Below are 106420 nucleotides of genomic sequence, written 5' to 3'. Positions count from 1 at the left end.
AAACGTATTTCTGAGTAGACATGCATAGAATTGTGCTGTTAGAGTGGAACAGCCCTGGATGATCAATTCTAATCCAATCTTGTCCCATTACAGGGCAGTTTATAATGTAGTAACTCAGAGATATCTGTTCAACCTTTTCTTGAACACATCCAGTGAAATACAGGCCATGTGCTCCTTGGACTTATCCCACCATTGTTGTTTGATAATTAGGAAATGTTTTCTATTAAGTATTTAGTTCAGGTATTCTTCAGTCTTCCACTGCCTCAAAAGCCTGAGCTCCTGATTTGCTAATGGCCAAATTTCTGTCTCCAAAGATATGTAATTCTTGATGTTCTGTTGATGACCTGTTTTACTCAATGCGTTAATTCAAATTTAGGTGTCTCCTGCTTAGCTATGAAGCTAAGTGGGAATGAACTAGGAATTCTGCTAAACCAAGGACTTTTTGTGTGCATAATATGGGCTGTACCACTAGGTTGTGGCCCCTGCTTTGTGACTTTCCACTGTCTCAGGCAGGGGCCTTTCCCATTCTTGTTCCTGAAATTCTGTAACTGGGGATACCAGGGATTGAACTTTGGACCTTCTGCATGAGAAAGAAAAAAAAACACACTATCATTGTGTAACGCCCCCCAACTACTGGTAGTAAAAGTTCCAGTAGTAAAATAATAGAGAAGTGCTGTGACAAATGCACCCATGGGTTGGAATGTGCACTTCTTTGCTCCCATCTCTTCACTGCAGTAACTGGAAAGAGCCTGGTAAACTATTTGCACATCTCACTACTGCAAGGCAACCAGGCTCATGGGATTGTTCAGGACAGGGGTCAGAAACAGCTTTAGCACACTGGTTTTGCGTGTGAGGGGAGGCTGTTGCACCCAGCTATGGGGAGGTGAAAGAGACACAGAACAGATTGACGGGAGACAGGGAGGGGGAGACGGAAAGGAGACACTGTCAGACTTAAGAAGCAGAAAGCCAGGAATTTAATCAATGTCTGAGGACAGGCAGGAGGTAATGACGCAAAGGATAGCCTCGCCAGTATGGATTCAACCAGCTGGCATAATCCAGGACAATGGCTGATGCTAGGCTCTCTCACTGAAAGCAGTCTGGTGAAAGGAAAGACAGATTGTGTGCGTGCATGTATGTACACAACTAGCTGAGAAATATATTTTGTGCGTGTATTTCTTTATATCAGACTGAAGTTACAAGAGATCACACAATCCATTCAAGCCACACTCAAGAAACCAAAGCCCTTGCCACTTAGTTAATTAATCAGTGGTTAAAATTAAGGAACTGTTGCACTCCACATTCTTCCTCCTAAACATCCAGTTCAGCTTTTCAACAGCACCCACCCCTCTTGAGGCTCCTCTAGACCTCAGCTTTCTCTACCACCAAGTTAGAAGGGTGAATCACCAACCACACACTGCCATCTGGTGTTTGTGCCGAGCACTGAATGCATCCACCACAGATGAGAGAGCAACTGGAGATCACATCACATTAAATATATATACCACACAATATTAAAAAACACAACAGATTGTGATAAAACACAGCAAGCAGTAGTAAAACCAGTCATGCTAAAAACCACAAGGTCCAGAAAAAGAAATCTATTTCTGCATCACACCTAAAACCCATTCTATTTGGTACCAGGCTAGAAAAGGGAAGACAATGTGCTGCTATTAAGGAGGTCCTATCTCTGGTAGCCACCCACTTTACCTCTCAAAGTGGGGGTCCCCAAAGATAGGTCTCCATTTTACAATGTAAGACTTGTGGCAAAAGGGCTTTCACATTGCCCAAACTTCTGGGGTCTGTTGGAGCCTCAGATGAAATTCCCAGTGTGTAGGTTAGCTGGAGACAGGCACTCTAGCTTCATGGAGTTGGGTTGGGGCTGCTTGGAGTCTTGCGCTGCCTCTGAAGTTATAACTTTCCCTGGTGATGTTTCAAGGACAGGGAGAGGTTGTTTGAGAGCTGGAATCGAGAGGGTCTGGATTGGCTGAGGATGGCTTTGGGAGGGTGTTGGGTAGACATAACCATCAGTTTCATAAAAGAACCAGTCATAATCCTTTGGACTGTCCAGGAAGAGGGCTGGGAAGAAAAGGAGAAAATAATAATAATAAACCAGTCTGTGGATCATTTCCACCCTGAACATGGTGCCACTCGGCCCTCTAGCACAGGAAGCTATCTTATATGGCAACGTCAAGCCCTTGGTCCACCAAGCCGTGCTATCAACTCTGAGTGGCTGTGGCTCTCTAGGGTTCCAGGGAGCCTCCCTGAGTACCTGAGTTTTTGTTTTTTTTTAATAACTGGAGAGGGCAAGGATTGAACCCAAGACATACTGCATACAAAATAAATCCTCTACCATTGAGCTATCTCCCAATGTATACAATCCTGTATGTTCCATGGTTAGTCCACCTGTTTCCATAGCCTTCCATGATGCAGAAGCACAATCACTTAATCCAGATTGGCTACTCCAACTCTCCATGATTATCCCACATTGTGGCAGATTAATCTTGACACAGTAGAACATTCTGTTCTCCCACAAGCATGTACTGAGAGTACATGGGGGGGGGAGGAACCACCTTTTTATCACTCCCCAGACATCCTGACCGAGTACAACACGGTGGATAAAAAGTGATAAAGGGTGACTATGTAGCTTTGACCCTAAATAACATGCAGGTTATACAACCAACCAACCCCCCCCCCATCAAAATCCTCCCCTCCCCCATGCCTCTAGCAAAATTAACTGAAGTGCCTGCAAATTTTAAATGGCTCTATTTTGAAGAAGCATAAAAATTTTCTGGAGGAATCAGACCAAGAGGTCATCTACTACAACAGTGGCCAGTCAGATACTTTCAGGAAGCCCACAAGCAGGATAGGAAGAGGACAGCCCTCCTCCAATATTGTCCCCTAGAAAATGGTATTCTGTGGCATACTGTGCCTAGAAATAGCTAGCTAGAACAAATAACAGCCCTTGATAAATTAAGAATTTGTCTACTCCCCAAAAGAGCCTGCTGAATCAGACTATGGGTCCATCTCTTATTCAGCAACTTGTTTCTCACAGTGATTAATCAGATGCTTCCAGGAAGATGACAAACTGAGCGTGAAGACAATAATCTAAGCAAGTGGCAACCACTACAGTGTGTTGAAATGTATTCTAGGACTAGATATTGAATGAAGAAATGCTTTACTTTGTCTGCCCTGACTACTTCCAATCCATTTCATAAGGTGACACCTAACATTGAGGCTGAGCTAAACTCTCACTGACCAGGTAGAAAAGAAACAAAAAGCAAACAGCTTTAACCAGCAGGCATTTCCCTGCCTATTAATCTCTACTTCCCTTTAAGATTACTAATGGCTTGCTACCTAGATGGACATTTGCTGCAAGGACTGCAACTTGATTTCCAGGCTGGAAGCTGAAGAAATTCAATATTGCTTATTCTACAGTGCTTGAAATGATGATGCAGCTCTGGCTACGGCCTGAAAGCAGTGTATATATTACTTTAAGTGCTGCAAAACCGCTCAGTAGTACTGGCAAGTATTCCACCATAAAGAATTTTAATTGCTAAAAAATTAAGTAAGGCATGATCTTCCCCTTTTTAGTGGTTTGTGCAGGTAGTTGGTGTCAAAGGACATTCTTCAAATCTAGCTCATTAGGGCATATGATAGTTCTTTTCCCAAAAGCCAAGGAGACCAGACTTACCAGGGTCATCGAATCCATCTTCATACAGGCGATGGTGGGAAAATGGTTCCTTCTTGGATCCCCGGCTATAAGCACAGTAGACCCCAATGAAAAGGCACAGTAACAAAACACAGCCCCCTAGGAACAGCCCCATGGCATGACTGGCTGCCCCATGAGGTTCTCCCAATGCCAGTTGGCCTGTGTACAAAGAAAAGAAAGGTGTCAAATAACTTCATGAGTCCAAGCTCCCATTCCCATCTGCTACACCCTATTCAACCCAAATCTGCTCTCTTTTCTGGAATCCAACAGAAACCAAGCATATTAAAACACCATTCCTCTTCTTCCAAAATTACCCCAGGAACTCTAGCTCAATTCCCTGCCTAACCAAGTTGACTGATTTCACTCCCTCCAAGACTGCACTCCTCTTTCAAAGAAACCAGAAGTCCCAATCCTCCACTCACATTCCCAAGAATCCATGAATATCAAATCAAAGCCATTAGATATTTGATTTTCTCTGTAAACCGCTTTGTGAACTTTTTGTTGAAAAGCGGTATATAAATACTGTTGTTGTTGTTGTTGATCTGCCCCTATCCTAACCCAATGGCACCTTAAAAATGAACATTTATTGCAATCAGCTAGAGAAGCCAAGAAACCTGGTTTTTGGTTCTTCATGGCAAGAAAACCAAGGGCACTGTCTACTTCATTATCAGTCTTTTTTACAGAAAGCATTGACTTGGGGTTGCCAACCTTTTATCAGATTGCATAGGAAACATAGGAAGCTGCCTTGTGAGTAGACATTATTGAAGGATCTTGCCTGAAGACAGGATATTGCTGGTTAGTATTGTACAGTGTAAAATGCTATGTGGAACCTCCATTTTAATTCCTCTTGCAGTTGTTTCTGTAAAAGCAACACCTTAGCAGTGTTAAAGAACTCTAGTATGGAAGTATCCCATATTATCAAATGCCACTGACCAGAAGACTTTACCATACATTCCTCCATATATCCCTGTTATAATGGTAACTTTGCACACATTTTCATTGTAAGTAGATATAAAATAAATTACACAACCTACAGGCCATTCAGCCCCACTGCTCTTCAGAGCTCAACAATGGTGCATCCAGGCATGTGTTCAGCTCATGGAAACCCCAGCAGCCCTCCCTCCACAGACAACCTGGCTTCCAAATGCTTTTACCTTTGGGTTTCATCAGCACAAATGCCACTCCCCCAGCTGAAGCTTCCCATTGCTGGTTTCCTGGAGAACCACCTGTATCAACACTAGGAACCTTGAAGGAAGCACCATCTATCTTTTTCTGTGACAGTCTAGGCCTTTGTGTTTGCTGGATGGAGACCAAGAGTTCGGTCTGATTCTTCTGGAGCTGGGAAAAGTTAGGCAGAGATGTGGTGTCTAACTCAGGAGCAATCTCGGGAGCTTGTGTGGATTCAGAAGACATTTGCGGGGTGGCAGACCAGGTGGTGGGGAAAGAAGATGGGATAGAGGGAAGGGATGTGTTAGACGCTGTATCAGCAATAGCATAGCTTATGCCCAGGGCCATCAGTGGGGAAACCATAAGGAGGCGTAGATTCATTTTCAATCAGCCACAGCAAGGAATTTCTGTAGAAAAAGATACAACACATAGAAATATAATAAATATCAAAGAACTGCATTTTAGCATCTTCTATTAAACACATCAACCCACCAAGAGCCTTTCACCCACTACACAGGAGCAAACCCAGGTACACTCAATAGCCAGTCTCAGCTGGTCATTAGCTAGTTTTCACTTGCATGTTCAATACTTGATGACTTTTTTCATTTATAGTTCACTCTCCAAGAAGTTCAGGGTGACATACTTGATTCTCTGCTGCCCTCTGTTTATTCCTCACAACAATCCTGTAAAGTAGGCCATGCTGAGAGGAGGAGAAAATAGAGTCACCCAGTGAGTTTCATTATTATTTCATCATCAAGGTCACCCAGTGAGCTTTATCACTATTTGAACCTAGATCTTTCTAGTCCTAGGGTCCAATCCTATCCAACTTTCCAGTACCGGTGCAGCCTTGAGGTAAGGGAACAAATTCCATACTTTGAGGAGGTCTCTGTGACTGCCCCACCACCACAGGATGTAGTGCACACCCCGTTGGCACGGCTGCACTGGCACTAGAAGATTGGATAGGATCCGGCACCTAATCTGATACCGAACCACTGACTGACACTGTCGCTGGATTATGCAGCATTTAATAAAGAATGAAATAATAGGAACTGCCCTGAGGGGCTTGCCATTAAGATACCAACATAAGAGTTAAACAGGGATAGGGACAAGAAGTTGAAACAGATATTATGAAATTATTGCAGTTAGTTACATATGTTAATAAAGTGTTTTTTCTCTCATAAACTAATGTAACATGAAAACTGTTAACACCTGGCTTTGGAAAGGCAGGTACTTAATGTCAGATTGAAAATGGCCACTATGTATTTGAATACCTCTATGAAATCTTAATGTATTACAGTGCAGCTAATGTTAAAAGGTTTATGAAGGTGTGTATGCTTTCCCGCCAAAAGTTACAAAGTGACAGTTATAACTGTTGAAGCTGAGTGAACACCTGTGTCAACTGACAGTGCTGCCTTATACTGTCAGGCAGCTAGAACATTCTGCAGACACAGGGTGAACATATACAATGGAGGACAGAGTGCCTATACCTTTAACCATTGTATAGAAAAGGGAATTTTGGCAGGTGCAGCTTTTTAAACCTTCCATGTTGAGCTGCACCTGCCAAAATTTCCTCTTCTATACAATGGTTAAAGGTATAGGCACTCTGTCCTCCATTGTATCTGGTCACCCTGTCAGCAGACACAGTATATTAGAGGACTACTCTGGTTGCTTGGGCAGATGTTCAGGGCATTTAATCCTCTTATTGTGCAAATAGTTTCCTTTTCTTTGTTTCCTTTTAAATAAATTCTTGTTGAGTTGATTTTACTCCTGTCATCTCATTTTGCCTGCCACCACCAGTCCAATCCCACTTTGAGCTATCCGAGAGCACCCACCCCGCAAAATCTGGCTAACACTTAGCTTTACTTTCCCAGTCCTTCAACTTACTTTCAATAGGGTATGGACAGGGTGACCAGACACAATAGAGGACAAGAATGCCTATTCCTAACTACTGTATAGAAGAGGGCCTTTTGCAGGTGCAACTCAACTGCACCTGCCAAAATTTAAAAAACTGCACCTGCCAAAATTCCCTCTTCTATACAATGGTTAAAGGTATACGTATCTTGTCTGTGGGGAATTACAGCACAATCCTATACAGTGCAGTGCTTTACTCCAGAGTAAATGCCATTGTGTGCAATGGGACTTACTCCAGGGAAAGTATGTGTAGGATTGCAAGCTAAAGGTTGTGCAAAAGGTGGATTTTAAAGAAGAGTAAAGTCACTTCTGCTAAATAAGGAACTCCTCCCTTTGCACTACAGGCATCTTTTGAATCTTGAATCCAAGGCCCAGCTGGAATAGTATTCCTGTTTTTGGAATAGTTTCTGGTAGCATTCTAGGAATCAGCCTGGAAGCCAAGATAGGCAGCTAGTTCTGTGGTGTATCTCCTGGAGGGTACTGTCTCTGTCACCCAGTTGCTAAACAAGACAAAAATGAGTGCTTTTCAAATTTCGAGGAGGAGGAACGAGGAAATGCAGTGGTGTCCAACAGGTTCCACCTTCTAAGGACAACAGTAAGAAAAGTTGTTCCGAGGGAAGCCATTGACAAGGGAAGATTTCTGTAGCACTTGATGGACCCAGAACTATATCATGTAAAAGCAATGCATATATAACTATAGCCTCAGACTGTTGGCCAAGTGTCTCTTCAAACTGGGAAAGGCCATGCTGCACAGCCTGTCTCCAAGTGGGCCGCTCAGAGGCCAGGGTTTCCCATTTGTTGAGGTCCACTCCTAAGGCCTTCAGATCCCTCTTGCAGATGTCCTTGTATTGCAGCTGTGGTCTACCTGTAGGGTGCTTTCCTTGCACGAGTTCTCCATAAAGGAGATCCTTTGGGATCCGGCCATCATCCATTCTCACAACATGACCGAGCCAACGCAGGCGTCTGTTTCAGCAGTGCATACATGCTAGGGATTCCAGCTCATTCCAGGACTGTGTTGTTTGGAACTTTGTCCTGCCAGGTGATGCCGAGGATGCATCGGAGGCAGCGCATGTGGAAAGCGTTCAGTTTCCTCTCCTGTTGTGAGTGAAGAGTCCATGACCCGCTGCAGTACAGAAGTGTACTCAGGACGCAAGCTCTGTAGACCTGGATCTTGGTATGTTCCGTCAGCTTCTTGTTGGACCAGACTCTCTTTGTGAGCCGCTTGGAGGCAGGCTGTGTAGCATGGCCTTTCCCAGTTTGAAGAGACACTTGGCCAACAGTCTGAGGCTAAGAGGCAAAGAAGGAAGGCCCATAGCCAGGGAGACAGACCAGGGACAGACTGCACTTGCTCCCAGTGTAGAAGGGATTGTCACTCCCGAATTGACCTTTTCAGCCACACTAGATGCTGTTCCAGAACCACCTTTCAGAGTGCAATACCATAGTCTTTCAAGACTGAAGGTTGCCAACTGGATATAACTATAGGGAGCGATCAGACCTGTTCCTTCAATCTTCTGACTACAGAGTCTAGGAGCATACAGACTATATACACATGTAGGCTCACCCCATGCAATTTCTGGCTTGCAATAATATAGGAGATGGATACCATGTGTAAAAAGAGGGGGTCTGCGCAGAAGGTGGGATGACTGTCCGGGGGGGTTGACCAGCAATAGGCCAGATCTCCTACTGTATTTAGTCACACAATGAATACATATTGACTTTCAAAAGGGAAAAAACAGGGTCTTAACTTGGCCTCCATTCCAGTGTTTACAACATGAAAAGCCAGTCTTTCCATGGACTCTGGACTATAAAAGATGAGTTTATTACCCTGTTGTCCAATATGCACACTGTAATGTTTACTTAATATTTATTTACATGTACTTAAGAATGCCAGCCCGTTGAGTACAGTATTTCATGGGAAAGAATGCATTGCCTTTGATGCAAGTCCTAATCTAGGCATTAATTAGACATATGTAACTTATACAAGGTTATGTATTGGTGGAAAGATTAAAAATTGCAAGTACATAGTGAGAGGTACATGGAACTGTGTGGGACACGGTCAGCCCAATCCTATCCCCAGTGCCACTGCCAGGTGCAGCAGCACCAAAATGGTAACTGCTGTATCCAGCGGCCTTGCTGGGGCTGCCAGAGGTCACCTTGGGAGAAGGGGACTTTCCAAGGAAAGCCCAACGCCCCAAAACGGGGCTTCTCAAGTCTGTACAAGCTATTTTGCTGTCGCAGACAAGAGAATCTCTGTATTGGGCTTTGTAGGATAGGATCCAGGGGCGTAGGGCTCTGCCAGTCCCACCCCGTACACAGGCCGGTCTCGCCCCCCACCCGAGAATGCCACCTCCCCCCCTGCCCCAAAGGCCCTTACCACTACCCAGAACTCCAAGTGGCATCCATCCAGCATTGGGGTGTTCCCTCCTAACAGTGTGCCATAAACACGCTTTATGGCATGTTTACAATCCCCAACGCCAGCGCTGGAGGGCCACAGGATTGGGCCCTGAGGCTCCCACTTATTCCACTGCAAATACTGATCTTCGGGATCCCAGCAAATGCAATCTATATAGTTGCTTAACCACTTTTCAGCCCCATGAGGACTCAAAACTTGCTTGAGAACAAAACAAGCTGAGATTCTTAGCATACCACATGCTGTATTTCAGAATCCCACTGTAGTCCTTGTACAGGGATGTCAGTGGTAAGCAAAAAATGCCCCCCAAAAAAGTGTGAAAAAGGCTGAACCTCAGTCAAGCCAAACACTCAGGGGTCCCACAAGCAATATGCAGTTCCTTTAAAAAAGAAAAAAAAAGTACTGGATTTTTAGGCAGTTTAGCTATTCATGTCCTCCAATCCCCAAAATTGTGGCTGCTCACTGGTTAAGGCACTTTACCCATTCTCAGAGACGCTGTTTACCATTTAACATGCCGAGCACCTGAATTCAGAACAGGTTCCAGGGCTGAGGACTTGCTCAAGTTAAGCTCTACCTTCCAGCATCCAAAATGACACCGATGGTCAACTATTTCCTTTCGGAGGCAGCTAACATGAAGCTGTGGCACAATCCTAGATACAAAACAGGAGGCAAACTCTCCTGGGTATCAACAGAGGCCACAGAGGGCTCTTGTTTACAGTGTTGCTGTACCTGTGCTTCTCTGCTGCTAGCAAGAGAGATCAGTTCTGCTTCTAAAAGCAATTTCACAAGTTAAGCAGGTTTGGAGACCTGGACTTTTGGTGGGTGCTATTCTGAGAATACAGAGCAATCACAAAAGGGAAACTGAAGACACTCAAAGAACTTCTGTGAACTATTTCTCTAGTTCTAGCCCCTTTCCTTTTTGTAGCTGCTGGTCCCTGTTTAGCAGAGTACAGGTCCTAGTTTCTATCTTGCATGCAACAAGCCATCATCCAACAACAGAACAGGGCTCTGTCATGTCCAAGTTGGCCAAGACTATGTGCTATCTTCCAAAGAGGCACAAATTATCTTGTACTTAACCTTCAGTGAATTTTGGACAGCTATTGGAACAGGTTAAAAAGGAGCACAAAATTATTGTTCTTATTATTAACAGTATTTATATACATACTGCTTTTCAACTAAAAGTTCACAAAGCGGTTTACAGAGAAAAATCAAATTACTAAATGGCTCCCTGTCCCAAAAGGGCTCACAATCTAAAAATATGCAAATGAATACCCGCAGACAGCCACTAGAACAGACAGTGCTGGGGTGAGGTGGGCCAGTTACTCTCCCCCTGCTAAAAAAAGGAGCACCCACTTGAAAAAGTGCCTCTTACCTTATTCAATTAGCAGGGGTTAAAATTAATGACATTTAAACAGAGCAAAACAGAATATCCCAGAAGTTCAGTAAGACGAAAGAACCACATTCATTGATGAAACCTTGTTCTTTAATTCCCTGTGTATATCTCCATACTCATACCTACCCTACTATTTGTCACTTGGCACTGGCTGGTGGACCTCATGGTTGTCTCTTCTGGAAAACCTGAAGTCTGCTCTAACTGGAAACAGGTTGCTCTACAGTCACTTTGTGAGATAACTGTCTATGATACTTCATGAGCCTAAAATCATACACTTTCATGCTCTGCTTTGTGAACCAAGGCACTAGAGAATTTCCAGAGGTAGCAAATGTATAAATAAATATTTGTGTGGATGGGTAAGTGTGGGGGAGGAGAGTGGGGCTAATGTCACTAGCCAATTTCAGATCTTCTGAGAAGTTTAACCAGGTTACATGCAACATTTTTTAATCAAATGGTTGGCTAGAGGTTTAATTTACATTACAAAAAGAAGGTAAGAGACAATCAGTTCACTAGAAAAATTAGAGTCCACAAACGCCAATATAGGATTTTTAGATCCATCTGCCAAGGTGATTGAAAAGGGTACAACCAAAAGGAGCCTCTAATCTTTGTGATAAGAGTATATACTGTGCAATACAAACTGGCATATCTAATTTGGAGAAAATTGGACACTTACCCAAAGAATAGGGACAAAGCCAGGGAACGCTGAAAGGAACAGCTTGAAGCCAAATGTGGAAGTGCAGGAAAGGCCCCACCCTGAACATCCTTACACCCTCTCCCCAAGGGAAAGCAGCAGCAAACAAAACAGAAGCCCTGAGAGAGACTGAATACCTGCTTAGCAACATTAGTGTTCATTTTGCTGTGGGCTGTAAGTAGATTTCCAGTTTAGAGTTTCAAACCTTCTTTTAGAAGCAGAAGAATAATGCACATTTTGGAGTTTAAAGTGTGATGAGAGCAACCATATCCAGTTTGCTGGAAAACCAAGTTTTCTTGCAGATCATAGTTGGTGACTAACTACACTATTTAGGCACAGGTGTGTCTAATCCTACTGAGTGCATACTCCCTAAGTACATGTACGCTGAATCAGACCACTGATCCATCTAGCCCCCATGCTCATCTACAGGGCATCTGAGAGAATTTTATCAGGGGGTACAAAGTTTCTTTTGGGCCCCTTTGCAAAGAGGGAGCGGTGAAACAGAGCTGGGGAGGGTGGTGAAGCGCAAGCAGAACATGGGTAGGGAGGGGCGAAACAGGGTAGGGGGAGGGTAAAGACAGCTGGAAAAGTCTTTGGAGCCCAGGTCTACCAACCCATGTGGCATCAGTAGTGACCCCAGCATCCCTTGCAGGCAACAAGTCTGAGTAGATAGGAAAACATAAGACCAGGAAATTTCTGGGCCCCCTCCCTTGGCTTCTGGGCCCCCCTTTTGACCTTGGACCTGGGTACAAATTACCCTCTTTGCCCTCCTCTCCTAGGCCCTGCTCATCTACCTAACAGCTCTCCAATGTCTCCAGCAATAGTCTCCTCCATCACCAAATTCTCTTAGCTGGAAATGCTGGGGATTAGATCTGGAACTTTGTGCATGTAAGTTATGTGTTCTGCCACTAATCTACAGACATGTACTGATGTGCAGGAGAGCACAACAGATAGCTGAAAACTGGAATTTAACTGAATGAAAGCAGGTGGAAAGGAGTTGTATTGCTAACCCTTGACTGCATCACAATCCCCCAAAGTGGCTGCTTGCTGCAATACACACCCCTGTCAGTAACTGGCTGTTAAACTTACTTAATTCTGGGATAAATAAGCCCTCCACAAATGCACCAGCCCCAGATAACTGCTATCACAAACAAATGGTAACAATGAGCTATAAATATATCAGATGTGGTTTTTTTAGTTCCATGATGAAATGGGCCCCTTCACTCTGATTAGAAGCCCCTGGTTGTATGCAACATGAATCTGACTTTGTTTCTTTAGGTTGGGCAACCCTGCAGTCATGATCTCTGTAACCTTGTACATCCACTGGAGGGGCCTAGCCTGGGACACATATGAAAACACCAGTGCAGCAGACACTTTGGCTAGGCAGAAGAGAACACCGTCATTCCACTGTGTTTTGCTCACACTTATCCACTGGCCAAGTCAATTCACCTTACCGTGACCAAGGAGAGGTCCAGGAGGGTCAACTTGCATTTGCTGCCATTCTTGTTGCGACTAGGAAAAGAAGAATCTCACTCCCTAAAACCCCATAAAAAGGGATCGCTTAATTGAGATGGTGGGCATTTTGTTCCAGCACTTGCCGAGTTAATTGCAGATCAAGTCTGGAGGGTTGTGCAGCAAAGACAAATAGAGGATCCTTATAAGAGATGGTAGGCAATGGCAGGTTTAGGCAGCTTGCCTTAGGATTTTATTTCCTTTTGCCTCCAATTTCATGTGCCTGCTTTTTGCTTTTTACTGTGTTGCAATAAACTATTTCTGCTTTTGATAACACTGTTGTGTTTCATTCAGTCCAAAACAGAAAGTTAATGCCCTTCGCTCTTATTGATTGGTAGGTATGTACAGAAGAGTTGGCTTCCAAGGAGTTGGCTCACTAGGCTCCCCAGACACATCCTCAATGACCAGGTTCCATACCAAAGGAACCCTAGGCAATTGGGCTTTCCTCAGACACAAAAGAGAATGCAGAAGTGCACCCCCCTGGAGTTTTTCTCTTCATTGTACTACCAACATACCCCTTGTGGGTCTGTGTGCCAGGGTGCCATTCAGTCACCCCATAAGACCATCTAGGAAGGGACAGATACACAGACTGTGTTCCTCATTTCTTCCCCACTTCCATTCCATGAGCTGCAGCAGCCTTGCCGATTACCATAACTTCTCAAACAGCACAGTGTGGAAAGGTCAAAGACAGACCACCAATTTTGGGCAGTAGTCCAAAGGTCCAGAATTAATGTCCTGTTTCCTTCCCCTCTCCCAAATAAGCCAGGATCCCCCAAGAACTTAAGCTGCTTAGCTGGCAGCCAGCATTAATTCCTGAAAATATGGCAAACTTTGCAGGCAGGCAGATAAAATTCATCTCACCATGCAAGGTTATGGATTGCCAAAACAAAACAAAACACACACCTCACTCCAGAAGCTGGAAAGGCAAGTTTATTAGGCTACAACAAAAATATTAACAAATTGGGGGTGGGGGGAAGAGGGAAATCTAGCTATACAGGAGACATCTATTCCAAGTCAGGGTTCCATTGCAGGTGTTAGGCTGGGTTTCCAGCAGTTTGAAAAGGCTCATTGTTGCCGACTGGATCGGGCTGCCCAAGCAGCTGTCAAAAGAAGGAACACTGTAATGCTCAATAGCACTATAACCACCACTAGTCCACCCGAAGGACTTCTTGAGTCAGTATTTATGGAGCGAAAGCTGAGAGGCATTCCTAACATGGAGGAAATGACAGAGATACACATGAAAAGTCATTTGTTCTGCAAAAGATTCTTTGCAACAGTTATTCAGAACAAAAAACCCCTTTGTTTCAATCTCCAGTCAAGAGGAATCTAAAAAGTGTTGAGAGCCCCAGAATGATCAGGGGCTCTTGATCCAACTAGAGATGAAATAAGTTAAGTCACCTTATGAATACAGCATAGTCACCATCAACAGGAATAAAAGTTTAAGCACATCCAAAGCTACATAAATAAGGATTGAAAGAAGGACAACCCAATCACATAAACAAGCCTGCAGATTAGGTGTGGGGGGGGGATTACCAGAAGAGGCACTCTAATTTTAAAAAGCCCCCATTCTCCACTGCCTTCCTGAACCATCCAGTTCCAAACCAGAGCCTGCAGACCCCCTGGAAGGCAAAGTAATCCTCCTACCCCTCATCTTACCTCGTGTGTAGAAAGGTCTGGACCAGTTTGTTACAGCAAGTAGGCTCTGGGCTTGATTGTAGAGACAATATCGGACACTTCAATTGGGGGGATAAGAAGAACAGATGTGGGAATGACACATTTGAGACAAAAAGGTGCAGTGGTTAGTATGTCAAAGTAGTACAAAACCCGTGTTCAAATCTCCACTCAACCATAAAACAAACTGGGCAACTTCAGGTCAGTTGTTATACTTCAGTATTTCTGTTATAGTTCTTGCCTTCCACAGGCCAACCTCCAGGGTAGTGTCAGGCTCCACACATGCATCAATGGTGTGACAGATTTATAAAAGAGAATTATAGACAGCCTTGATAGGGAGCTTGAAGCCTCCATAAGGGTTTTTTCCCCTAGTCCAAGGGAAGCAAGCAAAAGGAGACTGAACACTCATCTTGGCGAGTTTAAAGGAACAATTCCTGATTCATTCAACATGCTTTCATATACCCAAGACATTTCCTCATTCCTGGATATCCATTCTAGGAAGGACCCCTTCTGCTTTAGGTTGCATTTTCCACAAAACCCAATGAATCACTCTCAAATAACCTAAATACAAGTTTCCATGATGGATGTGATTGCAACGTGAATCTGTTTGCATCCTGAAGTAGTCCCATCCATGAGGCCAAAGCATCTCTAGCCACCTCCTTGCCTCCACTGCCCTTCTTTTTCCTTCCTGGATTGGAAGAGGACAGAGAGAAAGAAGAAATATGGAAGGGAGAAGAGTACTTTGCTGGAACAGTGGAGAGTGGGAGGAGAAGAGGCTAGCACATCTGATGAAGAGGCCTGCATTTGGCATGTTGCCTCAAGAGGTTTCGAGTGAGCACAGCAGCCCATGTATTTCAAGAGACATGCTTCCAAGCAAGCATGTATCAAACTGGAGCCTCACTTGTGCAGATTTGCACATCATCCACATAGTTATTTCTGTACATGGGTTGTATACTATTTGCCAGAGCATTTCAGAAGAACAAGGTGGCTTGAGGCAGATACAACCATCATTAGGAATAGAAGCCAGGCTTTTGCGCAAACTTGGTATGTACCATGTACCAAGACATGGCCCTGACTACACCAACATACCAAGCCATTTTCTGTCTCTGCCTAGGTCAGGTACTATACAGATGGTTCTCAAACAATCTGATGCAGCAGACTGGATATTTTTTTCCCCATTGTGGCAGAGACCACTACTATATCTGTATGGTATTACTACTTCTATTACTGGCCATATTACTACTATTTGTTTTTCTTTCCTGGAAATCCACCATGGACCAGCACTTTGAGTATCACTGCTGTACATCACCACAATTAAATCAATCTCAATAAAGAACTCACCAAACCCAACATTAAATGGCATTCAGTGTACCAAGACTCAAATGTATTTCCCATGAATAAAAAATGGGCTTAAACACAGTGTAACAAAATCCTCTCACCTGTATCCCTCGTCAGGTAGGACAGTTTTTGTGCAAGTGTCATTGAGGCAGGCTAGGGTGGGACCCATCTCATAAACAAGATCTTTTCCATGCAAGTACTCATCCACTAATGGTCCACAAGCAGGGACGGGGAACTGGTGGGGAATCTTGTATGTATCATTGTCCCCTAGAAGGGAAAGTGCACTTTAGTAGTCTACTATTGGCTTATAGAGAATCCAGGAGCTGTGGAAGACTCCTTTAAACCAATATTAAGCTATACATTTTTATAGCACAGAACAACAGTTAGTACCTTGGCAGGCTGCAGACCAAATGCAGCCTTCCAGAACTACTGGGCAACTCTATCTGTTCCTTTTTCTCCCTCAGGGGCACCTCCTTAAGGATTCCCTCTTCAAATTAATAGGGCAGTCTTGCACATTTATGAACTCAGAAGTAAATCTCATTGAATTCAGTGAGATTTATTCCCATGTAAGTGTTCATAAGACTGTGGTCTAAATATGTAAAGCACCATGTTTGTGGATGATGCTAAATATAGATTAGTTTTGCCTTTTCACATTGCGAGTCACAGAAACCCTCCTCCTCCCCCAAACAACCTTAGTTCCTCCTCCCCATGATCCAATCCCTGGAGACAGGAAGGCTCAATCCTTACCTTGCCTGTGGCCTCTGCCAAGAGAAAGGGGAATGGGAGAGCACACATGGGTGCATTTCATGTATGAATTATCATGAACAAGTTAAGGTTGCTTTAATACAGAGATTAACAGCTGCCTTTAACAGCTGACCAGAAAAGAGAGTTTCCGGGATACAGCTTCTCCCATTGTAGCAGAGCACTGCAGAAAAGCAACTCAGCTCTACTTATTAATAACAACAACAACAACAACAACCAGGTATTTATATACCGCCTTTCTGGTCATCGGATTACTCCTCTGACTTTATTCAAGGCGGTTTACATAGGCAGGCGTTTCTAAATCCCTCAAGGGGATTTTTACCATCATAGAGGTTCTCTCTTTCAAGAACCAACCACATTTCAGAATGGATCTTCCTGGTTTGGTCTCACTTCTGGCCTCCAGTTCTCCCATGCAGGCTGACAAGCAGCTCCATCTCTCACGTGGAAGGCAGCCAAGGTGCTTCTTGCTCACACCAAGAGCAGGTGGAATCACTCAGCTCAGCTTGTCAGCTTCAAAGTCTCGCCATTCTCAGCTGTTTAAGGAGCTGCTGGTGTCCTCAAACTGGTGACCTTCTGATGTTATCTTCAGGCTAACAGAGGCTCTACCCTCTAGACCAGACCTCCTGCCCTACTTAATACAATTGTATACAGCTGCTGAAAAGTAGAAGGGGGACATGATTCCAGAATACATCCATAGCTTTAACAGGAGTAGTTGTGCAAGAAAGCCTACATTGGTCAATGGTCCTGCTCAGATGATCCATACAAACCACAGTGTGTTGGATTATGAACACAAATTTGAGTAGAAAGCCTCTAATCTCCTTCCTTTCTTCCTTCCCGCATCATGTGATAAAAGCATCCTAGTTAGTTAAACCACAGCTGTGTGCATCACCTGAACACAGGAGCTGCAATTTAACTTCAAGTTACAAGTCAGGCTAAGATCTTGTTTTCATATTCGGGTTTGTAAGCCTCAGCTCCCAAGTTTGGTCAACATATAGAGCTGTAGCTAAACCAGAATTTGTCCCTCACAGCCAGACACATGAAGCATGTAGGTTTGGCACTCCTTAGACTTGTGTTCATGGTTTGTTGGATCATCTGAACAAGATCAATATGTAGACAAAAACCTTGGGCAGGTTTTCACATGCTCTCCCTGATCCCTCACCAACTTTCAGTACCTGCCATTTTAACCTCCACCTCTATGGTAGCAGTCTTCTGAGAGGCCTGGCTAGGATCCAAGGCCTCCGTCCTCCATTGCTCGTACAGGCAATAAGCAGGACGGAACCAAATGAGGGTTGAGAGTCGGGAATCCGCATACAACAATGAGACAGGATAATCTAGTGGATAGGAGAGAAATACCAGATGGCAAAAAATCAAGCAATGAGGAGCAGCGATGCTTAGAATTATGGTTCCCATGCTAGCTTTCTATCAGCTACTAGCATAGCCCCTCCACATACACATACTTTGGCCTCACCCCACTGCCTTCACAGAATGCAGCAGTCTCTGCGGGTGTTATACAGAAACACTTGTCGAGGAGGAACAGCAATTGGCTGCAACCCCTTCTCATATGCCTCTGCACTGGCAAACCTTGGTTAGATAAACTTAAATTTAGGCACAAGTGGTTAATTTTACTCTGGCGTTTAATAGAACCACTTTAAATGCTCATTTGTAGTCCTTTGTGGACACACAAAATACGCTGGGTGGGGAAGAAAGATATCATGATCACACCTGCCAGCTTTGCTCCTCTGTACCTCTGATGATGTACACACACTGGACATCACAAATTATGCAATCTTCATGCTATAATATTGAAGCATAGAAATCTCTTAATTCACACACACACTGTGAATATTCATGCACAGGTGCCTATTCAAACATTGTGTCCAAACAGGGAAAGGAGCTCAGAGACTTCTCCTACAACAGCAGTGGGGATGCTGCCTTTCAAACTTGTTTCAGAGAGCCTTAGCCAAAAAGTAGAATCAGGCTTAACCAAATGATAATGCCTAAACCATCTTCTTTCTCACAGGCTGCTCACCAGTCCGTAGTTCATTTTACACTGGCTGTAACCTGATGCACATTTTCCAGGCGTTAAGTCCTACTGAGCACAGCAAAACCTATTTCTGAGTAAAATATGCAGCATCTAGCACGCCAATATGCCTTTCATATTTGGGATATTCCATTTCATTGTTACACTCTTTAAAAATATTAAAACCCATTCCATCAATCTGAGAAGTATGTTTTTAATGACTAATAAATATATTTAAATGAATAATAAGTTTCAAAGCAGGTCTAAATGGCAAGAGAACACTCCAAGGAATTTGGGGAAGGTTTTATATGGTCTCAGTAGGGCATGGCTATGGAGGTGTCATGATGAGATCTTGCACTTAGGACCCATGGTCTAGAGCAGGGGTCTCCAAACTTTTTGGCCAGAGGGCCACATGAAGTATCTGGTGCAGTGCTGAGGGCCAGAAACAAATTTAAATATAAAATTTAAATAAATAAGAGATGGAACTTAGATGAATGAATAAATGAATGAGTGGGCTCATTCACTCAGCCTCTCTGGTCCTCAGAACACCCTCCAGATGCAATCAGAGCACAGCTCCGGTCCTGTTCAGTCGAGTGGGCCAGAGGCTTTCAGGGGACAAGAGGCTGGCCGCGGGCCCAATAGAGGCTCGCTGTGGGCTGCACCTGGCCCCCAGGCCAGGGTTTGGAGACCCCTGGTCTAGAGAACTTTCAAACACTTGGGTTGCAGGGATGCTGAAATGACACCATTAAGCAGAAAGCAGAATCATTAAGCAGATAGTTAGAAATGGGCACCTTTTTCTCACATAGAAACTCATTAGCTGCAAAAAACAGAAGAAAAAATATGCAAATCTTGATCATATTTTCAAGCTATAGGAGAGCCAAATTATCAGACAGGCTACTCTTTCAGCAGTTTCCCTTCTGCTGAGGCATCACTTCACAATTCAGTAGTTGAGAGGTGGTCTGCAAAGTGACACCTTGACAGAAGTAACATTGCTAAAAGGGTGGCTCATATGCTCTCCCAGCACTTCAGACAACTCTTGGTCTGCCCCTTTCCCCATAGCTTTCCTTGCCTTCTTAGGCCTCATCCCTCCCTCCCAGAGCCTTGGCAGAAGCAGCACTGCTGAAAGGGCAGCAATGGGAGAAACCAGTTATCACATGAACCAATATAGAGCTTCCAGGGGCTATATCTGGCCTCCAGGCCTTATGTTCACCACCCTAGAGTCTCCAGAAATCAGCATCTACCCTTCAGTGGCTTTTGATGCAGTTCTGGAAATTTGAATAGGGCCTCCCTCATTTAATGACATGGGGGGGGCCTCCAAAAATAATTTCACTCATTTGGCAACCCTACATACCACTGAAGCACCAAAAATTCAGCAGATATAAATTTCCAAGCATGAAGATAACAGGAATGGGAAAGTCATTGCCAATAGAATTTCAGCCCCCACAGCTATTAAAGCAGATATTTACCAGCAGCAAAACAGCAAACCTGACTATACATTGAAAATGGCTACCAATTAGGGCTGTCCTTCAATTTAAGAAGAGATACTAATTAATAAATCCAGCTTTAATGAAGTCTGCATGAGTTTACAAAGCAATAACTTTGAAAGGAGAAAAAAACTCTACTATTTTTAGATGGTACCTGCTGGAACATTTTCAAGTACTTTAGAGCAAAGGGGGAATGCTTCTCCTAAACAGGCACTTTAACATGTGCTCCAATTGAAAAATAATTCATTTTAAAATTGGGCTGCTTGATTAGACAGGGATAACTTTAGTCAATTAAACAACAAAGATCAGAGCTCTACAAAAGGCACTACACAATCAGGAAAATGAAGGGCAGCTATTCCCATCCTTAATCCTAAAGATGCACCTTACTCACCCAGTATCAAAAGAGAAGCCAACCCAAATGATAACTCCAGGACTACCCCAAACAACACACCCCTCCTCATCTTTAAAAGAGGTCAGTCAACCCCAAGCAGAAGTTGTGCATCTCCTTGTTATATAGGCTCCTCTCTCAACAATACAATTGATGGGGTGGGGGAAGATGGAATGGTTATTTAAAGGAGAAGGGCTTCACATCTTTGTAATGATGACAGGTGGTATCTGAAGGTACAGCTATTTTCCAGAAAGTACAATCTGATTGATGCTGAATCTAATGGTCCAATCCAGTGTATTACTACTCAGAGGTAAGTCCCACTGTGTTCAGTGGGGTTTTCTCCCAGGTAAGTATGTAGGATTGTAACCTCTATACAATCATGGTCTGTGTGTGGTCACATGCTCAGTGCACAGCTGACCTTGGAAGCTTCCACAGCTTTGGCATGTATTCTGTCCTTGATCTTGAGTGGGGAAAGACTGTGTATGGTTGTATACCCCCAGTGGAGAAAGAAAGGCCAGTCTCTCAATTCCTTTTTGCCCACTGCTGAGTCAGCCCCAGTGATTATATGCTGTGGCCAATCTTCTTCATATTTAACACCTTTATGATGTACAGTACACAGTATTTATTGATAGATAATATAGTTTACCTCTTACAACAAAAAAATTAAAATAATGTTTGTTTAATATGTTAATTGATCCTGTTTCATTGGGTAGGTCACATTTTAAAAGGGTCACTGCTGGGTGGGGGAGGAAGACTTGGACTCCTGAACCCACTCTAAGAAGGTCTCCAGGCAGGCAAGGAAGAACCAAGAATTCTGCCTCAGATCTGCCCTCATTTCAGTGCAAGCCATGGCAGCACTGCCTGCCTCTGTACCTCTGGCTCCACCACAACACAATGTCATTGAGGCAGATGGGACAGATAGTGCATAAATTATCTTCAGCCATCTGCCAAGAGCAAAGACCTTCAATAGGAATGGCAAAAGTCATGAATTCCATTCTGGGCATGCAGCCAAAACCAGATGTCCCCCTAAGAAAAAAGCAAGGCAGTCAAGACCACAAAGTTGGTGCAAGCTCCTTCAGTAGCAAAGTTGTAAACACTGACATTCCCTTTGGCCTCAAAGGCTGTAGGCATGAATGGCCAGGCTAAGGAGGCATCTTCTATGCCCACATCAGTCCCCAAAACACTTCAGTTTGCCCTTGGGCTCAGACATTGTAAGGGTGGCTGTCATCTCAGGGACAGATCATAGAGACATCTAGATGATCATCTTCCCTGTCTTGAACGCAGACCTTGACATCTGATGCTGGGATGAAAGATGAAGACATCTTGAGAACAAGATGTGTCTCCAAGAAGTCATGTGTATTGCCATATAGGACCCCAAGAATGTCATGCCTCTCCAATTGGGAGACAAGTTCAAAGTTGCCCAACTACACCCGTCGTTGCACCCATACCATCATAGGTATTCACCACAGGACAGTCTGGTTCATTACAGAGAAAAGGACCATTGCTGTTTCTCAGCCTCCAGTCACTATTCTTGCCCAGCAACCTGAGGGCTTACAGCCCAAGCTTAGGCATGTCTGCTCAGAAGCAACTCCCATTAAATTCAGTGGGATTTACTTCCAGGTAAGTGTGTGTAGGTGTCATGAATGTCATGTAGGTGTCATGTACATGTTAGGCCTAGGTGGACAGTAGAAGCCTGAACCAAACTAAGTCAGTAACAGAGAAGTTGCTAGCAGTTCCTAGCTGCAAGAATGTGAGTAAATAAAAAGATTATTGTCTCTCCTTTGCTAGCCAGAAAGGACAGATAACAAGAATTACAACCCATTGGAATGCTTAACACCTTAGTAGACAGAGATGCACCTGATTAAGCGTGATGGAATGCAGCTATGGATCTCCAGTTGGGAGGGGTAAAGAACTATGAGGGGCTAGCAACCAGGCCAACTTTAAGAAGGTTCTGTCCTCAAAAGTTTCTGATTGGACAGTCTAAATAAGTATGAAGTCACCTCAGCACTATTAGCATAAGTACAATAATGAGTGCCCCAAGGGGTGTGCGTGTTCCTTCTTGGACAGTGTTTTTGGGTGCAACATCCCACACGCTTGGGAGCTCCAATTGTCCACCATGGGCACCTGGCCTCACAGGTAGCCTAGAGCTAAGAGATCTACAAGAGTAACTGACCCAGGTGAGAGATAGGGATTAATAGAGATAGCCAGCTAGCTTTATTATTTTATTGCTGATATGTTTCCTAGATGTTTATGCCTCTAGCATTGGCTGCCTTACTGTAACCTTATGTACTTAATAAACTAAAATTTCTTTTACTAAGTTGTTTCATTGCCTGTTGGGGACAAAGTTTCAGAATCCTGCCTAGCCCTTCAGCAAGCTACCAAGTACTCATTGAGGTCAAGTAACTTGAAGACTGAAGCTTTAATTGGAGAAAGAGCTCAGTGCCTGCAAGGGACAGAGTTAAGCCTAAAGGGTCTCAGTGTCCCTGGACTGAGGCACTGACACTGGCCTTGAGGGCTTTAGGGTTCAAGAACCAAGAACTCTGAGCACCCCAAACCCCCCTAGGTTTGTGACAGTAGGATTGCAGCCTTAGGGAACAAGTGTTCCCATACCTTGAGGAGGCCTCTGTGACTGTCCCTCCATTGGCACAGCTGCACCAGCACTGGAAAATTGGATAGTACTGGGCCCTCCATCAGCTGCAGTGTCAGTGCTACTTGTGGAGAGTGCAACAACCACTTCTGCATTAGCTTTGCTGTAAGTTTGTATTGATAATCTTGACATCAAGACAGTCACCAATGTTGATGGTGACAACAGCTCTGACTTTGACATTGATGCTGATGCTAAGAGCCATTCTGGCAACTATGTCAAATATAATCCCAAAAACATTTCATCAATTTCCAGCAGGATGTTTATAATACTGTGGCATAAGGTAGCCTAGAATAGCAGACAACAAACTACTATCACTGTGCTGCAGTGTGGACTTATCTATACATGGAATGGAGGTGTTTGAAAACAGTGTTTTATTTTTTTACTCAGAATTAAACACATTGAGTTCAGTAAGCCTTAGCCTGTAATCCTGTCTTACTCACCAGAAACAAACACCTCTAATTTACAGGTCAGTCCTCTTTATCCACGAATTTGGAACCCATGGATTTGACTTAGAAGGCCTGTCTAAGGTGCACTTCTGGTTTTTCCTTTAGTCACGTCCAGAGATCCTCTAACAGACCCACCGCAGATACTGTTATCCATGCTTTTCAGCATTCACTGGTTCCAGGAATGGAACTCCAGCTGATTCCCAGTTTGGACTGTATTTAAATGACTGAATAATCATCCTCTTTGCACCAGGGCATATGGTCAGTGGGGAGGGTACAGTTATTTCTAATAGAGAATTTTTAGCACCTCAATTATGCCACGAGAATCCCTTTGAATGTATGAAGCTGCCTTTTCCTGAGACAGTTCATTGGTCCATCTAGCCCAACATTACTGATCAGCAACTAGTTCTGATAAATGGTTATTTTCACAGGGGTCTAGAGGGGAGAAGGCCAGTGTCCAACCTCAAATGGCTTGTTCCTACATCTGATAGCTCCAAATGCAGCTTACTCACACCCTCCTTTTGCCTCTGTGTTGCCTTGGGAACATGTAAGCCAAAAAGCATATTAATGGTGCCAATTAAGGCACAGGGGCTGCCAGTTGGTGACTCTTGGTCTACTATGAATGACAGCAGCTCTCCAGGGTCTCAGGCATGGGTGTTAGTCTGAGATCCACTCTATTTTCTGAGATCCTCTAACTGGAGTTGTTGAGGATTGAACTGAGGGCCTTCCTCATGCAAAGCAGGGGCTACACTGCAAAGCAAACATTTCCATGTGTGTTTATGTTATGAAACCTCTCACTGGTACCACACCTCTGTGAATCTGTAATGCTGTTTTCAGAGCCCTTGTGGAAAAAGTACCACACATCGATATCCAAACAGTTCTTGATGGCCAGACTGTATAAGCTGCTCTTGTGCCTTAGAACATGTGCAGAGTGCTCTTCACAGAAAAAGAATACCTTATCTGGCCCTGGGCTGTTTGCTGTTACTGGCTGCTGCAGGGAGATTCTTTTCCATCCCTGACACCCGGCATCCTTTCAGCTGGAAACGCCAAGGAAGGATCTAACCTGCATGACAAGTATATAGCCTAACACTGAGCTATGGCCCCCTCCTACCACTGACATATGCTAAACCAAGTAATATGAAAACTGGCGGATAGGATCTGGTAGTTTGTCAAATGGGAACAAGGGCAGGGCGAGGGAGCTGAGACAGGTAGCGCCATGCCTGTGTGTTTTTTTTTTTCTGAAATGTCAGTATGTTTCAGCTAATCTCTTAATTAGACATCCCAATAGCGACTTTGCTAGAGGCAGTAAAGCATCGTCAGCTCTGAAGTTATCAATAGCAACTTGACTTCTAGCGCTGACCCCAATGTGGCTAATTGGCTTTCGGGATCAGAGATGGAGAGCCAGATGCTAAATCACTTTTATAAATTAAAGGAACTGGTTGAGCACCACCTCCGGATGTGCAGTGCCCTCAGACATAGCCGGCACTCAGAGCGTGGCTGCTTGCTCATTAGTCCAGCTCATATACACATATGCAAATGCTCCATCTGTCTCAACTTTTAGAGGTGAGGAAGTCTAAACATCCGAAAAAGACACAAATGAAACACAGACACAGCTGTAGCACACCCTGCAACAACGGTTGCATCTCTTCACGTTGGGTAAAGTACCTTCAGCGACTAGCTGAATCAGGGAGTTGACAGGGAGATGAAAAGTTAGGTGCCAAAGTGCCACAGCTCTGACCCAAATCAGCCCCCCCCCCACCATGGCTGCTATTGGCAAAGGAAAAAGTGGAACATGTGGAGGAGAGTGATGGGCTCAAATTCTTCCCTCTCCTCAACACTTTTGCTGTGCCTCCTTCTTCTTTTTTTCAAGGACATAGGAAGGAAAGGAGGAGCAGTGGAAGTGAGTGGGTGGGTTCCATTCTGCTGCCTGAGGCAGTCACCTCAGTCGGCCTCATGGTTGGGCCGGCCCCACCTGCACAATCTACTTCTGCATAATCTGGAAGCCATACTTTCGAGGCAAAGGTAGCACATACTTCCAGTATTTTTGTCCTGCTTTTTTCTTCCTACACTTATTAGGCCAGCTCTGGGCATTCGGTTCCTATGAAGTGGTAGAAGCTGAGGCAGGGTATTTGGTAGCAAGTTTCCTCCTCATGTGAAATGGCTATAAATGGAGGTAGTTCTGGGTAGGAAGGAGCCAAGTGGCTGCTCCCACCCAAGCCAAGGCTGTGGGACCTCCTTGTCTCCATCAGCTGTAATTGTGTTCCAGAGTTCACACATGAAGACAAACAGACAAATGCAGTGGATCTGGTGGTGGATATCAAAGGCCATTTGTGTCTTGGGGTTGCTCTTCAACTCAAGATTTAGCTACAGGCGTTCTTGGGCAGGGCTAGCTGGCCCCCCTATGAAGCTGACTGAGGTTGTTGCCTCAGGCACTGGATTAGCAGGGGGTGTCCACCTCCATCTATTTACTTTCCTCCACTGCTGTTCCTCCTATCCCTACCTGGATTGGAAAAGGAAGAGGACAGAGTAGAGGAGGAAATGTCACTCTCCTTTCATTCACACTTCCTCTCTTGCTCTGGTTCCTTCCTTCTTTTCCAACTTAGGGAGCGGCAGGAATAGAGGCTGGCACATCACCAGGTGAGGGGGCAGCATTTGGCCCACAGACTTGGGCACAGGAGGTCTTCGGCTGCCCTTGCTCTTGGGCAATGGGTACAACTCAGGAGGAACTGTTCTCATTGTCTGAGATGGAGGCCCAGCTGCCGCCGCCCCCACCCCCCAACAAATTCCCAGCTGTATCCACTGTGGCTAGTTAGTGTGCCTGCTAATGAACCCACGTTAAATAATGAGACCCAGAGAGAAGCGAGACCACCCAGCCGCCCACCCTCCATCGATAACCAAGCCGTGAGTCATGCCATAGTGTGGGAGAGGGTTTCATTAGCTGCCGTGTTAAGCAAGACCTTTCAAGAAGGGTCGATGGAATCCAATAGAGATGGCTTAATAATGAAAAACAAGGGGGAAAGGGGGCAGTCTGATTTCTCTGTCTTGTTAACATTCAGGTCCTCTCCCCCTTTAGATTTCACATCTGACTTCCACACTCATCTGCCTGCCTATCCCTCTGTTGGTTTTTTAAGAGCAGCTTGTTTCTCTTCCACTTCCCCATGGGTGTTCAGTTTCTTGGCGTTTCTTCTTTCTTATTCTTTCTGCTCTTAATCACCTGGCTTAAACAGAGACGCCTGCGTTGGCTCGGTCATGTCGTGAGAATGGATGATGGCCGGATCCCAAAGGCTCTCCTCTATGGAGAACTCGTGCAAGGAAAGCGCCCTACAGGTAGACCACAGCTGCGATACAAGGACATCTGCAAGAGGGATCTGAAGGCCTTAGGAGTGGACCTCAACAAGTGAGAAACCCTGGCCTCTGAGCAGCCCGCTTGGAGGCAGGCTGTGCAGCATGGCCTTTCCCAGTTTGAAGAGACACTTGGCCAACATTCTGAGGCTAAGAGGCAAAGAAGGAAGGCCCATAGCCAGGGAGACAGACCAGGGACAGACTGCGCTTGCTCCCAGTGTGGAAGGTATTGTCACTCCCGAATCGGCCTTTTCAGCCACACTAGACGCTGTGCCAGAACCACCTTTCAGAGCGCGATACCATAGTTTTCCGAGACTGAAGGTTGCCAACTCAAATTCTTTCTGCCCTTCATTTACCTCTCGCCTCTTTTCCTCATGGGTCCTTTCCAAGAGGTGCCCCCCCACCCCGATGCTAGGTGAGACGGCACATCCAGTGGCAAAATGGTGGTGCCGTTAAAGGCGACAGGGTGAGAGGCACATGCCTGCCGTATTCTTGCACAGCTCCTGTTCATCACAGTGGAGCTTATGTAGGAGAATTTTTTCCTTCTGAATTTCTGTGTATTTTCAGCAAGGGTAGGGTGCTTACTGGATTCATTTGTGCATCATGGGCCAGCTTGAGCCCATACAGGCAATCATTCTGCCATACAGTTGTGTTTGTCGTGAGGTAAAATCTTCCTTACCATGTCCCACTCTTCCTTACCCGACACAGAGCTCACTCTGGAATTATTTTATCTTCTGTACACAGGCCTCATAGTGAATCCTATCCCATCTATTGTGACAGAAACAACAAAGTTTTGTGGCTACTTAACGATTCACAAATGTATCATGGAGTAAACGGTAGTGGACCAGCGCCCATGTCATCATTTCTCACAACACTGGCTCAGGAAAGCTGATGCCACTGTAAGTTTTGTTAGTCTTTAAGGAACCACTTGATTTTGTTACATGGGCTCCTCTTTACATGTATCTGTGGCCTTCCGCAAATAATTAGTGTGCCTGCCTGCCTGCCTTCCTCTTACGCTATCTTATACATGTAACATATCTATCAACTTACCTACTAATGTCCACCTGTCTGTAAATGCAGCCATGTTTGTCCATTTGTTCATTTCCCTGCTTCTTTGGTCAACTGGCCTTTCTTCCCCTCGTATTTGCACTTTCAAGAGTTATGTTCTTCTGCACTTTCACAGTCCCATCTTACGTTCCCTCCCACGCTCCAGGTTGCAACTCCGCCTTTGCTCTGCCTCATTATTTTCTTTATCCGAGTGACATGGGACAGTTCATTCCAATCTAATCCATTCCTCCTTTCCCGCTTCAAGACAATGTCTTGTCTTCAAGATCAATGTCTTGATCTGGACCCCCACGCCTCCATCTGCCCCCACGACTGATCTGGCCATTTGCGTCACAAACAGAGACAGAGGGATATAAAGGAGGTGGCTGGAGAGGGACATGGGATCTGGCTTGGAGAAATCCTTGCTGCACAAACAACCAAACATAGGTAAGGATCCAGTGCCATTGCAGGATGAGGCCATGCTGTAAGTAGAGCTGCCCAAAGGCAGCACACTGGGTCCTTTTCAGCACTGACTCCTTCTCTGCTTCTTCTTCCTAGTTCTTTGTCAATGGAGCCGGTGGCTGGAGCTCGCAAAGGCCTCTTGCCCATCATTGTCTTTCTCAGTTCATGTTTGCTGGTGTCCTCAGGGCTCTCGCTGCAGAATTCAGGCAGGTAGGTGGAAGGATTTTCCTATTCAGCTTACCCATTCTGCTTAGCAGTGGTGTAGAAGTACATTTAAAGTGCAGGAGCTTGTCATGACACCCCCCATAGTCTCTTAAAGACTATAATACACCCAAAAAGATCAATTTTTAACTTCTTTATTAGACTGTTTTCTTCTTCCTGCCACTTATTCCTATTTGGAAACATATTGTGCTTCATTTAAAGATCTAGACCAGCTTTTCTCAAAGTGTGCTTCTAGGAGCTCTGGGGCTCACTGAGACTCCTTCAGGGGCTCCACAAGGAAACCATAAGTGTGTGGCACACCACAGTCTGCCCCCTACCTAGTTTGCTAGTCTTTCTGTCCACCTTCCCTGTTGGTGGATCTCCTTCCTCATTCACTCCTCCAGTTCCAGCTTTTAATTGGTATTTGCCATTAAGCTTGGCACTCTGCATGTGTGCTGGCGCTCTGGGACGCCCCAAGACTCCTTTTAGAAGTTTAAAGGGCTTCAGAGACCAAAAAAAAAAAGTTTGAGAACCACTGATCTAGATCTTTTCATCCAGAACTCTTGGAGCAAATTGCTATAATTTAGAAACAAATGTATACATATTGAAAAAATGGGATTAAAAACTATCCCGAATAATTATATAAAAGATAGAGTACTAGCTTGTGCATGTTTACTCAGAAGTAAATCCCACTTTGTTCAACAAGGTTTACTTCCAAGACAATTTGCATAGGATTTTAGCCTTTGTGTAACATGAGCTACTTACTGTCTCTCCCTTAGTCCTTGGGACAAATGATGGTTTGATTATCAGCATATGCCCCTAAGCAAATTTCTCGGCTTACTCCTTCTGAGCCTGCTTCTTCCTGTATGCTCAGGTCCTTTTGAAAAAAATAACGTTGCAAAGATAGCACCTGAGTACTCCTGCTGATGATATCACCACTTCTGCTGTAGAAGTCCCAGAGTTCCACTCCCCCTCTTCCCCTCAATTACATCCTTGATTCCTAGGGAACAGAGAAAGAGAGAGAGAGTGTGAGTGTAATGCAAGTTCAGAAATATGACCAAGGTCCTTTGAAAGCGTTTGTGGCAAAGAAAGCAATGAGAAAAAGTCTCTCCACTTGAGCAGCCTTTAAAATAATGTGTTGGGATTTTAAGTATGGGAATACCATCCACCTCCTTTTTTCCAACTTCTTTCACACACACATTCTTTCAACGTCTCTTCCTGAATCAGTTGTAGCTACTTCTTCATCTGAAAGTAGCTACACTTGGGGAAGAAGACTCTTCTCTATTTTCTTTATCACTATCTGAGAGAAGTTGGGCATTTGTGATGGGAAGCTGGCTGGAAAGGCTTGTGCAGAATGTGGGAGGGGCAGGGATGACATGTACAAAGGGAGACACTGGAGTTGCATAATTCCACAGTTAAAACTTAACTTAAACTTACTGACTCCTTAACTTAAGGCGCTCCTCTATCACTATTCCATAATTTAGTCCTGGAGCTCATTGCAACCAGATGTGGTGATGGCTAATTGCTGAGGTGGCTTTAAACTGATAGACAAATGCACATGAACAGTAGAGCGTCAGTGGCTGGTTGAACTGTCAGCTGGGAGTGAAATCTATATATTCAGAAGCAGTCTCCCTCTGCTGGAGAATAGCAGGGAATGGCTGTTGTCCTGCTTATGACTTTCCCCTCTATTAAGGCAAAAGCTGGGGACTAATGCAAACTAATGTTTCAGTTGACCAGAGACCAGGGATGTGCTGAGCTGAGACTTGAGTTGAATCCCGAGTCTCTGTCCTGCTTGACTTATGTCACCCCTGAGTCATAGTTGTGGCCATCAAGACTTGTCTCCTCTGTGGCCAGAGCCGTTTTTCAAGTCATTTGGACTCAAGTCTGAGTCTTTTCGAAAAGTGAGTCAAGCCCCAGGAGCAGTGAAAAAAAGATAACAAGCCAGCACACACACAAAACAGTCACAGGCACACACAAAGGGAGTCTTGACTCGAGTCTATTCAAGTCTTTTCATTTTTAGGGTAAAACCCCTGAGTCAGTGCCCATGTTCTTGACACATGTGACTCAAGTTGTATGAGTCATGAAAAATGTGTGTTTTCACAACTCGAGTCCAAGTCATCCAAGTTTCGACCCATCCGTGCCAGAGGCTGGTTTGGAGTTTTGTGGTTCTTTTCAGCATCTGCCTCCCACAAGTATGGCTCCCAGGTGCAGTTTGTGGGTTTGTGTCACCCTCATGGTGGACCTCCTCCCATTCGCTGGGCAGGGTGGGGCAATACCTTGCCCTGCCCCCACTGGTTTTTTTGGTTTTAACATTTTATAGAATAGAGATATTTCAGTGTGCGTTGTTTCATTGAATTCTGCATGAAATTACACATCAATTGATATATAACATGATGGTGTTATTCAAAAATAACCAGATTTTAGAAATTTTGGCCAGTAGTGGTGTCACCCCTCCCCCCGCCATGCGTATCACCTGGTGAGGCCCTCACCCCCCCCACACACACACACCCTCCTAGTGATGCCATTGTCTAGGTGCATTCTGATGGGTTTGAAATAGCAATAATCAGTCCATGTCAAACCTGTGCATGTGTGAGAGAGTGCTATCCCATCACTTTGTATGACCAAAAAGCATGATTTCAACAAATATTGCGTAAATGTATCAGATATTGTCTGGCCAAGCCCTTAAGGATGCTTATTTGGACCAAGTATGGAAAACCTTTTGCTTTGGTTCTCTCAGAAAGGAGCACAGGAGTCTCGCTTCTGCTCAGGACATCTTGCCCCTTTGGAAATTCAAAGTCCTCTTTATAGGAGCGGCATCAGGGTTCAAGTGGTTCTGGCACTGGGTGAGAACTCAGTCCGCCTGGCCAGACAGACCCCTGAACCTTCCGTATCAGTGGCATTAGTATCATCCATTGCACATTGGGGTTGGATGGGGAGCACCATGGGGCACCCGATGCAGAGCATTGCTCCAGAGTTCCCAGCAACCTGGAGTCTGCACTATTTCTTTTCTCTCCCAGCAGACTTCGGAAGCCTGAAGCATCCCAGTTTACTCCACAAGAGCACAGTGTTGACCTCAAAGCTGCCCTTGTTCCCTGGGACATCCGCATTCCTTTCATCACCCTGCGTGACTGGAGCCTGAAGTGGATGTCATCAGATGTCATAACTCCGCAGGATGAAGGCAGTGAAGGCCAAAACAGAAAATCCCACCTCTGGAGCCCAGTGAGACAGGAAGCTCTACCTTCTGAGAGTCAAAAGATGCTGCTATACCCAGCTAGCTGGTTGCCAAGGTGGGGTGGAAAGCGAAGTATTGTGGTGGCAGATGATGCAGCCTTCCGGGAGAAAAGCAAGCTGCTGACAGCCATGGAGAGGCAGAAATGGCTCAACTCCTACATGCAAAAATTGTTGGTAGTGAACTCTGACTAAGATGAAGCAGAGCATGGACCAGGATGAGGGGGAAGGTGCAATAAGGGTCAAGGGAGCTGTATTATGACAGTCACAGGAACCCACCAAGAATTGTCTTGCAGTATCAACTGACACCTAGAATAAGGACTGGCAATTGGAGGCCTGGAAGATGAATCCTCTCCCCACTGGGCCTCCACCTGATTGCAGGGCACACCTGTATGTCTCCTCTCCCTCTCCCTCATGCACCTCAGTGACTTTTATTCCAGTTCTGATGAAGGCAAAGGACTCTTGAACCCCCATTCCTGCAGTGCCCAAAGAAGAGGTTTAGGCACGCCCTTATTCTGCCTCTTCCCCCTTATGCACAAACAATACCAAGGAAAATGGTAGTGATAACCTGAGGTTCCTAAAAGAGAGGCCAAAGTCTCTCTTGCTGTCTGCTCTGGGAGACGGGGTGAAAAGGCTGGTGTGAGCCAAATGGTATAATCAGGGCTAAAGCACACATGATGGAGATCTGTGATCTGATCCTCAATTCCCCCCCCCCCCAACAGATAAAGGAAGCCCTGGTTTATGTTGCAAAAGAAGTGCTGGGGGAAGAACTGCTTAATTCTCCCCCCCCATCACTGTCCCAATCTAAATTGCCCCACCCCATCCCAAAGACAGAGAGATACCTGTACTATGCATCTCTCTTGTTTTTTTGCTTGCAGGGCACATATACCAGCTTTGGGTGTAGTTTACATTGGAAAAGCCATTGCAGGCAGAATCCCCAGCATTGCTGTTCCACTCAAAATTGCATCATTTATTTATAGAATTCATTGCCATGGGGATCAATGACAGCCAGTAGCTTAGATTGCTCCAATTTCTTGGAGGACAGAAGTCTACTACTGGCTAACTACTAGTCAGGATAGCTAAGTAGAATCTCCATGTTTAAACACAAGGTGTCTGAAAGTCACAAATACCTGTTGCTGGGTCTTCTGCTTGAAACCTTGCTTGTAGCTGACTACAGCTTGAAACAGAAGCTTTGGTCTGAGCTATGAGCAAGGCTTTTCTTAGTTTCTTCAATTAAGAGCTCCCTGTGGCGTATTTAAAATTGGGAGAAAGGAAGACAAGTCTCAAACTAAAAGAGATCCAGTCATGAATTCCTCATGTCATGTCTGTTTTGGTCCTTCAGAGATGAAATGTACAAAAAAAACTCTGTTATTGTCTCTTTCTTGATAACAAAAGTCATCCCATGACAAGTATCAAGATTGTAGAGCAGAAATGTCATTCATTAAATTCATCTGAGACAGCAGCTGAGCTTGGCTTTTCTTTAAGTGGGTTCCTACCTCACATGTCAAGGGGCCACTGGCCAGAGTCGTAGGACTGAAGAAAGAAGGAAATTCTCAGGTTACTGTGCATGATTTTTTTTTTTTTTTTGGGGGGGGGGGGGTTTCTCAATCAGAACAAATACAGCAAAAATACTTTAGTATGAATGTGTTTTATTAGCAAAGTTGGAGGTGCAAAACTAAAAGAGAAAGCATCATAGGAAGGGGTGAGTGTAAAAACTCAAGAAGGAACAGACTCAGAAACGTACATGGAAGCTAGAAAGGATGGTGTGACTGAGCAGCTTTCTCAGTATGGAGCCAGAGACTGTATCGTATGCTGCAGATGCAGGTCTCCCTTATAGATTTTTGATTAACATATCATTAACATAATTTGCATTTCATTTTCAGCAATGTGACAGATGCCAGATTAGAGCCAGTTGAATACAAGGCATGTATTGTGGTGGTATATTATAGGAGCAGCAGGATATAGGGCTTCCAGGAGATGGGGCTAATGTTTACAGACTCCCAAATCATGAGCATGGAAACTAGGGTGGCTTTATTATGAAGCAGTTGTATCAAATGAAGCATTCCAGAGGCAGCACCATTTTCTTGACTCCCATCTTCATATCTTTATGGTGTTATTAACAGAGGAAAAATGTCCAAAACTAATAGGAGGTCAAGGAAGTGCCTTTGGACTTTTATTTAAAGGTCCTTCCCATTTTGCCATCACACATAGCTTTGTAAAGATCTCACCACCAACTTTTGAACGATCAGGTCTGTTGTTGGCTGTAGACAATGATAGAGCTATGTTCAGAGGCTGTTTGGTACTAGCTAACAGTTGCTGGGGAGCAACAGTGGTAGAAGACCATCACCCTTATGCATTTCTTGTTCCTTTCCTTGAGGAATCTGATTGGTCAGTGCAGGAAGCTAAACCTTTAAGCAGGGCTGTTCAGAATGGGTACCTGTAGCTGGACCTTTAACAGCAGTTTGTTCTGCAGCAATCAGGTGAATTTCAAGCCATTAAAAAGCTTCACCCACTACTTTCTAAAGAGCAACCTTGGGGATAAGGAGTGGGAATCAACTTTGTTCCTGCTCAGTTGGGAAACCATCCTACAACCCATTTCTGTCTCAGAGAATCCAAGCAACCACATTACTGCTCCTGCCAGTCCTGATTCTCTTCTCCCCGAAAATTGCAACGGCCAAACACATTGATGCTGGAGACAAGCCACTTAGAAGAGAGAAGTTTATTTAGCCAATCCATTTTGTACGGCCTCTTTTACTCTCCAGTCCCTGCTGCACAACCCCAGACCACAGTTCTGGACTTTCTATTCCAGTAAGCAGGATGAAACTGGTTTGTTCAAGGTGAAAATGCCACAGAGGACACAGCCACAGTCAGCCGGTTGACATTGATTCTATGCCCATCTATGGGTGCAAGCTTTGAGGGATGCAAGCATGATTAGTCAAGTGTGATATATTTGTGTGTGTGTGTGTGTGTGTGTGTGTGTGTGTGTGTGTGTGTGTGCTGGTCCCAATATGCACTCCTTATCAGTGTATGCGTATCAGTGTATTTTACAAACTCCAGTGCTCCTTTCCAAGAAGTGAAATGCGTACATGTGTGTGCCTTTATAAGTGTCCACCAGTAGATTGCAAAGGAGAATATGCTGACATCAGAATATAACCAGATTCTGCAAATGTGGGTGTGGGGGGGGAAGAGAAGGGAGAAGGGGGCTGCAACACCATTAAGCAGTTTTGTAAGGCATCGAGTGGGCAGCTACTTCTGTTGCATGGTCTCTTCTGAGAGTGGGAAGGGCAGACGGGAAACACCTCCTTGATCTGCTTTAAAACAAAACAAAAAAGCACAACAGCGTTGGAAATAGGAAGTTGCTTCACTTAAACCAAACTCTTAGTCCACCGAGCTCAGTACTGGCATTGGCTCCTCAGAATTTCTTTCCTAGCTCTGTCCTGCAGAGATTGAACCTGGGACTTCTGCATGCAACGGACAGGCTCCACACCGAGTTCCGTCCTCTCCCAGCCTCACTTCTGCTCTCAACCTGCCCCATTTGCTTCTCATATAAATTCAGGCAAAAATTCCCACATAGAGTCAGAACTCAGGCTTCCGGTTGGCAACCTTCAGTCTCGAAAGACTATGGTATAAGCCTACAGCACCCGGTATTCCCAGGCAGTCTCCCATCCAAGTACCAACCAGGCCTGACCCTGTTTAGCTTCTAAGATCAGACAATATCAAAAGCAGTGATGGTGTGCCATGGGACATTGGTGTGCCGCAGAAGGTCCTCAGGTGAATCATGGGAGTTTGGTGCGTAGCAGCTGAAAAAAAATCACTGAAAACTCTTCTGGGTTCTGTGGTGCAGTTTCTAGGGCAAGTGACTGTAGTAACAAATTGTTTGACAATTTGTTACTATAGATAGTTGCCCTAGAAACAGACCTGCAGAACTGGGAAGAATCTCCTGGAAGTGACATCACAAGAAGCAAAGACCACAGAGGTCAGTATGCCACGAGAAGAAAAACGTTGAAAATACGTGTATGCAAACTGAGCCATACCTGAAACACAACTTCACATTTCCTTTCCCAGGGCAATGGAAATGTTCTTCCTAGGGGAAAGAGTGGCTGTGGGGGGAGATCTCGATTGGGCCCCTTGTGGCTTATATTTAACACCCACCAAGCATGCAAAGACCCAATGGCATGTTTAATATAGTATCAACTAGCCCTCAGTTCCTCTGCCTCTGAGAAGCACTTTGAGCATGGGTTGCTGTGCATGCTTTCTCTTCTCACAAGGAGTGGATCATTCTGCCTTTGGGGGAAGGTGGGAGGGGCAGGCACTTTATTTTTCCCCAAAATGTCTTTTATATTTGCAACAATTTATAACAAAGAATTGGCAGTTTTCTTTTATGTGGTTGGTCTGTGGAACTCTTTGCCACAGGATGTGGTGATGGCGACTGGCCTGGATGCCTTTAAAAGGGGATTGGACAAGTTTCTGGAGGAAAAATCCATTACGGGGTACAAGCCATGATGTGTACGCGCAACCTCCTGATTTTAGAAATGGGTTATGTCAGAATGCCAGATGCAAGGGAGGGCACCAGGATGCAAGTCTCTTGTTATCTGGTGTGCTCCCGGGGCATTTGGTGGGCCGCTGTGAGATACAGGAAGCTGGACTAGATGGGCCTATGGCCTGATCCAGTGGGGCTGTTCTTATGTTAATACTAACATGGACACATAAACAACTGTGGAAACAGTTCCCAGTCCTCCAAATGAGTTAGCGCCAGAGTTGTTTGTGATAAAATTATCACTGTTTAACACCTAGAAAGAAAAGCTCCGTTTGGGATAAGGCACAGGATTACACAAGGACACTACAAATGTGCTATATTCAGGCACAGAGAGGTAACTGTCTTGTCCCCTTCTGCACACCTGCCCCATGTTGCTTTGGCCCTGGGACGGGGTTCCCAAAGCCCAGCCCGCGGGCCATTTGCAGCTCTCAGGGATCCCCAGTGCAGCCCACTGGGAGCCCCCAGTCTCCAACAAGCCTCTGGCCTGCCAGAGACTTGCTGAAGCTCACACTGGCCCGCGACTGCCCAATGTGAGCTGGGCATTATTCAACACCCCCCACCCATTTCTGGTTTGGTCTGTATGTCTGCTGAAAGCACATCCCCGATTGTCCGAAGTTCCATCTCTAATGTATTCATTTATACAAATTTATTTAAATTTTAACTGTAAGTTTTTTCCCCAGCCCTCAACACTGGGTCAGAAAGATTATGTGGCCCTCCTGCCAAAAGGTTTGGACACCTCTGGCCTAGGAGAATGATCTTCAATCTTTTTCATGCCATGACCCCAATATATAAAGTATGAGACTGGGGACCCCAGAGTCAATTCCAGGTCCTTCCTGGAACCTATCCACCCCATCCCCCTTGCCACCCACTCTCCACCCCTGTAATGCCCTCTCTGCACTGTTCACTGTAATCAAAAATTCTTATTAGAGAGAGCGGAAAAACTCACCATGAAGGCTGGCACTAGTGAAAACTATTTTAGCCCAATTGTTAAGACCCTGAGCAGGATTGGGACTCAATCTCCTGGTTCCTGAAGGGATACACCAGATGCCTCCCCTTTCACCTGGTGGTGCCGTAGCCTCGTGGTCTTCCACCTTTCACATTCCCATAAGTTGCTATGACCCCACAACGTGGTTTTGCAACCCTATTGGGGTCCCAACCCCAAGTTGGGCAGGAGGTCTGGTCTAGAGGGTTGAACCTCCGTTTGCCTGAAGACAACAGCCGAAGGTCACCAGTTCGAGGCCACCGGCACCGTGCGACCTTGAAGCAGCTGACAAGCTGAGCCGAGCTATTCCATCTGCTCTGAGCGTGGGAGGATGGAGGCCAGACTGTGCGACCAGATCAAGAAAGAAACATCTGAATGTTGTTGTTTCTTGAAAGATAGAACCTTCTTTCAAATTGTAAAAATCCCTACAGGGATTTAAATTGCCTGCCTATGTAAACCGCCTTGAATAAAGTCCGAGGAGAAATCTAAGAAAGGCGGTATAGAAATACCTGTATTAATAATAATAATAATAATAATAATAATAATAATAATAATAATAAGTTTGAAGAACACTGGCCTAGGAGAAGCCATGCTGCAAGCCTGTATTTATGCAGTGCAAGGCACTGCATAGTCCCTGTTTAATAAGTCTGTTACATCTGCATGGAGCCCGAGTACAGTTCGACAGACAACACACAAATTAGATCATATTAAAATTTCCTGGCTCACATACACCTTAATCATGAGGATCTATTCCTCTCCCAGGAAAGTCAGTAACCAAGGGTTCTTTGCTCTCTCACTCCAAACTCCTCATTCTCCTCCCAGGTAATCTAGCATTTGTTCTCACCTTGGAGGTGCAGGTAGGAAAGAAAATCCATTAGGGTTTGGAGGATGCTGTCATCAGAGGGGAGCACAACACGTGCTGCAAGACAGAGGAAAGGGAGTTGAGGGGCAGTGATGACACAACAGAAGAATAGGGAGAGAATGGAAGAGTCAATCATGTGTACTCACCCAGCGAATCCTGCCCTAGTGAATATAGGTCCTCCACAGCCTCCCGCTTTCCAGCTAGGCCTCCTTTATCTGACAGCGTCTGGTGAGCATCTGCTTTGGGAAGAGGAGAGTGAAAGGGGAGAAGCGATGTGGTTTACATAGAAAAGAGAAATTCACTACTACCATGTTTGTAAATAGCCACTTGCCCAATAGTTTTGGAGCGATCACCCCTAGGCGATCAAGCAGGGCAACATTTGTATATTAGTGGAATATTAGTTCTTTCAGACCATGACTGTGCCACAAATATGGCTATAGATAGGCATATGGATACACAAGCTGCGTAGATTCATTTGCAAAGCTGTAAAGTTCCAATGGGGAAAACACAGATGGGCTTGGCAAACTGCAAGGCATCTTTGAACTTGAATAGATAGAATATCTTAGACAGAATAAGGGAGGCTTTGCCACTGGCATAATTGGTCCCTCTGGCACCAGGGGCTGTGACGCTAGACATCACCCCCCCCCCAGTGCCTGACGTAGAACTTATTGTGGTGATGCAATGACGTTCACCACCAATTACTTCTGAGTCACAGGTGCTCGGAGCAGTTGCACGCCGACCACCTTTTGGGGGGGGCTTTTTCCCCACAAAAAAAAAGCAGTTGGCCACTCAGAGTGGAGTGCAACCATTCCAAGTGCCCATGGGGGGGGTACCCTGACACCCTTCATGATGTGCCACCCTGTACACCTTGGCCCCCCCCTTAGCTATGCCACTGGGCTTTGTCTCCCCTGTCCACATGTCCTGTAGCAGGGGGGTCAGGTGGCCAAACATGCTTAATCTAAGAGCCACATACAATAAACTTCAGATGTTCGAGAGCCTCAATATTTAAGAAGCATTTACATTCTTAAATATGTTTACTCACCATGAACACCAAACATGTTTTAATCCTGTGGACTTTAAGTTTATATGCGGAAAATTAGAAAGTTTGAAAAAAATTCTTTTCTATTAATTGTGATGCAAAAAGCAGCTCAGCCAACGTATTTCTGAGAGCTGCACATTATATGTCAAAGAGCTGCATGTCCATAGATTGGCAACTCCTGACATATAGGATGGCAACCTTTCTTTCTCATGCCAACCAACAGTAAATTGACTTACGGGGTCCCAAAAGGTATCCGGCACTGTTCAGAGTCCAGCCACGTTTGTCCTTGGGCTATAGGAGTAAGGGATCAGAAGAGTCCCATTAAACTAGTTCCTACTGTGATATCACCGTAGAAATGTATTCATGAAAGAACTACAGGTGTGGGTAGGCAGGGGGGGTAGCAATGGCTGCCAACCCTGTGTCATGCAGGCCTCTATATGTATACCGGTTTGCCCACTCACACACCCCTCCTCACCTCTACAAGGTCAAGTAAATAAAAGCTGCTGGCTATTCTTTGGGGCTTCCAAGCAATCAGACATAGGATGGTGCCATGGGGATGGTCACCCAAACAGCACCGTTCACATCACACTCAGACAAGCAGACAAAGTTATTTCAGTGCATCTTCGCCTGCCTCACTCTCATTCACACGTGACACAACATGGGCTGCAATCCTATACATCCGTTCCCAGGCGTAAGTCCCATTGAACACAATGGTACTTATTTCTGAGAAGGAATACACAGGGTAATATAAATAGATGGCACCTCCTTACCCCCCAGTGGGGAGAGAAGCAAGGCATGGTTGGCTCTTTCTCCCTCCGCCCCCCCCAAGCAGAGCAAAAGATCAAGCAAAAGCTGTGTTCGCTGCTGTCCTTCCTACTGCAAAAAGCAAGGGGGAGAAATGGCTGTCCTTTAAAGTTGAAAACACATGGAGAGGAGAAGCTGTAGCAAGGAAGGGCTCTGCAGGTGACCAGTCTAACACACCCTCTCACCTACCAAAATCACAGATATCAAGAACCACATGGATTTTGCAACCACACATTCCAGAGCCCACGTGGAAGAACCCAAACTCACGGATTAGGAGGTCAACATGTCACCAAGAGATACCTGGACATTCCATGGCACAAAACCCATGTGAGTTCTGCATCCTAACATGCACTCATTTCATGGAAAATGCCCCCCGGATTTCTGCACATGTGGCTTGGGCCTAAGGCAGACCCTCACTGATCATAGTAGCCGCTGGAAAAGATAGGATTAGGATCTGTGGGTGATCTGCAAAGGCTTCAGATTCCCAATTTTTTAACAATAACTAAAGGGATCTCCCTGCCTCCCCCTCCCAATTTGGCTGTTGAAATGAAGGAAATTGTGGGGGGTGGACAGGAATGGATTAAGGAACTATCAGCCTAGATCTGGTTCTTAAAACAGATTCCAGGGCTAAGCATGTGTTCAGAGACACCCTGGTTGTTAAAATTACAGTGCAATCCTTTGCATGTCTACTCACAAGTAAGTCCCATTGTGTTCAATGGGGCTTACTCCCAGGAAAACATTATAAGATTGCAGCTTTAGGCACATATCTGCCCTCCAAGCTACTGTTTTGCACCTTGCTCTGGTTGGTGAACCTTTTGGGGTTCCAGTGGAAAGCAAAGCATCATAGATCCTGCAAGCCTGAAATGTGTCTACTTCTGGGTTACCCTGAAGTAGAGAGAGTGCAAGTTAGTAGCAAAGTAAATGCACTCCACACAGGTTATTTCAGTAACCCTTCCAACAACCCTGTAAGGTAGGCCAGTATTAGGACATCCTGATCCCCCCATGGTAGTAACGGAGGATAGGAACAAAGACTATGAACAGTGGCCTGTTGGGAGCCAAAGGAGTTCATGACTGAGTTGGAAGTTCACGGAAGGAAAATCCAGCTCATAGCTCATGCATTCAACCACCACACTGTCCCAGTTTCCATATCTTGAAGCGAAGGGAAAGATATCCTAGATGAGAAAACCGATGGGAAGGGGCGGAGGGGAACCTTTCTCAACAGGTAACAACAGTAAAACAGAATCTGCACAATCTTGCATCAAGAAAGGGATGATTCTCTAAGAAAAGAAATTACCCAGCACATATCCACAGACAGAGCCATTCAGCACAACATAGTGGAGTGTCAGGTGGAAAACTATAGTATAAATGCCTGAACTGAACCCAGGGCCTTGATGGGCTCCAGTATGGCTGATGGGGAGGTGGAATGAAGATTTGGGGCCCTAGAGAGACACTGCAGCATAGTGGCCAGAATGTTAGACTGGAAGACCCCTGGTTTGAACCCCCCATTCAGCCAAACAGCTCCCTGGCTGACCTTGACCTAGTCACTCTCTCTTCAGCAAACCTACCTCACAGGGTTGTCGGGAGGATAAAAACAGGAGGCACCCATTGGAGGGAAAAGCTGGATAAAAATGTAATAAATGAACTCACCACAAGAGCAATTCCAACACATTCACCAAGGAGCCCACAGAGGAGCAGAGAAAGGCAGAACTTTGACGGAGAACACATCTGTGGGCAAGAGGGAAGAGAACTCAAAGCAGAGGCCCTGTTTCCAGCTTGCTCTAGTCCCATATTCTTCACCCAGAAAGCTATACAATGGAAACTGACTTTTCTTTTTTTTGATGGGGTTGAAAGTGGTATAAAAGAGAGGTTCTTGCCTTTGGTGTACATGCATGTTTCTTTAGTCCCTTTGTCAGAATATAAGAACAGCCCTGCTGGATCAGGCCATAGGCCCATCTTGTCCAGTTTCCTGTATCTCACAGTGGCCCACCAAATGTACCCCCCAGTGGTCCTCTCTGCTCAAACAGATTTTGCAGCTTTTTCAAGCATCAATTCTCTAAACCTTTCTGACCACAGACCATAGTAAGGTGAATGTGTACATCAAAACTGTGTCCTAGCATACCCCTTTGATAGCCCAAATCAACAAACTTACCCATATTTTCTGTCTCCCCACAAATAGCCTGGTTTTCAATCTCATGGTCCTCAACACCAGCCCCCAGACTATGCTCCTCTCTCAATGAATCCACACCATCTTCACTCCCAACCTTCATCAGTTCCAACCTCCAAAATATTCCCATTTCCCCAAAAGGCAACTTCAACCAGGATATTTTTATACTGCCTCTGCAGCCGCCCCCCCTATAATTTTAACAGCTGTGCAACTGGAACAGACTCAATAGGTGAAGCTTCTTCTATCACTCCACTTCTAGGCTATAAATACTGCACCTGTTGAATTTCTGTCTGCAATACACAGCAGTTCTACCTGGAAAAAAGTTAGTAGCCCCATTTTAATGTTTAATATCCCCTAAGTAAATTCTTCATCTCTTAGCTGATACCCACAAATCTCAAACCTCTGTTATAGATCTGAAGAACCCTTACCTTCAGCTCTGTCTTGAGTTACTGGGTGTCTGATCCCCATTGAACAGGGTCCTGGGATTTATAGAGGGAGATGTGTGAGATTGGGAGTCATTATTCCACAGACAAAAGGGGGGGGAGGCAGATTTGTTTAATTGACTATAATAGCCCCCTGAGACACAATTAGAGGGGAAGAGGGATGTTGCAATCACTTTCAATGCACAATTGATTCATATCCATTGTCAGAAAATGAGTGGAAAATTGGGGGTAATTAGTGAATGGGAAGAGGGCTGTTGCAAGTAGTCTACACATTCCAGACTGTCTTCATATTTCTGATGCAGGAAGCTTCAAGAGTCTGGGTTGGAAGCCCCCCCCCATCACTTCCTGCTAAGCTCAGCACCCTCCTGGAGAAGCCAGATTTTGTGGCTGCTTCACACCAGCACTTACAAAGTTCATGCGCATGTGTGTTCCGCTGTAAGTACATTAACCTGGGAGCCACAATATGGCAGGGCATAGCTACCTGTCATAACATATACTCTACTTCCATGTATGTACCAAGAAATGAGGGCCTATTCACAGAATCTCTTTCTGTGTTTTCAATTTTCATTTTTGCTTCCTTCCACAGCTGTTCTGTTTTTTCATCTTGCATTATTAGCATCTTTTAAAATGTCTGCTTTTGTTAAACATTTTGAAAGACACCATCTTACTTTAATGGCGACATCCACATTTGCTCTTTTCTCTAGAACTGACATCTTTTGTTCATTCACTTTTTTACAAGATATTCAGAGGATGTCGTTTCCAAACAACTGATTTTCAGTGTTTTCTGCATTTCCCTCCAATGTTTTTTTCAGATCTGATTTGAGGTCATTTTTTGGACTCAACACATTGCAGTTCTAGCCTGTCCAGTGTAGACAAGGTCCTTTTAAGGCTTTTTGAGGCTCTGTGCCTTTAATTAAGCACTTCCTGTTTGCATATGCAGTCCATTTTATTGATTCCATTGATCCCAGATTAGTAATTGCCGATTGAATAGCTGCTCTGTAAATTGTCCCATGTCAATTCCTGTTGGGGAGGTCATAAGAACATAAGAACAGCCCCACTAGATCAGGTCAAAGTCCCATCTAGTCCAGCTTCCTATATCTTACAGTGGTCCACCAAATACCCCAGGGAGCACACAAGACAGCAGGAGACCTGAATCCTGGTGCCCTCCCTTGCATCTGGCAGTCTGACATAGCCCATTTCTAAAATCAGGGTCTGCAATTACTGATTTCCTCTCAAAGTTTTTGCTTTTATTTTTTTATGGCAATTATGCAACTGATGCTATAGCCCACCACTCCCCTTGCCTACGTACTTACTCTTCTGCTCTATCCCTGTCTTCCTCTTTCAATCCAAGGAGTAGGAGCAATGAAAGTGAGTGGACAAGCAGAAGTGGGCACCCCCTGATAATCTCCTGTCTGAGGCAAGCAACTCAGTTTTATGGGTGGACCAGCCTTGATTTTTTAAAATACATCAGGTTGTATGCTAAGGAGCACACATGGAAAGAAGGTGGTATTCTCTGCTGTTCCAGGTGCATTTGCAGAACGATTGGTAACTGATAAGTTTATGTGCAACATCTCATACAACATGTTGCAACTTGTGCAATGTGTTGTGCAAGTCCAAAGCCAAGTCAGGATCCCATCTTGATCTCTACTTTTAATTGTGTTTTTAATCATTGTTGTAAGCTGCCTTGGGTCCCTTTGGGGAGAAAGGCCGGGTATAAATAAAGTAAATAAATAAATAAGAACCACACACAATCACTTCTGCATGCACAAGGCCGTTAGGTGAGCAACAATTTAGGAGACCACCCATAATTTGTAATGGCTTTTATAAACAGGAATTAAAAGAACAGAATTGTATAAATGAAATCCGGGCCCCTAAATATGAAACCACTTGAACCAGTTACCACATTTTGAGAGGGGTTTGATTCAAGGCCACCAAGAAGTTTTTGGTTCCAGTTCGCTGAAAACTCCTGTCTGAGTTGTTTTTTTTTTGGATGTAGGCTGGATTGAGTTCAGCTCTCTGTTATTTATACATGGCATATAACATGCATACATACATGCTTAGTGCCCATCAGCTTTACATAAATAAAAAAAGACATGTCTCTGCTCAGGAGTGTTTACAATCTCAACTTTTGACAACATGGAGACAACAGAAAGGAAGGAGGATGAGGGCCTAATTCAACATGGGATGAATGTATGCACATGCAGTTCTACAAACTGAAGGATGAATCCAATCAAGACCATTTCTGCTACTGCCTGGGCCTATTTTCACACAGTTCTGTTAGTTCTCCCCCCAGAATTCACCCTTGGAAGCTAATTGGTGTCCCTCCGGTTTGAGCACAAGTACTTTCGTCTTCTCCTGGATGCTTAAGTGCAGGTGGACTCTTTACTCGGACTGCATAATTAGCACCCCTTTGTGAATCTACAAGCCCCGTTGATGTCTTTGAGAGCTTTCGGGAAAGAATCAGGATTCCCGGATGCTTTTAGTGAGGAGTGGTACCCAACAGATTAGGCAAATAGGCAATAGATCAGAAGCTAATAGGCCCTCTAGGACATAAGAGGCACTTGAAGCCTCTTCTTATGACACACAAAAAAGTGGACTTGCGTGTATCTGCTTTTCAAGCAGAGCTATGCTGATTTTCAAAGGAGCTGTATGATTCAGGGTCCAGTCCTATCCAACCTTCCAGTGCTGATGCAGCTGTGCCCAATGGGGTATGTGCTGCATGGGTGGGGGGGGGGGTGTCATGGAGGCCTCCTCAAGATGTTTGCTTCATTACTTCAGGGCTGTACTGTGGCTGCATCAGTACTGGAAAGTTGGACAGGATTGGGCCCTCAGAATTTCAGGGTTCTCTGGGTGTCCAGTGGGCAAAAGTCATGGCAGGGAGAGGTCAGCAGCCAGAACTGTTCTCAGGGAAATACATTCATTGTGGCAATTGGTTTTCAAAGGGAGGAGAAGGAAGATCAAGGTGTTACCCTCTTGGCCTGATGAAGTTGCTAGAGCTGAAAGATGAGAAGGTAGGGCAAAAAAAAAAATGCAGCTGACTTCTTTTCATTTTTTATTAAGTTGGGCAAGTCACTATCTCCCAATTTAACCTACCTCACACGGTTGTTGTACACTGCCCTACCTTGTGGGAGGAAAGGTAGGCTAGAAAGGAACTAATAATAACATTTATTGCTTTCATATCCTGCCCTTCATCAAAGGACCTTTGGATGTTATAAGTGCTTCCCAACTTTCATTTTATCCTCACAACTCTATGAGGCAGGTTAGATTGAATGAGGGTGCAATCCTAACCCCTTATGTCAGTGCTTTCCAGCACTGGCATAGCGGTGCCAATGGGATGTGTGCTGCATCCTGCAGTTGGGTGTCGCTCATGGAGGCCTCCTCAAAGTAAGGGAATGTTTGTTCCCTTACCTTGGAGCTGCATTGCCCTTATGTTACTGCTGGAAAGCACTGACATAAGGGGTTAGGATTGCACCCTCATTCAATCTAACCTGCCTCATAGAGTTGTGAGGATAAAATGAAAGTTGGAAAGCACTGGAAAGCACTGACATGAGGGGTTAGGATTGTGCCCTGAGTTTGATTGGCTCAAGGTCAGCCAGTAAACAGCATGGTCGAATGGGGATGCAAACCTGAATCTCCCCAGCTGTAGTCAAATATTTAAACTGCAACCAATCCTAACAGTTTGTGATGCACTATCACAGCACACAGATGCTCATTTAGAAGCTACACTGTTTTGTGGGGTATGAGTAGTTGCACAAGTGAGCTGTGATGGCAAAGAAATGTACAGTATATTGTACCACAATACAAGAACAATACAATATAAGAAGTACCAGATGGCTGGTGCCAGTTTGCAAGCTACAGCCAGCAGTTCAGCAAGCGCATGGTTTGCATCTCCCAGTTGACACACACACGAGTCATACATCTCCAGCCTCATTCCAGGCCACTTCTAAGGCCATGTGGGATCTCTGTCATCCTGGATAGACACAATGACTGTGAAACACAACACACTGAGTAACCATAGTGCAGAAGAAGTCTCTGCGCAAGTTGCCCCTCAATATTGGTGGTAATACCCAATACACTATTGGGAAGGTGGGCCAGGGGTGCTATGGGGGCCCCAGTGCAGATCTTTGCCCCAGGGCCCCCAGCAAGCTGTTCTACACAGCATAGCACCTTTGGATAGTCTTTAGGCATGAGAGGAAGCATTCCACTTGCAAAAGGACAACACTCTCATCTTTTCCTTTGGTTCTGTTTAAAAAAAAAAAATTCCCCTTGGGGGGAAAAGATCTCTATCCATGATCAAAGACTTAGTCAGAAGTGCCCAAATTGTTGTAAATGAAAGGTTGCAATCACAGTTAAGAATGGGCCAGGTGCAGAGACTTCTCTAAAGTCCGTTGAAATCAATATGATTGACATCTGGAAAATGTGGTTTAAAAGTAGAATTATCTTTCGAGCAGATCCTAAGATCCATCTTGCTCAGCATCCTGTTTCCAGCAGCTGTGACCAAGAAAAGCATGAAGCTGATGCCCTTCCTCTAGCATCTGGTACAAAAGATATACTGCCTTTGTATGTGGAGGCTCTCTTTAGCTATCTGGCTAATAGTGACTGATTAGACCTTATCCCCAATGAAATCCACGTGGATTTGCTTTCTAATCAACATGGTGACTGAGAGTGAGGCTACCTGTGACAACCGAGAATCCTGAAAGAGGAAGACAGGCAAGTCTTGGTCCATTAGAACAAAATCCAAAGTAGTGGAACACCTTTATTAGGGCCGTTTAAAAAAATAAGATCACAAAATGGTGAGCAAACTTTTGAGTTCTCCAGAACGCTCCATCAGACTGGAAGTTTTCCCCTCTGAGGTAGGAACTAAGGGCCCAATCCTATCCAGTTTTCCTGTGCCAGTAGGCCTGTGGTGGGGAAGCAGTCACAGAGGCCCCCCCAAGGTAGGGGGACATTTGTTCCCTTACCTGGGGCTGCATTGCAGCTGCACCGGTGCTGGAAAGTTGGATAGGATTGGGCCCTAAGGCTACAATCCTATGCATACTTTCCTGGAAGTAGGTCCCATTGGATACAGCGGGATTTACTTCTGAGTAATCCCCTGGGGGCTGGGGATAAGACTAGGCCCTCAGTTTGGCTGTACTTGTTGTAAGAGGCGACTAAACAGCCACCGGGTAGATGGGACTCGTCAGCCTGGGAAGGCAGCTCATCTGAGAGAAGGAAAACTCTGATCCCAAACCTCCACTGCCTTGAGGCTACATCCAGTTATGGAAAAGGCTTCAGGAGACAACCTCGAGGCAAAATCCGGAGCCGGAGTCCCTGTGGCAGTTCATGGCTGAACACAGTCACGTTCTGGCAACTCCTGCAACGCCGCTGGAACCAACCGTATTGGCCTCTGCCTTTCCATTGGGCCATTTCAGCGACGTGGAGAGGGGGATTTGCTGCATGGGTAACAGCCTATCCTCCATACCTACTTTACCCAGGCTTCACGCACTGGAGAGGACACTGTTCCAGAACCACCATTCAGAGCGTGACACCATAGTCTTCCGAGACTGAAGGATGCCACCAACTTCTGAGTAGACCTGCATAGAATTGGGCTCCAAGGCTTTTGCAGTCAGAAGTAACATGGAAAGAAAACTTCCTCCTACAGGCTTTGAGGCCACATTCACCAAGTTCAGCTCTTCCTCCTAAGGTTTCACCCTTAGGTTTGCAGGGCATTGCCAGAGGACTAAAATACCACCCAAAGGCACAATCCTAACCAGGTCTACTCAGAAGCAAGTCCCACCATAGTCAATGGGGCTTACTCCCAGGTAAGTGTGGCTAGGATTGCAGCCTGAAACACAAATTTTCCCAGCCAAAAGTTCCACAAAACCCTAAGCCTGGGTAATCAGGCAGCAATCCTAGGCTCACTTTCCCGTGAGTAAGCCCCACTGACTACAATGGGACCTACTTCTGAGTAAACACGCACAGGATTGGGCTGCAGTTCAGAGAGCCTGGCTTCTGCAAAGCCCACATCCCCATCTGAGCGTTCCCGCTTTGCTTCGCTGGCCCTTTAATCTCTCCCCCCCCTTTCTGCCCAGGCCAGCTCCAGCTGACACTCTTCCCTCCCGTCTCCGCTCCCCGCCCTAGTCCTCCTGCAAGCCACCGCTCCTCTCTAGCCTCGCCTGTTCCCCTCGTCTCTATGGCCGCGGCGATTCCTATTGGCTAATCCGGGGCGGTGCCATGTTCTCATTGGCTGGGCGGAAGCACCGGGCGGAGTGCGGAGAGGAGCTGTCAGGGCTGTCGGGGGAGGGAGGGATTTTCCGTAGCCGGCCCTGGGCCCTGGCCTTGAAAGAGGAGCGCGTGCGCTGCCACTGCCAGGGCCCCCCATGGGGGGTGCATAAGAGCCTGTGGTGTCCTCGCCTCTCCCCCGTAGGGCAGGTGAGTGCAAAAGGGAGGGGGGACTCCATTGGGTTCGTTGATGGGCAGCAGCCCGACGGGGTGAGACGCCTGGAAGGGCAGTGCACTGGACAGGGGTGCTGTGCTGTTGGTGGAGGGCGGGCGGTCTGCATGCTATCTCCGGCCTGAGAGTGCGGGTGGAGGGGTTACACTAGGGTGGGGCACCTGTTTGGGAGAGCGGTACATAAACACAGCAAGGTGAGTGTTGGGGTGCGCGCGCAGCTCTGGGGTAGGGCTTGTGGAAGAGCAGTGCGTGAGTGATGGAGCTGTAAAGAAGGCTGGAACTGGTAGACGTTGCAGTCCATCCTGGGTCACCTGGAGTCCCCTTCCTACCACTGCACACTCCTTCCTCTTCTTTTCCTTAAGGTCCCAGTTCTTCTGCTGCTCTTAAGTATTTCCTCGATTCTCCCCCAAATGCTCCTTTCTTACAGTTCTGCCCCTCCCCACCACGCTCCCCAGGCCCACAGAGGAAGAGCTGTTGAGTGGCATGTGATGACTGGGTCTACTTTGTGGTGGGTCCAACAAATGTATCCTGATGATGGTGTTGGGGAAGGGCCCTTGTGGTTTTACTGCAGATGAATTTGGGGGGTAGAAAGTAGTAGCCAGTGAGGATTCTTACTATCTAGGGCTCTGAGCAGCCCAAGATAGTAAGAATCCTCACTGGCTACTACTTTCTACCCCCAAAATTCATCTGCAGTAAAACCACAAGGGCCCTTCCCCAACATCATAATAAATGTAACTTCATCTATAGTAATGGTGAAGCACTGTAGTACAGGGTTTGCACTGTAGCAGACTGGTCTGTGCCACTTCCACAGGCAAGCTTGTGGACTGCCATTTGAAGTAATACAATCATCACAGGGACTAGCATGCACATTATGCTTGTCAGATGAATTAGATTTAGCAGTGCCAATCAAGTCAGCATTTATTGAGTTGACCAGGAAAACTGGGTGCTCTCACTGCCTGAGAAAAGCCAGTTAAACCCCTGATTCTGTCAGGCTCTCTCTGTAAATTGTTAGGTTAGGTCTTTTCCAGGTTCTGGCTCTGACCTGCCAGATTTCCCCAAGTTGTAGCTCTAAATCTACTAGAGGGCTCTGATACAGAAATGGGCAGACCTGAATTAGAAATTCGGCTATTTTGAGAGTGTTCGAGGTACTGTGTGAGAAGGAACCAAGAAATACAAGCAAAAGTCTGACATGCATTTTACTTTATGGAAAAATTAAGAATTCTAATTTGAACTGAAATGGGTAAACCATCTAAGTACTGGTTCTGGGCACGAGTCTTGGACAATTTCTTGCATGGATGGCAGGCAACTCATGTCCTGGCTTCATAAGGTTGTTTGGAAAGATACATGGGTAGCTGAGCAGTTGGCTGCAATGTCTTCTGCTAGCTTCATCCAACTTTCTCTATTTTGGTTCAGCTTGCCCCAGTGCTCAGTGGAGATGACCGAATACAAACTGGTGGTGGTGGGTGCTGGTGGTGTTGGGAAGAGTGCCCTGACCATCCAGTTGATCCAGAATCACTTTGTGGATGAGTATGACCCTACTATAGAGGTATGTAGTGTCCCCAGTGTTGCCAGTAACTTGCTTCTCACCCAGTCTGAATGCTTCTTCTGAGTCTTTCTCCTCTTTGACCTGCTGATGATTTTAATGCTTTCAGTCACTCCATCTCGAGCTTCTTAAAAGCTGATCTTTCTTGATTCTTCTCATATGAATATATAAAGTCAACCCATACAGAGTCAAGCCATTGGTTTGTTTAATTCAGTATTTACACTGATGGTGGCTCTCTTGGGTTGAACACAGAAGTCTTTCTCAGCCTTGCCTCGAAATACCAGGAATGAACCTAAGACAGTCTGCATATACACTGCTACTAAGCTATGGCTCCTCTACCATCATTCTGTCTCCCTCCATGTCCTCTTTGTGCAAATTCTACAGTAGATCATTTTCATAGTTTGCAACAAGACATGCCCTTTTTCCCCCTTTACCCATGGTTAAAGTCCTTATGTCTACCTTTGATTACTTTCTCTGTATTTTTCTTCCTCCATGTTTGCTAAGGTCAGCAGTTACATTTGCTTTTTCACTGTTCTCCTCTGGGTGTTTCTGAACTCAGGATTCATACCGGAAGCAGGTGGTAATTGATGGAGAGACCTGTCTTTTGGATATTCTGGACACAGCTGGCCAAGAGGAGTACAGTGCCATGCGTGACCAGTACATGAGGACAGGAGAAGGTTTCCTTTGTGTCTTTGCAATCAACAACACAAAGTCTTTTGAAGATGTTCACCACTACAGGTAAGAGGAGAATTAGGACCACTGCCCAATTTTCCATTTTCTATCCTATACTATCAGCAAGGATTATGCTGATGTTAAACCAGAAGCTATGGTACCAAAGACTGCTGTGGCGTTGGAGATGCAATGTAGGTGGTTCATTTTTTGGGGGGAGGGAGATACAGAAATTGGACTGAAGGGGCATTATTGAATAATGGCTCTTGTTTTCTTTAGAGCCAAATTAGACTGGGGCAGAGTGGTGTGGTCTTGTATAGTGGAGTGGTCTTCTAACATTTGTGTTTTGTGTGTGTTTTGTTGGGGGGAAAAACAGAACCAGCCTTGGGAGTTTCCCTTCTACCTGCTTTTGTGCTCTGTGTATAAAAGCAGCTGTGAGGCATGCAGTTTTAAGCTCAAAGTCAGCTTGAGGAGAGAGTGTTATGCAGCCTCCTCCAGCCATTCTTCCACCCAGACTTAAGCCTCATAAAGCTTTTTTGTTTAAACAGAAAGGGGGGGAGGGGAGAGATTATGTGTAATCTTATATCTAGTTTAGACCTCAGTCACACCACAAACTGAACTTCTGGTAATGCTTCATTAACACCACTGAAGCTCAGAAATCTTACTTAAATGGACAAACTAGCCTAGGAACTCCTGATCTAGGCAGTTCTAACCTTATTGGTGTTCATCCCTGGCTACAGCAGCGTTTTCTGTGATTCTAGGGAACAGATCAACCGTGTGAAGGACTCTGATGATGTTCCTATGGTGCTTGTTGGCAATAAGTGTGATCTGCCATCTCGGACAGTGGATACTAAACAAGCTCAGGAGCTTGCCAGAAGCTATGGAATCCCCTTCGTAGAGACCTCTGCCAAAACTAGACAGGTGCATTATGGGGCAAGGGGGAGAAGTTGGGTGGTCCTTAGCTTGCTGGCTTGGCAGTTGAGACAATGTCCCTAACAGGACTTGGATGAAACTAAAGGTAAGTCTTGTCTATCCAGAACTGTTGTGTGTTCCTTTGTCTTCTTCTATCTAGTTTCCACCCTGCATCCTCTGTTTATCTGCACATAGGCCAAAATTAGTGGGTCTGCAGCAATGAGATTCTTGCTACAATGCAGTGTGCCCACAACTGTATGGGGTTAAGAATGGTGGTGGAGTAGGGTCAGTTTCCATTTGGGAGTTACGATGTAGTGCATAACTGTCCTCTGCATTACAGTGGCATCATCCTGGTAACAGAGGGTATTAATATGATGTAATTCTCGTACTGCCGCTCATTTAGTTAACCTGCCACTTCATTAGCTGTGAGTTGGTGTTATGAAGCAAAGGCAAGGGTTCTCATATGTGTGAATATCATGTTTGTTTTAGCCAAGCAGTCATGTTTCTGTTCACTGCTGAGGGCTAGAAAAAACCCTGAACTAAATAGAAATCTAACCTAAATATTTAAACAGGAGAATGAATTGTGTTCTTTGTTTCCTCTTTCTTGTATCTCAAAGGGAGTGGAGGATGCGTTCTACACCCTGGTGCGAGAAATCCGGAAACACAAGGAAAAGATCAGCAATGGGCGCAAGAAGAAATCTTCCAAAAGGAAGTGTATTATCCTCTGAAAGTAGAGAGACTCTGTTGCACTGTTGGGAGTGTGAAAAGCCCTTTTGAGTTTGGTTTTTTTCCCCGAGCTGCAAGATGAAATTCTGATGGCCATGTTCCCTCACCCTCTTTGGCTGGAAAGAGGTGATGGAGCTCCTAAAATGTCAATTATCCTGCTATTTTTTAAAACTGGGACATTGCATCTGAGGATTTATAACTACATTATGTTCCTGTTGCTTCTTGTCCTTTCACTTATTAAAAACAAGTGTTTCCAGCCCTTAGAATTATAGAGGTCACTTCTCAACCAGTGATCAGGTGTAGCCTGATCCTGCACACTAGGTTGAAGTGATAGTGCAAAGGCACTGTCTCAGTCAGAACCGTAGGGGCCTTTCTCATTTTTTGTAGCATTTTCCCTACTTTGGTTCTCTGGGGGATTGAACAGTAAGCCAAATAGACTTGGTGCCACCTTTTTGGGTAGCAAGAGAATAATGGTAACTTTGGACAGAGAAGTAGGTGGCAGTTGGAAATGCCAAGAGAAAATGTGGAAAGCCAAACCCCTCTCTAGCTGAATATTTCATCCCACTGTATTAAAATTGATGGTGCTCAGTTCTTTTTCTTCCAGGTGGTCAAGTTCTATATTTAGTTGGTTTCTCTTTCTGTTTTGTTTGTATGGAATGATTTTGTTGAACTTCTGAGCAAAAGCTCCTTGCCTTCAGAAGGATATGGGCAAAGGCACTCTTGCTCACTAGGTCTTATCATAAGTGTGTGATGAGGAGGTCTACAAGGGAAGAGAAAGAAAGGGAGATCTTTGGGTTGGTGATATAAACAGCTGTCTCCATCCAGAGGCTGTGGCATTTGATAACTGTGCAAAAATACACATTCTTAATAGATGGTTGACCATGCCTCCAAAAGAAATATCCAGATACACTTGGCCACTATTGTCCTCCATATAAATGAGCATTTGTGGCTTGAAAGAAAGTGAGTTTGCTGATCTTAATGAGAAATTTGATCCAAAAGGGCCTCTCTCCTCATCTCTTAATAGTTTGCCTAGTTCTTAGGAGAGGGGGAAGGTGTTAGACAACTTTTTAAAAATGGATTGGTAGGGAGAGAGCAGGGGAAGCATGAATTAACTTTGAAGATGACCCTGTTGGTGATTCTAAGACATTTGGTTTCTGTCCTATTGTGTGCTCAGTCCTCCCCCCTGCAACCCAACATAATCCTGTGTTAATTGATTTGTTTTCCACAGTTCTGAAAACTGTACAGTAAAGGCCACCAACTTGGAATAAACCTGTGAATAAGCTAACTGATCTGTGAACTCTTAAGTCTGTTTCCTGAAGAGGGTGTTTTAGAACAGTAAACAATGGAACCACCCTTTTAAATTTGCATCCTGTCACAGCAGTTGTCATTGTCTTCCTAAGAACAGGTTGCCTTTTGAAAGAGTAAAACATGTGAAGGTTTTTAAGAAAAAGCATAAAGATCAATACTGAACAGCACTAGGATCAGCAGATCTTGCCTGAATGCCTGGTCCCCGCAGTCTGGGTTCTCTTACCATCAGACTTAATTTTGTTCAATTTCACATCTATCTGTTGTGGATGTTTTCCTAGATCTGTCCACTCGATTAAAGATTCCTGAGGTATAATGCTTTCTAATGCTATAAATGTTGAAATGTCACTTTGGGAGTTCAGGTTGTGTGTTCATGGTACCATCCCACCCCTTAAATTTTTAACAGATTACCTGCTACTTATCATTTCTCTATTTTGAATGGTTTGATCCTTTTGGTGTTAAGATTAGTTTCACTAGAGATTGTGGACAAGAAGAAATTAGGCTGTTCTGTATGTACCTGGCCTCCTCTTAGGTCCCCAGGTTTCTGTTTTAGATTGAGGAAAGTGGAGTTCAGCTTTTGGAATGTACTTTAGTATGCATCAAGTGGCTCCTTTCTTCCCTAATAGTTGGAAGAGATGAGATCTACTATCTTCAAAAACTCAGCTGGTACTGAGGGAAGATCCTTGCTCTAGCTTTTGATTCTTCTGAAAACCTATCTGAGAAAACAAGGGAAATCCAGGAGTTTACAATTCAAAAGTATTGCTGTTGGCTTAAGGTAGCAGGTATGGTGTGTGGGTCATCTACTGTCTTATTTAGTGACAACTTAGAATTTTGGTAAATTAGAGTCCAAAAATGTTAGAACTGGCAGTGGAGTATTAGGAGTAGGAGCATGTGAGTGCCTACAAATAGTCCAGCATTGCAAACAAGTAGTATGACTGGAGGAGGGTTCATTTCCTGTGGTACTAAGCAAAGTAAGACTAATGCCTGATCCTTTCTAATTGTATAAATCTAAATGTTAGCACCACAAACCTTCTGCAAAAGAGGGAAAAACTGTAGTGGAATAGATATGGCTAAAGAGAGGGCAAATTGGGTATATTCGGGTATTTAAATTTCTTTATTTCTGTCAGATCTTTGAGGCTTACAGAAAGAGGCAGTAGAACACTAGACCAACAAATACTGTGCCAGCAATTCCTTTCAAAAGCATGTCTGAAGAAGAATGTCGTGAGGTTGGGCCTGCTTACCACCTTGACAAAAGTGTTGGGTAATGCTAATGTAGGGATCGGGGAACTTGCAAAGGAAAAAGAGTACTTTTTCCTTCTGCTGGATTAATTTCTGATCTTGTAGCTTGGTTAGAGAAAAAGGGAAAAGCACATACACTGGGCTTCCATTTCCAGGGCACTGTAGGTTTGGTAATCTTGCATTGGCAGTATAATGAATACTGGCAGGGTTAGACTAAAACAGATCTCTGTCAGCTAACTTCAGAGAACAGGAATTGCTTCAGAAAAAGATGGGTGAGGGCTGTAAAGGGAGGGGACCGGTGTCCAGATATACCCACAGGACTTTTTGTATGGCATGTCTATAAGAATCCTATTTTTGTAAACAGAAGAGAGAATCCTCTTTTGTTCAAGTTCTCAGGAAGTCAAATGCTCCACAAGGTACCTTCTGTTAAATTCAATGCTAACATAGTAAAAAAAAAACCTGATGTCTCTTGCATCCTTTTTAAAATGGTTTGTGGTTGCATTGTTGCTTTTCAGTACTGTTCCATTTCACATAAGTTGCCTGAAGGTCATGTTAAAAAATGTGATTATCTGTATTAAGCCTTGAGGTTCAAGTGATTAATGATTTGTTTTATATTCATGGATATTTATTGTGCAGCGGACTTCCCATTGGCTTTCTTTCACCTACAATCTGGAAGGTGGGGGAGGGGTTAGATAGGTGGTGGCCTTAAATACTGCAATTGGAAAAGAGAACAGGAGGTTCCCTTGGGTTTAAACCAGACAGGTTGCTGGCTGAAGGGTAGAACAAAGTAGAATATTGCCAGCAGTGAAATGAATACTACCAGAAGCCCTGAAAGCACCAGTTTCAAAAGGATGTGCAGGAACAGGGAGTGTGAGTAAACTTCACGGAACCTGTATGGAGAAAGGACACCATAGTCTTGGTACTGATGGAAGATTCTGTGTCAACTAAATTCAACAGATTTTTATTTTTGGAATGAAGACAACTTTTAAAACGGGAAGATGTTGGGGAAATGACAGCCAAATCAGGCATAGGCTGATGTGGGCAGTGATTAGGGCAGTGAAAGCAGCTATGAATTTTAAGTAAGGCAACAATATAACTCCTACATTGTAGGTTATAGCACAGAAAATTGACTACAAAACATTTCAATAAGGGTTTCTTAGGATGTAGAATTTACTACATCCTAGAATTTTTCACTTTTTCACTTTTCTCTTTAATTTTTCACTTTAAATTAAATTTAAGAATTTAATTTTTTCACTTGTAGAATTTTTCACTTTTCTCTTTAAAATACATGTGAGCAGGAAGGGTTGCAATGGCTGGATTCCAGCCCCTACTTGTTACTCTTTGACAGGGAGAAACAGTGCCTCATCTACATAGGCATCCTTCAAAATGCAAGCATGCCATATCAGCCTTATACTCTGTCTGCGTAAATAAGTTGCAGTCCTATTGCATAAACTGCAGAGAAAGTCTTTCTTCTTCTGGAAAACTCAAAATAGATGATAGAAGTGCTTTTTGAACCTCTGGAGTTCTTGGTATATCTCGGTTTGCTTACCCCAGGTAGAACGCTGCCAGTCCCAATGTGTCTACTCAGATCTACACCCAATGTTAGAGGGCATAGAAATGAGGAGGCCCACATCGGGTGGAGGCATAGGATTCTGCAGGTTCATAGGATTCTGCTACTGTCCCTGCCTCCCCTCCAGGACCCAATCCATCCTTAGGGTCATCGTCCGCTATGCCCAGTGGGTGAGCTAACTGCCCACCACTGGCCTCTCTGCTGGCGCTGTGTGGTGCCTGCCAGCATGGGAGTGCCCTACAGCACTATTACACTGCCCAGCACAGGTGCTGGGACTGGAGCGGTCAGGATTGGGCTTCAAGGAAGGTGGACATAAGCTCTGCATAGGAACACATTATGCCTCTCAGGCAAAACACTGTTTAAGCTTTCAATGAGGCAATCTATAGGTGCCCTATTGTATAACCCTTTATGCTTAATGCCAAATGGGTGGAGCTAGTTGCAGTTATTCAGTAGTACAGGAAAGGCAATCTGCTTGCACTTAAATGATCTCCCATGTTCTAGATTTTAGTTTTGGCACTGACAATTTCTGAGATTAAGGTATATTCCAATAGCTGGGAGTATATGGGCACAAAACCAAAGATTCATATGGTAAAAGACTTCTTCAACTGCCTCTAAGTTACCATCCAAGGAGTTCTGCTGGGTAACAGTGAGCTGCAATTAACATTCTTCACCAGTTCAGTTTTTGGCAGGGATAAGACAGAAAATTGCAGCGGTTGCTCACCTTTCAATTAGGATTCCAAACCAGTTGTCATACGGCCTTTTTCCACCAACTGGGATTAGCTCTCTATGTACTGGAACTAAAGCATGTTCCTGAAAGGCTGCTTCAGGGCTCCTGCAACAGCCAACCACATCCAAGCATTTTCACATGTTGTGATAGTAATAATCAAATCTTTGCATTGCTACCTGGCATTTATTGTACAGAAGTTGGGAACTGAAGGCCTAAAATGAAATATCCCATTACTGTAGGGCTGCTTTCACTCTGTTACAACATATCCAGTATAGGACCAAACTAGATGTTAAATAAAAATGTTTAACTTCAGGATTTGGGGGTATTTTTTGGAAATAGTGGGGAGATAGGTAGACTTAAGTACTATGCCCCTGCCATGGTTGTAGTCCCAACTGCAGCACCCCTACACTGGTGTTCAGGGTGGGGGGAGGAAGCTTCCATTGGCTTTTAATAACAAAAATAGAACTCTAGGACTAGTATCATTTAGGTCCCAAGACACATTTTTCATAAAAATTTGATAGAACTAAACTAGGAAAAGGGTACAAGCCTATGCATGTCTACTCAGAAGTAAGTCCTGTTATGTTCAGTGGGGCTTACTCTCAGGAAAGTGTGGATAGGATTGCAGCCAAAGTGGTATGAATATACCATAGCTGCAGGCAGCCCTGAAAGCCATGCAAAAAACTTCTGTTCCAAGTGTGTACCATATAGTTCATCTTCAATTAATTGCCTTACTGGTCTATTGAAATTAATACTTAAACTCTCTGTGTGAGGGATTATGCTAGTATGCCATCAGATAGGAGTCCTGCTAAAGGAGTTGAACCAATAGGGAGCAGCACCCAATAGTTCAGTATATATGTAACTGGAAAGTTTCTCAGGAAGTCCAACAGGCTTTGGACTTTAAAAAAAGAGGTTTCTCAAAAATGAGGGGACTAATAAACAGGAAGCTGAAAGGGAAGGTCAGGAGGATCAAATAGATATTTAAAAGCTACATTATCAGAGAAAACTCAACAAGAATGCTTATCACTAAGTAGCAAAGGCACCACTGGGTTGAGGAGGTGGCCTATTTGTCTATAAAGGCAAAAAGGTTTCCTTCAGGAAATGAAAGTCTTGCCCGATGAGAATGAAAAAGAACAAACTCTGGCAAAATATGTGTAAGCTGACAATAAGGGATGTGAAAAAAAATGAGTGTATGACTAAAAACATCAGGGAAAGCAATAAAAACTTCTCTAAATACATCAAAAGCAGGAAACCTGCCAGGGAGACAACTGGACTGTTAGATAACAAGATATTAAAAGGGAAGATTAAAGAGGATATGGATACTGCAGAGGAGTGAATTCTTTGTATCTGTCTTTGCTACAGAAGATGTAGAGCAGCTACCCAAGCCTGAACTGACTTTGGCGAGAAGGAGTCTGAATAACTGTCACATAGAAATGACAAGGGATGAGGCTGTAATGTTTTGACAAATTAAAAATTAACACATCACTGAATCCAGATGGCATCCATCCGAGAGTTCTTAAGGAACTCAAATGTGAAATTGTTGATCTAACAAAAATGTTAGATATCCTCTAAATCAGGCTCTGTGCCACAAGACTAGAAGGTAGCCAATGTAGCACAGATATTTAAAAAGAGTCAAGAGGAATCTGGGAAATGACAGGTCAGCCAGTTAATGTCCACAGTGGACATCATAATTAAACACAATATTAAGTATACATAAGAACTGGTCTTGTGGAAGGAGAATCAGCATGGTTTCTGCAAAGGTATGTTCTGCCTCGCTAACCTTGGAGCAGTAGTTCCTAAAGTCCTCCTTAGGAGAACTACTTAAGTCTCTGCAGGATTGGCAAGATTGTAGCAACGCGACCCCAGGATCATGTTGCTGCCAGGGAAAGAGGGAGGGTTTCTGGCTTACCTGAAGCTAGCGCCGGCCTCTGGGGGGGGGGGGGGAGTCCTGCATACACCTCTGCCTCAAAAATAGCAATCAGAAGACGCTTCTGGCTTTGCAATAGGAAAACAGACGTGGCTTCCGATCATTATTTTTATTTATTTTCTAGGCTTGAGGAGCCCTGTGGAGATGTCTGTGGGGCTCCCCACACCTCCAGGAGGCTGGTGCTGGCTTCAGGTAAGCTAGAACTCCCTCTTTCCCTGGCAGAAGTGAGATCCTGGAGATTGCACCACTGCAGTCCCCCTGCCTACCATCCTTAAGGGACAAGAGCTCTGTTTAGTGGGTCTCTGTTCTAAAGCAGCATTTCTCAGACTGATTTGGGACCCACTAAGTAGGTCATGAGCAAATTTCAGGTGGGTCATGGAGCACCTAGCTCTGTATTTTCAATGGTGGCTGAGCTGAAAATACAAGATACAGAGCTGCTGGGCAGGACAGGCTCCTGGTGGGAGAAAGGCACGGTGTTTTGCCCTGAATAGGTGGGAAGATGGGACACTGGAAGTGGCAGGTCTCCACTGTGGTTGGAGAAGAATCCAAGTCTGCTTTGACTTCCGAGCTGGAATGTCTTAATTCTGAGCTATGCAAAATAACAGCATGAGCATGCTGTGTAATGGGACCTTTGGCTGATTGTGGCTTAGGTTTGAAGCCTAAATTGATGGTGTTGCTTCCAGCCATGACATCACTTTCAGGTTAATGACATCACTTCTGGTGGGTCCTAACAGATTGTCAAAGAACTCTAGAACAGTGCTTCTCAAACTTTTTAACACCAGGACCCAATTTTTAGAATGATAGTGTCAACAAGCATGTACATAGACATCAAGAACATAAGAAGAGCCCAACTGGATCAGGCCAAGGACCTACCTAATCCAGCTCCCTGCATTTCAGTGGCCCACCAGATGCCTCAGGGCCAACTTTTTGAAAGTCCAAAAATGCAGTGTCAACTGGATGCAATTGACACTGCATTTTTGGACTTTCAAAAAGCATCCAAAAAATGAAATGAAGCACGTTTGCGCCAAGAGGTGCAGGCCTGTGAAAGCTGACGCACCTCTCCACGTCAGCTTCCTCTCTGAGGCTTGCATCGGCCAGGCTCGGCTGACGCAAGCCACAAAGGTAGGTAGCAGGGAGGAAAGGGGAGGGAGGCATTTCTGGGTGGGGGGAGGGCAGATGGTGGGTGGCCCCAGGTGCGGGCAGGTGAGGAGTGGAAGGCAGGACTGGGATCTGGCAGTTATGCCAGATCCCAACCCCCATTCCCGGGGAGAACGGACCAGCTTCAAGCAGCTCCACTCTCTTTGGACTTTCCCCACTTCCAGAGGTGGCACAAGTCCAAGGAGACCCATGGGGGCCAGCAGCCCTTACCCAGGGGCAAGGGGAAAAGTTTCCCTTTGCCTCTGGCTAAGCCACTTCTGGCTACTGTCTTGCACTGGATACAGCGCAAGTCTCTTGGCTTGCCTGTTCCAGCACAGGAGAGGCTTGCACCCAAAGTCTTCTCAAAAGACTATTAAGTAAACTTGGCAGTAATAGGATTAGAGAACTTATCCTTTAATGGATTGGTGACTGGTTAAAGAAGAGGAAGCAGAGATTTGGAATAAATGAGTAATTTTCACAGTAGAGGGAAGCAGAAGTAGGGTCTCCCAAGGGGTCTGTATTGGGTCTGATACTTTATAACTTGTTCTTGAATGATCTGGTTTTAGCAGTACACATGAGGGAGCCAAGTGTACTGATGATTCCAAACTCACTGCTGACTGGGCAAAACGCACTTTTTCAAGTAGTGTTCCTTTTATATTTAGCAGGGGGCAGTAACTATCCCTTTTCCCCCCAGCAGAGTGTCTTCTAGTGGCTGCTAGGGTATTCCTGCATCTGTGTGAGCCTTTTGGAGACAGGGAGCCATTTAATTGGTATTTGATTTTGTCTGTAAACTGCTTTGTGAACTTTTTTGTAGAAAAGCAGTATATAAATACTGTTAATATCTGCCCTGTCAGTTTTGCAAACCACCAAAAATTGGGTTACAACCCACTAGTAAGTCCCAGACCCAAAGTTTGAGAACCACTGCTAGTGTAGGCAATATTCCTGTTATAAATCAAACAGAAAAATAATTCCAGAGGGGAAGCCATTTTAAGTCTATTATGCATATGCAGAAAAGAGTCTTGTGATATCTAAAGATTTACTGTAGCAAAAGTTTTCATGGATCTAGTCTAGGCCATGAAGCTTATTCCATATTAAATCTGTTGATATCTAAGGTGTCACAAGACTCTTTTTATTACATAGAGAGGCAGTGCAAATGGAAGACGGAGGTCCCAGGTATCCTGCAAGCTATCAGTGTGAGCTCATTTGTTCATACCTTCCCATCATCTCTGAAGCAGGATATTGTTGCTGTTGGTTGCATTCCTGATTCTTCAGTGTTAGTTTAGCATCCATCACAAAGCATGGGTGAGACAAACTACATGTTCTTTGTGGTAATGCTCTGGTACTATCTGCCCCTGATCGCCCCAGTTCCTGGATTGAGAGAAGGAGGGAGGGGTTACAATGAGCCCATACTGAGTCCTTGGTATTCAAATATGTCTTGACAAGACTATGAAAACTGGAGTTCAGAGGAGGATAATACTCAGATTATCAGAAACATCCTTTAGATCATAAATAGGAAGTTGAGTAAATTACAGCCCAGTCCTAACCTGCACCAGAACAGCCAGGCTGCATAGCCTGCAGTGTATCCTACGCAGGTTAGAAGCAGGCTGGAGGTCACCTCCGGTTTTTTTTCCCCTTGCCTGTGTAACACCCCAACCTGCTCTATGGGGCTGTCCATTTGCACTATTTAGCTGGCACAAATCCAAACAGCCCATATAGGGCTGCCCTGGGCAGGAGTTAAGATACATTTCTGCCACCAATCCCACACCCCTCTCCTAGGCCTGATCCACCGCCTGTTTTGTCCTCACCTGCTCAGAAACACCCCCTGCCCACCCCCAGAATGTCCTCCTACCACCTTCTTCCACCACCTGAGCTGCCTGGCACAAATCTACCTGCCTCTGCTAGTATAGGGATGGGATATGTTGCTGAAAGGCTGGCGCACGTCCTTGAGCCAGTGCAGCCTGTACCAAGTTGGTACAAATGTGCTTTCCAGGCATGTTTGTACTGAGCTGGCGCAGGTCTCCTGCACCAGCTCCCGAGTATTGCAATCTGAAAATTGCACTCTTAGAGAAGGTCTAGCAAAGGTATGTGCTGGGCAGAATGGAAAGGGAATAGGTTGGTCACATCAGCTGTTGGGACTGTTTCATTGTTACAAAGAAAGCAGGAGCCAATGTTTAAAATAGAGTCTGGTATGTAGCCTAGTTTTACACAATATTGGCAGCTCAAATGCAGCAGTCATTTTCTCAGGAATGAAAAGAAAACCTTGTCTTTATGTTTTCTACACTTACCAGTTCTTTTTCCAAAGTTCTGAGCTCCCCTGGGTCCACTGGATATGCCATTAAATAAGGCAACATTCCACACAAAGGGCTAGGGAGACCAAATTCCTCACCTAATTCCTATTGAAGATAGGAAGGATTTATTAGTTCAAAGCTCAATAAATGTTGTTTGGAGCAGTGGCGTAGCTATTGAACGTGTAGCCCAGTGCAGAGCTCAAAATGATGCCCTGGAAGTGATGTCCCCAACCAGAAGTGACATCACACCCAGGCTTTCTAAAAAGTGCAAATTGGGGGAAAACCTCTTCCTCCTGCCTCCTCCCCCCATCAGTTCACCACCCACTTGAACTGTGACCTCTCCCCCAGCCAGTGGCATAGCTAAGGCATCTATATGCTACCTGGGATCAAAGATTTTGTAGCCCCCCGCTCCACAACAAAATCAAATTTAATTAAGTAAATAAGTAAAAAGTGTGCCCCTTATTGGTTAGAGACACTGTGCTGGGGTGAAGAGGGATGGTTATTCTCCCCCTGCTAAATATAAGAGGAGCACCACTTGAAAAAGTGCCTGTTTACCAGTTAGCAGGAGTAGCTGTGTAATAATACATGGAAATGAGAGCTGACTCATATTAACACCTTATTGGTTCCATGCTGTATCATAACAACATCTCATTGGTTCTCAGAACAATCAATCTCATGGGTCAGTTTTGAGTTAAGAAAATGCACTCTTTGTTCCATAAGGCAGTTGCGTTTTCATTTTCTGGTTAATTGGCCATAACTTTTGATAGCATACAGATATTCCAGTGGGGTTTCTTTCATTGCATTCTGCATTAAATTACCTTTCCAATGATATATAACATGATGGTATTATTCATACATACCAATTTTTTTCACAATTTTGGCCAATAGTGTCAAGCTCAGTTTGTTGCTCCTCTAAAGCTTGTTGCCCAGTGCAACTGCTACCCCCTGCACCTCCTTAGCTACACCACTGGTTTGGAGTCTAGATGACTTCTCTCTGTTGCAGATATTGGTTTAGCCCCAGCCCTCAAACTGCAATATTGTTGCTGGGAAAAAGCTATTTTCTTTCAGCTAGCACATGTGCGGTTAATCGTGACGGCTGTATGAGAGTATCAGGGGCCAGTACTTAATATCGCCTGCACAATATCACTCATGATGAGCAAAAATTCACATTCCCAATGCATACATCACTCTATAGATTCCTATTTTACAATTAAAAATAAGTGTGCGCTAACAGTACCGGGGTGACCACCCAACTTTAGCTTAAAAAAAAAATGCAGTACAATTATTCCTCTTCCCCTGCACTGCTCTGCTGTTTCAGAAATTTCTATTTGCTTTTTAAGCATTTATTTGTTAGCCTGGTGTCACTGAATTGTATTGTCAGGGAAAAGGATGCAAACAACACTTCTTTCTTTCAGCAAAGTTATTCCTATGGGGGGGGCCTGGGGGATTTGGCACTGGTGCTTGATTGGAACTAATGTGAAAATTGCATTAAAAATTAATTTTATGTTCAGACAAAACAAATGTGTTGCCCTGCACAGTTAGCACCAACCCAAGAATGTAGGGCAGGGGTGCTCACACTTTTTTGGCTCGAGAGCTACTTTGAAACCCAGCAAGGCCCGGAGATCTACCAGAGTTTTTTTTACAATGTTTGCGCCATCATAACATATAACATTTATGTGTACAATGTATGTTGGTGTACCTTGAGCCCCACTGAGTATAACAGGACTTACTCCTGAGTAGACATGCCTAGGATTAGGCTGTGAGGCTGCAATCCTAGCCACACTTACCTGGGAGTAAGCCCCATTGAGTACAATGGGCCTTACTCCCGGCGTTTCCTCCCAGAGGCACCTGAAGGGGGGGGTCGTCGGCACTCCGCGATCTACTCATTTTGCCTCGCGATCTACCGGTAGATCGTGATCCACCTATTGAGCACCCCTGATGTAGGGTATCTGTAGTGAGTCCTGACCTGCTTCCCCTTTAAGGTTTGAACAATGTCATAACACCCCAAAAAGCAATACTTATGGCTGCTTCTTACTTTCTGTGTTTCTTCAATCTCCGTGCAAAGTGACTGTGCAGGGACTTGTAAACATGTGTCTGTGTTTTCTGGAGGATCTGTTGGCAACCTGCATCAAAGAGACAGTTCTCACAACTTTCACAATAAGTGAGTGTATTGAGTTGAGGGGAAAAACAGAAGTGCATTTATTTTTTTGATGGGTCATCTTCATACAGAAATATTGAAGTGTTTAGAAAATCAATAGGATGTTAGAAACTACTGCAAAAGGCACAAAGAAGTCCTGTGACTCTGCCCATCAGAACTAGATACCCTCCCCAAATACTACATTTTGGCCAGATACATATTGTCATTTCTTTCATTCAAAGCTGATGGGAATCTACCAGTTAACAGTTGGTCTTTGACTCAGTAACCCAATGTCTGCTTTGTACTTTTCACCCCATGTCAAAGATAGCATGTTCCAGACAAGGGAATGGTGTTCTGTGTGTGGTGAAAGGAGGGTCTAGCACATTTTAACACTTTCCTCTTGCACCTGGGGTCAAAAGAATCCTTGAACAATGAAAGTCTTAAAGAATTTTAATATGCAGTGCCCTCTGCACAAAGTTCAACTAAAAAGGATCAGCCCTTTTAGTTTTTTGAATTTTTAGTTTTGAGAATTAAGGACTTGCTGCTCTTAGGAAACACCATCATGGAAACTGATTCCAGGCACTTGTCAGTATTCCATTGTAGGACAAATATTTTGATCCATGAGGCATTAGGTATGTGCAGAAAATTCCCCCAAGTTTCTACCAATGCAAAAGGCTTAGATTTAAGCACAGCAAGTTTGGTTAGACAACAGAAAAACTGAAGCACTTCTGTAACCATGGTGAATGGTGAACATGGTCAGATCTACTCCCTTTCTGCATCTCTACAGCCAGCTATTTTCATGGTCCTTTTAGGATGCCTTTCTTTCTTATTTAAAAAAGGTATTTAAATATTATACATACTATTTCTCCAGAGCTGAATTGCATGTTTCCTCTATCGTTTATAATTAGTGCTGTACACGCTTTCTTCAAAATAGAAAGGCCAATCTCTAATATAAGGCTACCCACAGGGCCGGTCCATCCTTAAGACCAACTGAATCATTGCTTCAGGAAGCAGGTTGGCAGGGAACAGCCATCTTTATATTCCCACCCACCTCCACTGCTCCTCCTCCTCTTCCTACTCCCTGAACTGGAAAAGGAAGAAGGGGACAGAGCAGAAGAGAACATTCTTCACCACTACCTCTTCCAGTCCAGGGAATGGGGGGAAGGGAAGCAGAGACTGGTGCATTCCTAGGTGGGGTCAGTATTTGGCCTCACCTAGGAGGTCTTAGAACATCCCTGGTTCTCAGTTATGTGGAGATGGGAGAATAGGCTACTGGTACTGAATCAGGACTACCACTAGAAAAACATGAAGGGGAAAATGAAAACAGAAATATTTTCATTGTTCTCTAAACTTTATGAACACATATATTGTATGTAGAATTCTACCCAGTTATGGATAGAAAATATCAATACAGATATTGCCCAAGATACGTACCAGATGTTTTCTGGAAGTCAGACCAAATGTAAATCGAAACAGCCAGCTCAGCACTTTCGCGTATGCACTAAACCACCACAACGGATGGATTACACCTGTGAGAAAGTGCTGATGTGGCCATCCATAACTGGGACATCCATAACTTGGATGCTCATAACTCAGGTAGGCTGATGGGTTCTGAGCTGTCTGTGACAGATCAGGAGAGAGATCTTGGGGTGGTGGTGGACAGGTGATGAAAGTGTCGACCCAATGTGCGGCGGCAGTAAAGAAGGCCAGTTCTATGCTTGGGATCATTAGAAAAGGTATTGAGAACAAAACAGCTAATATTATAATGCCGTTGTACAAATCGATGGTAAGGCCACACCTGGAGTATTGTGTCCAGTTCTGGTCGCCGCATCTCAAAAAGGACATAGTGGAAATGGAAAAGGCGCAAAAGAGAGTGACTAAGATGATTATGGGGCTGGGGCACTTTCCTTATGAGGAAAGGCTATGGCATTTGGGCCTCTTCAGCCTAGAAAAGAGACGCCTGAGGGGGGACATGATTGAGACATACAAAATTATGCAGGAGATGGACAGAGTGGATAGGGAGATGCTCTTTACACTCTCACATAATACCAGAACCAGGGGAGATCCACTAAAATTGAGTGTTGGGCGGGTTAGGACAGACAAAAGAAAATATTTCGTTACTCAGCATGTGGTCGGTCTGTGGAACTCCTTGCCACAGGATGTGGTGCTGGCGTCTAGCCTAGACGCCTTTAAAAGGGGATTGGACAAGTTTCTGGAGGAAAAATCCATTATGGGGTACAAACCATGATGTGTATGCGCAACCTCCTGATTTTAGAAATGGGTTATGTCAGAATGCCAGATGCAAGGGAGGGCACCAGGATGAGGTCTCTTGTTATCTGGTGTGCTCCCTGGGGCATTTGGTGGGCCGCTGTGAGATACAGGAAGCTGGACTAGATGGGCCTATGGCCTGATCCAGTGGGGCTGTTCTTATGTTCTTATGTTAGTTATGTAATGTAATTACCAATATTAGGAATACAGAGTGTAGATATTTAAATAATGTAAACAATGGGTACTGTAGTTGCATGTGGGGTATACAGGTTGAGACTCATTATACAGGAGGATTCCAAGAACTGGATGGCAAAAAAAACAAACTATAGCAAATCAATTTAAAAAACAAAGTCTCTTTCCTCAGGTGATTTAAAAACAGCCTTGCTGACTTTTGTAATCACACAATCAGTCTGTCTCCAGGAGCTTCACTAGGAGATGGTGATCAATGAGGGGGAAAGAATGGAGGTGATAATCGCTGCCATTTAGACTACTTTCACATGCTCAGGGGGAAGGGAGGAGTAAAGCCTGCAGAGAGAATGATTGATGGATTGTCAGCCATCAATGCCCTCTCTGGCATTAAACAACAGTTTTCCTTTAATTTAAAGAGCCTTCTCATCAGCTTTGAGATAGAAAAATCTGTGGATACTTAGGTTATACAGGTGGAGTCTGAGTTCCGTTTTGTGACCCAGCTCAATTAAGAAAAAACCAGTTGTGCTAAACTCCATAGAGTTATGCAAATAAGCTGCAAACCAAGGTCCATCTCTATAACAATCCTGGGAAAGACAGAGGTACAGCATCTCTCTGAAGACTTTTGGATCATTAAGGAACCCTGTGTGCAACGCAGCAGAAGCACAGAAGTCTCCTAGAAGTTGGGAGACACTAAAGTTGGGAAGCATATTTGAACCTTCCCCAACCTCATGATAAATCAGAAACCACCTAGTTGAGGAACCTGACTGCTTGGAATGATGAGGAAGCTGATGGAAAACAAAATGAGTGAGATTGTCAAACTCTCTTGCTGGTTTAACTAAGAAAGTGCTTGGAAAAGGAGGGAAAAAATCTTGATCAAAGTAACTGAAGAATAGTTTAATGGGGAGATGATCTGAAAAGATGTTCTGTTTTGGTAATCAGCCAGGATTGAAAAGGGTGGGGGGCTTCTTCCCTCTGAAAGCAAAAAAAACTTCTCAAACTTATTTAAGCCCTGCCTCAAGAACAAGTGGGAGAAGACAACAGATTTAATCCTGGATGAGGGCACTGACCTGGCATGCATCATGGAAACCTGGCTGGATGAGTAGGCCGTACTGCCCAACAGTCTCCCTGCCTGAGTAGACTGGAGTGATCTCAAGCGTGGTGTTGGAGTGCCCTCGCCTATTAGTGCTGGGGGGCTTCAACATCCATGCTAAGGCCCCCAGGACGGCTGAGGCTCAGGACTTCATGGCCGCCCATGGCAACCATGGGTCATTCTCTGAGACAGATATTCTCTATCTGTCCCAACACATGATGTGGGACACATGCTGGACCTGGTGTTTACTGCTGGGCAGGTTGATGGTGATCTGGGTGTGGAGGAGATTAAGATAACTCCTTTGTCATGGACAGATCATTTCCTGGTGGAATTTAAGCTTATTGCAGCCACTTGCTTCAGCAGCAGGAGGCCACATTGTATGGTCTGCCCCAGAAGGTTGAGGATCCGGATGGATTCCTGAGGGCTCTGGGGGACTTTCCTGTTGCCAGAGCTGTCGACTCACCTGGCATCCTGGTTGATCTCTGGAATGAGGAGATGACCAGGGCCCTGGATGAGATCACTTCTGAGCAGCCTCTGCCCAACCGCAGAGTAAGAGCAGCTCCTTGGTTTTCTGAGAACTTGTGTACAATGAAACGATGGTGGCGAAAGACTTGTGCTGAGGCTAACCACACACGAGGCCAGAGTCCATCTCGGAGCCTATTCTAGGGCAGCAGCAGCAGTTAAAAGATCATATTTTTCCTGCTGCCATCGCATACGAGGAGAACCATCTGGCTGAGCTCTTCCATGTGGTTCGTGGCCTACTCCATCTCACCCCTCCTACTGATGGGGAGGAGCACACGGAGGCTCGCTGTGATGAGTTCGCTAAGTACTTCGCAGACAGACAAAGTCAATCAGATCCTGTACGACTTGGACGCCACGTTAGCAGTACCTAGTGATGTCCCTGGGACATCTGTCTACCCTATCTTGTGGGATTCTCTCCAGTTTGTAGAACCTGAGGATGTGGACAGGATTCTCTGGAGATCATCTTTTTGCCTGCTCAACCCTTGTCCAGCATGGCTAATTAGATCTGCGGGGGGGGGGGGGGGGAACTTGCCAAGTGGACAAGGAGGGTGGTGAATTCTTCTCTGAGGGAGATAGTACTGCCACCGACCTTGAAGTAGGTGGTGGTTTGCCCCCTCCTAAAGAAACTCTCCCTGGATCCTACTAACTTGAACAACTTCCGGCCAGTCTCTAATATTCCATTTCTGGGCAAGGTGATCAAGCAGGTGGTGGGATCCCAGCTCCAGAAGGTCTTGGATGAAGCTGGATTATCTGGATCCTTTTCAGTCTGGCTTCAGGCCAGGTTTTGGGACAGAGACTGCCTTGGTGGATGTATGGGAACCATGGAAGATCTGGTGAGGAGTGTGGTGTCTGCAGTGTGGTGTGGTGAGGAGAGTGTGGTGTCTGCAGTGGCCCCTTTAAGTGTTAAGGCCAGGCCTTTCTGCAAGAGATGTGCTGCACAGCTGCAGCCACTAGAGGCAAGGAGATCCCTCAGGCTATAAGGAGCACCTGAGATAGAAAGGATTGTGGGTTGTAGGAGGAGTGAATGTTTGAAGGAGACATAACTAACTGGCATCTGACCTTGGACTGTGACCTGGCATATCGTTTCTGGACTCTGATTTGGCACCTTGCATTGACTAACTAGCTTACCTGGACTTTGACCTTGGACTGTGACCCGGCATATTGACTTTGGACTGTGATTTGGCAATCTGCATTTACTGGACTGGGACCTGACTCTGATGTGTGCTTACTGCCCTGGTGAGTTAACAAAGGGAAACTAACTAGCCTTAAGCGGGCACGATACCCAGTGGGGAGGAGCTGTGACACAACAGTGGATGACCTGCACTGGGGAATGGACAGGGAGAATGTGTTCCTGTTAGTCCTGCTGGACCTCTCAGTGGCCTTCGACATCATCGACCATAGTGTCCTGCTGGGTCGGTTGGCTGAGTTGGGGCTTTAGAGGCACTGTCCTGCAGTGGTTCCGCTCTTTCCTGGCTGACAGATCCCAGAAGGTGGTGTTGGGGGATGCTTGTTCGGCATCTTGGCCTCTTAGGTTTGGGGTGCTGCAAGGCTCCATTCTGTCCCCCATGCTGTTTAACATCTACAAGAAGCCACTGGGAGAGGTCATCCGGAGGTTAGGGATAGGGTGCCATCAATATGCTGATGACACCCAGCTCTTTCTCTCCTTTCCTCCTGATTCCAAGGAGGCAGTCAAAGTTCTGGACTGCTGTCTAGAGACTGTTGGGAGCTGGATGTGGGCGAACAAGCTGAAATTGAATCCTGATAAGATAGAGCTTCTCCTGGTCCAGAAGTTCAAGACTCGGATACTGGACTACCGTCCTGCTCTGAATGTGGTTGCACTTCCTCTGAAGGAGCAAGTCTGCAGCTTGGGGATGATCCTGGATCTGCAGCTGCTCCTGAATTCCCAGGTGTCGGCTGTGGCCAGGGGAGCCTTTGCTCAGCTTCGGCTGATTTGACAGCTGCGACCATACCTGAGTCGTTCAGACCTGGTCACAGTGACCCATGCCCTAGTGACATCCAGATTAGACTACTGCAACACGCTGTACGTGGTGCTGCCTCTGAAGAAGGTCTGGAAAATACAATTAGTGCAGAATGTAGCCACCCGTGTGGTTGCTGGGGCTCACTGGTTCGACTCAGTCAGGCTGCTGTTTCGGTGGCTATGCTGGCTGCCAGTTCGTTTCTGGGCTAAATTCAAAGTGCTAGTTTTAACTTTTAAAGCCCTATATGGCTCAGGTTCAGGGTATTTGAACATACAAATACAATACATACAACCCTTTCGTACAACCCGACCCATCCTCTCAGGTCATCAGAGGGGGCCCTTCTGACTGTGCTGCCACCAGTGGAGGTGAGGGGGATGGCGGCAAGAAAAAGGACCTTCTTGGTGGTGGCTCCCCGTCTGTGGAACTCCCTCCCCCTAGAACTGAGAACAGCTCCCTCTTTAGAATCCTTTTGGTGGAAGCTTAAGACCTTTTTATTTAAAGAAGTCTTAATGCTGACACAAGGGGGCATGCTTTTTTATTATTTTTATTTATTTATTTTAATTTTGGGTTCCAAGTTTTATTGTTTTTAAATGTTTTATTTTAAAAATGAAACTATGTTTCATTTTATGCTTTTATATGATTTCTTTTGTAAGCCACCTTGAGTGCCCTTTACTGGGACAGAAAGGGGGGATATAAATTCTATAAATAAATAAATAACTCACTCTGGATAGTCTCCTCCCCAATAGAGAAAAAGCACAACTAATTGGGCTAACACTTACATTTCTCGGTCTTTGTAGGATTGGCACAGCTGATCTTGAAGTCTGCTAACTTCCAGTTTCAATTCCTAGATGAAGATAACAAAGAGAACCTGGTGCATGACAGCCCACCACCCTTGTCAGAAGTGTACACACATCCTCCCTGAGACAGGCCTTTAAGGTACCTCCCATAAACTGAAGAAAGCACATTTGGGGTGCTGTACATCCTAAGAGCCCACCCCCTGATCTGGTGGGAAGTTGTTACATATTGTGCTGCCAATTCTGACATGTGATTTTGTGAACACAGAAAGAACTACATTTGTACACCCCAAGCAAAATCAAATGATGTTGTATACAAAGTGAGTCATTACTAAGCACAACTGAATTCAATGAAACTTATGAAAGCCACATTCATTTCATTAGAAATTACTAATGACTAGTAATGACTATGGATACAACCTATGCAAACTTTATAATGCATCTGGCACTCTGGGGAGGCTTCTGCTGGTCCCAAATATATTCCCCTTACCTGTACCACCATTTGATACTCATCCAGAGCCACTGTCAACTCTTTAGTTTGTTTCACTTTCTGTAAACAAAAAATTACCAAAACTAAGGAAATAAAGGAGTAACTGACACTGAAATCCTATACCTGTCCACTCAGAATTCTTAATACGTACTGTACTGTACTTCTTACTTCCAGGTAAGTATGCATAAGATTGCAGCTTCAGTCCCATATCAAAGTAAAGAGTGAATTATAGAAACCTCTGTCACTGACCCATGTTTTTTAAATGTATGATTTGTTTGATAACCAAGCTTTGCCTAGCCATGAGATTGCAGTGACACCTAGTGATCCCAGAAGCAAAGCTTCTTAAAAAAAAAAATCATTATCTTCTGTTCTCCATGTTCTCTGTTGTTGGAGGAAGAATGTATTACACATAAAAACCTTCAGAAATTTGCACAAATAGGGCTGCGACATTTAATCAAGTAATTTATTACATTTATCAATTAAAAAAATTTTATTCAACCACAATGGGTGCAGCAGGTAGCAGATTTTAAAAATATGAATGATTTTTAATTCAAGTACATATGAAAACTTCAGGTGGCAAAAACACTATCTGAGAAGAGGTATTTCTCATTTTCTCTCACATAAGAGGGAATGCCTTTTATTTATATTTTCATCCCATTTTTTCACTCTCTATATTGTGCTCTGCTAAGATGATGCACATGACTGGGACATGTATAATCTAAAAACAAAGGAAATCCACTTTTTAATTCAGAACTATTGTTTTAACCCATATGCAAATGTAATCAATTGGCTCATCAACTAAAATTCATACAATTAACCAACTTCTTTAATTGGATGACAACCTTACACATAATTTACTATGTAGTAGTTTATCATGGTACATATGCAACAAATGCAAATAGCCTTTTTCAGATTGAAATGAGATTACCTGCTGTAATTTCATTCTTGTATTGCTGCTCTTTTATATTCTTGTTTCAGTTTTCATGTTTTTATTTATGTTGGCTATTTGGGGGACTATAGGTTGAAAAATGGAATGTAAAAATGGTCATCCTTACAGAGAATAGATGTTGCAAATGACTGACTGCTATAGCATCAACTATTCCTCAGTAAATTGTCAATTGAACTCACCAGTATGGAAGTTTATAAGATAACCTTTTGTTAAACTCAGGGTGCTCGTTGTGTAACAAGAAATCTACCTCTGATTGATGTTATGTACAACTTGAGACCTTGTCATCCTACAGTCATAGCTGCTTCTACTACCTTTCACAATGCCACCAAATCTACCAAAACAGGAATTCCCAGGATTCTCAGCTTCATCACAAAGCTTTAATTTCACATTTTCAATTGGGCATTTTTTTCTGTATAGCTTATACCTCATTGAGTTCTGTATCTTTGCAAGAGATAAGACTTTCATATTCACAAAGTTGGAACTGCAACAAAGAAACAGAAATACAAATAACTCCTAATTACAAAAATTTAGCAACAAGTCCAAACAACAATAAACATTTATATTACAAACATAACATACAATAAACATTTGCTAAATTAGTTTAACACCAACATTTTAAGTAAATGGTATGTGATCTTCAATTCACTAGTACCTGCATTTTGGCCTTCTCTGTAAATAGCTCTTTGATTTTACGCTTAGAACTTTCTTTTTCCAGGAGCAGCTTCTTGTTCTACAAGAAAAATTCAACTGTTAGTATTATTGTTTCCCTTTATGCTGAACCAATTAGCTATATCAACTAGGCTTTTAGCAAGTTTATTTTCCAGCTGAATGAGGAAATGGAGACAGATACTGATGGGGGAGGGCTCCTGCACTATCTATGTGCAGTGAAATAAACAATGTATATTCCTCACATGTGATGGTATAGTGGTCAGACACATGCAACTTCTTGTATGAAACATCATCATGTGTAAAGTGACTGTTTATGTAATAGAAGATTATTCCTTTCTATTACACTCTGCATTTGGCAGCAAGATCTCTCTTGTAGCCTCATGCCACAAATGCAGAAAAAGCAGACACTTCCTCAGCTGAACCACACACGTCATTTTCTTGCATTTCCTCAAGTTGTCCCATTTACATGTTGACATGGCTGATTTCATCTTTTAAAAAACAAACAAAAAAACCCTGTTACCGCTGCTGCTCACCTCCTCATGCAGGTTATCCACTTGAACACAGAGGATCTGCTGCTGTTTTTCCTAAAGTTATTTGGGAAAAACAATTTGATTGACCATTATGAATCCAGCATTCAACAAAGCAGTTTGTAGCCAAACAATGATTCCTGGAGTGTTTATTGTGTCTGCATACATACAAAAAATTGTTGTGCAAATGTTTCATCCACAATGACTGCTTATAAACAATCCTATGAACAGCAATTACTGGGAATCCAGCTATAGTTCACAGGATTGTCCACAAGGAAACTGCAGGGAAAGATGATCCACACACACAACACATTGCCATGTGTATGTAGTAACATGAAAAACTTCAGGAGCTTTTCTAGTTTCAGAGCAACTGACTGTGAGGAAAATCCAAGTGGTTGTATTCAAAGAAAGTGAGTTTGTGACTAAGAATCATTGAAATCAATGGGACATTTTAGATATAATTCATTGAAGTTTCATTCATTTCCATGGTGCTTCGTCAAGATTCACCTTCCTTGGATACAAGCCATCTTCAATCATAAAATCCAACTGTTACTGTATAAATAATGCAGACTGTGCACAACTATTACGAGAGACAGGTGTATGGATCAACTGTACTAGCTAAACGGAACTTTCAGAAGTACCTACCAGCTGTCGGGCTTCTGTGTGAAGTTTACTATTCTCCTCTTCCAAACTTTTTGAAAAAACCTTCAGCTCCTCCAATTCATTTGCCATAACCCGTGCTTGTTCCAGGGCTTGCTGGCCGCTGTAATAAAGCATGGAAGATGTTCAGTTACAATGATCTGGAATGCACCCGCCTGCCATCACTACTATCAAGCTATGCAAGAAAAAGTCAAAGGAGATGATAAGAAAAGGACATAAAAGACTGGGAGATCAAATGGGGGAAGGGGGCTTAAAATTAAAATGAGAGAATCACAGTCCAAACTCAAACATAAGTAGGTGTTAATCAATGGTCCCTCTCTCAACACTTACCCTCTCAGCCTCCCCTTCAGTTCAAATATCTCCTCAGAGAGTTTTGAGTTAAGCTCTTCCGCAGCCTCAATAGTCCTTTGCAGTTTGATGTTCTGCACTTCCAGCTGCTTATTGCCATGCTGTAGGTCTTGGATGCTATTCATCAGGTCTGCTGCATCTTCTCTTTTGTTACAAAAAAAGGCAAAAAAAATCTGGTAAGCCTGAGATGCATCGCTACCACTCTGTTCCATGATAATATTATTATTATGCCCTAGCCATCACTAATCATTGCAAATCTCCTCCCCCCCCCCCCCCCACACACATTATGGCAACAATGATATGGGCTACCTTGAATGCCATTCTGCAAAAATTATGAACATTATGCTGGAGTGGCCAGCAGTAGGTGTTCCTGCCAGCCATTGGTGAGGCTTTTGGGGGGGGAGGGTGGAGAGAGAATGGAACTGGGTGGAAGAAGGCCAGAAAGAGGGGAAGATCAAGCCTGGGCTGCTGCTGAATCCTATGCCCCTTCCCAAGCCATTCCACCCACCATGTGCCTCCTCAGTTCTGTGCCTGCTATTTAGCGGGCACACATCCCATTGCCCCCAGCAGAACTCAACACAGGTTAAGGGAACATTTGTTCCCTTACCCCAAGGAGGCACAGGCGGCTGGTCCAGGCTCTGCAGCATACAGTGGTGGCTATTTGGACGCCGCTATTACTCGCGATGGCCCTGGACCTTAGAATTGGGCTGTAAGTATCACTGAAATCAATATCAAGTTAGTCATGACCAACATGTCTTGTTGATCTCAACTGCGCTTAGTAATCAGGATCCACATTCTCTGGATATAACTGCCCATTGATCTTCTAGAACAGAGGAGTGAACAAAAATATATATATTTGGAAAAGTGAGAATTTGAGACATATCTTAATTCCATTTTGTCCTTCCCCGGCAGCTTTCACCAAGGCTGTTCATGGAAGAGGTAGGGAGAAAAATAACTCACCAGTAAGACTTTTTTCCCCTCTGGCTATTCAGATTTCTGGGGCCCAGAGGAAAAACTGCAAAATTATCTCTTACATGTGCCAGCCTTTCTGTTCCTAAGCAGTTCCTGAAACTGTTCCTATAACTGCATGTGGGGACATAACCCTTATTCGATTTGGTGATCAGAGTTAAGAGAAGTCAAGACACTGCGAATTTCTGCATTCTGCATATCTTCAGACTTTCTTCATTGCTAGAAAGACCATTTCTGCCCAATGTTGCATATACGCAACTGGGATCAAATGTGTACACCTGTGGGCTGGGCAGAAATGGGTTAATTTGTTAAACAGTCTTTTGCACACTATTACAGTCAGTTCTCGTTATATGTGAATTCGCTATCTGCAAATTTGCTTATCTGTGCAGTGTAGAATTGCTACTTTCTCTCATTATAATTATTTGCACCTCTATTCTTATTATCCACTATGCAGAGACCTTCCGGAGGCTGCAGGCTTTGACATGGAACCCGCAACCAGCATGGACCCCTTTAAAATGGCCAGTGGAAGCTTCCGCTGGTCATATTAAAGGAGTCTGTGCTGGTTGCGGGTGCCATTCTAAAGGTCCCTGCAGCCTCTGAGAAGTCCTTGCAGCATTCAGAGATATTTTGGCACTTTCTGCTGCGCTCTACTGGTGTCCTGAAGATCTTTGCTGAATTCTTCTGATGGTACCCCCCAGGTACCCACTGATCTGTAGGATTAATAGTTCATTATCTGCGAATCTGCTATCCACTGGGTTTTCCTGGAACCTAACCCAAGCAGATAACAAGAACTGACCATATATCTGAATAGCAAACATATATTTCCTACAGACATGTGTCTTTCTATCCCCTTCTTGAGGTTTTCTATTTCTAAATTGTTATTATTGTTAATTGTTATTATTTTCATTATATAATTGTTAACAATTAACAATTGTTATTGTTAGTATTCTTAGTAATAAGAATACTAGTACTGTACTTATGAACTTTAATTTGCCACATCCCTTTCTAACCTAGCAGTATTCCACGACCTCCAAAAAAGAAAGACTTTCTAGATACTTTGCACAGATGGCAGAACACCTTATTTGGATATACAGAATCCAAACCAAAATACAATTTTCCCTTTTCATGAACTATTCAGCACAACACATTCCACCAACATATTGGGGTAAAAGATTGCTCTCAACTTATCCATTTTGTGCATGCAGAGAAGCATTTTTCTGAAAAACAGACTGCATTTTAAAATAGATATGCTTGCCCAAGTTTCCTCATTGCTGCGAAGAAATCAAAAGAGCCATGACTCCAGCAAAGTCAGTAAGTACACAGTACCAAAAGCTGCTGGGTCATTAAGTACTCTGTATTTAGAAAGTTAAGGACAATGTCTTCTCTTTCTCTATTTGTTCCTTTTCACAGACACCTACCAGATGGCAACAAGCAATTGTGGCCTATAAACTTGCCTAGTTCTTGGGTTCCATCTAATCTCCAAGATAAAACATCAGATTAACCGTCACCGCTCCTGCCTTATAGGCCTGATAAAGTAAATCAACACTGGATGACTTTTCTTTATTTGTCCCACTCTCTTACAGTTGCTTTCCCTACTCTGTAATGACAGAAATATTTATCCACCACCACAGAGATGCCTGACTAATCAGTAGAGTAAGAGAAGAAACAAAAGATTTTTTTTCTTATTAAAGAGGAAGAAAATATAATGCATATCTTCTCCAGAGATATAAATGCACATAACTCTTTTACTCTAAACCCAAATCCTAACCAACTTTCCAACACTGGCATAGCTGTGTCAATGGGACGGGTGGTGCATCCTGCAGTTCGTTAGAACTCACAGAGGCCCCCTCAAAGTAAGGGAATGTTTGTTCTCTTACATCAGAGCTGCATTGCCCTTATGTCAGTGTTGGAAAGTGGGTTAGGATTGCACCCTTAATTATATAGTGAAATGGAGGACCCTATGAATATAGATTTGGAAATTGTTTTTTTTCTGTCTTGTTCTTCCTGTTTTAGATGCCACTCAGCAACAATTTCTGCCATTTCCACTAACAATTGAGAAAATTAAGGCTGCTATTTTAAAAAATGAAACATGGGCACAGAAAGAGCACAGCAGCACAGGAAGCCAGGATGGGGGCTGGGGATATTTTAAGAAGTACAGGACTATAACACTCAACTACACGCATGCAATGACTAGAGAGAGAAATGGGGCAAGAGACAGATGCACTTGATACAAAGTTTGTGTATTTCCATTTCCTGGCTAGGAGGCAGCTATGTAAGTTGTATCCCTGCAGAGGAGCTTGACAAAAAGATCTAACCTTATTAGAAATATATGCACAAGCATAAGATTGTCACATTCAAGCAGTTCCAAAGACATTAATCTTCTTCAGTGCAATGTACTCTACCATCTCCAGCAGTAACCCTGCATAACAAATACTCCATTCCAAAGCCAAGACAAGTTTGTAAAGTAACATCCAGTTACTATAATTACAAACCCATCCTGTCGACAGTCTGTGATCCAGTCCTTCATAACTGCATTGAAGGTAGGAAAATCAACAGTGATCCCTCTTTCTTCTGGGTCCAATCTTTTATAGAGAGACTGAAATCTCCAGTCTTCACAGCTTTGCCCTGTCATCTCCTGTAAGTATTCCATGATTCTGAAAACAGACACTTCACCTATAACAGAACACAAGTGGAGTAAATAACACAGGTAGGCAGAAAACTTGAACATAAAGTTTACATGGAGTTGAAACCTGGGTTTAGCACTCTCATCATCTAACCATACAATCTATCATAATACAATTTGTATTTGCCTTTATTCCTTTCATCTATAAAAAAGAGATAATTACTCTTTCTTGGGTTTTGATTGTTAAACCCCTTCAATATACAAACTGTCTGTTCCACACACCTATATTATCTAAGTTGGAACATCCCAAAGCAGTCTTGCCATGGGCAAAGGTTCTTTCTGAATTCTTGTGAAGTAAGAATACACACTGAAATGAAGTACGTATTAGTTTAATTTTATGGTTTATTTTATGTTACAATAAAGATAGTAAGAAAAGCAAAGATGGTTAAAGAAGCAAAGAAATATTTTACAACCCTTTAGGGCCAAATCCTATCCAATTTTCCAGTGCCGGTGCAGCTGTACCAATAGGGTGTGCACTGCATCCTGTGGTGGGGAGGCAGTCACAGGGGCCTTCTCAAGGTATGGGAACATTTGTTCCCTTATCTCAGGACTGCATTGCTGCTGCACTGGTGCTGGAAAGTTGGATAGGATTGGGCCCTTAGTTGCTAGGCGTCTCTCAAGCAGCTATGGACAAATCCTTTGGGAGCAGGGTGACCAGATGCAAAGGATGACAGAGTGCCTATACCTTTAATTTTTGTAGAGAAGAGGGAATGTTGGCAAGTACAGCTCAACATGGAAGGGTTTAAATAGCTGTACCTCTGCTCTAGGCTGAGGAGCTTAGCTAGAGCATGAATGACAGGTGGCATACATCTCATATGTAAAGTACACAAGTAAGGACAGGCTGTATAACTTGCTAATAGAGCATACTATTCTAGGTCCACTGACCACACACCACTGCTCCCTTCAAATGTCTTCCATAGTGACATGACAAGCAGTAGATAGAATTTTAGTATGAAAACTGTTGATTAAAAACAAAGAGAGTGGAAAACAAGTTCTGAAATTTCTAGAAAAATGAGGCAGATGTCTTATTCTTAAGTCTTAATGCTAGATTTGTACCATTACTGCCCCTTCCCGCCCCATATCCCTTCTTATTTCTGTTATCACTTATTTTTTTCTACCTTTTCTGCTCTTTACCCATATGCACAATCTATTTACATAACTTTGGAGTGTTTATAGATAATTGGATAATTTGTGCACATCCTAGTCAATAAAAATTAATTAAAAAAAAATAAAAATGTCCATGTTTTTCTTAGGCCTTGTTACCATTAATGATACCATAGATTGCTACTACTTTCCCTAGTGTGCTAGTGTGTATTGACATGAGCATGGAGTTGGACTGTTACCCAAGATTTCTGGTGTAAAGTTATTCTGAAAGGCACTTGCACATCGTAAGAAAACAAAACAAAAATCTGATCTCTCATTACTCTTGAAGACTGAATATTTCCAACAGACTTTAAAAAGCTTTCTACCTGTTTGTTCTGGATCACAGGCATTGAATGTGTATTTCAAAACATGTTCCTCAGAGCACTGGGCTGTACTCATGATGATGGTCTTGCTGCTGACGCCAATGCTGTCCCATGGTATTGCTAAGAAACATGAGGAAGCAACATTTAACATAAATGGGATTTTTTCTTCTAAGCCGGATTATCTGCATACCAAGGCATCCTTCTGGGGCTGTTATGAAATGTATTTACAATCCCATTATTGAGGTGAGGATGTCCAAAATAAATCTGTTTGAAAAAAACCTTGATGGGGAACTATTTGAACTTGGCCTATCCCTATCTGGGAAAGGGAAAATCTAGCTGAGAGGGAAGACTGTAAGGACTTTTCCTTACTAAATTTATCTGCAGGAAAATCAATGCTAACCTAATGATAAAGATTATACCCTTTTATTTAAAAAAGAAGAATGACTATTTTCTATGCATGTTTGTATCAAAGAAAAACTGGAATAGACTTAACTTGCCTAAAACAAAGTTAACATAAAATGATCTGTCCACTCACTAGAATGGAAATATACTCTATACAGAACTTACAAATATACCATTCTATTCATTTATTTCAATTCATAATTCTTCACCTATTCATTATTTTTCCTCATACCATATCCTTCATATGTATCCATTTAGCTCATGCATCTTATCTTATTTTATTCCCAAACAACTTTTCTTCATACAAACAGTTTAGCAATTTTAAGAACAGTCTCTTTGAAGTTTCTTGTGTTCCTTTTTTCACTAGACTAGTGTTTCCCATCAGTGAGTCACAACTCAATTTTTGGTTTCCTTTGCTAGCTGGCAAGGAAAATATATTGAGGTCTATGTAAACTGAAACATGAGCAGCACATGCATGTTTACTTGTGAATGAGTGAATGTGCCTCAGGGCGCAATCCTAACCCCTTATGTCAGTGCTTTCCAGCACTGACATAAGGGCAGTGCAGCTCTGAGGTAAGGGAACAAACATTCCCTTACTTTGAGGAGGCCTCTGTGAGTGACACCCAACTGCAGGATGCAGCACATGTCCCACTGGCACCACTATGCCAGTGCTGGAGAGCACTGACATAAGGGGTTAGGATTGCGCCCTCTGTCCATTTTGAAGGGCAGGCCGAGGGAAATGCAACAGCACCAGAATGGTCCTGATCCAATGAATGTGGCGCTCAACAAATGTTCCAAATGGTGGGCCCCCCACCATATTAAAAAGGATAAAAACAGAGGCTTGAGTGCCTGGTAAAGTGAAACTATTTTTGTCTCATAAAGCTAGGTGAGTCCCAATAGACTAGAGTGTCATTTTAAAAAGTGGGTCCCAGTGCTAAAAAGTTTGGGAAGCACTGAACTAAACTAAGGACTTCTACCCCACTTCCAGAAGATTCCATGCCGGAGTGTCAGCTACAGAGCAAGGTGCTGGCTGTGGCTGCAGGTGCTCCACTCGATGCCCCAGTGTGGGACCCCTCCAGGCAGGAGTCTAATTGGCCAAATTGCCCTAAGGCCGGTCCTGATAAGAATTAGTATTGAATAGACCAAGCTGCTGAGAATGCTGAAATTTAACTTCTTCATTCCATACTAATCATGTTCTGTCATTATATAATATTCTGATATCAAGATAGGTAACCTCTGTGCAAGGCCAGCCCAAGAACTCCTGATGTAGCATGTCAAATGCTGCCCCCCTTTATTCCATGATGTGCCAACCTCTGTCCTCTCATGCTCCAATATCCTAGCTCAGCACCCTCCTCCCCTCCCCACTTCCTCTTCCTTCCTGTCCCCATCTTCCTTCTTCAATCCAGGGAGTGGTAGAAGGAAGAGCAGTGGAGGCAAGTAGGAAGAGCACCTCCCACCAATCCGCTGCCTGAGGTGACTGCTTCAGTTGCCTCCTGGATGAACTGTCTGTAGTTTGAACAGGAGAACTTCACACCCTTCCACATTAAGCAAATGTATAGATCAATCCAGTGAACCACTGCTTCAGCAATAAAAGTTTAACATGGGACTAGACAAGCGTTGCACAAACACAACATTATAACCTCTGGTAATGGAGCTACAAGGCAAATCAGGCAGTCAAGGCATTACTGCTGCCACACCAGCAACGGACACCAACACAAGAGACAGAACAGGGTACAGAACTACTGTATGCTGTTTTGCAGTAGTAGTCTGAGAAGGGGATTGGGTCCAGGAGGGGGGCAGGATCGGCCACAGCAGAGCAGGTCAAATTCTAATCCCTACTTCCAGGCCCTGCAACCAGCAGTGGACCTCTCCAGCCCCATGCCCAGGGCAAAGGTCCGTGATGGCGCCCCCGTGGGCTGTCACCGCACCCCCTTGTTTGAAAAGCCGCCCACCCACCTAAGGCTCACAGAGCCTTGTGCAATCTCCAATTGTGTCAGGAAAACCTCTGTGAGGTTCCCCGACGCTTTAAACCAGGGGTGTCAAACGTAAGGCCCGGGGGCTGGATGCAGCCCCCAGAAACTTTTTATCTGGTCCTCAGGCTCTCAGCTGCTGAGTAGTGCTGAGGTGTTACTGCTGAAAAGCAGCCTACATGAAAATTGGGGACTCCCATATCTTGAAATATGTTTAAGATTTGATATTTTCTCTTCTGTCATTTGCAGTTAATGAGTTTTTTTGTGAGAACAAAGTGCTGATTTCTGGCCATCAGCTGCTTAACGATGTCACTTTCTGCTTAATGACATCACTTCCGGCACTCAGCAGGTGCCCTGAATGCTAACCTCGGCCCTCTGTATAAAACGAGTTTGACACCGCTGCTTTAAACTGTGCTTCCGGGAAACCAGAAGCACGGTTTCCGCCCCGTCGGGAGCCTCAGCGAGGCTTCTGCGAGGTCCTAGCGGCCAGTGCCTGGGGCTTTTGCCCCATCTTGGTCTATGTCAGGTCCACTGCTGCCTGCAACCTTATGTAGGCTGCTCAGATTTGCACCAGTGAATTCGCTGGCACAGATCTGAGTAGCCCCATGGGGTGGCTAGGGCACAACTCTGGAAATATATCCGCTTATTCTGAGTTGTTCTCCAACCAGCACCACTTGGCCTGCCTGTTCCAGGGCAAGTTAGGATTGGGCTGTCCATCTTTCATAAAACTGAAAGGTGTAAAGAAGTCCTGGTTTGATAAACATCCCTAGCTTGACAATGGCTTGGGTTTTTACCCATTTTTTACTGGTGTTTTCTTCTAACTCTGGTGGCCAGGGCAAATCTTATGGTGGCAAATCTTATGGTGGCAAATCTGGTAGCCAGGGCAAATCTTAGGTTGACTAAGGAGTTTCCTTTGCAAGTCACAAGTTAGAACCTGTTGGTTTCAATGTGAGATGCAGCACAATCCTAACCCCTGGGTTAGGCCAGCACAAGTCACTTGTGCTGACCTGGGGGTGTCGCAGCGCCAACTTTAGAGTCAGGGAGGCCAGCGCAAGGAGTTTCTGGACCTAGACACGGGTCTCACACCGGACCCAGGCATGGCAGGGGGTCTGGGGGGCGTGGGGAGGAGGAGTTTCAGGGTGGGGGAGGGCAGGTGGCGGGTGTTCCTAGGGCGGGCAAGTGGGAGGTGGAGCCAGGATCCAGTGGTTATGCTGGATCCTGATCCCATTCCAGGCTGGCACACTTGTTTGTGCCACCTCCTGATGTGGCTCAGATCCAAGTAGATCCATTGGGGCCAGTGCAATGTGACACAAGGTAAGGGGAAAGTTTTCCCCTTGCCTTAGGTTGTACCTTGCACTAATTCTGGCCCAAACTTTCTCTGGATGTAGCGCAGGCCTGCTGGTCTGCCTGCTCTAGCGCAGGTCAGGATTGCTCCCTTATTTCCAAGTGAGTATGCTTAGAACGGCAACCCAAACTGTAGTCCAAGCTCATAGGAAGCCCTCTTTCACCAGGTAGATGTCCTCTTTCACTACTTTGAAGAGGAAAAATATGGCTCTAGGAACAGATGTTTCTCACAAAATATATATTAGGACAAGACCAGCAATTTCAGGAATAGTCAATACTGTACTCACTTTCTGGAGACAAAACTGCAGTTAATTCTGCAACTGCTACATTTTCAAGAGACTTGCGATAAATATCATCCATCATCGCACACAGATAAGTTTCTCCACAAAAGCATGCTTTTCCTGACAACTCAGTCACTTCTCTATCTACAGCAAACAAAATAACACAACAAATCCAGTATGCACAAAGCAAGGGTTCTTTTTATAATCACTTCTCTGGTTGTGTGAAAGTAATAAAACACCTAGTTGAATTATAACAACTTAAACTCATTTATAAACTGGACACACACCCAAAGGCATGACCATCTCATATGTCCAACATGCATCAGTCATCTGATAAGCCTAAAAGTTAAACTGTAATTCAAGAATTTCAAACTCATTTCATACAAAGGGCCAAAGGTTTCATTGCAGGGTGACCAGATGTCATAACTGCAGAAGAGGACAAAGCACCTCAAAATGTAGGACATGATGAAATAAAAGCTAAAAACACTTGTATATTGATTTTGTGTGGTTAATGTAAACACTATATTACTTATTATTAAATTTAAAACTGTATCACATATAATTTATTGCATATAATTTACTAATTACAAGAAGGCTATGAGCTGCCTGCAGTGGCCTGCTCACAGGGAACAGGAGGACATTTTAAGTTCTTTTCCAGGACACAAGACTAAAAAAGAGGACATGTCCTGGAAAAATATGACATCTGTTCACCTTGCATTCATGGTGCCTGGTGAGGGCCAGAAATGCCACTATTAAAAAGAGACATCATAAGGCAGATGATGGTCAGAAATAAGCACTTTGTTCTCACATAGAAATTCATTAGCTGCAAATGACAAAAGAGAAAATGAACAAATCTGGAATGTTTTTCAAGATATGAAAGAGCCCAATTATCAAGTTGGGAAAACCTAATGGGGGGCAGATAAATTGCTTCTGGGGCCACATTTGGCCCATGGGTCTTAGTTTGACACCGCTGCAATAACGGATATAAACCTAATATTTTAAAAACTCCAAACAGATCTGGAGTGGCATGAATATTAATTGGAGCACCACTTTTTCATATTTTCCCCCAGTTGTTTATTGTTTGTCAGTGTTGATGCGGCACCATTCTTCCACAAGCTAAGCCCAGTGTATAATGACCTAGGGTCACTATAGCACTTTTGGCAATCAATTCTGGATAAATAGTTGTATTAATCATAATAGTAAAATTAAATTAGTAATGTTGATTCAAATCTGAATAATTGGTACCAATTATTCAACTGGAAGTTGGAGTTAAAAAATTTAATGAGAAGACACCAAAGCTGTTATACACGATTGCTTTCCTCAGATTTGGCATGTGAGGCAGTTTGCTTGGGTTTAACCATTAATTAATGGGTTAATTAATTGCTTAATTAATTGATGGTTAATTGATTATTGATGTCCGTTACAAGATTGCCTTCCTCAGAGTTGATGCATGAGGCAGTTTGCTTGGGCTTAATCGTTAATTAATGGATTAATTGATTGATAGTTACAGCATTGCCTCCCTCAGATTTGGAGCCTGAGGCAGTTTACTTGGGCTTAATCATTAATTAATGGATTAATTAATTGATGTCAGTTACAGGATTGTCTCCCTTAGATTTGGAGCCTGAGGCAGTTTGCTTGGGCTTAACCATTAAATAATGGGTTAATTAATTGAAGGTTAATTGTCTGATTGATTATTGATGTCAGTTACTCAATTGCCTTCCTCAGATTTGAGGTGTGATGTGGTTTGCTCAGCTCAACTATTAATTAATGGTTAATTAATTAATGGGTGAGGGGTGTTTTTGTGCACCAGCCTGAGTGGGAAGCCGTTTTCTTTCGTGCCAGAGCTCTGTTTATGCTTCAAACTGCTATGAGGAGGAGGCTGAGGAGGGACACCCTCAGTCCCAGGTGAAGAACTGACTTAACTGACAGCGAGAGAAGACGTTAGGAGAGCCGGAACTTCTTTTACTAGTCAAGCAGGAGGGGCGGAGAGAGATCCCTCCGCGACGGGCGGGGAGGGGAACAAAGCGCGGTCGCTTTAGGGCACAAATGAGTAGGCGGAGGGATCCTGCTGCGGCCGTTGTGCGTTGATTTGGCGGGAAAATCCGAAAGCGCAGCTCAGGCTCAGGGGCGCGCGCCTGTTCTGTGTGCCCAGGTGGAGACATTTTGCTAGGTGGGGGAGAAGTGTGACTCTCCCATTGTCCCTCCTTGGCTCCTCTCTCCACCCCACGGTGCTCTTTGCCTGCGCTCCCACCTCCTCCTTTTCTCCTGGCACCCATTGCACTCCCTTGGCACAGGGTGACCTGCTACAAAGGGGGAGGACAGAGTGCTTGCACTGTAAGAACCATGAAGCCAGGTCTCTGCCCCCGAGGAGATGGCAATCTAAAACTTGACACAGAAGGGGAGAGGACAGGAGGGATATAAGGAGGGTGACCAGGTGCAAAGGGGGGCAGAGTGTCTCTGCTTTGAACCACTGCCTAGAAGAGGGAGTTTTGGCAGGTGCAGCTCAACAGGGAAGGGTTTAAAAAGCTGCACCTGCCAAAATTTCCTCTTTTATGCAATGGTTCAAGGTAGAGGCACTCTGTCCCCCGTTGCACCTGGTCACCCTACCACTCCTCTAAGCCCCTTGGGATGGAGGTGGCTACTTGGGGGAGTTGGTCATCAGAAGGGCTAAGGGCCAAATCCTATCCAAGTTTCCAGCATCGGTGCTGCTGTGTCAACAGGACATGCGCTGCATCCTGCAGTTGGGGGGCAGACACAGAGGTCTCCTCCAGTTAAGGGAATGTTTGTTCCCTTTCATTGGGATTGCATTGTGGCTGCACCAGCGTTGGAAAGTTGGATAGGACTGGCCCCTAAACCTGTGTCAAGCTATCCTAAAACCCAGCCACCACACTGTCAGATCTGAGACGCTTACTCAGAAGGATTCAGAGTTCTTGAATTCCAGTGGGATTTCTCTAGCTTCAGATGAGAGACTATAAAGGGCAATAAGTAGGGTGACCAGATGCAAAGGGGGGCAGACAGACAGAGTGCCTCTACCTTTAACCATTATCTAGAAGTGGGAATTTGTGCAGGTGCAGCTCAACATGGAAGGGTTTAAAAGTGGCACCTACCAAAATCCCTCTTCCAGACAATTGTTAAAGGTAGAGGCACTCTTTCCGTCCCCCTCTGCATCTGGTAGCCCTGGCAGAACGGATACTCCATTCCCCTCCACAACTTAAACCTTCCACTCTTACATTTCATACACACACAAGTGTCTCCTTGAAACAGACTGTGGAGAGCCTCGAATTCTGTTTTTTCCACTCACATTTCTGGTCCTCATGGTGATAAATAGAGTTATCAGATACAAAGGCGGAGGACAGAGTGCCTATGCCTTTAACCATTGTATAGAAGCGGGAATGTTGGGAGATGCAGCTCAACACAGAATTCAGAGCCTCTGTGTCAGGTGGCCATTTACATGCATCATAACCAGACACAGGACTAAAACTGAGGGTTAGACCTCCATGGAACAAAAATAAGGTTGTATAGCCTGGTCTCTCTAGTATATGTTACATGGGTAGCTCAATCCTAACCTGCCATGGAGCAGGCAGGCTGGCGGACCTGCCCCATATCCAACACAGGGTTGGCGCTGAAAGCCAACCCCAGGTAATGCCACAGCAGCCCCAATGGGTCTACTCGGATATGCACCACCTAAAGAGCTGGCACAGATCTGAGCTACCCAGGAACGGGGATAGGATCTGGCATAAGTGCCGGATCTTGGTTCTCCCCCTTCACCTGCTGCCCACCCGCCTGCCCTCACCCCAAAACACCTCCCTCCCCCATGCCCCACAGACCCCTGCACTGGCCTAGCTTGGCCGGCTTGGACTCACCTTTTAGTCCAGCAAAGCAGGCTTGCACCAGCCTCCCTCCACTCCCACTGGTGTGGAAATGCTTTACAGCACTTTTGCTACACCAGTGGGCCAACGTAAGGGACTTGTGCTGGCCCATCCTCTCCTCTGGATTGCGCCCTAAGCCCATCACCAAGAGGCAGGCTTAACACCTGTGCAGTAAAGTAGTAGGTGTTGAGATTTCTTCCCTGCTCCATTTTCCCAGCAAAGGAGAGGGAGCAGAGTGTGCCAGCAAGCCCCTCCCCAGCATGCTCCAGCCCCTCACATTCTTTAAATCAGCCCCACTTTTTGAAGTATAGGGAGGATCTCTCCCCATAGAGGACATTTCTTCAGGGAAGGTGGGACTTCAGGAACACATCAGTGGGAGGGCGCAGGGCTTGCTGGTGTACTCTTGCTCCCCCCATCATGAGGATGCTGTCCAGGCACTGCACCTCCTCCCCCATCTCAATTACAGGAGCACTGGGAAGGCCCTTTGGGGGGCAGTTTGCAGTTTTTTGAATGCAGTTTTTTTCTAAATTAGCCCCAAGATTTTATTAGAGAGGATATTTAATGAAACATGATCCATTTTTCACTATAAAGGAATTATGTTTCCCATGAGAATAGAACATTTGCCTGGCTCATAATATGATGTGAAAGATTTAATTAACAAAAACACATTTCAGTGTTGCTTGCTGTGCAGAATCATAAATCAGAAGATTGAAAGGAAGAATTCAAAAGAAGCAAAGAAGAAAGATATGGAACAGGGTGAAGAGCAAGAAGGAGTAACAAGCCATGAAAATTTTGGGCAAAGAGCACATGTAATTAGTAGAAGCCAGGCCCAAAGTACTGCCCCATTTGGTCAGCCAATTGTTTGAGTTCCTGGAAATCTGATGGGTTGGGATCATCCATCTCCTCCATCTCCTCCTCCCATGGTGATTGTCTCTTTTCATCATAGACTTCACTCAACCCCTTGGCTTGGCCAATGCCTTCCATGGAATAAGAGCCTCTGGGCAGGTTGACTATTGCCAGTTGTCCATCTTGCCCAGCATCATCATAGTAATCTTCTTTGTCCCTTCGCATCAGGACTGGCTGGAAGAAAGACAGCTGCAGGCCAAGGTTGTTACCAGCCAGGCTGTCCTCTGGCTTTTCACATGTGGAAATTGTTGCATACCTAGGAGGAGAAAAAAACAACATAGTGGCAAGGCTGCATGGGTGACAGACATGTCACAAGACAGGCTACAGTATTTCCACCTTGAAGTACTTTGACAAGATAAATGCATGTGAAATGTATTTATTAATAATGTAAATGAATAATTAATTGGTTAAATAGCAATATTTTAAATCAGCCTCACAAAATAGGATACAAATGTTTACTAAGGTATGATTCTGGGCACAATTCTAACCAGGTCTACTCAGAAGTAAGTCCTATGGGGCTTACTCTCAGGAAAGTGTGGTTAGGATTGCAGGCTCAGCTGAATGAATCACCAGAGGGTCAAACTAGGCACAGGTGGGAGATCTGTGATGAGAATTTGTCAGATATTGTTTGTTTTTGCTAATTGGCAGCTCCAGGTGGCTGCTCTGAAGATCAGGAAACATATGTAGAGAGAGAGAGAGAGAGAGAGAGATGATCTTTATGGTCTGCCCCCCATTAATGGTCTGCCCCCCCATAAACCCCCATCCCCTAATGCTGCTGCTAGTTCTATGACGATCACAAGGGACAAACAACATCAATATCTGTCTTTTTTCAGAGTTAATTGCAGCTGAAAGATTTATATTGTGAAAATGGCATGGAAGAGTAGGGTAAAACACTCTCTTCTCCTAGAGTGCCACTACTCTGATCTTCAAGGCAATCACCTGGGAATGCTACTTAGAACTGCAGAAGATCCTGACCCTGGATCTTCAGTCAAATTTGATCTCAAATTGAAGAACTAAGGGGTAAAATCTTACAAAAGCTAATCTCCCACTTGGCAGTGTCGTCCTATACTGTTTCTGGGAGATGATGATCAGATTTTGTTTTGGTTTCAGTAAACTTCCCAACCACAAAGACCACCCATCGCTTTATGTTCCTTTCTTACTGGAACATGAGGCAATGTGGTCTTGTTTAAGTGGGTGCTCTCAGTCTTCACTGCTGAAGCATCTGGTGTCTTCACTGGGGGGAGCGAGGGTAAATAGCATGCCAGATGCAGGGGAGTGGCAGCAAGATGCAAATATCTTGTTGTCTTGTGTGCTCCATGAGGCATCTGATGGGCTGCTGTGAGGTGCAGAAAACTGGACTAGATGGGCCCTAGACCTGATCTAGCAGGGCTTTTCACATGTTCTTAAGCAGCTATAATGGCTCACAATTAGGTAGAGGTGTTTATGGTGCAACAGCAGCATCCTGGACCATACTCAAGAGTGTATTCCAGCAGCCACTTCTGAAGAAGAAAATAGGATATGATGGCAGCAGCCATACTTGCTGTTCATGTGTTTCTGCCTACGTTCATGAGATCCCTCTCTTGTCCATTTGGGAGGTTCTGAAGCTACGACAAAGACAGAAATGACAGAAAAAAAGAAGAAAATGATGCCGCTCAGACGGAATTCTTCTTACCTTTTAGTTCTGCACTTCAATCCCTGGGCGCATGGACAATACTGGCCAGGTTTGGCAAACGTTGCCAGGCTGCCCCACCCAATTAGTCCAAGGAGGGTACCTCTGCGGTTCCGACATGCCTCTCCTTCTTTTGGATGGGGAGCGCAGACTGGGAATGGGAGAGCTGCATCAGAGACATGACAGAGGTTGGGAGAGGTTATATGCTCATTCAGAGGACAACATCTGACGGAGATGCTAGCTCAACTGAAATGAATGGGGCTGGAGCAGGAAATATTGCAGGCAGATTCTGCTCTGGACAATACTGACATAATGCTAAGGAGAACTCTGGGAAGTGCAGCAAGAATATAATGGCATTTTCACTGACCTGTTAGGATACTATTCCTATGTAGTCAGCTGTTCTGTGGTTACACTGTTGATTTAGTCTATTTGCCTGTATGGTATTTCATCCCTGTCTGCTGCTAGAATATTGAACCAGAAAATCAGTTCTTGGACTTTTCTGGAGTGCCTAGAAGTATATGTGATCTTTCTTGTTCCCTCCTTGCTCTTCTGTTCCACTCAGCATAAATGTACTGCAGTGCAACATAGCAAATAGCAACAGAAGAATGAGCAGACCAAGAAGGAACTATTGCAACAAAGAGGCTTAAAAAAACAAACAAGGGATTGCCTTTTTCCACTTCAATCTTATGCAGGGATACTTTTAGAATGCAGTGTACAACAGTGCCACCTAGTGCCAGGTATCTGCAACAAGAATAACAATGCATTCAGGGCTATCACCCTGAGTCCAAGGCAGGGAGAAGGAGGACCTTAATGCAAAAGGCACAAGGAGAGACTATCTTACAGTTGCTGGGGGTACAACACAGCCCTGGAGCACACTCTTCTTGGCGTGGGTCACATCTTGTTCCACTCTCACCACGGCTAACACCTTCTGTGCACTTGCCCCACACGCACAGGTAACCCAGACAACATTCCCCATCATTCTGGCATATCTAGGAGAAAAAGCAGGTGAAGCATGACACTAGCACATACCCCATTTTTTGAATTACAAAACTATCAGATTCTTTCATGACACTGGGCTGGAGGAATCCACCAGCGTGTGAAAAACCCCAGCTTCCTTTTTCCCCATATGCAACTCCAAAAACCCATTCTGATGTTACATTTTCTGTCATTGAATTACAAAACACAAGCCAAGGACACAGTTGTGCTGGAAAAACCAGGTGCAAACCAAGTGCTTGCATAGCTGATTTGGGAATTCCATGAGACTGAACAACTTCTTGCTTTGCACTCTTTGAAAACAAGTCTGTGCACCCATCTTAAGACACAAACACAGAAATTGTCTTGCCAGAACTGAGATCCGAGGAGAATTTGCTGTCTGATGCCAGCCAGTTCCAACTGGAGTCACTGCTGTTTATTGGGAAAAACAAACACAATCTGTATGTATCTAACAATATAGATATGTAACCATATAAATACCAAAGCACTTCCTCCTTCAAAACGCTCTCAGCTACTCACACCACCATTGCACCATGCTAAGAATGGCTCTTGTCCAGGACAATCTGCTCTGTTTCTTAATAGCAATTCATTATTCTCTGTAATACTACTGGGTCTTTCAGTCATAACTCAGTTGGATTTAACAATGAACTTCAAGCAGAGAAGTGCAAACTTTAAATTCAAGATTTAGTTAAAATCAACCTGTTTAGATTCAGTCTGGGGTCAGTCTGGAATAAGTGAAAGATGGCTTTGCTTCTTCAGCAACACAAGATTATAGAACCACAAGTTGCCCGCACACATTTAGGTTTAGGGAGGACAACTCCCAGTCTCAGGGCAGAATGTGTGAACTTCCTGGCCACTTGAACCCCAGGACTTGTCATTAAATGCTGTTTGAAAAACCTGTTCTCCTTTATACATTGGTATACTACTAACTGTGCTGAGAATGGCTAGCTATCTTTCCTTAAGTATCCACAGGAGCGACATGCCCTCACCCTAGCAAGGTGCAACACGCTCCCCTCTAACATCTGAATTGGAAGATTCGGTGCAGTCCCGTACAAAGCACGACTTTGCCCATGTAACAGCAAGACAGTAGAGAGCCTGACCCACACATGATTGTATTGCAATCTATATAAGAATATTCGTTTACTCCACTCAGACCCAATTCTCTCAAAATTTCCAGGACATCCTGATAAATTCATTCTACAACATTTGCTGAATGGAGTTGATGAATTGCTTATTACCCAATTAGCAATCTTTAAAAAACTGGTAATACAGCACCGAAGAGCTCTCCCTCCATTTAATCAGTTGGTATAAACTAATGTAAATCCAGTGTTGTAAGCACTGTTAACATAGATAATACTAACTCAAGCTGATGCTTCTGTCAACTAAAAATTTTATTCTTGGACCTTGTGACCTCGAATGTTAAAATGGGCATAATGCTTATGTAACCTTTTGTACTATTCAGGGCCCAATCCTATCCAATTTTCCAGTGCAGGTGCAACTGTGCTAATGGGGCATGCACTGTATCTTACAGTGGGGCAGCAGTCACAGAGGCCTCCTTAAGTTATGGGAACATTTGTTCCCTTACCATGGGGCTGCATTGTAGTTGCACCGGGGCTGGAAAATTGGATAGGATTGGGCCCTTATTGCTCCTTTTTTTGTTTCATATGCCAATAAAGGTAAATTTAAAAAAATGCTGTTCTTAGTGTGAGAAATACTTCCCAGTGATCACTCTAGCAGCAAAGCTGAGTCCTATGTATGATACTCACCATATCCTTGGCTTTACACTGCTGGCACCATGAAGCAAGGGGAGACCTAAAGCAGAATTGTTCTTTTTGACAGTCATTGTCACTCACACATTCCTGCGGAGAGGAAGGACACATTTTAAAAGGGCAACAAGATCACAGGTCTGCCAGCAGGTTGACTATCTTGTTTCTGGGAAGTGTCTGACATTCAAGCAGATTCTCTAGAGCAGGGGTGTCCAAAGTTTTTGGCAGGAGGGCCACATCATCTCTCTGACACTGTTGGGGGCCGGGGGGGGGAAAAAAGAATTAATTTACATTTCAAATTTGAATACATTTACATATGTTTACATAAATGAATATATTAAAGATGAACTTATATGAATGAATGAAGGTCTTGCAATAGCTCAAGGCCTATAAAAGGCCTTGCACAAAGCAAGGCTGGCCTTTGCTGCTGCTACTGCATCATAGATGTGAAACAGCAAGCAGTGGAGGGACCCCTCATCCCACAGCTCACGCGAGGGTTCAAACAGTCGCCTTCACGCGGAGAGCAGTTGCATCGGGCCAGTGCGGGCTCCAACAAATCTCTGGAGGGCCAGAGGCTCATTGGAGACTGGGGTCTCCCTGAGGGCCACATTGAGAGGCCTCGAGGGCCGCATGTGGCCCCAGGGCCGGGGTTTGGGCACCCCTGCTCTAGAGGAAGGAAGTACAGCTGCAGTGCCAGTTGGATAAGAACACTGGGTTGGCACTTCCCAGCTGGGTAAGTGATCTGGAAGCAGGTTGTGGCCGAGCTCCTGCTGACATCATTGAGCCCACCTGTGTAAGGCCTGAGATTGCTTGGGAGAGTCCTGGGGCATTACTGGACAGAACTTGCTGCATCATGGGAGGATGCAGTCAGAGAAGACTTCCTGTGCAGCTCCTGCTGTTGGGCGTGAGGTCTTGCCTAACTGAGGATGCTCTTACAATCCACGGCTTAGCTGGCTTTACAAGGGGCACTGGCCACGATAACAACTTCCACAAGGGTACCGATGTTGGTTTAGTGCAGCAAAAATGCTAAAAAAAAAATTACTGTGGCACCTAATAGGTTGATACACTTGAGCCTTTAAATGCCTTTGAGATGATTTGTTTTTGCTTTACAAGGAGATTAATCATGAAGAATGGGTCTACCAAGGTCTGCTAAGCTTGAGAGGTAATGGAACCTTCATACTCAGTTACAGGGTATATGGGAATATAAAGGGGCAGTAGTGAGGGAAGGCTACTGCCTTCCTATCCTGGTATGTCACTATATGAAAGAGAACTCTAGACTACATGGACCATCAGTCTGATCTAGCAGGGCTCTTACATTATGTTCATAAAGGAATGAAGAAGGGATGTGTGGGGGAAATGAGGTGCTCCCATTTCTTTCCTACCTTTCAGGCTCTCAGCTCAGATATGTAAAGGAAGCACAGACTGCTCTGTCATGTGTAAGAGATGATCTAAGTAATTCCTTTCCTATAAAAATATTCTTGGCTGTTGTCAACTTTTGAGTATTTATTACTTCTAAATGCAAAGTGAAGCATACCAGAGTGTGAAGAGCTCAGCCTCCCCATTTCCATCTACGCCCCCCCCTTCCGAAAGGAAAAAACAAGATTAGCCCCATTTTGCCAGTCACCCAACAGATGAGCTAGCAGAGTTGTGGCTGAAGACCAGGCAGGCAGAAGGAAAGCAGGAACAAATGATCTAGTAAGTGTTCACATTCCATGTCGTTCATTAAATCTCAAGCCCACCCACATTGTCAGGACTTTGAGCACACAAATGACAACTGGGAAATTATAAACTGTATTTTATAATTCAATTCAGAAATCACTCTTGCTTCTCATCCACATCATGTTTGGTCTGCCTGCTGCAAAGACTCCTGCATTGTTCTAGTTCAAACTGTTGAAATAGCCTTTTTGCCACTTGCCAGTGTTTGTACCATTTATCTTCACAACAACCTCTTGAGGTAGGCCATTCCTACCAAAACATGTGAGCAGGAGAACATTCAGCCATCAATATGTTAGCACCAATTTTAAGGATCACTTCACTTGTAGAACTTTTCTTGCCTGAAAGGAAGCATCTAGTGTGTCACTATATGAAATATCTTCCACTATATTGGAAGATGCATGACCACCGCTAACTGGTCAGAGAGGCACCTTTTAAAGTTGGGCCCTCTTATATTTAGCAAGGGAAGAACAACTGTCCCTCTTCACCCCAACATGGTGCCTTTGCCAGTGGCTGTTGCTGATGTCTCTACGTTATTTTTTTTTTAAGTGTGAGCCCTTTGGAACACAAGGAACTATTGATTGATTTTACTGTGTAAACTGCCTTGTGAACTACTCTTGTTGAAAAGCAGTATGTTAATATAATGATGATACAAAGAAATGTGTGTATCATCATGAATACCAGCCAAACACAAGACAGTGTAATAAAATAAACAAACAAACAAATAAAAATGTAAAATGTAAACCCACTTTCAGTTCTTTTTTAAAAACAAGTCTGTGATCCTTAAGGTACACTTACAATTGAAACAGTATGACAAATGCTGGGTAAAATATTAGAAAATACCAGCGGGGCAGAGGGGGGAAAATTTCCAGCAGTCATGAAGTAAGAGCTGGATAAGATCCTGAATAAATCTGGACTCCATCCCAAAATGTGTGCAAAATACATCAATTTCCTTGATTTGCATAATTTCTTCTTGTTGCAGAATGCAGTTTGCAGCTTTCAGAATTCAGTACAAATCTGTCCAATCAGTTGCTATTCTCTGTGCAGAGAGAACCATTCCACCACTAGTTTCTAAAATTAATCATCTGATTTAATTGATATGCTTTAATCTAGCTGGGAGAGATATTCTTTGCTCTTTCTACTGTTATGTTCAAGTGATTTGGGGCGCAATCCTAACCCCTTATGTCAGTGCCTTCCAGCACTGACATAAGGGCAATGCAGCTCTGAGGTAAGGGAACAAACATTGGATTACTTTGAGGAGGCCTCCATGAGCGACACCCAACTGCAGGATGCAGCACACATCCCATTGGCACCGCTATGCCAGTGCTGGAAAGCACCAACATAAGGGGTTAGGATTGCGCCCTCAGTGTTGTTGGTTTTTTCACTTTAAATTATTTGTATTTGGTCACCTGTGGTTATAACCAAGACACAGGAATCTTGGTACACAATCTGGACTATCTCAGCACAGACTAGATGTTACCCAGCTTTCTAGAATCACTTTACAGGTGGCTGCAAGGGACATGGGAAGCTGCCAGAATGGGCTGTGCATTTTCTGCCATCTTTCTTTTCCCACCCAGCACATGTGGCACGTCTGTCTGCAAACATACAAATATTACAGAATTCACATTTTCGTGATCCGCAATGTTCACAGTTTAGAAAAAGTAATCAACATGAACTGGTCTTGTTTAACCACTTTCTAAGACCTATGCGTATAAGTGAGAGAGCTCAGCATATGTTGAAAGTAAATTTTCACTTGACACCCATTGGTTGTGACTGTGTAATAACTCTTCCAGAGGCAAACCCAGAAGGCTTCAGGATGAAAAGGCCATGTGAAATTAGCAGGGGAAGAGAATAGCTTCAGGCTGCATATGTTTTTTTTCAGCTAGCAGGAAGTGGCATCACTAATATGCCTCTAGCATGCTTCTGTTTCGATTCATTAATAAAAAACAAAATGGCGTCAAGTCGTAGAGAAGTCATTAGAATTCCAATGCATGGAGGTCATGCATTTTCATAATGCATGGAGGTTGACATGTTTCTACCAGAAGAACTCAGATGCATGAAATGCATGGAGGCTAAGCCATGTCTAGCTTCGAGCTCGAAGGAAATGTTGCTGCCGTGGTAAATATGCTAGAAGTTGAAAAACAGATGCAACCAGAGTGTGCTGGGAGAAGATTTACATATACTTCTTGTCCACTACTAGTGCTGCTAGCTGATAAACAGCCTTACTTCATTCAGCAGCAGCCTATGTGACTGGTTGGGCCCAAGTGATATCCTCAAGGACCTAGACAATCCTAAGCCCTAGGATTCTAGAATCTAGATAAGTTATACTTTATTCACCCAATCTGTGGTCATGCAAGAGGCCTTTCTATCCATCAACAAATAGCTACTAGAATTTGTGTGTTGTTATTCTCAAAATCCACTAATAACAGTGTTCAGCTTTGCCTGGATTGGGACCACTGGTACAAGAAACAGCCCTGCTTATACAGTAGCTTATACAGTAGCAGTTACACTCTTTTCTGTATTGTGTGGTGCAGTAGCAAGATAGCAGTTTGAGAGGGGAGGAATTGTTCTCCCTTGCTCCCTTCCTGCCCTCTGTGAGTGAATGGCACCAGGTATGTGGCTCCCTCCTTCAAAGTCTACTTTTCCCACCTGCCCTTGGGTTTATCTCCTTAATCCACCTTGGGTACCTTTCAGGAAGAAAGGCAGAATACAAATCTAATCAATCAATCAATTCATCCTCCACTGGGATGATAGGCATCTTCAATAGCCCTTGGCCACATTTTTTCCTCGCTGCCCATTTACTATCTTAGGGCCCAATCCTATCCAATTTTCCATTACTGGTGCAGCTGTGCCAATGGGGCATGCACTGCATTCTGCGGTGGGGAAACAGTCACAGAGGTCTCCTCAAGGTATGGGAACATTTGTTCCCTAACCTCGGAGCTGCATTATGTTTGCCCCAGCACTGGAAAGTTGGATAGGATTGGGCCCTTGGTCTGTAAGCTCCCCGAGGGCATCTAGAACTGGGATTCCACTGTCGTCTATTGTGTCAACCCCACTGAAAACAAACAGGACCCTGATTCTATAACTGAAAAAAAAACAAAAAGAAATTGACAGATAATTCAAACTCAGCTTTTTTTTTTTTTTTTTTAAAGGAAATGACTTTTATTTCAAAACTTTCAGAGAAATAATTTTCCCTTGTGGTAGGATTGTGCCCGCCCACCCCACCATGGATGTGACAGGGCAAATATCTAGGAAACTGAAACTAGATATTTCATTGCCCAAACAAGCCAGGATTTCTTAGTGGTTTAAACCTTCCGCCAGAAGAAAAAGAAATGGCGTTTTCGTGGGAAGAACACATGGCTTGGGGTGACAGGTGGGGCTGCCTGTGTGACGGGGTGAGGGGCTGCTAAAAGCCCATCCCGAATGGCCAGCAACCTATTCTTCCTGTCACTGACTGGCTTTTCCTTCACCCAGTTGGCGTCGGGCATCTGCTGCTCGTTGCTGAGACGTTGGGGTAGGCGAAAGATCAGAAATGTCAGCCTGTGCCTAGGCTGAGGGGGGCTCAACTTCAGGAACCTGAGCCCAGAAATCTGCCTGTCTATCTCAAGCTTTTTCTCCATCTGACTAGCTGCTGGCTTTTCATCCTGGAAAGACACAGATAAAATGCATTGGGGGTGGGATTGGATCTCAGCAATTTGTATGAATCAGAGAAGCTTATGCTGGGGGGGGGGACACACACGACTGACAGGTGCCTTGCTCCTCTAGAAGGGGTGGTGCCTTGTGAATTAGAAGAGAGGAATGAAGAAAGATTAACCCAGGGAATAAGGAAAGCACAGGACATACAAGTGCTGCTATTTACAGGAAGGGAAAGGCCAGCATATCCAGGCCAAAAACATGATCACAGTCACATCTCTAGTTTGACCCTTACTATCACGTGCTGGAGCAAGCAACCAGGGAGGCCTTTCATTTTCAAGACCAGCTTATAAGTTTCCAGAGGCATCTGGCTGGGCACTCATGAAAACAGAAGCTGCTGACAAATGGGAAGCTTTTCTGATGCTCTCATAAGCTCTCTTTACGGTTTAGAGAAGTAGTGCCTAGTGGGCAGACTTCAGGCTTGGGGGATCTACTTTGGATTCTTCTATAACCTCCAAGGTCCACCAGATGCAAAACAGTGGCTCAGAGAGGCAGACATATGCTTTGAGGGAAGGAACAAGGTGCCTCATAAAGCATGCTCAGTTCAGGAATTTATTTTCAGTTCCAGCTCAGCATCCATTCACACAAAAATCGACTCCTGCTTCCCACCCACCCCATCTCTTTGTTTCAGCAGTCTCCCAATGGGTGGGGATGGGGGGGGAGCCATTTTGTTGTTGTTCATATTAAACAATTGGGAATCAGAAACCCTTGCTGACCTTCTGCAAGCCTCCCAGAGATCTGCTAGCAGAACCAGATTTATGATTTGCCTCTACCTGCTCTTGGGTTAGAATAGGAGAAATCTGGGATCCCCCTGGATTCTCAGGGAGGGATGTGCAATCAAATAAAAGCTACGTGTCTGCACTCACTGCTTTTTTCCTGGAACATTTTCCAGAAAATACTATCACAGAAAGCTAGTCCAGTCTGCACTTCATCCTAGCTCATGTCTCTGGTTAGGGCTCCACTTCAGGTTCCACTATGAGAAAATCAATACCCCATGAAAGGAGTATGAATGTCCCTATAGTATTTCAACATTGCAACTGGATGGGCACTTGAGGGAATACTGTCTCTGGCAAATTTGCTGCTTGAAACAGCTAGATAGCAAGGCTTACTCACCAAAAAATCTCCTCACAAGTAGGCACTTCTGTTTGCAAAATAACTAGTCTTTACTCTTGTGTTCACACACACAAATCAAGCCATGCATCCCTAAAAATGGGTAGCAAAAGGCTAGCATGTAGGGCAGCCTCCTTTTGAGCACACTAACCTTTCCCTTCTCTTCAGAGTGGCCACCTCCTTGTTCAATAGAAGTCATCGTTTTCTCTGAAAAGAACATCTGGCCCGTACCATTGTTGATCAACTGCATATATGGACAGAACAACATGGGGTGAGGGAGAGCAGTGGAACAAAAGAATGAACATCCCCACCCTTAAGAGTTAAACCCAAATCGGAACCAAACTGCATTACCCCTAAACCGATCTTTAACAGGCAGACTTAAGCCAATATGTGTTTACTCAGAAGTAAATCCTATTGTATTCAGTGGGGCTTGCTCTCAGGTAAGTGTGAGGCAGGAGGTGTGGTCTGAAGGTTGAGCTGTTGCCCTGCTAAGCAGACTCAGGCTTAGGTCAGCCTTGGATGGGAGACCAGCCTTTGGAAGGTGTTGGAGTACAACTAGATTGATGACCACATATTGAAAGCGAAACATCTGGAGGAATTGAGGGTTCTACAGATTGTATATAGAACAATCATTTCAAATGGGGTTTATAAGCAGCCTGCCAATTGTAAACCACCTTGTGTCTTGAAAAAGGTGGTTAAAAAAAAACCCTTAAATAAATAAATAAGTGCATATGGGATTTCGGTTTTAAACTAGGAAGTGGTCCTTTTAAACTAAAACAGCCTCATGATTTATGCTTTCACACGGAAACCTCCCCCCTTCAAAAAAAAGTGGTTATTTCCCATCAGTGCAGCCAGGGCGGATCCAGTGTTTGGGGGATGGGGTGGGGCCGTGAGCACTTACATGAGCATGTACGTTAACTTCAGAGCCCAGGTCAACCAGGTGGGTAGACTTGGGCTCCAGGTTGAACTTTGGCCTCTGTGGGCAAGGTTTGCTGGGCAGGTAGATCTGGTCTCCTGCCTGGACTTGGAGCCCAGGTCTGCCTGCCAGATAGACCTGGGCTCCCGGCTGTGCTTGGACTGCTCCCCATTCCAGTGGGCACCCTTTCTGCTAACACAACAGCTTGCGGGGGCATGCGCCCATGGGCCTCCCCTTGGATCCACACCTGAGTGCAGCTACTGTATTTACAAAAAATGGCCACTTCGAAGCAGTGACTTTTCAACGTGAAAATATCTTGCGGAAAAGAGTAAATCCTCCCCCACCAAGTAAAACTGAATCCAGCTCCCAGGGCTGTCTCGAGGACATTTTCAGTCCACGTCTGACCTGATGCCTGCCTGTTAATAACAGGTTTAAGGTAACGTACAGTTTGGCCCTTAAATATACTTGAACAGCAGCAGTGTGGTTGGCCCTAGGAAATCTTATTTGTGGCTGTGGAATGGTTGATTTGCCTTCCCTTTGAGGTCCCCCAGTGAGTATGAGAAAAACCAAACCCACTACTTGTAGTAGTCTGACAGTACTGGGGTGGTGCTTTCTAAGCAACCTAGGGGAAAAGCAGATTCAAAGAACCATGGAGCCCCAGTCAAGGGGATGGGATTTTCTGTGTCAACCATACTGCTGCCTTAACATTTTTCTGCACATCTGTATGCAATATCACTGGGGAGGTGGATAGACCAAAAAAAGGCCCTTCTTCTTGTACCTATCTCGGGGGGGGGGGGGAGAGAACTGAACCTCAGATATGTTAACGGAAAAAATTACATGGATTACCAGGGATGGGTACTTGAGTCATGAAATGCTGATTTTTCAGACTCGTGTCAACTTGAGTCACAGACATCACTGACTCAACCTGACTTGTTACTTGAGGCCAGTGACTCAGAAATGAGTCACGACTCGAATTGATTCAAATTACCACTCATTTTTTGAGTGTGGTTGTGACTCCGTTTTGTGCGTACTTGCTTCCTTTTTTGTGCCAAAGACCTCATGGGCGATGCGGAAGCCAGTATTAATAAGGAGGGCAGCAATAGATATGGTGGGAGGAAGGTAGGTTGGTTGCAGAATGTGGGGGCTGGGGGTGGAGGGGAGTAGGAGGAAAGCTATAGGGGTTCTTTTTGGGGGGCTGCACAAGGCTGGGGGGATGAACCACAAAAAGGTGGGGGCAGCCAGGACACAGGGGAAGGGGCTCTCTTGGCAATCTAGGAATGGACAACAGATGGCCTGACTTTTTTTTCCTGGACTTCTGTGGAGTTGAGCTTGACTCACTCTGTGACTTGTTTCTTGTAATGACTCATGACTCAAGTCAAAATGTCTCTAGAAGCGGCTTAGGTCAAGTCATAATGGACATCCATTATGACTCATGACTCAAGTCGAGTCAGGGGGTCGGCAACTCACAACTTGGGTGCAGTGACACCAGTACATGGATTACTGACAGTGTGCCCTTCCTTGTGGCCTGGAATCTGCTACCCAAATGGTTGCTTTGCTCTAGTCTACATCATAGAATGGCTAGCCCTGAAAGTACCAGTTATATTTATTAGAACTTGCAGGCCTAAATGTTTCATTACAAATCAATGAGCCAAGCTGAGTTTGGTTGCTCAAGGTTCTTGTTCTTAATACAGTACTGAACACAGGCCCAAGTCTCTTCAGTTGCTCACTCACTTTGCTAATTTCACGGTGGCTGTACACGGTGGTGTTCCCAACTGTCTCCTGTTTCTTTTCATCACCATGATAGCTGGCAGGCAGCTTGCTGAAGTCCAAGGGCTCAAACCTGGCTTTTCCCAGCATTTCCTAAATCAACAAAGATGAATTCTTCCTTGGGTTATGCAGAAAATGGATGTAGCAGATTTTTCCCCTTCCTCTCCTATAACATTAGGGTATGCAGTAAGGCACAAGAGCTTTGAATCAGGGACCCTGGCAGCAGGCTGCAATCATATACACATTTACCTGAGAGCAAGCCCCATTAAACATCATAGGATTTACTGTTGAGTAAACAGGCACAGATTGCTCTATTCCAGCCATTTTCAACCACTGTGCCGTGGCACACTGGTGTGCCGTGAGTGGTCCACAGGTGTGCCACAGGAATTTGGGGGAAGGTCATTTATTAATAGGGCCAATGGGAGATGTGAGCCCCCACTGGCAGCATGGTGTGCCTTGTCAATTGTCAAAATCCTGGTGGTGTGCCTTGACCATTTTAGTGCCTTGTCAGTGTGCGATGAGATAAAAAGTGTGAAAATCGCTGCTCTATTCTGTATCTTGCTCCTTGGGTATTACAGCAGCTCTCAGGCACAAGGAGTTATCAGCCATCTCTCTGTTGCAGCATTTCAGTCCAAGTGACTGAAGGTGCAATCCTAACCCCATATGTCAGTGCTTTCCAGCACTGACATAAGGGCAATGCAGCTCTGAGGTAAAGGAACAAACATGCCCTTACTTTGAGGAGGACTCCAGGAGTGACACCCAACCGTGGGATGCAGCACACGTCCCATTGGCACCTCTATGCCAGTGCTGGAAAGTACTGACATATGGGGTTAGGATTGCACCCTGAGAAACCAGCAGGGCTTGGACTGGCCCTTTTACAATTGTTCTATCACCTGCCTGAACAGCAGTTTTGCCAAATGGGGCCCCGGCCCCTCTGCTCTTTGCCTACCTGATCCATCCTATCTTGACCATGCCTGCTGCCTCTGGCCCCTTTGATCTTCACGGGGCTGCCCTGCAACCAGAACCCAGTAACTGTCTCCTCTGAGCCGGGCCAAGGCCAGACTGAGCTCTCCCAAAACCTGACAAGACAGCTGATTCAGAACAGATGAGAAATAACTTCTTCACATGAAGTGTAATTAATGTATGGAATTAACTGCACTGGATGCAGACATAGCCACTAGCTCATGGGGCTCGAAAGGAGGATTAGATAAATGTAGAGAGGATAAATCTAGCAACAGATGATTAGCCATGATTCAGGCCTCTGAGCACCAGTGGCTGAAGATGTTTCATGCCCCGCTTGAGAAGTTGCTAGAAGCACCTGGTTGACCGCTGGGAAGCAAGATATTTCCCATCAATGGCCACCTAGGTACTTTGAGAAAGTAGCAAGCAGACCATGAACATGATACCCCCTCCAACATTCACACTATATTTCATTTCACTTTTAAGTTTCTCACTGGCCTGAAATAATCTTCAAGCATTTTTGTACAGAGATCCTTCTTCTTCCAGAACTGCAACCTCGGAAGATTCAAGTTTTTCATGAATAAAACTTGACTGTGTGCAATTGCTTATGTGTCTCGTCCAATAAGTTTTTTTAAAAAAAATTGAGGTAATGGGGTGTAGTCAGGGCCAGCTCATCCATGAGGCCAATTGAAGTGGTTGCCTCAGGCAGCAGGTTTGGGGGGAGGGGGATTCCACCTCTGCCTCCCACTCACCTGCACTGCTTCTCCTCCCTTCACTCCCTGGATTGGAAAAAGAAGAGGGGGTGGCACAGAAGAGCAAGTGTAGAGGAGAAGAGAGTGGCAGGCTAGAACATCCCAACTCTCTAGCCTACCACTCCATGCTTCCGCTCCATACCTCTCTTCCTTTTCTAGTCCAGGGAGTGGGGGAAGATGAGGCTGACACAGAACCAGGTAAGGAAGGGAAGCATTGGCCGTGCAACCGTGGGCACCAAGAGTTTAGGGAGCTCAATTCCCCATTTGGCCACCAAAGTGGGTGAATTTGGGCCAGCCACTCTCCCTTTGTGATCAAATATCCCTTTCTTTTCCAAAATATAAAGGGGCCACAGCACGGGGAGGGGGGGAAGAGTTATTTTACCCTTTGAACCTGCACTGATTTCCCAATGCAAATCTTCCCCACCCAAGTACCATATGTTTACTGCTCTGCAAGCAGCTTCAGGAAAGGGGAGAAGAATTTGTACTTAGGAGTCACTTGGGGGGGGGGTGGTTTGGTTTTTCGCCATCACCACCATTCATGCCACAGCTCTGATCCAAATCAGAATTCTGGAAGGAGAGAGATTTGCTCATGAATGCTGGAAAAACCAAAATCCCATGTTGAATAAAGCAGGGAATTGGTCTTGCGCCGAATTCCCTTAATAATACAAAACCGCGTTTCAACATTAGCCTGAGCGTACTCTCACATTCCCAGCCCAGGGGGACTGTAAACATTATGTATGCACCAAAATACAGATGAGCATATTGTACAACAGAGAGAGAACTAGCAGGTTGTCAGGGAGATGTGCCATTCATTAGCAGAAGGGCATGGAGGGAGAAGTTCAGGCAGAGATATTCACTATCACATTGGTTTGAATGCAAAATGTGGGTGGATCCTTTCATAGGATTGCCCTTATTGTATTGGTCCCTTATTGTAAAGATCCTATTGTAAGGATCCTCTCTTATTGCTGAATATCATAGAATATAACTGATCCCTTCCTCAAAGCTCTGGAGTATCCCTTTTATTGTGTGTGTGGGGGGGGAGGAGTTTGGCTCAGACCACCCCAGCACCCTCCATCTCGCTCCCAGTCCTTACCTGGCTTTGCTCCATGATGTTGCTGAATGCCTGGAACAGTCTCTCCACACTGGGGGGCAGGAAGGCAGCAGATGCAGGAGGCCCCTGCATTAGAGCTGTCAGGCACCATAACCCCCACAGCAGTGGCAGCATCCTTGCCTGGTTCTCTGGCTGTCTGAGGGCCAGACCTGCGCAAAGGCAGCAGAAAAGATCAGAGTGAGGAACTCACAGGCTCCACCCCAGCTATCTACTGTGTCTTCATGCCCTCCTCCTGATCAGACACCCCATTGCCAGTGGGGGCACCAGAAGGGAGGCCAAGTGCTTTCCAAGGGGAGGAGCTTTGTCCCACATGTGATTCCTGAAAGAAACG

The 106420-nt window shown here is 44.5% G+C and overlaps 5 protein-coding genes across 5 annotated transcripts; 2 read left to right on the top strand and 3 right to left on the bottom strand.

The window, feature by feature from the left end:
- Positions 1-27328: 27328 nt before the first annotated feature.
- Positions 27329-32018, top strand: PTH2 (parathyroid hormone 2). The gene is made up of 3 exons (XM_066630341.1): positions 27329-27354; positions 28491-28604; positions 31616-32018. The coding sequence occupies exons 1-3, from the start codon at positions 27329-27331 to the stop codon at positions 32016-32018; spliced, it is 543 nt and encodes a 180-aa protein (XP_066486438.1).
- Positions 32019-35069: 3051 nt separating this feature from the next.
- Positions 35070-42241, bottom strand: LOC136653443 (galanin peptides-like). The gene is made up of 6 exons (XM_066630340.1): positions 42197-42241; positions 41695-41772; positions 39480-39534; positions 38351-38476; positions 38187-38261; positions 35070-35131 (listed from the first exon to the last, which is right to left on the bottom strand). The coding sequence occupies exons 1-6, from the start codon at positions 42239-42241 to the stop codon at positions 35070-35072; spliced, it is 441 nt and encodes a 146-aa protein (XP_066486437.1).
- A 6669-nt stretch (positions 42242-48910) lies between these two features.
- Positions 48911-54222, top strand: LOC136651010 (GTPase KRas-like). Its single transcript, XM_066627042.1, has 5 exons — positions 48911-49065; positions 50501-50633; positions 51190-51368; positions 52061-52220; positions 52829-54222. The coding sequence occupies exons 2-5, from the start codon at positions 50523-50525 to the stop codon at positions 52937-52939; spliced, it is 561 nt and encodes a 186-aa protein (XP_066483139.1). The 5' UTR covers positions 48911-49065; positions 50501-50522; the 3' UTR covers positions 52940-54222.
- Positions 54223-56169: 1947 nt separating this feature from the next.
- Positions 56170-84946, bottom strand: KASH5 (KASH domain containing 5). The gene is made up of 15 exons (XM_066630338.1): positions 84871-84946; positions 80871-80987; positions 79211-79391; positions 75732-75893; positions 75387-75516; positions 74748-74798; positions 74198-74275; positions 73970-74026; positions 72597-72656; positions 72092-72156; positions 65163-65250; positions 63125-63232; positions 62053-62207; positions 57773-57883; positions 56170-56371 (listed from the first exon to the last, which is right to left on the bottom strand). Exons 1-15 carry the CDS (start codon positions 84944-84946, stop codon positions 56170-56172), a joined length of 1641 nt encoding a protein of 546 aa, XP_066486435.1.
- A 4424-nt stretch (positions 84947-89370) lies between these two features.
- DKKL1 (dickkopf like acrosomal protein 1) lies at positions 89371-106138 on the bottom strand. The gene is made up of 7 exons (XM_066631384.1): positions 106072-106138; positions 103231-103359; positions 100735-100827; positions 94068-94160; positions 92150-92297; positions 91312-91474; positions 89371-89895 (listed from the first exon to the last, which is right to left on the bottom strand). Exons 1-7 carry the CDS (start codon positions 106084-106086, stop codon positions 89547-89549), a joined length of 990 nt encoding a protein of 329 aa, XP_066487481.1. The 5' UTR covers positions 106087-106138; the 3' UTR covers positions 89371-89546.
- Positions 106139-106420: the final 282 nt, after the last annotated feature.

Source organism: Tiliqua scincoides, chromosome 5, assembly GCF_035046505.1.
Source record: "Tiliqua scincoides isolate rTilSci1 chromosome 5, rTilSci1.hap2, whole genome shotgun sequence".
NCBI classification, from domain to species: Eukaryota; Metazoa; Chordata; class Lepidosauria; order Squamata; family Scincidae; genus Tiliqua; species Tiliqua scincoides.
This window is presented reverse-complemented; position numbering and strand designations above follow the sequence as displayed.

Coding starts and splice junctions, on each gene's coding strand:
- PTH2 (XM_066630341.1), top strand. CDS start 27,329: ATGGTGGTGCCGTTAAAGGCGACAGG. Junction 27,355..28,490: donor GTGCCGTTAAAGGCGACAGG/GTGAGAGGCACA, acceptor TCTTCTTCCTAG/TTCTTTGTCAATGGAGCCGG. Junction 28,605..31,615: donor TCGCTGCAGAATTCAGGCAG/GTAGGTGGAAGG, acceptor CTCTCCCAGCAG/ACTTCGGAAGCCTGAAGCAT.
- LOC136653443 (XM_066630340.1), bottom strand. CDS start 42,241: ATGAGATTGAAAACCAGGCTATTTGTGGGGAGACAGAAAATATGG. Junction 41,773..42,196: donor TGGGGAGACAGAAAATATGG/GTAAGTTTGTTG, acceptor TCTTGCCCACAG/ATGTGTTCTCCGTCAAAGTT. Junction 38,477..39,479: donor CGGATACCTTTTGGGACCCC/GTAAGTCAATTT, acceptor TGTAAACCACAT/CGCTTCTCCCCTTTCACTCT.
- LOC136651010 (XM_066627042.1), top strand. CDS start 50,523: ATGACCGAATACAAACTGGTGGTGGTGGGTGCTGGTGGTGTTGGGAAG. Junction 51,369..52,060: donor GAAGATGTTCACCACTACAG/GTAAGAGGAGAA, acceptor CTGTGATTCTAG/GGAACAGATCAACCGTGTGA. Junction 52,221..52,828: donor CCTCTGCCAAAACTAGACAG/GTGCATTATGGG, acceptor TGTATCTCAAAG/GGAGTGGAGGATGCGTTCTA.
- KASH5 (XM_066630338.1), bottom strand. CDS start 84,946: ATGATGGATGATATTTATCGCAAGTCTCTTGAAAATGTAGCAGTTGCA. Junction 80,988..84,870: donor TGCAGTTTTGTCTCCAGAAA/GTGAGTACAGTA, acceptor CATGTTTCTTAG/CAATACCATGGGACAGCATT. Junction 57,884..62,052: donor GCTTCAGAGATGATGGGAAG/GTATGAACAAAT, acceptor TGGCTGTTGCAG/GAGCCCTGAAGCAGCCTTTC.
- DKKL1 (XM_066631384.1), bottom strand. Junction 92,298..94,067: donor AGTGTAAAGCCAAGGATATG/GTGAGTATCATA, acceptor TTTTTCTCCTAG/ATATGCCAGAATGATGGGGA. Junction 89,896..91,311: donor TTGAAGTGCAGAACTAAAAG/GTAAGAAGAATT, acceptor TTCTCCTCCTAG/GTATGCAACAATTTCCACAT.